The sequence below is a fragment of the Netta rufina genome, assembly GCF_964035555.1.
Source record: "Netta rufina genome assembly, chromosome: 2".
NCBI lineage: Eukaryota > Metazoa > Chordata > Aves > Anseriformes > Anatidae > Netta > Netta rufina.
Genome location: NC_140124.1, coordinates 49,637,982 through 49,782,160, shown reverse-complemented (window position 1 = coordinate 49,782,160; position 144,179 = coordinate 49,637,982).

Below are 144,179 nucleotides of genomic sequence, written 5' to 3'. Positions count from 1 at the left end.
GAAAAAGTGCTCTGGATTCCAATTATCTTGTTTCATGGTGAATATATTTATTTTCTTTCTTCATTCAATCACTCAACAGTCTTAAAAGCCTGTTGTGGCTATGCAGATGATTTCTGCTCTTTCCCTTGAAGTTCTGCAGGAGACAGGAAATCTTACCCTTAACTATTTCTCCCATGTAATGCAAGTAAAGATGCATAAGCATAGGTCTGTAGCCAATACAGTTACTTTGACAGATTCTACTCTAATTTGCAAATCAGATTCTGTCCCACCAACCTCAACATATCCTAACACTGGAGCACAAGTTCAGGTTCTATGGGGAAAGAGCTGTAGCATAATCAGGCTCCTCTTTCATGTGTCCTTCTGGCCAAGAGCTAATATACAACTTCATATTTAAAGAAGGTTCCTTTTTCTAACTGGGTTTCAAAGTGGATCGGAGCTGGTTTTGACACGCAAGAGCCTGCAGTTGTGTTTCTCAGTTACTTATCTGTGATGTGTAACTTACCTCTCAAGCGTGAAAAGCCATTGCTCATGAAAACATTCCTCAGACCAAGGCTGTTAGTTTTCCTCTTGGGTTCTGTCCCATCCATAGCTTCTCTGTGAAGTCATGAGCCAGCTGGCAATAGGAATGAAGTCTTATGACATGGGACACATTTGTGCTACTCCACAGTTCCTCAGAAAATTCAATAATTGAGTGACTTCTCAGCTCAGGAAAGCCTTCATCTCTCCAACTTTCAGGTCTCTGTCTTCCTCACTTGTTCACTCTCCTTCTTGTCCTTCCACCACCTCCATAATTTTCTGTGCCTTATCTCCAGCAGTTGGTCAACATTTTTCAATTTACACCTGAACTGTAAATTCCTACAAGCCCTGGAACTAACACTGCAAGGAGAAAGAATGCTGGATCCATGAGACTGTGGTGGTTTTACTGTGCTGGACAGCTAAACCCCACAACCGCTCTCTCACTCCCCCTCCTTTAGATGAGGAGGGGGAGAAGTAAAGCAAACAACAACTCATGGGTTGAGATAAGGATAATTTAATTGAAGGGAAATAATTATAATAATTAAATAAAGACTACCATGAACTAAACAATTTAACTAAGGGGAAATAAAAAGGGAAAGGGGAAAAGGGGGGGGGAAAGGAAAAAATAAAAAGAAGGGAGGAAAACAAACAAACAAAATAAATGAAGGCTATATGGAAGTGCAGAGGAAAGAAATTACTCTCTACTTCCCACAAATGAGTGATGATTGACCATGTCCTTGAAGCAAGGCCTCAACGCATGCAGCCGGTGTTCGAGAGGAGGACCGACGTTTTCTCAACAAGAGCCCACCCCTCCCCTCTTCTTCCTGTTTCCACCTTTTATTGCTGACTGTGACACCACATGGTATGGAATATCCCTTTGATTGGTTTAGGTCAGCTGCCCTAGTGATGTTTCTGTCCTCACTTTTTGCCCACCCCCTAGGAGGGTTAGAGAAAGGACCAATGCTGTGCCACTGCTGCTCAGCAGTAGACACAACACTGGTGTGATAACACTGCTGTTTCAGCTACAAGTACAGAGTACGGCACTGTATGGGCTGCTGCTGGGAAAGTTAACATTCCATCCAGACCCAGTACATGTGGGTACCATGAAAACAGAATAGTGGTGGACATCAAATTTTTATGTAGTTCTTGAAGAAGAAGTATCTCAAGGAATACATTTAACCTCCAACAAATGCTAGCCTGTTCTTAAAAGATTCTACTTAAGGGGCTCCACAGGGTCCACACATGTTCCTCTTCTCATTCTCCTCATAACTGGAATTATTTTGTTAGTATCTTTCATGCAAATAAAACCAATGCCTCTTTTCAGTTGAACAACTGACCACCATCTGCCTTATAAAAATCTTTTACATGTATGAAAACTTTCTATCTGCTGTACATGTATACCCATCTAGTTCATGCTTGTTTTTGGAAGATGTTAGATAAAATGATGATGTACTCTTCTTTGTAATAGCATCATTTTAGAATTTGTAACATGGAGCTATGATTTAGTATGGGAGTGTGTGGATGGATGAAGGTTGACCATGTAAGAATTGTATGTTTGGAGAATTTCTGTAGGTATTTGTTTCTGAGAACCTATAAATCATTCTTTTAATTAGAATTTTCTATATTACTAGTCAAAAGACTGTTCTATACTTTCTGAATCTACTGAGGAATTGTGTGCCTATATTCTGTCAGAATTGGTCATTTCTTCTGTGGCTGTGTTACTTTATATATAACACTCTACCTTCAGAAATTAAGTCCATTCTTCTACAATTCTAGATTCTAAAGCTGGTAAGATATATAAGTATACTTACTGGTATACTTGCCTTCCTCAGCAGGACTCGAGAAGAAGGAGACAGTCTCTTTAGTAGTGCACAGTGAGAGGACAGGAAGTAATGCATAAGTTAAAACAAGAGAGGTTCAGATTGGGTATGAGAAGAATTTACTTCCCTATGAAGACAGACAAGTAGGAAGTGTAACAGGAGCCTGGGGAAACCGTGTGGTCTCCATCTTTGGAGTACCTTTCCTGTCATATGAGGACAGGCCGGGAGCACTGGAACTGTTTAGCCTGGAAGAAAAGATTGAGGGGAGACCTTATCAATATGTATAAACATCTCAGGGGAGGATGTCGAGAGGATGGAGCCAGTCTCTTTTCAGTTGTGCCCAGAGAGAGGATGAAAAGCAATGGGCACAAACTGAAGCATAGGAGGTTCCAAATGAATATGAGAGGGCACTTCTTTCCTGTGAGGGTGACAGAGCACTGGAACAGATTGCCCAGAGGATTCTCCAGGTTGTGGAGTTTCCTTCTCTGGAGATATTCAAAACCCATCCGGTGCAATGTGCTCTAGGTGATCCTGCTTGGCAGGGGGGGTGGACTAGATGGTCTTCAGAGGTCCCTTCCAACCTTAGCTGTTCTGTGATTCTGTGACCATAGAGGCTTTAAAGACCCATCCGGATAAAGCCCTGAGCCTGATCTTGCAGCTGACCCTGTTTTGGACAGAAGGTTAAATTAGAGACTCTGGAAGTCCCTTCCATCCTGAAGGGGTTTGTGATCTTGTGATCCTGTGACTCAGACATGAAACCAGGACAGAGGAGCAAACAAAGGTTTCTGATGAGTTAAGCGAACCTCCTTTGTCATGCAGTATTAATTCAGTGATCAATACTTTCCAAAATCTCATTTTGCATAAACAGTAGAAATGTCCTATATTCTGTAGAAGATCATCTCAGTAATTTATTATAGAGAAGTATCAGGCTCTATAGCACTAGCTGCTGTGGGAGTTGCAACATGGAATGGTTGCTGTTTGGTGCTAGCATGTATGAAACACAGAGGCTGCATTGGATGTAGCCAGTGGGTGTGAGTACAGCTGCAATCAAAACTACTTTAGTCTTGTCATCATGAACAGAAAAACAACTAAGGCTTGGTTTCTGTAAAGGGAGATATAACTGAGTACCCACCCAAACAGAGAAGCAACAAGAAGCAACTCTACAAGAAAAAAAATGAAAATTAAAATTAGTATTTTACCTTGGTACATCTTGGTACAATAACAGGCATGAAAAATCTTTCTCTACAGATTCATGCCAAGTCATCTTTGTGGATTAATCTTCTTCCAGTCATGACTTCAAACAGAAAATTTGTTCACCCGTAACACAAACACTCCTGGTTCTTTTTGCAAACAAGGTGAAGTATCCTGAAAAGCATGGCTCTGCTCAGTTTAGGAAAAAGTGATTTCAGTGCGAATAGTGATAGCTCTTTCACTCCTACCACTCACTCTTTTCAAGGGAATTAGTCAGAAAAGCAATCTACTTAAGTCTTTTACTAAAAACATATATTTATTATATTCATGTATTTATTTTTTAAATTAAAAATATTTAATTTGGCTCCAGTCCCTAAAATATGTTGCTGCATCTATTTAGGTGTTCTTGGGCTCTAGTGGTCCTGGGCTCCTCAGAAGCAGAACAGATCCTCTGTCTTCCTGCCTGAATTTCTGGTATCTCCAACATTTTATTTTCCTGCTGTTCTGTCGGTGAAAAAGTATAGGCAATGAAGTGCAGCCACTAGGTACACCCTAACAGATGCAAATCTATGTGCTTATTGACTCTGAGATGTGGATCTGGAGGAGCTGAGGGGACCCTTCACTGTGGTCTATCTCTCATCATTATGTTTTGTTGTCTGTGCCACTGATTTTGGGGGGAGCATCAAGGAGCAGATTAGCCTGGACCATTTGCAGGGCAAGTACCACAGATGGATAAACAAGGAAAAGTTTTCACTTGTTGCAGGCTCAGGATCACTCTCTCCATTAACTAACTTACCTCTCAGAAGACTGGTCACCGCTAAACACCTTTCTCATCTGCTTGCCAGCTTCTTCATCAGTCAGCCATTTACCAGGAAAGCAGCTGAATGCTTTCTCACTCCAAAGGAATCAAACAGCCACACTTCCAGTTAGGAAGCATTGTTTTGTAGGGAAGTCTGAGCAGAGATCAGAGCCACACTACTGAAACCTTTATTTCAGATTAATGGTAATTGTTTCTGGACTGTCTTGCTCAAACCAGTTCTATTTCAAAAAAAACAAATTGTATGTATGTACATGTACATGCACGCATACAAAGCTTATTCTGTAATCACTCTGCATAGGATGCAAACATCTCTAGCTCTGTTTTGTGTATGTACAGGTCAGTTGGCAAAATTTTGCCACAGCAATTTAACAATCAAAAGCTGCAATGACTAAGCTTTGTTCTATTTTTAAAAAGTATATTTAAAATGAATGTGGCTTCCTGGGCCAGGTGCTGATGCCCTTAAGGAGTACTTAAGTGGCACTTCACTCCCTCCTGTAAGTCTGTTTCAGTCAGTGACAGTTGCTTAAAGAGTAAGAGTTAACTCACTGTCAGTAAAAGTTAGCAATAAATACAAGTGAAAAGAAAATATCGACCAGTGTTCCCTGCATATACATGGTTGTTTGGATTTTTCTGAAGAAGAAAGGAAAATTATGAGTGCTTTAGTTGCAATCTTCTTTTTATTTATTTATTTATTTATTTTTAATCTTTAGCTTTTATTTTTCCCAGTAATAAACCGTCTACTGTACGCAGGCAAAATGGCCTCAGATTTACTACATTTGAAAGATTGTTTTTCATTCTTATGGTAAAAGCTGGCTTCTGCAACACAGCACTTGAGAATTAGATATTTTCCTGGAGGACAAGCCAAAATTTCTCACTACAATTTAGGCTCATCACTGCTGCTTCTACCTTACTTCCCCCTTTACTTCAGCAAGCCCTCCCTTTCCAGTGTGCAAATCATAAATTGTCAGTGAAGACAAAATGGAATATGTAGGTAGATTGGCCAAATATTTGGGTGAATGTTTTACCTCAATCCATAACACATAGTTTAAGGAGACCTGGAGTGGCCTGAAGACTCACAGTCTGCTTTTGTGACTTAGAAAATTATACCTCAAACATGAGATTCTGATGGCAATTTTCTATGTTATTAGCAATGCTTAGGGAAATTTATTTTCTTACACTTCCACAGTCTGAAATGTAATTCTTTGGTTGTATGTTTTTTTTTTTTTTTTCTTTTTCCTTTGCAGATGTAGTTTTCCTTACAAATCCCATCTACCTTTACAGTTAAGAGGTAACAGTCTGCAGCATATATGCAAGACAGAAGTGTTTGTTTGTTTGTTTGTTTTTCCAAAAGAATGTGATGTGCAGGACCAGACCTGTCAGCTTTCACTTATTTCATATGAGACTTATTCATTTTAAAGCAGCTTATTAAAGCACACTATCTCACTCCCGCAAGAAGAAAATATTGCAGTGTTATTCAGTGAGATTTCTCACTCATTTCACTGTCATTGCATGAGATTTCCTTGTGAGTAGAAGTAACAGAAAGATGCTCTTTGTGAGACCTTGCAGCTTTGTTAGCAGTATGACATCCAGTGTGCAACCAGGGAAAGTTCTGCCTTCAGAAAGAGTGAAAGAGTTCCAGGTCCAAACTGGGAGGAGCATTTTTTTTTTTTTTTCCAGTGGTGGGAAGAATCTCCGTATTCCAGTTTTAGGAATTGTATTTATTGTATTTGTAAGAAAATATCCTCATGTTAGTGAAAGTCTGTATCAGACTGAGGTCAGAGAAAAAATGGGTGAAGGTCTTTTGAGCAAAATATGCCCAGCTTTTTAACACTGCTGCTAAGAATTTGAAAGGAAAGAAAATATTTCACTACAAGCATACAAAATATTTCACTACAATAAATAAAATAGTAATATCTGCATTTAGTCTGCCATGCTAGCATATAATCCACAATATAAAATAAGTCTGATCATAATAAATGTATGGAAAATGTAAGATGGAAAGAGAAAGCAAGCTCATTTTTATACAGCAATGCATTCAGAGTCTGGGAAAATTTAGCAGCTCCTAATATCTTTGGCAAACCACTCTAATGTGCTGGCACCTCAGAAACATGGCCCACATTACCCAAATGACAATATATTCCACCACAGCCATCACCAGTGGCAGCTAGTTTCACCACAGAGACATTTCTCAAAGAAGTTGAACTCAGGTGTGTGTGCAGACACCAACTTCCCAGTAGCCATCACAGGACAATAGGCACTCAAAGCTGTGGAAATGAGTGTGAAAGTCTCAAGCATCTCGGTAAAGGACATGTCCTGATGTGTGGGATCATGGCCATGACACACTGTTGAATGGTGATCTTTCCCTTCTATATCCAGTCTGAACCTGGCAAAGATCCTCACTTGTTGAAAATAAACTGACAGAACATTTTGAGAAAAGTACAAGAGCACAATTTGCTTCAGAAATGACCAGCAGATAAAGACTTGGACCTCACTTTGTCATAGATGACAAGTGGAATTTGCAACAGATTTTGGTTCTGCTCTCTTTCTCCTCCCTCTCACTTCCTATTGCAAAGGAACGCAAGTGAATCCCTGAACTTTACAATGATCCGATAGAGAGGAAAGCATACAGGCTTTCATCTTTTTCCTGCTCTTATCACTTCCATGATGGACTGATTAGAATTTAGCTTTTAGCAAGACCTGTCAGTCAGTAGCGGGATCAAATGATCTGTCTCCATTCACCATGGGGGAGATCTGGGGACCCCAAATGTGTAATAATGTTAAGGAATGTCCTAAAATAAAGGACAGGTCAGACAGAAACTTTATTAACTATGATCATACCAAGAGAACATTTGGACAGCATTTCCCCCTTCTGCTCCCCTGTTCTCTCTGCCAAGTGATGGAAAAGACCCTACTTATTTACTGTCTCAGGAAACAGAAAGAAGTGAGGAGAAGCAATCACTTCAGGGTATCACCCCTGGGAGGGTACTCCTCAAGTAGTTTTCTAACTGCCACAATTCTAAAAAGGAATTGAACAATAAATAATGTGACAATATTGGAGATGGATTGTAGATAGTAGTGCTTGTAGGATTGTCACATCCAATGTTAGCTCAGAAGTAGGGAGTTGGAACAATCAGACTGTTAGTTCTTAGTTGAAATGAATGTTCTTTTAGTTAGGATAAATTTATTAGCCACCTCAAGTCTTATATATTAATAATTTTACCACCACAACCAGTTAAACAGATCTCTGTGCTCGTTACTTCAGCAGGAACTGTGAATATACTGCTTGTTCTTTGACTGATAACTAGGAGCTTTCTTTCAGAGAATACAGTCTGGAAGGACTTAGAGAAAAGAGGAATTGTGTGTATGGTTGGAAATAAGACAGATGCCCTCATAAACACACCCACATACGCATTGTGCTTTCTTCTTCCCAGGAAGGAGGTCTCTCATGCCTTGATGTGGCAACTGAGAAATTAGTCCATCATATTGAAAAATTGCCCAGATCAAAACTTCAGACATTTGTGTTACCAGAAACATGATCAGTCCTAGCCAGTAAATCATAGCATAGTGTTTTGGACAACACAAACTCTTTAGCATGTTAAAATGCTATTGACTACTGGCAGTGGGATAGGATTTGTGAGGCCTTTTATAATCAATCTCTTTGTATATAAGTAGGTGATAAATTATAGTCTGAGGAGTTATAGTTTGTCTGTTGGCTAAGGACAGTTGTTTTTAATAGATTAGTGTAGTAGATCCTACACCTTTTGCAATCTTTGATCTTTGGAGTCTAAACTACAGCTCACACAGGGACAGAAGCATAAGACTTTCTTCTGCAGATCAGATATGATGGATACCTGTATTCATACTGTATGTTCTCTCTCCTTTACCTGATCATATTGCAGACCACTAATTTGAGTGTTTGTTTTTTTTTTTTTTTTTTTTTCCTAAGTTACATGTAACTATTTTTTTTCCACATCCCTTGCTCTCATTTTTTATGTGATTTTTGGTTTTTCAGCTTTTCATTTGTCAAATAAGAACTTTTTAGGTAAATAAACCTTTTTTTTCTTTTTCTTTTTTTTTTTTTTTTTTTTCCCAGCTTGTCTGCTATTCTCTGTGAGGTAACAATAACAAGCAAAAGTTATGAAAACCAGATACTGATAGCTGTAAAACATTTCAGACCAGAAAGCATTCAGTCTTCTGTCTGTCTGTGAAACAGAAGAAAAAGATCTATCTTTTCAGAGGCTCTGACTTTGAGACCCTAGCTTAAGCAAAACCTATACCTCAGCCAGTCCCGCAGCTGCTCAGTCTAGCATCAGCTTTCTCCAGCTTTTCTCCAGGGAGCCTGTGGTGTTAAAAAGAGAGGGCACTTACTCTTTCTCTGTGCAAGACTGACAGACATCGAAGAACATGTCCCATAAATCCCTTAGCAGTATGATATGCTCATATGGCATCTTGACAACATTGGCTGCCAGGTCAAATTAAAACAACCTTCAGCTTGCTCTGCATTGCTGCAGAAGATTCAAGGAGCTCTTCCATCAAACCATTTCAAGAAAGGTGGTCTAAAACCTCTGTTGGAAGGATTACTCCTCTGTGCAGGATTGTGCACCTGAATCCATGTTGGTTACAAACAGTTATTTACTAGTTTGACATTTGCTGGATGAAAGGCAGTACCGTTCAGAGTCATGTCATTTTGGAAAAGGCTCAGGTGGTTTATGGGTTTGGTAATGGAAAGCCTGAGGTGTCTGCGTGCCAGACTGGTACAAAGGACACTGACAAGCTCAGTGGCTGGTCAGCAGCTTTTGTTGGCTATATTGGTGAATATAATTCCTGCCTGCTGTATAAAATGTACTTTGCATTGGAATAATCTTTACCAACAGGTAAATAACTGAAAAGACAGGAAATTAAACTGTTCTCTGTGTAGCTTTTCATCTTTAGCAGTCACTGAAGTATGCAATGACAAACCTCTCTTAGTCAATGAGTAAATCTCACCTCCAAAGCAGGACTATAAATTCCTTCCCCAGTACTATGCAGAATTGTCTCTCACAGTTGAATCAGGCTAACAAAAATGTTTGGAGGTTTGGTGAGACAAATCTCTGAAAAAAGGAGAGAGTAGCGAGAGAGTAGCAAGAGAGCAAGAGCAAAGCTCTATACCGGGGATTGGGATCTGAGAAAGTCAATATCATAGAAGACTGTTCAAGAGGACAGTTCAATTCCAGGTGGGAAAAACAAATATGTAGATGTTTTGTTGTACTAATAGAAGTCTTCTCTTTGGCAGTGTGGCAGAAATTTAAAATGAAGTAGCTCTTTGTTGTAAGAAGGATCTGCATCTTCAGAGACTGGTGGTTAGAAACCTTCTGCTTCTCAGCATGGCTGTATTCATGTTTCCCTTCTACCTGTTTGTTCTGCTGCCAGGACTGCTTGATAAAGTCAATAGCTTTCCTCCAGCTGTGCACATTTATCTTGGGCAGTCTTATTTCTTTTAAGCTTTCATTTAGATAGGCTAAGCAGACCTAAGTCACTTTCTTGTGTGACGGTGCTTTCATTCTCCCGATTGGTAGCATGGATCTCCTCTATTACCAATTATATTGCTTTTAAGTGTGTATTGTCAGAACACAGTGTACAATCGTCCTGTTTGGATGCTATCAGAGACTTCTCATCAGCTCATGAATGCTTTCTTTTGCTCTGCAAGAGATAGTTACTATGTACCTCAATGGGCCATAAGTATCTTTCTTATAACCATATGATGGTGCTAGCACTAAATACTGTATGTGACTAATATGGACATGTCTCTGTCCTCTCTCATTTCTTCAGTCAATTCCATCTCATAACAGATATTTTTTATTAGAAGCCAAGATGCATTATTTTATATGAGTATTTCAACCTTTTTAATCTGCAAGATCATCAAGATCTTTCTGCCTTCTTTCCTTCAGTGTTCCATATTGACAGTGCTTTTTGTCTGTGCCAATGGCTAACTTTCATTCACACTTCTACTTTTTTATCAGTAAATAATAAAATTAAATCAGTCCCTGACTTGTTCCTTGGGGAACCAGTTCTCCTGAAAGGCAGTCACCTGTATCACCTCCCAGTTGTACTACCTGAAGAAACAAAACTCAGTTTGCAAGGCATCCATTGAGCCAGGCAGAAATGAAGAACATGGGCCTGCAGGTTGAGGTGAAGGAAGTTATCAAGACTTGCACTCAGAGCAGTGGAAGAAGGAAACGAGTGCCTTGATGGCGAGCACCTCCTGTCAGATATAAGCATTTTCAGTTCCTCTGAAACCATTGATCCTGAGGGCACTTACCATCTTGCAGAAGGAATTGTACTCCTTACACTGGGTACTGTTGGAACACGAGCAACACTGCTGGAGAACCTCAGAGAAGGAATATCTGTTTTTAAAAAAGTTTCCACAGAGGCAGGTTTTCAGAACAATGTTGCTTTCTACTGTTTGAGACCCAAATATTGCTGCATCTTGCTCTTTCATGAGAACCTGAATGCAATGGGGAACAGGAGTATGTTTGTTTGCCTTTTTCTCTTTATCGGAGAACGGATTTATGTCAAAATAAACAAACAGTGAACAGCTAATAGATTATATATATATATTTTAAAAAAAAGTTTTGAATCTTATGCATTTTAAAGTGTCAGTGATAAAAGTTTCATGTGCATATAGGAACACACTTCCTCTATTGCTTGTGTTTTTATAAGTTTTTTCTTTAAGGAAACCATCATCATTAAAAGTGTATGAGTAATTTTTTGACTTTGCTGAAGAATTTTAATTTGTATTAAAAACAACAACAACAACAAAACAAAAGTAGCTAACATATCCTATATCAAAATGCTGTCTCTCTGATTCTAGTATTATTTAATCCCATGTTTAATCCCTCAAACCCTCCTGGAGTCTACTGTTAACCAAAATTGTCCCATTTACACTCCAGGACAAATTCTTTTGAAATACAACCCTGAACCTCATCCCAGACCACGGGAAAATATCTATCCACATCTGAAGAGGATTAAATGCAAGCTCTCCAAAGCCTTGTCTATCTATCAGCAACCCTGAAAAGCCTATCACTACATTGTCTAGACACTAAGATAACCCTCCTGATGGAAACAGATGGCAAAAACCCTTCCACATCATGGATTTGCATGAAAGTTATAATGACACAAGGTTAAATTAACAGTTTATTGGCAAAGCTTTTCATAGGAAAAAAGACAGTACCATACTTAGATACATGCAACAGAAGAAAGTAAATAGTTTGAGGTTTTTTTTCTTAATGCTAAAGATTGATGAACCCAAGCCCCAACTCTAGCAATAAGAGAGAAAGAGAGAAAGAGAGAAAGAGAGAAAGAGTGAGAAAGAGTGAGAAAGAGAGAAAGAAAGAGAGAGAGAGTGGGAAAGCGAGAGAAAGAGAGAAAGAGAGAAAGAGAGAAAGAGAGAGAGAGAGAAAGAGAGAAGAGAGAGAGAGAGAGAGAGAGAGAGAGAGAGAAAGAAAGAAAGAAAGAAAGAAAGAAAGAAAGAAAGAAAGAAAGAAAGAAAGAAAGAAAGAAAGAAAGAAAGAAAGAAAGAAAGAAAGAAAGAAAGAAAGAAAGAAAGAAAAAGGAAGAAAGAGAAAGAAGCAATGCCAGGGGTTCCAGAGCAGATTTAGATCTTAAGAAAAGAAATTAAGGAAACTGAAAATCGAAAACTTGTTGCATTTCCTTCAAATAAACACATACGGGAATGTATTTATTCCAATGAAAGAACTCTTCCTTAACATTGAATGCAAGAGGAGTCAGAGTTTCGTTTAAGACTTAGTAATAATATTTAAGACCTTAGTAAGCCAGCATGTGAACACAGATGAATGGTTTATAGGCTTAGATCCTAAATACTCTGAAACTCCATACTTACTCATGCAAGATCCCATTGACCCTAACAAACTCTGACTGAGTGCAGATCTTGGGACTTTGTCTTCCAACTCTTCAGCTGAGTACAGCCCTCCAATCAGAACAATCTATATATAAAGGAACAAGACCACAAAAAAGGATTTATTTCACTTTTTCACGTTCTCAAGTTTCTACTCACTCCACTAACTCTGAGTAATAGTTTGGATTAATCCTCAGAAATGTGGGTGTATGGTCACCCAACAGGACACTGCAGTGCCATTGACTGTGGTGATTTAAAAACTTTTCCCTGGAGTCAAAGACAGGTTTCTGGGGCTCTGTAACTTATTAAAACAGAAAAGGAAATACATGTGAAGGAAAGGATATAAAAGCACATGAAGCTGCCATTTACTTTATTGGAAGGAGACATGGTACACATTCTCTCACATTTGAGAGAATAACTATAGACATATTTGAATACTTTTCTGAGGATGTTATTTGGGGTGAGATAAGAAGGAAGTGGAGACTGGCTTTATATATTTGATGAGAGTCTTTGTGCCTTTATGCCAACATTGGTATAGCTAACATGTCACAATGAAATAATTTTTCTAATTTGTTGTAAATGGATACAAAAAATAATCCTGGGATTCATTATATAAAGGAAATAAAATAAATATCCCTGGGGACCTCCTTTTCTAACAGCAAGGTTTACAAAAACTGAGTATCAGGCAGTTTTAGTTCAATGTAACATATTTTCAGGATACTTTGCTAAGCAACTGAAAAAAAAAGAAGTTTTTGCTGTGGATCAGAGTAAAGGAGTCTCCCTGGTTGATAAGGGAACATCAACCCGTTGACAGAACTGTTTCAGAAGTGCATATCTGGAGAGCAATTGTTCTCACCCCTTTTTCCTGTCTAGACTGACCTTCCCTACCCTTCCCCTCAGTCAGGACAGTACATTTATCTTTTTTTCCCTTACAGATGCAAAAACATAGATGGTTGGATCCTCCAAGATTAAAGATGGGGCAAAGCCCTCCCTTACCTTTTACCAAGTAGCCAGGAAATATCTTTGGGATAAAACGTGGTGGTTCAAATTCTACCTCTGGATGGTACTTTGAAATTAATTAGACATTCCACCTGAACTCAGAGCTGCAGTGCACTGAGCACTGTGTGAACATGAATCTTCACTCCAAAAAGTGAACAAGCTAAAAGACCTCATGCAATAAATAAATAAATAAATAAATAAATAAATAAATAAGTGAATTCCTTCTATCTAAACTAATGCCAATCATTTACAAATTTATTTTCTACATTTAAATGATAGAAGACTAAGGTGTTTAACAAACTAAGGAAGCCCATCAAAATAAAGAGTAATTTAAAACCCTCTCTTAAATAATACTATCCCAGACTTCTTTTAGTTTAAGAATTCTATCATCAGGACCTCGATAAGAAAAGGCAAATAGGTAACAAACAGCTTCTTTTGTCTTATTTTCTTTATAATATAGACCATAAAAGAAGAAAAGATGATAAGTATTTTGGGATCTTTAAGATAAAGTTAGGGAATAAAGCAAAGATACGAGATTCTCCATAAAAGAGAATGTATTGGTACAATTGTCCCTGTCTCTTAGTTTCTGGAAAAACTAAGGTGTCTATTATTGGCATAAAAATAATAAAGTGTGTTTAGGCAAAGTGAGACAGTATAAGAAATACAAATTTCATATTTAATCTAATACCATACTCAGAAAAATCCAAACCAGAATAGAGTCACTCTATCAGTTGTGGCCACTTAAAATAGGAGTTGCTTTGTGGTGGGAATCTGCTGTCACAGATTTACCCTTTTTGGTGCAATAGAAATAGCAAACTTTTGACTTTGACTTTTTTTTTTTTTTGACTTCTAACTTTCTTGAGGAAAGTATTTTCTAATTTGATATCAAGAAATAAGGTGTGTGGAGAGAAAACCAACAGTATGAGGAATTCAAGTCTGTGCACACTAATGTGCAACAGCATTACATTTTTCCGCCTCAGGTAAAGGTAAATATATATATATATAATATATATATAATATATATGTAATATATAAAAATACATATATATATATAACAGTTACAAGTCTCTGGGAACAGGAGAAAAAATGGCAAGATAATCAAGGGAACATCCCTTCAAAGTATGTCAATAGAAACGTGGTATTTCAAAAGAGATGTGGAAGGGAGGACAGGAAGCAGACATAAGATCGGTGACAAATCAGAAAATGACAGACTTTTGAAATTAACTGATTTCTCTAGATATTTGCCAGCTATGGATTGGAAATGACAGTAACTTACATCGGGAGACCATCTCTCCATCTGCACAGTTAACATCATTGTGTATAGATGCAGGTATGTGGTAGTAGCTTAATGTCTGGGAGCATCATCGTCTGGGGTTTTGAACGGAGACATTAATGTCTCTGCATAGGCTGAGACAAAGCTGTGTTTTCCTAATGTTTTATTTGAAAGAAACATGGGAAAGAAGGATAGCAGGTGGGTGGTGGAGAAACGGGAGAAATCTTGCAAATGCTCTTCATAATTGTAAAAAAGAAAAAAGAAAAAAAAAAATTCCGATGATTTTTTTTCTAATATCTAAAAAGGGGGATAATCAGCTCAGCTTTGAGGGGATTTGCTATCATTCCCACTCAGACAAATAGCGATAACTCACACTTCACAAGTCTCCCAGTAACTATTCTCTAATGACTTCAGTAAGGTTAATAATTATCCCATAAAATTACCTGGCACTTGAACTGGCAACCAGTTTTACTGCCTGGAGGTGACTGTTAAACAATCTGTGTCTATTGGCAAGCAGCACTGCATGCAAACCCCCTCCCCCGTGATGAGTATGTGAAATCGCATGGCACATTCAACCACCCTGATTCATTACTTATTTTTGTACCTTGCCTGTGTTCATAACCTTAGATACCAGGGGATATATGAAGTGTGTCCTCCAAGGCAATATCCAGTCCAGTTTGGCACTATAAACGTAAATATATCACTGATATCTGTGACTTTGTCAAAGGCAGATGAGGTCAAACAGTATAAACCCAGGCTTTAAATCATAGCCATAAGGAAGATACTTATCACAGCTGCTTTAAGCATCTCTGTGATATGCCCTGGTTCAAAACCTGCTTTTGTGATGTCCCAGATGTGATCATATGCTGTGCATTGTTCAATCTTGATCACTTTGCCTCAGGAGGCAATGGCAGGAACATTTGGTGAGAGTGCAATTCAGGCATGGTATTTGCAAGAGGCAGATATTATATTATCTAGACAATTGTATTATTTAGAGATTTGGACATATTCTGAAAGAGGTGTTAATTATTAATGGTGGTGTGACTGATATTGGTTTGCTTTTATTAGGCAAGAAGGCCATGATCTGATTTTGAAAAAGGAGGCCAGTGCTGCTCAAGGAGGTGGTGAATCCCCTACACACCCTATAGCAAACCCATAAACACAGGCAAACCACACAATCAGTGTATTCTCTCAAGACTGCAATTATTGTGTTAATTTCTGATCTCTATTCTGACACGGAGATTTCTGCTCACCACAGGCTCATTCCACATTTGGATGCTGAAGGCCAGCTCTCTCAGCAACAGGGTATGTGTGGAGCTTACCTTTGCAAAACAGGAATCAAGCTGATAAGCCATCTCAGTTTTGGTGACTGTGACTTCTCTCTGCTTTCAGTTTCCAGATTTTAACTTGTCTATCCAATGGACTTAAAAGAACTGAAAAGAATATTGAACAGAAAAGAGCAGAGTACAGCTCTAAGGAACCTCGTCATTTCCAAGCACCCACTAGTAAAAATCTGCCTGCAGGGAATATTAGTTGATAGCGATACAGACTCTCATAGAGAGTGGCAAGTGGAAACTATGAGCTAATTCTCAGAGTATTTGCTATATTTTATTACTACTGCTGCACATTTGTGAAATGCCTATTTACTATTGCGGTTCGTGAACCTGCAGGCAAATATACATTGACTTACGGTGATAATGTGAACTGACACTTTTGTGCTCACGTAAATCCAAGTCCAGGTCTAGGATTATAGACAAGGGATGAGCTATTCCTTTTGAGATGTTTGCTGACTGTCACTAAAAGGTTCCTCTCAGAACAGTTTGTTATAAATGGGTCTTAACTGCATTTTAAAGTTGAGCTGGATGTCAAAACAGAATGTTTGGAGGATTTTTGAATTCAAGCTTTTTTATTTGGATTTAGACATGACTTTTCATTCCAGACAATAAAAATGACCTATTTCTTGTCTATTGCAAGGATAGAAAAAATCCAATGCTGTTTATCTCTGCAATGTAGCTTGCAAAGGAGACTTCAAAAGCAGAAGAGGCTAAAGTAAACAAAATCATTTGTTCCAGGTAGATTCTCTGCCTAGTGTTGGAATGCAATGGAGCTGGGTGACATACATGTATCTTTGTGGCATCATAATTTTAACATTAATTAGAGTTAAAAAGTTAGTAGCAATTGAACAAGATTAGTCCACAAAATTAGTGTAAAAGGGTCTGAATACATAGGCTTTATACAGGATCTTAAAGTTGTACAAATACAACAAAACATTTCTGCATTCCCTTGTAATTCTTGGCATAGATGAAGACAAGCTTGTGGCACATAATTGGCCAAGCCTGCATCAGCAAAATACTCTGTATTTGGCTTTGAGTGTACAAGCAGTCATGTTTTGAAAAGTTAAGTGTGAAATGAATTCACTTCCTTTTATTCATTTTACCCAGTTTCAGATACCTTTTAGTGCTTTTCCTGAATGTGACATTTTTGGTAGAAACCTTTTTCCTTGTACAAAAGATCCAATTGTTAAGGGAGAGCTTCAATTGTAAATCTGCCTTGTGAATGCATATGGATTTCAGCTGCATTCAGGAGACCACCTTCTGTAGTTTATAGGATGCTGTGGACAGGAAGGCTGGATGCTGTTCCTTGCTTTCTAGGTAGTCTATTGCATGAGCGAAGGAAAGCCTACTCAAACTCTGTGTTCCTCAGTTTACTTAAAACAGCCAAAGAAGGATGTCTCATTTTCATAGAATCATAGAGTCATAGAATATCCTGAGTTGGAAGGGACCCATAAGGATCATTAAGTCCAACTCCTGGCACTGCACAGGTCTGCCCAAAAGTTTAGACCACATGACTAAGAGCACAGTCCAACCACTTCTCAAACTCTGACAGGCTTGGTGCAGTGACTACGTCCCTGGGGAGCCTGTTCCAGTGTGCAACCACGCTCTTGGTGCAGAACCTCTTCCTGATGTCCAGCCTAAACTTTCCCTGCCTCACCTTAACACCATTCCCACAGGTCCTATCACTGGTGTTTACAGAGAATAGGTCACCTACCTCTCCACTCCCCCTCATGAGGAAGTTGTAGACCGTGATGAGGTCCCCCCTCAGCCTCCTCTTCTCCAGGCTGAGCAGGCCTAGTGCCCTCAGCCACTCCTCATATGTCTTTCCCTCTAGGCCCTTCACCATCTTTGTCGCCCGCCTCTGGACACTCTCCAACAGTTTAATGTCCTTCTTATACTGTGGTGCCCAGAACTGCACACCATACTTGAGGTGAGGCCACACCAGCACAGAGTAGAGCAGGACAATCACCTCCCTCAACCGACTAGCAATGCGGTGCTTGATGCATCCCAGGGTACGGTTGGCCTTCCTGGCTGCCAGGGCACACTATTGGCTCATATTCAACTTGCTGTCAACCACATCCCTCTCTCTTCAGGGCTGCTCTCCAGCGTCTCATCACCCAGTCTGTACATATTGCCAGGGTTGCCCCACCCCAGGTGCAGGACCCGGCACTTGCTCTTCTTAAACTTCATGCGGTTGGTGATCGCCCCACACTCCTCCAAGTTTAGTGTCATCAGCAAATTTGCTCAGATCACCTTCTAGTCCCACATCCAAATCATTTATAATGACATTGAAGTGGACTGGCCCTAAAATGGAGCCTTGAGTGACCCCACTAGTGACCATCCACCAGCCAGATGTGGCTCCATTAACCACAACCCTTTGAGCCCTGCCCGTCAGCCAATTGCTCACCCATTCTATGATGTTTTTGTTAAGTTGTATGATGGACATTTTGTCCAGTAGGATCCTGTGGGAAATCATGTCAAAAGCTTTGCAGAAGTCCAAAAAGATCACATTAGCTGGTTTCCCTTGGTCAACTAGATGGGTGATCTTATCATAAAAGGAAATCAAATTTGTTAGGCAGGACCTACCTGGCAGGTCCTCATGAACCCATGTTGACTGGGATCAATGACAGCATTGTCCCCCAGATGCACTTCAATAACTTCAACAATCATGTTCTCCATAATTGTAATAATTACATTGCCACATCATCCTTGAAAAAGGAAAGAAGAGCTATTGTTATGGGGGGCTCCCTTCTGAAAGGGACAGAGGGACCGATATGCCGACCAGACCCAACCCGCAGACAAGTCTGTTGCCTCCCTGGGGCTCGGGTGAGAGACTTTGCCAAGAAACTCAAGCGCCTGGTACGGCCCACTGACTACTACCCGCTACTGGTCTTTCAGGCTGGCAGCGATGAAGTAGCAACGAGAAGTCCGAAGGCGATCAAAAGAGACTTTAGGGATTTGGGGCGACTACTTAGAGGATCAGGGGTGCAGGTTGTGTTTGCCTCTGTCCTTCCGATAGGGGGGATCGAAGCTGAAAGGTGTGCTGTTCACATAAACTCGTGGCTTCGAGACTGGTGTGACCGGCAGAATTTTGGGTTCTTTGATCACGGGAAGGTCTATGCTACACCGGGCCTGATGGCACCGGATGGGATGCGCCTCTCTCGGAGAGGGGTAAGGATCTTTGGTCAAGAGTTGGCAGGGCTGATAGATAGGGCTTTAAACTAGAGTCGAAGGGGGAAGGGGCTAAAACCAGGCACGCCGGTGAAGACCTAAGGGATGGTACGCTAGAATCAGAGGGGCTGTGTGCCAGTGAGGTCCTTCGGTCAGATTCACAAGGTGCTGAGTGTAAGGAGACGCACCTGAAGTGCTTCTACACGAACGCACGCAGTATGAGGAATAAAATGGATGAGCTAGAAGTCCTGGCCCAGTCCCGCAACTACGACATCATCGGCATAAGCGAAACCTGGTGGGATGAGTCGTGTGACTGGGGTGTTGCGATAGATGGTTACAGGCTCTTCAGGAGGGACAGGCAGGGTAGGCGAGGTGGTGGGGTGGCGATGTATGTGAAGCAGGGGCTGGACTGTGTGGAACTTCAGGTCGGCAATGGCAAAGTTGAGAGCCTCTGGGTAAGGATCAAGGGACGAACGAATAAAGGGGATGTCGTTGTGGGAGTCTATTACAGACCGCCTGGCCAGGACGATAGCGCCGATAAATTATTCTTTACAGAACTAAGAGAGGCCTCGAGATTAACTCCCCTTGTCCTTATGGGGGACTTCAACTTGCCAGACGTTAACTGGGAGTGCCACACGGCTGACACGAGCAAGTCCAGGAGGTTCATGAAGCACCTAGATGATAGCTTCTTGGTGCAGGTGCTAACGGAGCCAACTAGGAAAGGAGCCCTCCTAGACCTGTTGCTAGAAAACAGAGAGGGTCTGGTGGGAGATGTGATGATTGGTGGCCGCCTTGGTCATAGAGACCATGAAGTGGTTGAGTTCAAAATTTACGGTGACAGAAGGAAAAGTGCCACCAAAACCTCATCCCTAGATATGGGGAAAGCGGACTTCAGGCTGCTCAGGGAACTAGTCAGCAAGGTCCCCTGGGAAACTGCTCTTGAAGGCCTCGATGTCCACCAGTGCTGGTCATTCTTTAAGTGATGCCTCCTAGAAGCACAAGATCAGGCGATTCCTAAATATCGCAAGTCAGGCAGGCGGGGCAGGAGGCTGGCGTGGCTGACCAGGAACATTCTAATGGAGATTAGTCGGAAACAGAGAGTGTTTCGCTACTGGAAGGAGGGCCAGGTGTCATGGAAAGAATACAGGGATGCTGTTCGTGTTTGTAGGGAGAAAGTTCGTGTGGCCAAAGCACACCTAGAGTTGAAGCTGGCTGTGTCTGTGAGAGAAAATAAAAAGGTTTTTTTTAGATATGTGAATGGAAAAAGGAGAACTAAAGAATACATAGGGCTGCTCCTTGATAGGGAAGGTCTCCTCACAGACAATGGCATAGGCAAAGCAGAGACGCTTAACGCCTTCTTTGCCTCTGTCTTCAATGCCGATGATGGGCTTTGGGACCCAGGGTGCCCTGAGCTGGAGGACCGGGACGGTGGGGATGACAAACTCCCAACCGACCCTGAACGTGTGCGGGATTTGCTACTCCACCTGGATCCCTACAAGTCCATGGGTCCGGATGGGATTCATCCCCGGGTGCTGAAAGAGCTGGCAGACATCATCGCGGAACCTCTCTCAATTATTTTTCAACGATCCTGGGAACTGGGAGAGGTCCCGGTAGACTGGAAGCTGGCAAATGTTGTGCCGATTTTCAAGAAGGGTCAGAAAGAAGACCCTAGCAATTACAGGCCTGTCAGTCTCACGTCAGTGCCTGGTAAAATCATGGAGAAGATGGTTCTCGAACTTATTGAGGCGCACCTGGGGGACAAAGCAGTCATTGGTCCCAGCCAGCATGGGTTTTGAAGGGTAGGTCCTGCCTAACTAACCTGATTTCCTTTTATGATAAGATCACCCATATGGTGGACCAAGGGAAACCAGCTGATGTGATTTTTTTGGACTTCAGCAAGGCTTTTGACACGATTTCCCATAGGATCCTACTGGACAAAATGTCCACCATACAGCTAAATAAAAACATCATACGATGGGTGAGCAATTGGCTAACGGGCAGGGCCCAAAGGGTTATGGTAAATGGGGCTGCGTCAGGCTGGCGGGCGGTCACCAGTGGGGTCCCTCAAGGCTCCATTTTAGGGCCGGTACTTTTCAATATTTTTATAAACGATCTGGATGTAGGAATAGAAGGTATTTTGAGCAAGTTTGCTGATGACACCAAACTTGGAGGAGTTGTGGACTCGAATGAGGCTGTAAAGGCCTTGCAGAGGGATCTGGATAGGTTGGAGAGCTGGGCAATCACCAACCGCATGAAGTTCAATAACAGCAAGTGCCGGGTCCTGCACCTGGGACGGGGAAACCCTGGCTGCACGTACAGACTGGGCGATGAGACGCTGGAGAGCAGCCTAGAAGAGAGGGATCTGGGGGTTGTGGTAGACAGCAAGTTGAATATGAGCCAGCAGTGTGCCCTGGCAGCCAGGAGAGCCAACCGTGTCCTGGGGTGCATCAAGCACGGCATCGCTAGTAGGTCAAGGGAGGTGATTGTCCCACTCTACTCTGCGCTGGTGCGGCCTCACCTCAAGTACTGTGTGCACTTCTGGGCACCACAGTGTAAAAAGGACATGAAACTGTTGGAGAGTGTCCAGAGGAGGGCTACGAAGATGGTGAAAGGCCTGGAGGAGAAGACGTACGAAGAACGGCTGAGGTCACTGGGCCTGTTCAGCCTGGAGAAGAGGAGGCTGAGGGGAGACCTCATCACAGTCTACAACTTCCTTGTAAGGGGGTGTCGAGAGGCAGGAGACCTTTTCTCCATTAACACCAGTGACAGGACCCGATGTGCCCTGGCAGCCAGGAGGGCCAATCGTGTCCTGGGGTGCATCAAGCACGGCATCGCTAGTAGGTCAAGGGAGGTGATTGTCCCGCTCTACTCTGCGCTGGTGCGGCCTCATCTCGAGTACTGTGTGCAGTTCTGGGCACCACAGTATAAAAAGGACATGAAACTGTTGGAAAGTGTCCAGAGGAGGGCTACGAAGATGGTGAAAGGCCTGGAGGGGAAGACGTACGAGGAACGGCTGAGGTCACTGGGCCTGTTCAGCCTGGAGAAGAGGAGGCTGAGGGAAGACCTCATCACAGTCTACAACTTCCTCGTAAGGGGGTGTCGAGAGGCAGGAGACCTTTTCTCCATTAACACTAGTGACAGGACCCGCGGGAACGGGGTTAAGCTGAGGCAGGGGAAATTTAGGCTTGACATCAGGAGGGGGTTCTTCACAGAGACGGTGGTTGCACACTGGAACAGGCTCCCCAGGGAAGTGGTCACTGCACCGAGCCTGTCTGAATTTAAGAAGAGATTGGACTGTGAACTTAGGCACATGGTCTGAACTTTTGGGTAGACCTGTGCGGTGTCAAGAGTTGGACTTGATGATCCTTAAGGGTCCCTTCCAACTCAGGATATTCTATGATTCTATGATTCTATGATCCTTAAGGGTCCCTTCCAACTCAGGATATTCTATGATTCTATGATTCTATGATAATTTTACTAGGCACTGTCATGAGACTGACATGCCTGTAGTTGCTTTCTTACCCTTCTTGAAAACTGGGACAACATTTACCAGCTTCCAGTCTACTGGGACCTCTCCAGATTCCCAAGATCATTGAAAAATAATTGAGAGAAGTCCCGCGATGACATCAACGAGCACCCCGGGATGGATCTCATCCGGACCCATGGACATGTGTGGATCCAGGTGGAGCAGTAAATCCCGCATACGTTCAGGGTCAGTTGAGAGTTTGTTTTGTTTCGGGCTGTGCAATCACCTGGAAAATTCATAGCAAAACCTCCAGCTTGAAAATTGTCCTTGCTGGATTATGCTGTATTGTCATCAGAAACCTCATAACTTTTAAGTCCTAAAATGCCTGGCTAATGGCCTAACTGAAGTGAGCACAGTGCAAACTAAGCTCAGCTAGAAGAGTTATAATATGGCTTTGTACCATCACAGAATGGGTCAAGGCAGAACTTGTAAGCACTGATACTTCTTCCTGAGGGAGCAAAACAACTGGGTTTTGGGCTCCGAGGATGAAAACACACCCAGTGAAGTCAGCAATCTTCTAAAAACCTATTTCTTGTCGCCCCTTACTATCTAATTAACAGGAATATCACACATTTCTGAAAAGACAGTGGGTGAGTTGTCAAATGCAACAGAGAGAAAATAATTTCAGACAGACAGAAAGTCTATGTAAATTATAACACCCACCCTTTTCTATGCTAAACCACAGCTATGATCATTTTAGGTGATTTTTCCACGGAATTGTAAAATGAAATGTGATTCTCTTGTTCATTTTCTGGCAATATGCCCTGAAATATTCCATTAAGTGTTTTCAATTACTTGCTAGTCCCAATAGGATCTCAGTAAGAGATTTTAAAAAGGTATCTTATCCAGTACATTATCTAATGCAGTCTGAATACTATCAATATTGCAATAAATAAAGGTAAATTAAGTTATATATATATTAAAAAAAAAAAAAAAAGTGTAGTTTTGAATGAATAGACTGGGTAGTGTCTGTGGAGATGCATATATGTACTCTTCTCCTTAAGGAAGGGTTTCAGGACTTGGCACTGGTGCAAGATTTTGTTTAATATCTCATGTTCACCGCCTAATATCACAATCTATTTCAGGAATAAAAACAAAATGAAACCTAAACTACATTATTATTTATGAAAGCTTAGATGAGTGCATTTTTGAAACATATGGAGGTACATTATCTGTATTATGACACCAATTATTACTTAAATGCTGCATGGAAAAGGCAGCTGAGAGATGCAAGTAGAAGCACACTTGAATGCTTGACTTTTCCCTGCAGTACCAAAGTAGATGGGGTATACACATTTGTGTGCCTCTGTGTGTGCATATGGTAATGTGTTGGCCATTTGTATTTCAAGTGGAGCTGATCACGCTGCTCATTCTAGATAATTAATTGAACAAATTTGTCCCATTCATTTAAACACTTGAGCATATAAATAATTTTCCTGGTGTGAAGTCTCACATTTCAGCATAGGAAACCTCTGTATTAATGTAACATGTTTGTAAACTCAAGATTTTGGACCTCTTTTTATTTCTTTCTCCAAGCAGCTAACAGTAGCCATGATGTTTAGCTTGACCATGTGTTTGGTTTCACTGATGGCTAGAACTGAGGTGTGGGAGAGCTTGTTTAACATAACATGCTTCTGTTATCTGACTTGAAGGCTTGAACATCAAGCATGAGTAGAAATTCCTATCAGAATGGTTACCTTTAATTTCCTGTAATAATCTTCCATATGAAGAGTGGGAACAAACAAACAAATTCATTTGCAGATGAGACTTAACTACTTGTGAATGTAGTTGCATGATATGGAGGTAGTAGGTGTGTTGAAACTGTAGCTCCTTCCTAGGTCCATTATTTATGGCTGGATAGCCGGGCCCAAAGAGTCAAGTGAATAGAGTCAAGTCCAGTTGGAGGCCAGTCACTAGTGGCGTCCCCCAGGGCTTTAAGATATTAAAGTCCCCCAGGGCTTTAAGATATTAAAGAGGACTGGGGCCAGTCCTCTTTAATATCTTCATCGATGATCTGGACGAGGGCATCGAGTGCACCCTCAGTAAGTTCGCAGATGACACCAAGTTAGGTGTGTGTGTCGATCTGCTTGAGGGTAGGAAAGCTCTGCAGGAGGATCTGGATAGGCTGCACCGATGGGCTGAGGTCAACTGCATGAAGTTCAACAAGGCCAAGTGCCGGGTCCTGCACCTGGGGCACAACAACCCCAAGCAGAGCTACAGGCTGGGAGAGGAATGGTTGGAGAGCTGCCAGGCAGAGAAGGACCTGGGAGTGATGGTGGATAGTCAGCTGAATATGAGCTAGCAGTGTGCTCAGGTGGCCAAGAAGGCCAATGGCATCCTGGCTTGTATCAGAAACAGTGTGAGCAGCAGGGCTAGGGAGGTGATCGTCCCCCTGTACTCAGCTCTGGTGAGGCCGCACCTTGAGTACTGTGTTCAGTTTTGAGCCCCTCGCTACAAGAAGGACATGGAGGTGCTTGAGCGGGTCCAGAAAAGGGCGACGAAGCTGGTCAGGGGCCTGGAGAACAAGTCCTACGAGGAGCGGCTGAGGGAGCTGGGCTTGTTCAGCCTGGAGAAAAGGAGGCTCAGGGGCGACCTTATCGCTCTCTATAGGTACCTCAAGGGAGGCTGTAGCGAGGTGGGGGTTGGTCTGTTCTCCCACGTGCCTGGTGACAGGACGAGGGGGAATGGGCTTAAGTTGCACCAGGGGAGTTTTAGGTTAGATGTTAGGAAGAACTTCTTTACTGAAAGGGTTGTTAGGCATTGGAACAGGCTGCCCAGGGAGGTGGTGGAGTCACCATCCCTGGAAGTCTTTAAAAGACATTTAGACGTAGAGCTTAGGGATATGGTTTAGTGGGGACTGCTAGTGTTAGGTCAGAGGTTGGACTCAATGATCTTGAGGTCTCTTCCAACCTAGAAATTCTGTGATTCTGTGATTCTGTGCTTTATGCTCCTGAGAGGATGTTGGATCAAATCACTCTCCTCCTCCTTTCTCATGGCCTGGCTGTATTCATTTCCTTAAAACCCATAGTAACAACTCTCTGTCTTGGGAGCCCCTTTCCCTTCACAACAAGAAGTTGTGGGAAAAAAAAATAATGTTTTCATATTTGATGACAAGCTGGATGTTGGGAAATGAAGGTAAAGAAAGGGGAACTCCATCACTGTCCAATTTGCTTGGTTCCAAGCTTCTCAGCTTCATGTCGTATTTTAACAAAGATTTATAACATGCTGACTGGCTAAGGCCCTAGGGTTGCTAAAAGCAAAGATGGGGGGAGGGAACAAAAGCTGCTAATAGAAATGTAACGTTACGTTATGGTAATTAGCATGAAATGTGAAGATTTTTATAAATTGCTTATCTGTTTTAATTATTCTTGAAACATCTGTAATATTAATGCACAGATAAAGAACAGTTAATTGGAAAATAAATGAGAGATCTGAGTGTATTTCCCCCCCTGTGTATTTCAAGGGAAGCCCTGATATTAAATCTTGAACTTCCAAATTCCTGTTGTTATATTGCAGAAATGTATAGATTAATCAAACACTTATTATATAAATCAAGTCTTGTCAAATCCCAGTTCTGATGGATTAACTAGTAGAGCCCTAATCTTGAGAAAAGTGTTATTTGCTTCATTTTTTAAACACTTTGTCACCACCATCATAGCAATGCTGTAGGAAAATCTATTTGTAAGTAACAGTTTTCTGTAAATTACATTTCTGGTCTTTATTCTCCCTCTGCATGTTTCACAAATGTGAATTTTCTGTACAGAAAACAGCATGTTTTAAGCATGAACAAGATGACTATAGAATGACAGTAATTTTCCGAGAAGCTTCTTGGGAGCCACTACAAAACAAAACTACATGTATATTCTTATTGTATACATGGGCTATGTATGTACATTCTCACTTCATCATTGAAGAATAAATTAAAAAAAAAAAAAAAAAAGCAATAAAAACAACAACAACAAACAATTAACTGTATGGGCAGCCAGAGAGATAAAATAGAAAATGTAAGAGGAGAATAAAACTTGAACAATATAGCAGATGTAAGCATCTTTAAATCAAAAGTAGAATTTAGAGTTTCTGCTCAGCTGCAGTTTCATGTTTATTAAAAGGATTTATCCTGGAATCATCAAGACTGAAGCCACTAGCCTAGTTCTCCTCCATTTTATCTTATTGATTTCCAGCTTATGAAGATTACAAAATCCAGGCATGCAAACCCCCCTCCAAAGCTTTTTGCAGACTCCTTGAAAAACACATTCTGCAAACAACATGGAGTTCACTCTTCCTCTCTTCTTCTTTCAGCTCCCCCTTCCCTTCCCTTCCCTTCCCTTCCCTTCCCTTCCCTTCCCTTCCCTTCCCTTCCCTTCCCTTCCCTTCCCTTCCCTTCCCTTCCCTTCCCTTCCCTTCCCTTCCCTTCCCTTCCCTTCCCTTCCCTTCCCTTCCCTTCCCTTCCCTTCCCTTCCCTTCCCTTCCCTTCCCTTCCCTTCCCTTCCCTTCCCTTCCCTTCCCTTCCCTTCCCTTCCCTTCCCTTCTTCTTTATAAGTGAAAATTTAACAGGTTCCTTTTTATAAAAGTATTCATGGACAGTTTCTGAACCTCAGGTGTTCCTAGTTTGATGCTGCAGCTCATCCAGTCCAGCTAATGCACCTTATGTTCAAATTTCCACCTATCTCAATACGTACTAAAGAAGCAGCATCTTTTACTCTGGCATAACTGAAAACAGTACTTGTGTGCTGGGCACTCATCCTGGAAGTCCTATGGTGCATAACTCACAATTTTATGGCATTGTTGGAGCAGGTATTTTGTATTTTGTTGGCAAAGCACCAAATTCTGTTATTCTTCTTTTTTTTTTTTTTTTTTTTTTTTTTATGTTTGTTATAGCCACTTATGTAAACCAATACCAGGGGTGGTTTGAATAAGGGGCACTGGCTGTGCATTTAATTTCAGAACAATGAAAGACTTATTACAGGCAATGAAGTAGAAGAATAAAGCCATATTTACAGGAGTTATGTAGTGGTATTCCTATCTCTTGCACACCTATTAAACCTCAGTGGCTGCATTTTCATGTATGTTGTTCGTGTAACAATTTTTTCTTGCAATACATTGTAAATATCATAAGGGAATGATTCCCCGAAATTGATATCTTTTAAAGAGGTTTGCTAGGCCCAAGTTCTTTCATAGGACCTTTACTGACCTTCATTATATGAAATGTAATATCTTTATATTGGAGGCAAGAATAACAAAGCTCCGCATCTTTTAAATTACTTGAAAATTACATGAAGAAATGAATGTATTTCTTTCCAGTATTCACAGATTAAACTTATTGGCAGCATCTGGCAAATTTTTCAAACAGAAACATAGTGGGATTTGGAGTCTGTTCTCAGGAAGAAATGGCACCTCTCTCCCCAGTGTTTGACTATACTGATTATTTACAGTATGTGAAAGAAAATCTTCAGCTAAGGAAGCCCTTTCCTTGCGTTCCATAAGTTGATGGGGGCAGGAGGCAGGTGACAGTCACCCTGACAGGACCACGCATACTCTTTCGACACCTGGAAGCTTACATAAAGTTGTGACAGGTGTACAGATTTCCCTCATCTTCCTGTTCATTCTGGCACATTCTTGAGGTGAGATGCAGTGTGACTGCAGTCCCATTACAGAAAAGAAGACTGACTCATGAATCATTGACTCGTGGAAGACATTTGATAGGACCCCTTTGTGTAGGTAACAAGACATGATGTGACACCTGTTCAAACTGCCCTGCTGTGCTGGGTTTTATGTGGGAACAAACCAGATCTATAAAAAAGGTCTCTCATAATCCCCTGTGCACCTTGCTTTAACCAGTGTACAGAGTTAACACCTGGAGGAACTCTGTCTTGTCCCAGCCCATGAGGTGTCAGGGCTTGGAAAGTGTACCATGATCAAAGCAGTGGGATAGAAGGAGAACCTTTTATTCACGGTATTTTGATATGCTTAATATATTAATAAGCACCATTTTCTGACAGGGGAGTGTGGCTTAATAGGCAGTGCCAGACAGAAGATGCTGTTTGCACAGACCTAATGTGGCAGAAGAGACACATTTGAATATTTTTATTTAATTGTATCCAAAGCATCTGAGAAAGTAAACAAAATTAAGATTGCAATTTAATGGAATAGTGAGAGATGCATTACCCAGCTAGATATTTGAATGAAATTAAATATATACATATATATATATATAAATAAATAAAAACAAATGATTGTGAGATTTGAGCAGTGGTTTATGAAACCATTTTCTTTTATTTTTAATTTTTTCTATTTTTACTATTTGGCTACTCTTGGTTTGCCTGTTTTCCTTTTTGCAGAGTTAGTCTAATTATTTTTTCTTCCCATGGGTAATATACAGTGAATGCACACAGAAGATACAGCACAGACCATGTGCATGTTTGCTTGTTCACAAAAATATACATGAATTCACTCATGTATACATATGCATGACCTCTTTATATTTGTGTTTATGTGCATACACATAGACATGCACTCAGAATATCCAGTATTTTAAGCCACTGGAGATTTGTTTTAAGCACACATATTTCCAGAATGTTTCCTTCAGCTATCAGACACAATAGTAAATAAGCCTTTCAATCCCTGGTCTGTTGCGATAAAACTGCCCTGCCATCACTGACCTGAAATCTCAGCAAGCTGATGAGTAGGTCTTGTTTCTGATGTGCATTTTGATGAGCCATCAATATAAATCCAATCTGGGTTGCAAGTTAGCTGATGCATGGCTGGCCTTCTGTTCCTTATTTAACATAACTATTTTTCTTGTTTCATGTTATTTTAAGGGTCTCTATTCCACCTAAATTCAAAACTAAAATAAACTTCATCTGATATGAGGAATCTGTACACAAGAACAAATGAAAAGAAAGAGCTGCACACATTTCCAGCCATAGTTTAGTACACAGATGGTAACGATAGGAGGTGTTGGTTGCAAGAAATGAGTTGTTCAGGAAGATTTGGTCGGCTGAATTTTGATTTTGTTTCCAGCAGACCTCCTCACATGGTATTGTTTATGCAAATATACCCTCTTTTCAGAAAGCGTCTGGCTTCAGAAAACCCCTGGCAGTAGAGCACAAAAGCTAAGTTGTACAGCAGCTAGCAGACGTGAAAAGACAGGCTGAATGGAGCAATGGATGCAATATGCAGGCAGCCAGACAAACAGAAGAACCATTCTTTTCTGGGTACCAGTGGTGTGTGGAGAAGGCAGCCTACCCCAGAGGGAGAAAGAAAAAAGGCCCTGAAAGGGGGGTAACTGCCCTTCTCCTATTGAGGGAAAAAAAAAAAAAAAAAAAAAAAAAAAAAAAAAAAAAAGTTAAGGCACCAGAGCCAAGCATTACAGACATTACTACAGTTAAAACATAAAACTGCTTTAACCCACTTTCTTTTAGGACATCTTGTGGTGTTGCTAACTTTGCCAAGGAAAAATTAATCAGAAAGCAATTCTAATTTTCTGGTAGGTGGGAAAGATAAAAATGAGAACAGTAGAACAGTTCTTACAGTAACTTTCAGCCTTCGGGAACGAATGAAGATATTTTATTTTTGCTGTTAGCTTCAGTAAATAAGGATCTTGGCAAACATTTTCCTAGAAGCAAACATTTAGATGAGATGAAGTCTCTGTACATAACTTTATATACATACAGTTAAACTTACATGCAGTCACATACAGTGACAGAGTGACAGAGAGAGCAAGCGTGGACTAGTACAAGAATGTTACATTACTCAGTATGCACATAATAGGGAGTACCAATTTAATTTTTTCCATGTATGTATTTTTCACCCAGCAAGTATAATCTAAAAGCTAGGTAGAACCCAACCACTTCCTAGTGAAGAACATATATTAGCAATCTTTTAGTACTTCAGCTTTACCACATTATTTGATAAAACAACTGATGTCAGTGTCCAATATCTTTGTATGAAATAATACTTCACAATAAAATAAAATAAAAAATAATAATAATAAAATCTGTTAGTGTTAGTTTTCTAATAGATTCACTTTTTTGCATATCTTTCCCCAAGTGCTCTATGTAAGTATAGCAGGTGTGTTTAGTACACAGAACACATACAACCTCGGAAACTTCAAAAATCACGTTGTATGCATAACTGCAAATTCAACTGCAGATGCATTTAATCTGTTTTGTTTGGTTCTTTCAAAGGGTTTCATGTGTTGTGAAGAAGCCATCAGCTCTGTTAAGTGAATTTTTTGTCAGACCATTCCTATGTTGAATGTATGAATAATGCATTTTTAATTTCACTATTTCTGGATGCTCATCTTTTAAATGAAAGTATAAGCCCAGAATGGTTGTTTTAAAGGGCAGTCAGACAGCATGAACAGTGCAGAGAAAGCATCTTAAATTGTAGTTGTGCAAAATCTGTTCATTAATTCAACCTGATATCTTATTCTTTTTATGCCAGAAAATCTGAAAACTAAGTACAAGAGAGGGTGGCATCATCTGCATTTCAGTGGTCTGCCTTCAATATAAAAGCTATCTTCTTATCTTTCCTTTTTGTCCCACTACAGGAACAGTAGCAGAGACAAGGCTTTTTTTTGGAGGGTTTGGTGTTGGAGTGAGGGGTTATTTGCCATCTGCCATCAGCTTGCATTTTGCATATCAATAAAAAATAATAATAAACTAATTTTGGGCTTATATGATACAGTTAATGTGGAAGGCCCATTGTTAGCGGAGAAATAGTATATTCTTATCAGTAGCTTTAAACAGCTATTCATCATTTCTAAAGGGCAATTATTTGGAATCTATTAAACTGGAATTCATAATACCCTTGCATACTGAATTTTAAACAGAAATCTGTATTTAGATGAAGGAATACATTAGTATAAGTCATTAGAGCACTGAAAATCCATGACTTGTTCATTTTTCACTATTTTTTTTCCACACAGAATGTGAAGTACTAAGGATCTGAACATTTAAAGGAAGCTTCCCAAAGTCTACTCTTTTTGGGAAGAGTTTTGGATAACAGTATATTCAACTTTGTAGTCCCTTTCAGTTAATGTAAATTTATCGTGAGAAAATAAACTCTCCAGGAAAATTGTTTCAGTAAGAAAAACATAAGATATTTAGCTAGGTAAAACAGAGAGACAGAGAGGTAGGTAGATGCATCTGTATTTAGCTGTTGGGCAGTCTAGATACAGAGAACTTGGTTCTAAAATGTTTGTTTAGGATGGTGAGAAAACTCATCAAAGAACAGAGGACAAGTATTTTGTGTCACTTGTCTTCTAATGGTTATTGAATTTCAATGTACTGGTTATCCAAAGGTGTTTTTACAAAGCTGGTTATTAATGAGTAAAAATAATTGATTCAAAAACATGATAGAAAATTATAAGAGGACTGGAGAATAGAAACTGTTTATTAACTCAGTGACTGCTAATGAATCTTTTACCAGAAGGCTCACAAAAAAAAAAAAAAAAAAAAAAAAAAAAAAAGTAAATCAAGTAAAAATCCAAGACCCAGTAACGATAGATAAATATCATAATTACATATTGCACATATTTTCACAGTAAATGTGGTTTAAGACATAAAAGAGCACACAGAGCATATGAATATCTTGCATCTGCTTTGGAATGGTGTAAACACCAATCACTCCAGCAAATGCACTCTTAAACAACACTTCTTACAGAAAGCTGTTCAACACACACACAAGCACATGAACATGCACACACACACACACACACACATCTTTGTACCAAGAAATTTCCCAGCAACAGAATTAATCTACCAAATTTGATTTATAGTAAACAACTAATCAATAAAATGAGAATACGAGCTCCATGTCTGCTGCTCTTACTGATCCTACAACTCATTAATATATAGCCACAATAAAATGACTGTATGGAAGTAAAGGTCATGCTTCAGCCTGATGCTTTCTTACTTCTCCAAGGACAATGTTATTCTGTTTCTGTAGAAACTGAAAGAAATTCCACACAAATTGGGAGGTATTAAATAAGCTCTCTGGGCTGCCTGTTGCAGTATTGTGGATGGGTGGAGTGGACAGAGACTGCATGCTTCATATCCTGGGTGGGCTTCATCCTTACTGGACCTCCCACAAGGAGAGCAGGGCTACCCCATGGGACCAAGTGACTGCCAGCCCCTCTGAGTGTTTTAGTGTAGGGAGTGGAATTTTCAGACACTGAGAAAACAAACAAACAAACAAAGTTTCTAGAGAAAAACCAGGTAGTTGATTTCTGACAAACTTTCTGTCTTTTTTTTTTTTTTTTTTTTTTTTTGTTATTATTTAATTGCCTTATTAATACAGTTCTTCATTATGGCTTTAGAAAGGGCAAGACTTATTTGTCGCTTTTTGGTTTTGGGTTGGGTAGAGGATTACAGACACTCTTAAGCAAGATTGTGCTTTTGTTGTGAAGAACTTTCCTGAACTACTTTTCAACACTGTGGTCTGTGTCTGGTCTTCGTTGTAGGAAGCAGAAGGGCATGGCTGAATTTCTAGATATTGAACTATGTTAGCAGTCTTGTAAGAGAGATAAAATAGATCTCAGATAAACCAGATTTCCCTCGGTCAGGCTCCCTACAACTGGGCTTGTTCTATATTTGGCCACCTATTACCCTGTTTATGATGTTGTTACTGATGCATGATACATGATTACATGATGCATTAATCTAAACTGAAACCTATGTACACCTGAAACTTGCATCGATTTTTTGTATAAATGCATCTGTCTGTCTTCAACACCTCCAAAAAAAAAGTATTTTATGAGAGGCAAGATCCGGTAACTACAGTTTGGCAACATTAAACTTGCCAGTTTTATCATAACAATGAGAACATATACATTAATAATAATGGCAAATTCAAAATAATCTAGCTATAGTTAAAATGCAGTGAAATAAATTTAGGTTTAAATTCATAATATAGTATGTGTCACTTAAGAGAAAACAGCCACTTTGGGCCTGTGATCCCTTTCTTCTTGTGCTATTCCCCATCAGGACAGACACAGTTCAAGAAATGTCAGATGACTGGGAAAGTAAGTACATATTTATTTATTTATTTATTTATTTAATTTGGATGTCTGTGTTTACCTTAAGCCTGACATAAAATACCTAGCTGGAAAAAAAAATAGTTTTTAACATGGCAATTTTGGTTTTCTCTTAACTTGCTGAAGAGAACTCTGTCATCTTTAAATAATGTCAAACTAAGCCAAAACACATTGTTTGACATAGCAGCACTTGCAGCAGCTTAAAAAATTGAGCAAAGCAAGCTAAGCAAGCAGGAAGGGAAGAAGAATTGGAGGGAAGTCTTTGGTCTATATAACTTACTTGGAAGTCAAGCAACAAAAAATAATTGTGGGTGAAAATCTACTGAATAAGGTGCAAGCTTCTGCCCTGGTCCAGCGAAGTAGTTGAGTTCATGTTCAACCTGAGAGCACAAGAATGACTTTTGTTTTAAATGGAACTATTTATGTGGCTTAAAGTTAGGCATGTGCATAAAAATCATGTGCTGAATTGGGTCTATAGTGCTCATCCCTTCACAAAATCAATCCTGGCAAGAGTGGCTTAAGATCAAGTCAATATCATTAGTAGCTCTCTTCCCCAATTAGGAAACTTAGATAGAAAAACGGCAGATTTAAAAAGAATTTATGTTCATATTTCATACGCATGCTTGAAACACATCTAGAGAGCCATGTTCCCCATTACTTGTCATGTTGTTAGGTTTATTATATTAATGACTTCTTCTCTGCCTTGTGCAGTATTCAGCACATCAGAGAGAATATCACTACAGAACCATCTACCCTGTCAGCAGTACAAGTTGCAGAATGAATTACTACTGAATATAAATGTAGGTATCAGGAGAGGATGTGCTTAGCAAGTGAAAGCACAGAACCAAAGTGACATGCCATGGCTTTGTGGATATGTGGATACAAGCAATCACAACTGAACAGATGCAGGTAAACTGGTTAACAGATAGAGGTCCTGCACTTCATGATTTTCCCACAGATTGAGGATCTAAATATACCTGATCTAACACAATGAATAATTTAATTGTCAAGTGAACTTGAACATCAGAACAAATTCAAAAAATCTTCCTTGTAGCAAAAAGAAGCCTCAAAAGACAAATAGCATTTTCACATTTAGTTAAGTGCTGAAGAATGAAAGGAATGACTTTTTAGTATTGGAAGATAATTAAAAATATATATATATACTTTCATCCTTCCCATGCATTTTTATTCTAGCTCCAGCAAAATATATCTATCCATATATACATATATGTATTTTTTTCCCTACAGGAATAAGCCTTCCAAGTTATGTGACAGAGGCCATTGTGTATCAATGGAAGCATCAGGAGGAGCTACACTGTGTGGAAAAGATACCCACTCCCTTCCCTTCCCTGATTTTGGAGCCTTGTTTCTAGAGAGTCCATTGGAAGGATTCACATGGTGGCAGAGATGTAAAATTCTACCTACATTCAAGGATACGGTGTTTTACTAAGCAGCCACCATTACCTCCCAAGAAGTTAGAATAAGGAGCCTGACAGGCTGAATTCTTATTGTGCCATGTTTTAAACCCTTATAAGGAGAAGAAACCATGGCATAGTTAATACATGGGATAGCTGAAGACATTACTGAATTATTAAACTGGAATATTAACTGCAGTTAAAATATTTTTGGTCCCTAGGTTTTTATTATTGTATAGTCATGATCAGCTGTTTTGGATAAACTATTGAGAAAGGAACATAAATCTTCCCAAAGTTTACAATGAGGAATATAATTCAGAATATAGCTTTTCTCTGTCATGGAAGTGAATCAATTAATACTGTATTATGCTATTGCTGGAGTGCATAGTGACATTCAATGTTTGCCAGTAAAGATATTTTGCAGAATAGTGAAGGTTATCTGTGTAATTTCTTTTAAACCTTTGGATTCCCTGTGGCAGTCCTTTGGGAGGATTGCAAGAAACATTGCACTGTACATTTTCTCTTTGCTGAAAATTCAAACATATTCATCATGGGGAAAAATAGAGAGAGAAAAAAGAGAAAGAATAACAAAATTTTGCTACTAAGAATGGCACCTACACTCAGGCAGATATGCTTTCCTGTAGATAGTGGAAGGAACACATACATCATCTAACATCTATCACTATTGGCTTAGGTAGTGAAACTATGCTCATGTTCTTTTTGTAAAAGGAGACGAACTAGTCGTCATCCATAACTGAAACCAGTGGGAATATTTGAAAGTGTCTTCAAAAGAGATGGCCGATATCAACAGGCACCTAACAAAAATAAAACAGTCAATAAATAACAACAATAATGTGCAGTGGAAATCACCTTCTTTCCTTGATGACTGGTGGCTTTATGTTAGTTCCTTTAAGTTAAAGTTGACTGAGGAGCGGCTGAGGGAGCTGGGCTTGTTCAGCCTGGAGAAAAGGAGGCTCAGGGGCAACCTTATCGCTCTCTATAGGTACCTTAAAGGAGGCTGTAGTGAGGTGGGGGTTGGTCTGTTCTCCCATGTGTCTGGTGACAGGACGAGGGGGAATGGGCTAAAGTTGCGCCAGGGGAGTTTTAGGTTAGATGTTAGGAAGATCTTCTTTACCGAAAGGGTTGTTAGACACTGGAACAGGCTGCCCAGGGAAGTGGTGGAGTCACCATCCCTGGAAGTCTTTAAAAGACATTTAGACGTAGAGCTTAGGGATACGGTTTAGTGGGGATTGTTAGCGTTAGGTAGAGGTTGGACTCGATGATCTTGAGGTCTCTTCCAACCTAGAAATTCTGTGATTCGGTGATTCTGTGATTCTGTGACTACTCTGCTGTGTTTTTCAGCTGCCAAATGTTTGCATGTTGCACTGTGCTAAACCTTGCATGCAAATGGTCTTACTAAACTGATCATCTGTCCAGTAGGTTTGATGTGTTTGACATGCGCCATACTTAATGAGAATGAACATCTTGTTTCCACCACACAAGCCTTGGTAGCACAAGAAAAAGGTAGAGCTGTTGGGACTAACTTTTGCCCAGGAAATCACAGATGGAGATTTGGTTGTCCTTCCTGAAACAAATGGAATGTTTCCAGAAACAGAATTCAGAGCAATTCTGAGGCCACGTCTTTCAGATTCAGTATTGTAGTACCACTGTTAAAGAACTTCCTTGTTTCAGGCCAGGCTGGATGGTTTGTGTAGTCACTGAAGTGAGAACATAGCAACACTGTCCTTCAAGAAACTGAAGCAAGGGTTTTGGTTGGGTCAATATTTTTCTAAATGCATGCAGGAAGATGTAATGTATACCTCAAACCTGTATTTAGCATAACAGAACATGTTAGTGTAAATAGCTAAACACCATCTTGGTCTGTTTTATTAACATGGACAGTAATTAAATTTAAGAGATTCCATCATTTTATGTGTTTTATCCAAAACAAGTGAATAGAGATTGCAAGTAATAATTACAGTAATTAGAAAAAAAGGGGTCAGGACAGACTATTCTTTATACTATGTATGATAAGAAAATGGAGACAGCATTCAAGGAATGACTTGTTATTGAGTAGGAGACACTTGAAATTTTCAAGAGATGTTTGAAAAAAGGAAAAATGAAGAAAGGCAGATAAAATCATATATTATTAACTACTGTACGGATATGAATTTCAATGTGGAGCATGCATGCTACAGATAGTCATGGTTTATTGTTACAGAGAATTAATAACATAGTCACAATGGATAAAATCACATACCTGGTTACCCAAGTAATAGAAAAACCATTAGCGTTGTAAAACCATTAGGGTTTCACAATAGCATAGCAGCTTTAAAAATAAAATAATAATAACCAACCACCCAAACAAACAAACTCACAACCATTAAGTTAAATTCTTGAGTGGTGAGCAGTGCAATTTTGGCCTACTGCAGCAGATGAAAGAACATTCAGTGCATTGCTTATTTGTAGTAGATACATGCTTTGCATACACATCTTTCTCAATTTTAATCTTGCTGATTGAATTTATGATAGATACTAAAAAGATAACTCACCAGTTTTTGTGCACTTAATATTTTCAAGTAAACCGTTTGTAAGCTGTACCAGAAATATAGCAATCTTGGATTCTTTACCTATATGGGATAAAAGCAAGATTTTTCCCTTTCTTTTAGAACAAAAAATTGAGGGGAAATGAGCATTTTCTGCTTTTTTTTTTTTTTTTTTTTTTTTTTTGTGAAATTAAACTTTAATTTAATTAAAAACTGAGAAACCCACTCTAACTTTGAAGACAGCCATGCTTGGAGTAAGAGGGTGGACTAGAGTTCACCATCACCATCAACATCAGAGTTCCCATTCAGATTCATTTTTCCATTATTCACCGGACAGCTAACACAATACAATATTAAGAAACAATAATAAATTTACTAACTTCAGTATATTAATCTATAATATAAAAATTAAAATTCTAAATTTTAATTTAGAATTTTTAAAATACAATGCCTCTCTTTGCAATATTTAGAAATTATATAAGTAATCATTTATTTGAATTTGAGAAGTAATATCATTTCACATATTTCTAAAGATGAACTCACTGTTCTCATTGACAAAATGCTTTATATCAAACCATCTAAACCTCATCCTTCAGTTTTCTGCTTTTTCTTTAGCAGACCTCTGTAGGGTTTTTTGTCTGTTTGTTTGTTTTACAGTTTCAGTTGCTTTATTTCCTGAACTTTATGTCTCTAATTCATACCAATTTTTAATCATTGAATTTGAAAAAAAAATGTATAATTTGATTTAATATTACACAGGCTACTTTTCAATATACATTATTTTTTACTACTACAAGCAAATAAATTGTGTACCTTTTCTTGTGAAACACATAAATTATACATTTCCTATTGTTTTGTTTCTTTGTGGAAAACTTTGAAAAAAATGAAAAAAGTGAAAAAAAAAAAATTAATCCCTATATGAATATCTTGACTTTACTGCATTAAAAAGCACTATTGGCTTAGCTAATGGAATCTGCAGCACTGAATTAAGTGTATTCCCCATAGAAATCACTTGCTTTCATTGTGCTAAAGAAAATACAAACTCATCAAGCCCTTTACAGCCAAGGGTGCTTGCAATCTCCAAGGACACTTTTTTATTAATAATTTTCAAACCATGACAGATTGCAACTTCCCTTTGCTGTTCTTTAGTAAATTATACTTTTTTGCTGTTGTTGTTTCAGAATTTATTTATTTATTTTTTCTCCTGTGCACAGCATGTGAGAACCCATGGATATACCCACAAATTAAATATATGTATTATAGCTGACTTCTTACACAAAAATTGATGAAAACATCAATATGTATATCCCTTTCCATCAATTTACTTGTTAATGTATTTTAAGATTAGTATTTTTTTTATTATTTTTTTTTCCTGCAAGTTTATCAGTCTGTCTATAGCCCCCGCTGGATACTAAGCAACACTCGTGTATTTTTCCAATACGTGATATAACCTTCACAATATTGATGATGATGACTACTGCTACTCCTACTGTTATTATTAATACTCTTATTTATTATTATGTCCAGCAAGACTGTATTTTATTTTTTTTTCTTGGTAGCAAACGTTTTGTTCTGTAGCCTTTTAATTCGAATATTCACAGAGAACAAATAATAACCATCCTAATGAGGCAAGTAGACCTAACACAAATAAAAACATGTAAACAGCTGAAGTCTTTCTTTTGCCTTTTGGTGAATCTGTAACTGATATCAAGCATGGAGTGCTTCTGTTTAATTGTATGGCTGAGAAGACAACTGAACATATACATGGCCTTTGAGGGAGCGCAAGCGACCAGGAGCGCGGCGAACAGGACGGGCAAACAGGGCGTGGCGCGTCGAAGGGTGTGGCACGGCAGTTCACACGGGCAGGGCGAGCGGGGGGCCCATCGTTGCTCTGTTGCAGCTGCCTCTCCCTTCGGTGCTTGTAACCTGCTTGCCTAGAACCTGACCATGGTATCAACCAGGCAGAAAAACGTGGCCTCCACATCTCGTGCGGCATCTCCAGCCATGGTCATCAGTGTGGCTACTCAGATGGAGGGCTCGGGGAAACACGCAGCCGTCCAGGTCCTGAGCTGCAGAGTGTGCCCCAGCCTTCTGTCGGTCTCCGACAGCAGTGGTGGGTATGCCTGTGGTAGGTGTGCCCGGGTTGAAGAACTGCTCAGCCAGATAGTGGAGCTCCGGGAGGAGGTGAACAGGCTCAGGAGCATCAGGGAATCAGAGAGGGAAATTGACTGGTGGAGGTGCACTCTACCCTCTCTGAGGCAGGCTCACGAGCCTGCCACAGCACAGGCGTCTCCTGTTATGCGGAAGACGGAGGTTCCCTCCTCCTGCCAGGCAGCGGGAGGAGACCTAGATCAAGGGCGGGAATGGAGGCAGGTGCCTATTCGGGGTGGTAGGCGAGCCCTCTCTCTGCCCACCTCACCTTCTCATCTACCCTTAAATAATCGATATGAAGGACTAGAACAAGACAATCTGAATGACAAAGTAGATAAAAACCCGTCCCAGTTGGAGGGGGTTTCCTAAGACAAGGCGACCTACATATCGCATTGCCACATCATCCTTCAAAAAAGAAAGAAGGGCTATTGTTATGGGGGGCTCCCTTCTGAAAGGGACAGAGGGACCGATATGCCGACCAGACCCAACCCGCAGACAAGTCTGTTGCTTCCCTGGGGCTCGGGTGAGAGACTTTGCCAAGAAAGTCAAGCGCCTGGTACGGCCCACTGACTACTACCCGCTACTGGTCTTTCAGGCTGGCAGCGATGAAGTAGCAACGAGAAGTCCGAAGGCGATCAAAAGAGACTTTAGGGATTTGGGGCGACTACTTAGAGGATCAGGGGCGCAGGTTGTGTTTGCCTCTGTCCTTCCGATAGGGGGGATCGAAGCTGAAAGGCGTGCTGTTCACATAAACTCGTGGCTTCGAGACTGGTGTGACCGGCAGAATTTTGGGTTCTTTGATCACGGGAAGGTCTATGCTACACCGGGCCTGATGGCACCGGATGGGATGCGCCTCTCTCGGAGAGGGGTAAGGATCTTTGGTCAGGAGTTGGCAGGGCTGATAGATAGGGCTTTAAACTAGAGTCGAAGGGGGAAGGGGCTAAAACCAGGCACGCCGGTGAAGACCTAAGGGATGGTATGCTAGAATCAGAGGGGCTGTGTGCCAGTGAGGTCCTTCGGTCAGATCCACAAGGTGCTGAGTGTAAGGAGACGCACCTGAAGTGCTTCTACACGAACGCACGCAGTATGAGGAATAAAATGGATGAGCTAGAAGTCCTGGCCCAGTCCCGCAACTACGACATCATCGGCATAAGCGAAACCTGGTGGGATGAGTCGTGTGACTGGGGTGTTGCGATAGATGGCTACAGGCTCTTCAGGAGGGACAGGCAGGGTAGGCGAGGTGGTGGGGTGGCGATGTATGTGAAGCAGGGGCTGGACTGTGTGGAACTTCAGGTCGGCAATGGCAAAGTTGAGAGCCTCTGGGTAAGGATCAAGGGACGAACGAATAAAGGGGATGTCGTTGTGGGAGTCTATTACAGACCGCCTGGCCAGGACAATAGCGCCGATAAATTATTCTTTACAGAACTAAGAGAGGCCTCGAGATTAACTCCCCTTGTCCTTATGGGGGACTTCAACTTGCCAGACGTTAACTGGGAGTGCCACACGGCTGACACGAGCAAGTCCAGGAGGTTCATGAAGCACCTAGATGATAACTTCTTGGTGCAGGTGCTAACGGAGCCAACTAGGAAAGGAGCCCTCCTAGACCTGTTGCTAGAAAACAGAGAGGGTCTGGTGGGAGATGTGATGATTGGTGGCCGCCTTGGTCATAGAGACCATGAAGTGGTTGAGTTCAAAATTTACGGTGACAGAAGGAAAAGTGCCACCAAAACCTCATCCCTAGATATGGGGAAAGCGGACTTCAGGCTGCTCAGGGAACTAGTCAGCAAGGTCCCCTGGGAAACTGCTCTTGAAGGCCTCGATGTCCACCAGTGCTGGTCATTCTTTAAGTGATGCCTCCTAGAAGCACAAGATCAGGCGATTCCTAAATATCGCAAGTCAGGCAGGCGGGGCAGGAGGCCGGTGTGGCTGACCAGGAACATTCTAATGGAGATTAGTCGGAAACAGAGAGTGTTTCGCTACTGGAAGGAGGGCCAGGTGTCATGGAAAGAATACAGGGATGCTGTTCGTGTTTGTAGGGAGAAAGTTCGTGTGGCCAAAGCACACCTAGAGTTGAAGCTGGCTGTGTCTGTGAGAGAAAATAAAAAGTTTTTTTTTAGATATGTGAATGGAAAAAGGAGAACTAAAGAATACATAGGGCCGCTCCTTGATAGGGAAGGTCTCCTCACAGACAATGGCATAGGCAAAGCAGAGACGCTTAACGCCTTCTTTGCCTCTGTCTTCAATGCCGATGATGGGCTTTGGGACCCAGGGTGCCCTGAGCTGGAGGACCGGGACGGTGGGGATGACAAACTCCCAACCGACCCTGAACGTGTGCGGGATTTGCTACTCCACCTGGATCCCTACAAGTCCATGGGTCCGGATGGGATTCATCCCCAGGTGCTGAAAGAGCTGGCAGACGTCATTGCGGAACCTCTCTCAATTATTTTTCAACGATCCTGGGAATTTGGAGAGGTCCCGGTAGACTGGAAGCTGGCAAATGTTGTGCCGATTTTCAAGAAGGGTCAGAAAGAAGACCCTAGCAATTACAGGCCTGTCAGTCTCACGTCAGTGCCTGGTAAAATCATGGAGAAGATGGTTCTCGAACTTATTGAGGCGCACCTGGGGGACAAAGCAGTCATTGGTCCCAGCCAGCATGGGTTTTGAAGGGTAGGTCCTGCCTAACTAACCTGATTTCCTTTTATGATAAGATCACCCGTATGGTGGACCAAGGGAAACCAGCTGATGTGATTTTTTTGGACTTCAGCAAGGCTTTTGACACGATTTCCCATAGGATCCTACTGGACAAAATGTCCACCATACAGCTAAATAAAAACATCATACGATGGGTGAGCAATTGGCTAACGGGCAGGGCCCAAAGGGTTATGGTAAATGGGGCTGCGTCAGGCTGGCGGGCGGTCACCAGTGGGGTCCCTCAAGGCTCCATTTTAGGGCCGGTACTTTTCAATATTTTTATAAACGATCTGGATGTAGGAATAGAAGGTATTTTGAGCAAGTTTGCTGATGACACCAAACTTGGAGGAGTTGTGGACTCGAATGAGGCTGTAAAGGCCTTGCAGAGGGATCTGGATAGGTTGGAGAGCTGGGCAATCACCAACCGCATGAAGTTCAATAACAGCAAGTGCCGGGTCCTGCACCTGGGACGGGGAAACCCTGGCTGCACGTACAGACTGGGCGATGAGACGCTGGAGAGCAGCCTAGAAGAGAGGGATCTGGGGGTTGTGGTAGACAGCAAGTTGAATATGAGCCAGCAGTGTGCCCTGGCAGCCAGGAGAGCCAACCGTGTCCTGGGGTGCATCAAGCACGGCATCGCTAGTAGGTCAAGGGAGGTGATTGTCCCGCTCTACTCTGCGCTGGTGCGGCCTCACCTCGAGTACTGTGTGCACTTCTGGGCACCACAGTATAAAAAGGACATGAAACTGTTGGAGAGTGTCCAGAGGAGGGCTACGAAGATGGTGAAAAGCCTGGAGGGGAAGACGTACGAAGAACGGCTGAGGTCACTGGGCCTGTTCAGCCTGGAGAAGAGGAGGCTGAGGGGAGACCTCATCACAGTCTACAACTTCCTCGTAAGGGGGTGTCGAGAGGCAGGAGACCTTTTCTCCATTAACACCAGTGACAGGACCTGCGGGAACGGGGTTAAGCTGAGGCAGGGGAAATTTAGGCTTGACATCAGGAGGGGGTTCTTCACAGAGACGGTGGTTGCACACTGGAACAGGCTCCCCAGGGAAGTGGTCACTGCACCGAGCCTGTCTGAATTAGAAGAGATTGGACTGTACACTTAGTCACATGGTCTGAACTTTTGGGTAGACCTGTGCGGTGTCAAGAGTTGGACTTGATGATCCTTGAGGGTCCCTCCCAACTCAGGATATTCTATGATTCTATGATATGATGGTGTCTAATGTGAAGGCAAGGCCACAGCAGAAAGAAATCTCCCATTGCAGGAGTAATTTGAAAGTAATAGATGCTGTTTCAGGATACTCATATTATCTATGATGAATTCCATTAATGTTAGGGTTAATTAATTCACTTTGTGGCATGCCTGTAAATATTTTAATGACTACCTGTGTGAAGTGTCCAATTTAGACATTAGTTTCTGTTGATGAAACCTAATCCACATGCTCAAACTAGACAGCAGCCAGCAGAGGAGGCTGGATATTGTGGGAGAGAAAAGCTATTACAATAGCTGATTCCCAACGTACGGGAAAAACATGTGTCTATAATTTGATAGGGAGTGGAGGTCTAATGGTTAGCAGCTGTGCTCAGCAATGCCTGTTACATTTTTGAGCCTAAAGATTCTTCTGATTTTAAGGCCCTCTCAAGTGCTGAACCTTATATAGAGACCCAAGTTTGGAGTGATTACTCTGTGTTGACAGTACAGAACATTAGGGTATCTCTAGGATATCTGACAGCATCTACATGGCAAGAAATACTAGCTGGCCTTGGGATATCACTTACTCCTTAAACCTTCAGTGCCCATCCTAACAAGGGCTGTCTAGAAGTCACAGTATTCCTCTAGTGTCTGCAATGTGCTGACATTAGGACCCATAACCTATTGAATTCATATTGCTCACACTCTTCTAAAACAAGATGTCACCAGCAAGGTAGGGAAAGAAAGTTAAAAGAACGGGAGGAATCCTGATGGGCAAAGAGGACTAAGTTATATTCTAGACCATGCTACTTTAATACCAGAAACTGAGCCAGAAATCTCATGTAAAGATGCTGTCAACTTCTGTTTCACCATGTTATGGTAGTCATGGTTTTGCATAATGAGCAAGAAGTCAAAGAATGGCAACTAGAGAACAGCTACTTTTAAGGTGTGTTATTGTGGCATGCAAGGAAGGAGGGAAGGAAGGAAGGAAGGAAGGAAGGAAGGAAGGAAGGAAGGAAGGAAGGAAGGGAGGGAGGAAGGAAGGGAGGGAGGGAGGGAGGGAGGGAGGGAGGGAGGGAGGGAGGGAGGGAGGGAGGGAGGGAGGGAGGGAGGGAGGGAGGGAGGGAGGAATGTTGATTCCCCAAGACTTGTTAAAGTCTGGCTGTCAGATTCAACTGCAGGGAACACATCTTGCATTCTCTTAAAATTCCTAACTGATGGATTTATTTATTTATTTATTTATTTTAAATGACAGCAAAGTGACTGAGTATATTTGAGACAGGGAAGCAGAAGCTAATGTGGCTCTGTCGTTTTGCTGGTTGACGTGAGAACTGAGACCCCAGAGACTTTTCTTGTGTCTGCTTCAGTGAACAATAAGATTTAGAAAAAAAATAAAGGTATCATAGATGGAATCATAAATTAGACTAGGGGAAAAACTAAAAGGGAAAACAGATAAGAAATGGAGATAGAGGGAAAGGAGCAGAGATGGCAAATAATAATGCAATATCAAGTTGTTAGAATACAAAACAAAACACAAACTTATCATGTAAAGCACATGCATAAAGGTCCTGAATTAAATTTTCCAGACCTATGTACTTTTTGCTTTTTCTAAATATTGATCACTCAAATTTAAAACCCCAATGCTTCTTTTTTAACCTTTCATTCAAATCTTTGTAGGAAGTTTACTATATATACTCAGTGTTTGCCAGCAAGTCTTAGCCAGATCCTGAATTGAATACTTCTGCAGAACTGAATGGTTGCCTGGTTTGGGTAGACTCTAGTTAAAGATTTTGATCTTTATAACTTATGTTAAGGTAATTATATAAGGAGGTGGAACAGGATAATTATAAAGATAATTATATCTTTATATCTTTTTATCTTTTTTATTATATTTTTACATGTTTTTACTTTTTTTTTTTTTTTTTTTTTTTTTTTTCCAGCTCTGGGAAGCTGAAACACAGACTAAGCCCTCACTGACTTGGTCTATCTTTTGGCTAAGAAGAATGAAGATTTTCAGTTGAACACAATGACATATGAATGCAAATTTTTTCCTTTCAGCTTGTCATGGAAAGAAGAAACATATTCCCTTGCACAAATGATAACATATCAGTTCATACAATAGTAATAGCAGTAATAGAACCAAACTTTTATCATTAAAAAAAATAGTTTCTTTCTCTGAAAATATCTCTCTTCTCTTTTGCATTTTGCTTTCAGCACCTGTCTATTATCCTGCCACAACGCTCAATTTCATTGACATTATCTCCTAAATTGAATCATAAATGTGGGAGAGATCTGTAACATAATAGACAAATTGAGTATAACTTTGAGTGATTTGAAGTGGAATTTTGGTTCCTGTCTTTGCTGACTGTTTTGTTCATTAAAAAGGAAATGTAGCTCATGTATATATGTAGATCACTCTTCTGTGAGAGGTAAGGAGCACCAGATGTTTCCATGGCCACCTGAATACTTTCTGTTTAGGATATCTCAGTCCCACACTCTTGTGAACCTGACTGTTGAGCAGGTTTAATCTGTCCCCGCTATGAACTCAGATCAGTTTATATCAGATTTGCTGTTTTGGTGGTAAAAAATATCTACAGCACAATTTCACAGTATACTGGAAAGATTATCTTTGGTTTATCCCTTGTTCATACTTCGTCTAATGACTTAGCAAGAGTGCACTCTGGAAATTTTGTAACTCAGACATCACCAAGAAAAATGACAGTTTTCTGGTTTTTGATACTTGGATACTTAAAGAAAGGAACACTATAACCCATAAACTTGTGAATATATGTTACAGAATGATTTACAGTTCTTCATGGTGTTCCTAAATGTTATGCAAATCTCTGTATGATATTAGAACCATCTCCAAAACAAAGTTTTTCTTTATTACTTGCCATATATAATCCAATAAGCAAAAAGATATTCTTGGAGTCATACAACATTAATCCTCCATTAGGTTCCTTGATATATTGTCATTTGATTAGAAGATTTTGGTGAGTGAATTGTAGCTACTGAATTTTGGCAGCTCTAAGACTCGTGTCATCAGTTTTGAGTATGGCTGGTATTTTTCCCCTCGTCACTTTTTCTAGCTAAAGACTACATACCTCAGTATACAATGCTGTTGAGTTGATTTGAGTTTCTTCAGAACACATCACAAATTCAAAACTTGCCTTGCTCATTCTGCTTTTTAGCTTTTGCTTATTGAGTGTTAAATGAATGCATAAGAATTAAGTGACAGTAGAGGAAACTGGGAGGAATTGAGTTCCAATTAAGGCACAAGAGGTGTTCTGCTCAACACAGACGATCTATATAACCTGTAGCCAAAGGATATTATGAATGTTAAATATTTAAAAGGAAGGTGAAAATGGACAAGTTCATGCAGCAGAACTCTACTGAGGTTTATCAAATACAAAGAAACTCCAGTTGGCTAAGGACATCTCAACTGAAAAAGTTTGGTAGATGAGAGAGCAATCAAGGTGAACATCATATATGCTTGCTCTCTTCTTATATTTTGTATAAAACTGTTCATGGGCACTGTTGGAAAGAGGGCAATGAACTACCTGACCCGTTGGTTTACCCGGTGTGGCTATTGATATTTCCCTAGGTATCCCTAGATAATGATCAATTGTCACTTTTAATAAAAAAAAAAATCATTAATTAGCATAATAACTAAAGACAAGGTTCTCCCTTACAAACTCTTCATCTGGATAACATTATGCATTAAAAAGATAATTACAAAGCTCTGTCTTATCTATAGCTATGTCCCTTATTGCTAACATTATTACTCACTTTTTCTTTATTTGCCTCTATACCTGCAAATGGCATGAAATTCCTAGCTGTACTTTTTATCTTCAAGCTGATATATAAAGGAAAATATGTGTGCACAGCTTTTACCTGCTTCTAAGAAACATGGAAGAAGCAAGGAAGCCAAAACTTACTTGAACATAAAGAACAAGTGTATGACAAGATGACCAGAGGGAAACAATACCACAAAAAAACGTTAGCTTTGAGTTAGATTAGGAAACTGTTGTGAAGAAATACTGCCTAATTTGTATGTACAGTTGTTTTGCCAAAGAAGGCTGCTTTGGATAAGGAGTCAGTCCAGCTGGAGAAACAAATCTGCATAAAAATGGCTGTGATATGGCTTGTCCTCATTGCCAGCTTTCTTTTGCAACTGTTGTCCTACTGTTCACACCAGCATACATCAGTGTTGGAGTTGAAGCTTTGATGACTCCTTAGCTGTAAGCATCCATCCTTTGACAAGTGGGTTTTAGAAAGCACATATTTTAAATTTTACGTAAGTGTACATTAACTCTCTGGCTAGTCTGACCTATCTGTGCTTGATGAAGGCATCATTTCAATTCCTATTTATTTTTTCAGAGAGAAAATGGCATGTTTCTGAATTCATATCCCCTTAATGTAGTAAGGGGAAGAGAAGGGGGAAGAGAGAGTACAATGGGATGCCCATGGCCTGTTACATGTTACAATGTACAGGTTTTCATAAAGACAAGTAACAAAATTTAAATATGCTCCAGGGCATCTCTTAACCTCCATTTTAAATGCAACTTTCCTTCTCCTTTGCCTTGGGAACTACTGAGGGAAATCCAGGAGGTGGAAGGCATGTGAAAATCAAGCACGTATTTTATTCCCGCCCTGCCCCCCCCCCGGCTGTGAAAGAAGACAGAAGCTTCATGCAGTTTTTATTGTTCCTCTGTGCTCAATTACAGCTCCTGTTTTCTCACACTCCAGGGACTGCCTTATAGTCATCTGTGATAAAGAGCCTTTAGAGGAAGTATCACCCCCTCCAGCCAAGCACTGTAAAGGAATACCCACCTCCAAAAGCTGATAGGCTGATCCTGCTTGCTCTGATGAATGGGTTTGTTGTCATGGTTAAGAAGATGAGATGGGTAAAGGACAAACACTAGAAAAATAGTTTGTCTTTTTGCGCCATACTCAGATGAGAGCCCTCTCTGGGGTCAACGCCATTACATTTCAGCTATTTTTCAAAATACCCCCTTGCCTTTCTTTAAAATGGAACATATCAAGTTTGGAATCAGATTGGCATGTGGGGAAATGCTGTTACAGTTTTTATTGCATATAACAATATATCTGTTTTATATTATCTTCAAGTCCAGTGTAGACCCAGAGCTCTGCTGGCCCCTAACCCTTATATCCACAGGGGAGAAGGAAGAAACTTGTTTTGAGTTGAGGAGGTGGAGCTACAGCTTTATACCACTGTACGACCATTTAGCAAAGAGAACAGTCCAAATGTGCTTCATGAACTCTGAAAAACAGCTGTTGACACTGTAATATCAAAGCACTATGTCACAATTAAAAGGAGCTTTGCTCTTACTTAGCTGGTCTGCGCAAAATCTGGCTTAATGCTGACGTGTTTTGAAACTGAGCAAGGTCTCATATATGGAGATGGAATTCTTTCTGCTCAAAGCTCATAGTAGGCTTGTGGCTTCTGTTGTTACATTTGTAGACATATTGGCTCCAGGCCTGTTCACAAGGGTGGTAAAATACCCAAGGGTTTCAGCAGGATCAGACCAACTGTAAGAGCTAGAGAGCTAAAAGCAAAGCAACCCACCCTCTCTCTCCCACAGAAAGAGCTTAAGCTATACCATGCAAATTGTCAATAAAAAAGACAAAACAATTATTTGTTTTACACATAAACATTTCATCACATCCTTTCTGAACACCAATCATTGTGACAGTCCATGACAATATAAATAATGACATGACTGAGGTGTTCTAATACACCAGTTTGCACTGCTGTAGTTGTCAAATAAATAAATAAATAAATAAACCCCACAAAAACCTTTAACCCCACAAAAAATACCCACAAAATCTTTAACCAAAACAAAACTCTGTTATGCTACCAATGCTTTCTAAAAATGGCCATTCAACAAGCTAGGCTCCATACCATGACTTCAAATTAAATCATACGTTCATTTATAAAATGAAAAGCTTCTGGGATGAACAAACACTGAAAATGAGGATCATGACTTCCAAGATGATTTTCCCTGAAGAAAACCTTGGGGTAATCAGTATACCCATCATACAACTCACTGGACACCTATGATACTGTACTGTGAATTTTGGCTTCCTCATAAAGGTCCTCTGTTTTGCAAAGAAGGGCTTAGTATGTGGACTGACAGCTTGATTTTTTACATTTTGACATTTGTTAAAAACAAGCTATGACATAATCAGTCACAGAAACGTTGTCGGCATTGTGGTGAAAATCTCTAGCATTCTCAGCCTGCAGCTCATGCATTTCAGCAGAGTCCAGACTTACCCTGCCTGTGAGATGAGATGGTGGCAAGAGGTGCTTCATGGTAAAGGAAACAAACAAAACTTCTTTCAGCTTACAGACAAAACTTTAATTATTTTTGGCTCTTTAATAAATAGAAATAATAAAACCTACACAGAATTACAAGGAGGGTAAATCAATACACAGAAATTTAAACAGTACATTACTTCAAGATCCACCAAAGTTAGAGGAGGAGTATTTCTCCTTCTGTCACCTTGGTTTTAGTGGGATTCAAGGCAGGGACAGATCCATGAAGACACCAGGGTGCTCTTTCCCTCTTTCACTGGTGAAATTACTAAATAAATATTTGGGTAGTCCTGCTTCAGTGGGGTCACTGGGTATACATGGTGGTAAGTCAAGCTACTGTTCTGGTTGGTGTTGGCATGGAGGCCAGCACAATGTTTGGCCAGTCTCAGGGAAAAGATTCTCTAAGACAAGGTGAACCAACAGCAGGCCCAAAGCCACAAACCAGGGACAGTTTCCTCCTGCTGCATCGCCAGCTTCGTTTAAATTTGCAGTTAAGCCTGCCTGGTGTTGTCATTGCCTGTGCCTGAACAGTTCAGAGAAGGTCAAAGTGGACCTTCTGGGTGTTGATGAGTTTTTTTTCAATCATATTTTATCTTCATGAGTTAATCTGATCATGCAGGTAAAAGGCGAGATGTCACTGGAAGACTGTCATGCAATGGTGGAAGTATGCAGTATATGGATGTCCTGAAGAAGTGGATCCCTTTATGTTACCTTTTTCCTAGACCATCCTCTAGCCCTCTACCTAGCCGTCTTGCCCATCATATCTCTATCTTGGACCTGTTTCCTATTCACCCTATGCCTCCAGCCCCAGCAACTTGCAAAACAGGGCAAGCTCTGAGAATTAAAAATTCAGCTGCCAGAGAACAAGGTAGAAAAACATTGAGGAGATTGAGGAGCATGGAGCAGACCTGGGAGGGACTTCACAGGCTGGCTGGAAGCATGGCACTGAAGCAGTGGTGTCACAGATGACAAGATAGCACTGCTATTTAAGTTTGCTCTTACTTGATATTGCCTGCAGTTAGACTCATGACACTGCAGTGGTTTGAAGATAATGTACACCTGTGATGAAGGATAGACAGAAAGCACTCGACAGCATGAGGGAAAAGAAAAACGTGCTCACTTTCTGATCCACCTTGCAGTTTACAAGTGCTATTCTAGGCAGTTTGAGGCCAAATTTAGCAATGACAATAAATTCCCTTTTCATGATTGCCCCTCCCCTCTTCTATCATGCTGTGATGTCCTTACAGAATATTATCCATATTGCCTTCACAAAAATAAATTGCATATATCATTGCTATATGCTACAGAAATGGAAGGGTGGTGCAAACTATCCTAACCTTAATACTTTTCACTTCTAACAAGGTGCTCACTGAGATGGCAAATGCTGTAGGATGTGTTTGTAGCTCACTCTCTGTGTTTCATATGATAATGGCTGGCAGAGTGTTTGACTTTTTCTTGCTTAGCTGATTCTTTCTACCATGCCAGAATTTCCCTAGCCTCAGGGCTGCTCTGGTTTCTGACTGGCTTCTCATGACCTTGAAGGCCCATTTGTGTTGTGTTTTCTTGGAGACAGCACATCCATACACTTCAGTCTGAGTGCTTGGGTGGCTGAAGAATTAAGATGAGAGCCCTGTAACGTACATAGATTCATCAGCCTTCATTAAAAAAATGGGTAAGCATGCTTCTGTACCATGAGGATAAACTTGTGAGCATTTGTGAAAAGCAGACACTCTTCTGCTATATCCCTCAGACTAGGAAGCTGAGCAGAGAACAGCAGAGGCACAGCAAGCACTTGAATGCAATCCTCCACAAGTTGTTTACTTGCTGATTGGTGCTACAGAGTGGTGGTAGGAAACAGATTTGTTTTTTTCAAAACCAGAACGTGCTGCTGTGGCAAGCCTGCCTGACCCCTCCACGAGGTGAAGTTTCCTCACCCCGCATCACGTGGCTGCACAGGTTCACCAGGGACTGCAGCTGACTCACCGTCTGGGAATTTAGAGTAGGCATGGGCTTTGTAAAAAGCCGTCCTAAAAAACTCGCTGTGCAAGATAAACAGGGAAAACATGCTACTTGGCACACGTAGAGTTCAGATGTTGACCATTGTGTTCCCTGGCAGTTAATCATCACAGGCCAGCCGTGCCTTTGCAGTGGGAGGTGTGCTCCACTGCTCGCTCAATGCTAAGGAAGCAGGTGCAGCAACAGCTCATTGTTATAAGTGTTTTGCAAATTGGGAAACTTGATTTATTTTTATTTTATTTTTATTTTACCTCAGGTTAGCAGGGGCCATGCTGGACAACGGGTGCAGGTGGCATGGTCAGAGGTAGGGCGGTGGGGCATGGGTGAGCATACGTGACCACCTCACCTAGTCACCTGATGTTTTTCCTTGCACCACCCCCCCCCACAGTACTGCCCTGGAGGCTGACCTTCCCCTTGGAGGGAAAGGCCCTCTTCTGCCTAGCGTGGTCACCTGGGTCTGCCAGCTTGGGGCCACCACCATGGTGGTTAGCCCTTCCTCTAATTACAGGCTCAACAGCTGGGAAATGTCCTAAAAACTACCTTTAGGAGGTATTGAGACAGGATGTCTCACAGACAGACTTTTTGTTTCATTTCTCCTTCTCCCCTTCTATTCCTCAGTCCTTTCATGTATTGAAGTTTCTCTAGCCCACTAGCTAATTACAGTCAGTTTATTAGGCCCAAGCTTCTGTTGGTTTTTCCCTTGAAGCACTGGTTGAGGGAAGGGGCTCGTCATCAGATTTTTACCCCTTTTGGTCTTGGTTTGCAGAAGCTGAAGGTGACAATAATCTGATAACTGCTCTTTGGCCTACCTGAAACAGACATGTTATTTTTCATTGTAATTTCTAAGGGATAGATGGGTGTGTTATGGGTGTGTTATGTTAGTTCCATTGCTACTTTTGCTAATCGAGCTGGCAGAAGGTTAGGGAAGTAATTGGATATGGAACTTATCACACAGGGATAAAATGGGAGGACTGATATGTTGATTACCTGCTCTGATCCTGTTCTGCGGTTGTAGGAAAGGCTTTGTTTCTCAGAGCTGCTCTTCTTGTGCTTTTATACAATGACAACATTTCAAGAAAGGGAAAAGAAGACAATAGAAGATAGCTTTTCAGCATTTTATGGATTTTGTTTTCTTTTATCAAGATTATTAGCTATTTTGTCCTTGCTTCCTTGCCAAGATAGTAAAGTCTGTGTGTATATATACACACACATACATATTTGTATTAGAGGAATTTCTGGAAAATTTAGTATGTGTAACTAGAGCAAAAAGTCTATATTAACTTCAAAAGCTTTGGGGATTGGGATTGTAGTAACTTTATATTCAGAGGGTAATTTCTTCAGCATCTCTCCTCACAGTAGGTCAAGAAAAGTCCTTTATATAAGGCTTTAATGTCTGTGGCTAATGTCACTGCCTTAGTAAATTAAAGAATAAATGTCAGAAAGTGGTAGTAAGATTAATGTAAAACTATGAGCTGAATATCATGGAATATCAGGAATGGTTGGTAATATAATACTACATCCTCAAAAAAAAAAAAAAAAGGTCATGGATGGATGGTCCCGTGGGATTTTTCTGTTGTCTTTCATGGAAGAAGATGTAGAACATTTTCTGCTGAATTACTTGCTGTACTGGCAGTACTGTACCAGCTACCTCTACTACCAGCTCTTTTCTGAGTATCCATCTAACTGCAGTTTCTTCAGAGACTTTTAGGTGGTACTCAGAATGAATAACGATGACTTCTACATACCTACTTTTCTTTCAGACCTTATATTGTTGAGTTAGTTCAGACAGCCTTATAAAGGACCTGAAAATTAAGGTAAAAGCTTGTCCCATGAAACACTAAACCTTGTTAGGAGTAACAGCCTTAGAGGTTGCAAAGTTTATGTTAAAAACTAAGTTTCAGCACTAAAGAGTAAGCAAGGTGGAGGAATGAAGTTTCTTAGTTCCGTTAAAATAAAGTGGTTTTTTTGTTTGTTTGTTTGTTTGTTTTAAGAGGTTTCAGGGATATAATTTCTGTAGATACAACAAATGCTAGATGCTATAGAAAAAGCAAATGCTCTCTAGGTTCACCTGTCCATTTTGAACATGGAGCCATCTAGAAATCTGGAATTAGGTTAAGATCCTCACTGTAAGAGGGACAGCAAAACCAGTGAGCACAGAAGTGTGGAATATGGCAACACCTTTTATGGGTAAAGGAGAAGCAGTAAATTTTCTGTTAGATCCAAATTCTCAGAGCTACAAAGTGCCAGCATCTTCAGCCCACTTAGCAACACTGTGGATGCTCAGGATGTGGCCCTTTGCAATCAATTCCACTTGTATTTTTTTGTGCAGACTGAAGATCATTCGCTTTGTTTTCCAGTATTAGATTTTCCTTTTTCCATCCTATGTAGATTGAGGTGTCTAAGTTTAAACAAACTCAAAAGTCTCAGATGGGGCTTATTCACTGAAATAAACTACACTAACTTTTTGTTTTCAATGCATGGCCATTTAAGCAATTGGAATTTTACTGCAAAGTGATCCACATTAAATTGAGAAGATGTTAGCTGGTTAAGATCACTAAACAGGCTTTTTAAAGTAAAACTTGTTTAAAAGCAGAGAAGGCTGAAGAGTCTAATCCTTCAGGTTTGTCTGTAGGTGTAAATCAAAGCTTGACACTGGTAAGACAGAAATTGTGTTTATAAATGCTTATTAAACTTAAACAAGATTTTACCTGCTTCCCTGTTGTTTATTCATTTGGGGTTCTGCAGTGTGGACTGAGGGAAGCCTGTTTTTGTAATAGAGTTCTGAAGTTCTTTCATTCTTCTTTGATAAAAATTACACAGCCTTCTGAAGGATATTTTAATCTAATATTTTGATAAAAAAATAACATCTGAAGAAGCTGAGCTTGTCACAGAGAAAGAAGTATGGTGTAAATATAGATCTCATAAAGACATGGCAGATTTGGTAGATGTATATCTGTGAAAACTGGCAGAGAAAACATGTATCCAAGTATGAAAATGAGGAGTTCTTTCTCCCTAAGTTTCAGAGAGGTTCAGATGCAAGTTTTTAGTCTCAGTTCTTCTCTATTTAAAATTTAATAACAAAAAGCTTATCTGTTATGTCCTATACTCTGAAAGAAGAAATAAAGTCTTAAAGAAATAAAGAAAAAATACAGATATTTTCAACTCTGTATATGCAGCATTCTGCTACTTACACTGTGAAAATAAGGAAACACAGCTATAACAAAATAATAATAAAAATAAACGGATCAAGACACAATACAACCTGAAGCTATCCATGAACATTTAGGGGACAGAATGGATCTTTAGATGCCCTTAGTTTTTCTTTATCTGGGTCAGTGCCCTGAGTAGAAATATGTGTCTCCACTTTGATTAGAAAGGTCTATCAGCTGGTCAGGCAATTAAATGGAGAAGTTGTTATTGAGATGATTGGTTAATGGGTCACCTTCAGTAGATCCTACAGCAGTAGCTATTGCAGCCTGTTCCAGGAGTGTGTCTCACTCTGAGTGTGAGGGGACCCCTGACTGCCTAAGCTCTTTCTACCCTTTTCCTAGGAGAGAAAATCTGTTCAAAACTATATATGAGACAGTTAGTTTAACCTTGTGCACTTGAGAGATACTCAGTTAAAATATCTAATTTCACAGCAGACCAATCTCATTCTTGGTAAATTTACCAGGATAGTCCTTGATATTCTGACTTTGCTATTCAAAATGTAAAAATCTTCTCAAATAACATCCTTAAAGCTAGCTCTTCTATAACTTACTCTAGAAAATTTCCATCATTAAAAATATGTACATACATGAAAACACACAAAAAATATCCCATTTTAATGTTATGAATGAGTATCCTTTAAATATGGTGGCTGCAACTTGCATATGAAGTTTTTTTTTAAAAGCAGTCTACCCTTTAGATTATGTTGCTCCTGCTTGTACTGCTCACTATAAAGACTGTCATTTTCAAACTACCTCCAACTGTCATATTAGTGCTGTTGTTTTGTAGATTTTTTTTTCTATTGTGTGTGGGAGTACATTAACCAAAGGCTCAAAAGAGCTATTAGTAGGAATATTTCATAGCAGCCTTCCAAAACCTAGAGCTGACAACAGGAAAAAAAAAATAATATAAAAATAAATAATAATAATAATAATAATAATAATAATAATAATAATAATAATAATAATAATAATAATAAAACAATACACACTGACAAACCATCTATGGATTCATTTATAAACCTCAGCAAGGAAAACAAATTTGTAAACTCAAATCAACTCCTGAGACAAAGACAGGATGTAAATTCCTGCTTGGCACATGTTTCTGATGAGCTCAATCAGATTGCTGCTAACGGAATTTCCTTCAGAAAAGATATGGGGAAGTGTGCAATTACCTAGGACACTTCAGTTTAAAGAGGTACTGACCACAAGTGTTACTGTCTACATTATGAAATATTTGCCTAGGTGAAATTCAACGTAAGGCAAAAGCTAAATTCTTTGTCAGTACTTGTTCTTCAGCAGTTTGCTAACAACCAGGTTCTCAAGAAATATAGAGTAGTCCTTTAACTTTGAAAGCATATTCAGAGATGTATATTTCTAACATCCTCCCATAAGCACTCCAAGTTATTTGAACTGGACTATTTCCAGGCAATTCACCTCAAATACTCCTTGAAGACTTGAAAATCTGTCCCCCTGTGAACTTTGCTGAGAAATGAAAATGGTTCAGTTCAGAAGCGTAAAAATGTTTTATCTTCATGCTTCTGACATTTTTTCTGCTTTTTCAAATTTGGTTACAGCCATTTACCAAATTCAGGCCAAAGTATTCACTATTTTGATAACTCATTGATTTCATATGCCCTTTCCCCCTCCAAAAAGAGCATCTGCCAAAACAAACAAACAAAACTAAATGCCTAGTAATGAGTCTCTTCCAACCTAGAAAATTCTGTGATTCTGTGATTCTGTGAATAATAGTAATTCTAGTAATGAATAATATATTTGCAGTGGATCATGTTCTGTCTTATTATTTCTCAAAATGGATGTGAGTCCTGAAGTAGACACTGAAGAATAGCAAAGGAGAAAGCACCCATCTGTGCTGCAGAAAGTATAATGTTACATCCATTCTGTCTGTATTACTGTCTCCTAAATATATAAGGTTTGGGCTGAGAACTAATCCAGAGCTGTCTTCTGGTAGTCTTGGTCTTGGTTAGCAAGTGATTCTGTTACTCCCACATTTTTAATTGTCTTGATTACAAAGCCTTTTTACCATTACAGAGATGTTTTTTTGGTTGTATGATAAAACATGATAGAGATATCCTACTAGAGGATTGCTTGTGGAGCTCCAAGTCTCATTTATTTTCATCATGCTTTTTGCTACTCCATCTCCACAGTGCTTTGCATGGAACACTTAGCCTTTCAAAAAGTGTAATACAGCTACAACTGTAGCAATGGAAAGTGCTAAGAGCAGAGACATAAATTAAATGTTAATCACACAAAAATGATTACAATTTGATAATATACAAAATGAATCCATCTCCCTTGAAATTAAATCAAAATTATTTAAAATCTCAATATGCAATCACAATCAAAACAACTTATAAAATGATATTTTAATTTAAATTGCTTAAATGGAATGCTTTAGTGTATTCAACTGGCAGATATGCATAGTCCCAGTACTTGTATAATAAGCTACTTCAGTTAGATAGCAATTAACTTTTTAAATTTAGTAAGTGTTACAAATTGCCAATTGCTTTCTAAGAAGTGTCTAGAGAGGAGATCAGGTGATCTCCTGATTTTGCTGAGAAAATTTTGGCTGAGAAAAAGAAAAATGTAATAGTTTTAACTAATCCTGAAAGGTTTTCTGTATTCAAAATGTGATAAAGGTAATGGCTATAAATATTAGTGATGGACAATTGCTCCCTATAATTTTTTATAATAGTATATAAATTAAATGTTGATTTGTGGCTAAATTTAGGTTTTAGGCTGAATCTGTTTTCTGCAAGGTGCTATATGAATAGAAAGTCTAGTCCTTTTAATTCATAGCCCAAAAGGGAAACAAAAGCAAGGATATAAAACTAAAATGAAAAACAAAACAAACAAAAAACCCATAGCAACAACAACAACAACCACTTAGAGAGCAGTTTAGGGAGCAGTTAGCAGCTGAACAGAGAATTTGAGAAGTAGTTTGAGAGCATTAAGATAGTGCAATCAACTTTCAGGTGCATTTATATTTCTAAATCCCTTTGTATCCTTTGCAGATTTTGTCTTTGATACTCTTTTGAACTAGAATGCATTGCAAATGGGAGAACAGAGAGAGACTTATGATGGAAGATCTGACAGGCCTGATGTGCAGGGCTTTTAGAAATAACAAAGAGTTTCCTGCAAACTTGAGTGGGCTCTTTCCTGTCAAAAACAAACAAACAAACAAACAAAAAACTCTTCTGTTTCTGTACTCATAGTGCCTGAGAATGCATTATATGATGTGGATTTAAAACTATGTTATCCCCACTTTGAAGAATTGTCAACTTGAGTCCTGGCTGATAGCTGATAGCATGTGAAAAGGGATAATCCATCATTAAAAACCAACGCCAAGGTAACAGTTAGATGCTTATGAGGGAAACAGAGAGTGTGACTGTGTAGGCTTTGTTTCTTTGCAGGTAATTACTTTCTTACATGCTGTGACTTGTGGGCCCCCAGCAGCACTGAGATGTGAAGGCAGTTGTCTCAAGTGGGTAGGCTTCCGTCTTCAGTACCTGCTCGGTTGCTTGAAGTACTGAGTTGTTATCTCCCCACCTTGTCATTAGCATTCCTGCACACACTGAAGCTGGCCTCCTGGAGAAAGTCTTATTTATCTAAATGCTCATTAATCTGATAAGCAATGGAATAGGTATTCTCACTGCATAAGAGGCAGGCATGTTCTCAGGTGTAACACTGCTGAGCTGGCAAGTTGAAAGATTTTTACATATATTACCCTTTCATATATAAGGACTGGGAAAGAGCAGTTAGTTGGGGAGTTGCAATAAGCAGGCCAATAGTAGAAAAGAGCTAGTATACAGAGTAAGGGGAGCAGGTAGATGCTGGAGACAGGCAAATGAACAGTGAGAAAAAGTAACCAGAAGGAAAGCGGGCTGGCACACAGTCAGCAGTGCTGACAGACAGTCCCGCAAGGAATCCCAGTAACGTAAAGTAGAATATCAGGCATGTTGCTCCCTTCTTTCTCTGTATATCTTGAATATTTATGCAAGCTCCTGAATAGAGTGCAAACAAAATACTAGATGGTTAGCATATTTTTGGAACAAACATTTATTTTAGAAGCAGGGGACAGAGGTCATGGCTGTCCATAGAAGTCAAATAAAAGCAATGGGAAAACTTTTTTTTTTTTTCATATATCTATAATTATTTATAAATAAAGGATTATAAACAATGGAACAATGGGTCACAAGTCAGGTAAAGACAGGCTAAACTCAGTTTCTTTTTTCAACTTCATCAAACTTTCAAATGGAAAACATTAACATGATGGAATAATGAGGAAGAAGAGATGTAAAAAAGCAAAAAGAAACAATTATTTGCGTGTATGCCATTTCAATTATTTTTATTTATTTATTTGAAAGAGAAATGTGTTTCTGTTTCACTGGAAGCACAGTTGGGTGATTTGTCCTATGAAAACATAATTTAAATATTTTCAGGAAGACAGGAAGTGTGTATGCCTAAAAGATGAAAATGGTTTTAATGTCTAGTGTAAGTAACTTTCTGAAAACAGTATCTGTTCTTTCTGATTTTAATACCATTTGAACATACGTATAATTTCAATTACATATAAATGCCGCAAAATAATGATCCATCTGAGTACATCATCCAAAGGGAGGCATAAAGGAAGAAATTATTTCCATTCAAAAAACTGTAAAGGTGGAGTTCTCTGCAGTGTTGTTTCCTGAAAATTAGGAATAGCTAACTTCACAGTGACCTGAGCAAAGTGTGTGTTCAAATATCCTTTTGGTGCCCAATTTTATGGTCCAGTTGGGCTACATCCTTTAGAGAAGACAATGGAAAAACAGATCATGCACATTAATTTTTGTTCATTCCAGAAAAAAATACTTTCTGTTTGGATCCTGATGCGACAAGTTTTTTAATGAAACAGTTTTACATTATACCTGCTTTCTAGGTGTCACACTGCTTAAGTACAGTGTGTCTGAATTCTTGCTAAGTACTATTCAAAGTGGCTTCAGAAATCAAAATAGAGATGTCTTTTGTGCACTTCAAAGGCTCAGAAATGGATTTCCTTTAGAAAGGATTTGGCTGCTGTCTCTTTTGGAGATGCCCATTCTAATTCATACCTTCAATTCCCCCACAAAAGATAGCATTTTCAGGATGGTTTTTACTGTGGGCTTCTTTAAGAATTTCTTTATCTTTTTTTTTTTTTTTTTTTTTTTTCCCTGTTTCTGTTTGTTTGTTTGTTTGTTTTGAAGTATTCTTATAAAAACTGATAGAAGAAAAACTATCCAGATAAGACAAATCTTCCTATAATGGCAGATTTACCCTCATTTTCAAATTTTCATTGTGTGCTGCATTATATTGTGCCATCAGTGATCTCACTGACAGTCGCATGACTTCATAGCATGATAACTGTAATTCAATTTCTTGGTGAAAGCATTCCTTGACATCACTTGTCTTCATAGTAAGACAAGATGGAAAGCATTTCCCATTTAGCAGATGTTGTGATACTACTCTTTATCTTTACCTAAAGAAAATCTGCTGCTGGTTCTGAACAGATGGAGATTTCACATTGTTTAGTGATCACTACTCCCCTAAGTGAGTCCTCAATACCCTTTTAGCTGGTAATGGGAAGACCCCAATAATAAGTGGGGAACTGCAGTAGTTTTATAAACACACTGTATAAACAAGAGGGAGATGATAGGAAATGTATCTCTACTGAGGCCCTGCCTAGTGAAAGGAAACTCTCTTGTTAACACACACTCTTGCTCTCATTTTTTCAGGGTATGGAGATTCAATCAGATGATCTGTTCAGTTAAAGGTCAGAATGGAATTCTTTCCCATCCTCTCTTGTTTTTCCAAGCCGAAGATTTTATTGGCTATAGTACACTAAAAAGAGAATAAAAAAATAATAATCTTGACTAGACTAGGGGTTATCCCTCTTATTTTTAAATTTCTTACTTTTAAATAACCTTTCCAGCATTTTAAAATTTACCTGTTTAGTTGGTTGTTTTTAAAAAACAGTCAAATTAATTCAGATATTTTAATTGTAACTGAATTTACACTGTTTATTGGACAAGTGCTGCCAGGACTGACTTAACTGGATAAGTTTGTGCTGACGCACTTAGAATTGCATTGAAACCAATATATAGTATAAATATATATATATATAGTATATATCTGCAGAACAGAGTTGAGTGAATCAGTTTGCTTGCTTTGAACAAATGCGCACATTTTTAATCCTTTGAAGGCTTTTATTTCAAGGCCTCACTTAATTTCAATTTACAGCAAATCTATCCTATTTCAGTAAATTTATCATAATTCCACGGCAGCCTGCACAAAATGTGTGGGGTCAATAGAACCAGATGATTTAGTTTGCCTAGGTGCCAGAGGTGAAAGAGCATGAACAAAAAGTTATTCCTGATAAATGAAGCCTGCTGGTGCTCCTTCCATTTTTCTGTGAAAGTCTGAGTCAGAACTGTGTGTGCAGAATGGTAGAGTCGGAACTGCTCTGTAAGTCATAGAATCATAGAATATCCAACTTGGAAAGGACCCACAGGGATCGAGTCCAACTCCTGAGACCCCAAAGGACCATAATAAATAAATAAATAAATAAATAAAGTAAAATAAAAAATCAGATCACGTGTCTGTCCAAATGCTTGATGAACTCTGACAGGCTTGGTGCTATGACCACTTCCCTGGGGAGCCTGTTCCAGTACACAACCACTCTCTTGGTGAAGAACCTTTTCCTCATATCCAGCCTGAACCTCCCCTGTCACATCTTCAAGCCCTTCCCTCAGGTCCTATCACTGGTCACCAGAGAGAAGAGATCAGTGCCTGCCCCTCCGTTCCCCCTCATAAGGAAGTTGTACTGCGCAATGAGACCTCTCCTCAGCCTCCTCTTCCCCAGGCTGAACAATCCAAGTGACTTTAGCTGCTCTTCATACATCTTCCCCTCTAGATCCTTCACTATTTTTGTTGCCCTCCTTTGGATGCTCTCTAACAGCTTTATATCTTTCTTCTACTGCGGCACCCAAACTGCACACAGTAGTCAAGATGAGGAAGCACCAGCAACAAAGTAGAGTGGGACAATCACTTACCTTGACTGGTTAGCGCTGCTGTGCTTGATGCTCCTCAGGATACGATCGGCTGTCAAAGCATACTGCTGACTCATGTTCAGCTTGTTGTTGATAAAAACCCCCAGATCCCTTTCCACGGGGCTGCTCTCCAGCATCTCTTCCCCTTTTTGTACATATAGCCAGGGTTGCCCGTTCCCAGGTGCAGAATCTGGCAATTGCTCTTGTTAAACTTCATGTATATTGTTGGTGATTGCCCAGTTCTCTAATTTTTCCAGTTCTCTCTGTAAGGCCTCACCACCCTCAACAGAGTCAATATCTCCACCCAATTTGGTATCGTCTGTGAACTTACTCAAAAAGCCTTCAAGTCCTTCATCCACATTCTTTATGAAAACACTGAAGAGGACTAGTCCTAAAGGCACGGCGCGCCTTTAGTTCCACCAGGCACGGCGCGCTCTCCAAGAAGTCGGTACACACGCAGACCGACTACCCGTTAAAAAATGCCGCAGTTCAGGTCACCGGATGCAAGGAGTGTCTGAGCCTGTTGCCACCATCGGCGGGAGGCAGAGAAACTGCGTGCGTGAGGTGCGAGCAGGTGGATGATCTGGTCCGCATGGTGGCGGAGCTCAAGGAGGAGGTGGAGAGGTTGAGGGCCATCAGGGAGTGTGAGCGGGAGATAGACTTCTGGAGTAACTCCCTGCAGGGCCTCAAGGGGAGGTGCCGAGGTGAGACTTCTCAAATGGGGGCGGACCCCCTGCCCTGTCCCTGTCGGGCAGAGGGAGGGGATCTGGGAGCTGAGGAGGAATGGAAACAAGTCCCTGCTCGACATCGCAGGCGATGCCCTCCCCTTCCGGCCCCACCTTCCCAGGTGCCCTTACACAACAGGTTTGAGGCCCTAGAGATTGAGAGGCCGGTGTGTGAGGAAGAGGTAGCAAATGTTCCCAGGAGGATGCCTGGGGCGAGGAGGTCAACTCCGCGCCTCAGGACTGCCTCCACCAAGAAAGACAGGAGGGTTATTGTTGTTGGTGATTCGACTCTTAGGGGAACAGAGGGCCCTATTTGTCGGCCTGACCCTACCCGTAGGGAAGTCTGCTGTCTCCCTGGGGCCAGGGTCAGGGACGTTGCCAGGAAGCTTCCTAACCTGGTACGCCCCTCTGACTATTACCCCCTTTTGATAGTCCAGGCGGGCAGTGATAACATCGAAGAGAGAAGCCTCAAGGCTATCAAAAGGGACTTTAGGGGACTGGGTCGGTTAGTGGATGGAGCGGGGGTGCAGGTGGTGTTTTCGTCCATCCCTATGGTGGCAGGGAGGGGTTCAGAGAGGACACAGAAAGCTCACCTGTTAAACACGTGGCTCCAGGACTGGTGCCAACGCAGAAATCTTGGGTTTTTTGATCATGGGGCACTTTACTCAGCACCTGGCCTGATGGCCGCAGACGGGTCCCTATCTTTTAGGGGAAAAAGGATCCTGGGCCAGGAACTGGCAGGGCTCATTGAGAGGGCTTTAAACTAGGTAGGAAGGGGGATGGGGCTGAGGCTAGGATTGTTGGGGCTGTGCCAGGGGGAACAATGGCAAGGCTGGAGGATAAGGCTATGGCCCAGCTGAAGTGCATCTACACCAATGCACGCAGCATGGGTAACAAACAGGAGGAGCTGGAAGCCATCGTGCGGCAGGCAGGCTACGACTTGGTTGCCATCACGGAGACGTGGTGGGACCAGTCTCATGACTGGAGTGCTGCAATGCCTGGCTATAAGCTCTATAGAAGGGACAGGCAGCATAGAAGGGGTGGTGGTGTGGCTCTCTATATTAGAGAGTCTTTTGAGGTTGTAGAACTCGAGGTTGGGAATGACAAGGTCGAGTCCCTTTGGGTTAGGATCGGCAGGGACAACAAGGCTAGTGTCCTGGTCGGGGTCTGCTATAGACCGCCGAACCAGGATGAGGAGACGGATGAGGAATTCCACAGGCAGCTGACAGAGGTTGCTAAATCATCAGCTCTTGTACTCGTGGGGGACTTCAACTTCCCTGACATATCCTGGAAGCACAACACAGCCCTGAGAAAGCAGTCTAGGAGGTTTCTGGAGAGCGTGGAAGATAGCTTCCTGACGCAGCTGGTTAGTGAACCTACCAGGGGTGGTGCCCCGCTAGACCTTCTCTTCACAAACAGAGAAGGACTGGTGGAGGACGTGATCGTCGGGAGCTGTCTTGGGCAGAGTGACCACGCAATGGTGGAGTTCACTATTCTTGGCGAGGCCAGGAAGGGGACCAGTAAAACCGCTGTATTGGACTTTCGAAGGGCTGACTTTGAGCTGCTCAGGACACTGGTTGGTGGAGTCCCTTGGGAGGTGGTTCTGAAGGGCAGAGGGGTCCAGGAAGGCTGGGCGCTCTTCAAGAGGGAAGTCTTAATGGCGCAGGAACGGTCTGTCCCCACGTGCCCAAAGACGAGCTGGCGGGGAAGAAGACCGGCCTGGCTCAACAGAGAATTGTGGCTTGATCTTAGGAGGAAAAAGAGGGTTTATAAGCTTTGGAAAAGTGGGCAGGCCACTAAGGAGGACTTTAAAGAAGTAGCGAGGCTGTGCAGGGACAAAATTAGGAAGGCCAAAGCTCATCTGGAGCTCAATCTGGCTACTGCCGTTAAAGATAACAAAAAACGTTTCTATAAATACATCAACACAAAAAGGAGGACTAAGGAGAATCTCCATCCTTTACTGGATGCGGGGGGAAACTTAGTTACAAGAGATGAGGAAAAGGCGGAGGTGCTCAATGCCTTCTTTGCCTCAGTCTTTAGCGGCAATACCGGATGTTCTCTGGATACTCAGTACCCTGAGCTGGTGGAAGGCGATGGGGAGCAGGATGTGGCCCTCATTATCCATGAAGAACTGGTTGGTGACCTGCTACGGCACTTAGATGTGCACAAGTCGATGGGGCCGGATGGGATCCACCCAAGGGTACTGAGGGAACTGGCACAAGAGCTGGCCAAGCCGCTTTCCATCATTTATCAACAGTCCTGGCTATCAGGGGAGGTTCCAATCGACTGGCGGCTAGCAAACGTGACGCCCATCTACAAGAAGGGCCGGAGGGCAGACCCGGGAAACTACAGGCCTGTCAGTTTGACCTCAGTGCCAGGAAAGCTCATGGAGCAGATCCTCCTGAGAGTCATCATGCAGCAATTGCAGGGGAAGCAGGCGATCAGGCCCAGTCAGCATGGCTTTATGAAAGGCAGGTCATGCCTGACGAACCTGATCTCCTTCTATGACAGAGTGACGCGCTGGGTAGATGAGGGAAAGGCTGTGGATGTGGTCTACCTTGACTTCAGCAAGGCTTTTGACACCGTCTCCCACAGCATTCTCCTCAAGAAACTGTCTGCTCTTGGCTTGGACTGGCGCACGCTTCGCTGGGTTAGAAACTGGCTGGATAGCCGGGCCCAAAGAGTCGTGGTGAATGGAGCCAAGTCCAGTTGGAGGCCAGTCACTAGTGGCGTCCCCCAGGGCTCGGTGCTGGGGCCGGTCCTCTTTAATATCTTCATTGATGATCTGGACGAGGGCATTGAGTGCACCCTCAGTAAGTTCGCAGATGACACCAAGTTAGGTGCGTGTGTCGATCTGCTCGAGGGTAGGAAAGCCCTGCAGGAGGATCTGGATAGGCTGCACCGATGGGCTGAGGTCAACTGCATGAAGTTCAACAAGGCCAAGTGCCGGGTCCTGCACCTGGGGCGCAATAACCCCAAGCAGAGCTACAGACTGGGAGAGGAATGGTTGGAGAGCTGCCAGGCAGAGAAGGACCTGGGAGTGATGGTGGATAGTCAGCTGAATATGAGCCAGCAGTGTGCTCAGGTGGCCAAGAAGGCCAACGGCATCCTGGCTTGTATCAGGAACAGTGTGACCAGCAGGGCGAGGGAGGTGATCGTCCCCCTGTACTCAGCTCTGGTGAGGCCGCACCTCGAGTACTGTGTTCAGTTTTGGGCCCCTCGCTACAAGAAGGACATCGAGGTGCTTGAGCGGGTGCAGAGAAGGGCGACGAAGCTGGTGAGGGGCCTGGAGAACAAGTCCTACGAGGAGCGGCTGAGGGAGCTGGGCTTGTTCAGCCTGGAGAAGAGGAGGCTCAGGGGTGACCTTATCGCTCTCTATAGGTACCTCAAGGGAGGCTGTAGCGAGGTGGGGGTTGGCCTGTTCTCCCACGTGCCTGGTGACAGGACGAGGGGGAATGGGCTTAAGTTGAGCCAGGGGAGTTTTAGGTTAGATGTTAGGAAGAATTTCTTCACTGAAAGGGTTGTTAGACATTGGAACAGGCTGCCCAGGGAAGTGGTGGAGTCACCATCCCTGGAAGTCTTCAAAAGACGTTTAGATGTAGAGCTTAGGGATATGGTTTAGTGGAGGACTGTTAGCGTTAGGTTGGAGGTTGGACTCGATGACCTTGAGGTCTCTTCCAACCTAGAAAATTCTGTGATTCTGTGATTCTGTAAAATGGAGCCCTGGGGAACCCCACTAGTGACAGGTCACCAGCCCAATGTAACCCCATTTACAAGAACCCTCTGGCCTGACCCAGAGGTCAGAGGTTGGACTCGATGATCTTGAGGTCTCTTCCAACCTAGAAATTCTGTGATTCTGTGACCCATCAGCCAGTTGTTCACCGATCTTATTATGCTTTTATCTAACTGTATTCTGGTCATTTTTTTCCCAGAAGGATACTGTGAGAGACAGTATCAAAAGCTTTATTGAAATCCAGAAAGGTTACATCAGGAGCAGCAGCAGATAAGGAGAAATTAATTAATTTAATATCATCATCTTATTAATCCATTACCTGGTGGCAGCTGCATTGAGGTTGATCACAATTTGCAAAGACTCACATATGGTTGCCTGAAGTCTTATTAGTAATATCTGTGCAATATATGAATGAATCCAATCTGAAGTAGTATATAATAATCATAATGGGATTTGCTGGCAGGTATTAGCTCTCTCCCTCTGATAAGCCAAAGAAATATATATTTTTTTCATTATTCTTTCCAGCTGTAAACCACTATGAAATACAATGTGTGGTAGAAAAGTAATACTTTTTTCTTGTTCTAACAATTGAAACATATAATACATTTGGACAATCCCTTGGTATTTATGGGTTACACTTAACTGCAAGCAGTAGAACTAGTGTGGGGAGGTAAGCTGTTTTTGTTGTTGTTGTTTGTATTGTTAACTACAAGAAGTTTTATAGATAGACAAAATTTGTCTATAGGCATCAGTTATTTTACATACACTTCTCAACAAAACTCTTTCAGATGAATCCTAAAGCATTTGCTTAATGCATGGGACTGCACACTTAAGTCATAAGAACAAAGAATACATATTACTCAGCCTGAGGAAGGGTGCAAGATTCGGACCTTTGATTTTGACCAAATCATTACATATAGAATGTTTCCAAAGATGACAGATGATGAGAGCAGACTCGATGGTGGAACCATCATGCTTTGTTGGTACTCCGAGCTGGTGGTCACAGTACATGTTTGACCTTGAAGCCGTGCTAAATTTAGAGCATGGCTAATAAGCCTCATCCAGGATGTGCTCATTTTGGCACAGTGATGCTGATGTTAATCAACCTGTGACTTCAGCTGCCTGTGAATCTTAAGCCCCTTGCAAGGTAGCTCCCATGACAGTGCTACATACATTTCAGGCTGGATAACGGGAAGAGGTTCTTCACTGAGAAGGCTGTCACACACTAGAACAGGCTCCACAGGGACGTAGTCACAGCACCAAGCCTGTCAGAGTTTAAAAAGCACTTGGACTATGCTCTTAGTTATATGGTCTGAATTTTTGGGTAGACCTGTGTGGTGGCAGGAATTGGACTCAATGATCCTTACGGGTCCCTTCCAACTCAGAATATTCTATGATTCTATTATTCCATACATCATTTCACCAGCAAAGGGGCTGTGCTAACACAAAGCCTCTTGGCAAATTCCGATCTCTAGGCATTAGGCATGCTCAGGACCTCTACAGGGCCTCTTTGTCACACTACCCTCACACTACCCTGGTATCCAGTTTTGGTAGAGGAGAGCAACACCTGGAGGCCAATGTCACCTTTTGCCTTCCTAGTGGCAGATGTGTAGTTCATTTCTAGGGGTGCCTAGCTCTACAGGCCTCTGCTAGAGCCAGGAAGTATGCCTATTCCTGTTAATTGCATGCTTGTTTTTTTTGATTCAGAAGTGCCTGGCTCTCTCCGCCCTTTCTACAGGTGTTCCAGGTGCAGAGCACAGATTTTAAGATGTCATATGAAGAATCACTTGGCAAAAACTCTGAGGAGCTGAGTCAGAGCGATCTTCTTCATTCATCATGAAGATGGCAATACTAGCACAAATTTCCTAGAGAGTTGGTGGAGTTTGCCTCCCTGGAGGTACTCAGAAGCTGTCCTGTGCAACCTGCTCTAGGTGACCCTGCCTGGGCAGGGGGGTTGGACGGGATGACCTCCTGAGGTCCTTTCCAATCTGATATTTTGTGTTTCTCTGAATCATGTGTTTCCACAGACCCATAATTATGTATGTCTTACAAAGAAAGGTAGAAAGATAGGTGATAAATAAAAGGGGCTGTATAATGAAAACACACCTTTTGTATAAATACTTTGAAAACACTCTAACTTCAGTTCAATTCATGAAAATGAGAGCGTTTGGGGTACAAAGTGGGTGCAAATAAGGAGTTTTGTTGTTATTGTTCTTTTGATTAGGCTTGAGGTTTTTTTTTGTCTTTTCTTCTTTTTTTTTTTTTTATTTTCTTTTTTCTTCCCTCCTCAACCCCACCTCCACCTCCCCGCTCCATACCTGAACAGTCAAAAATGTTGTTCTAATTGAAACTGTGAGTCACAAAGATTTCCTACCACTACAAACACAGTTAAGAACAGGTCAGACTGACCCAGTGCAATTCAGTGTTGTGAGGGGTTTTAAAAGAAAAATGTACAATTACCAGATGCCTGGAGCTTATTTTGCATTGCTAAGTCATTTTGTCTGTGTCTGTTGCTTACTACCTGCTGCGTGAGAATAACAGTATTGTTTCATGAGTACTTACATGCAAAGTGCCTTTAAAACCCTTTTTTCTCTTCCTCTCAGTGACAAATCTGATATAAACATTTACCTTTTTACAAATTATAGAAGTAAGGAACCAACCCCCCTGCCTCTATTCCCACCATGTAACAGAGGGTACAGAGCTCCAGCAAAGGTTAGGAAAATAGTCATATAATAACCCAAGGAATCTTGCAACTTCTGTTTTTCTTTGATTACCTACCAGCAGTTGGCACCCGCCTTATGTGGCTGGCAAGGGGGGTTGGTACCCCCAATGGGGGCAGCAAGCAGGGAAATAAAAGCTTGTAGTGTGTTGCCAATAACTGCTCAAGACACTGTAGTTCAGCACCAGTAAAACTGTTCCTTGAAAGTGACTTCCACCCAGGTCTGCTTTACTCTCATCCTTTCCTAGGACTGTGTGTTAACTGGCAGAATACAGAAACCAGGAACAAGGGGAAAAAGCAGAATATGTTTTTCCTTCCATCTCATTGTGTGGAAGAATGGCTCAGGTTGCACATAAGGAAAAGCCCAAGGAGGGCAGGGAAAAGTGCATGTTGGACAGCCAAGGAATGTTAAACTGCCAAGGGACAGACTCTTCTGCAAAACATTCCTCTTTCAAACTTCCTAGTTAATAATTAACTGTTCCCTTCTGGCTGCAGCACTCTCTTTTTACCTACGTTGGTCTGTCTTTCCTCAGGAGCAGTCATATTAATAGATGATGGAACTAGGAATGTAATATTCAGTAATTTTATGGAATATATAATTTCACCTCCTGGCCATAGGCTGAGGTAGGACAGCTTCCAGAGGCAAATGACACGCAAAATGTCATTGATGGATTTTGTGATGAAGAGAACAAGTGAGAATAAGCAGTCTCAGAGTAGAACCTTGTTGTGGCCCCCTTATGAAATGTGCACCAGACATGGCTTCCTGGTAGGAACTCTTTTAATCCCCACAACGGACGTTTTAAAACCCGCTGTCTTAGTACCTAACTCCAGTTAGAAGGCATGAGCGTCTGACTTTCATTTGAAAATATTCCTTGAGACAACTGAGGGGGGAATAAATTAAAACAAATTATTAACTTACAGGGGTGCCTCACTGAAGTTATTTTTTTAATACTACAACATTCACGTCAATTAGTGTATCTTCTTTTCAGATTCACATAGTCCCATTAGGTAATGTGTTGTCAACAAAAAGAATATAATTTCAGCACTAAGGGCTTTTGCTGTGATTATCCAAATCCTATTAATAATGCCTAAGGAACAAGTTCATTATTGGGTTTTACTGTTGTAATATATGTGAAGGCTTGGGGCATACATTTGAAATTCCTTGATCTGTATTACCTTTTATATTACTCAAGGTACAGCTAGATGAAGCAGGTAAGGCTTGATAGCAGTTTAACAATCAAGGGTCTAAATATCTACAACATCTCTCCATTTAATTTGTCAATGTAGTATTGAATAACCGAGCATTAAGAGATTATCCTTCCAATAATACTCTTAGATACTGTCCAAACAGTCACAAATTAAAATTTCAAGGAGATGAAGTATGGTTATAACCATACAGTCTACAACTATAATTTAAAAGCATAGCACCAGCCTAAACTGCATAATTAAGGAAGAAATTATCTGCTCAGAGGATGGTGAGGTGCTGGAACAAGGTGCCCAGAGAAATTGTGGATGACAGGTTGGATGGGGCTCTGAGGTATCCCTGCCCACAGCAGAGAGGTTGGAATTAGACATTTTTAAGGTCGCTTCCAACCCAGACAAATCTACGATTCTACGAGTCTATTTCTTCTAACAAAATGAGGCTCAGAAATAACGAATATCTACCTTATCTTTTTGTTTGTTTGTTTGTTTGTTTGTTTGTTTTCCTTCCAGTTCAGCCCATTCCTGTTTATCCCTGACTCTGATATCCTCTGTTGCACTAATGATCTCAGACAGTCACTCTCTAAGGATACCTCTGAGGAGCTGCAACAATCTCCTTCTTGTTAATTACTTTTCTCTTATTTTTTCTCTACTTTTGTTTCATTGCCATTCATAGAAAAGCTAAAGCAGAGAGGGTAAAAGGTCAAGAAAAAGGAAGCACTGCTGGGAGAGAAGATGTTACAATAGCCTGAGTGTATGGAAAAAGAAATAGAGGCAGTAGCTCATAACAGGGTCTCTGTTTCTGTGAAGTGTATATAGAGAGCTGCAGTTCAGTACTGCTATAAGCACCTGGACTAATGCATACAGTGTGTCTGTGTATATGTATGTATGTACATTTTATATATATGTTTTCTAGCATCATTTACATTCTGACTTTTTCATTGTTTGATAGCAAAGCACCTGATGGAGGCTAGAGGAAGAATGAAGAATTTATATTGCTTCGCATTCTGAGTCCTTGACTTGCAGCTGTTTCTGTGGGAGCTCTGTGGGAATAATGGAAGGTATTGTAGATGCAGTCGAAGAGATTATTTTAGTTTGGTTTCCTTTAGCTGCTGTGTATGCACTGCAGAAATACTGGGTACTTAATTTGTCATAGAAAAGCTTTTTTTTTTTTTCCCCTAGAATGAGAAGTATCACCTCTAGCTCAGTGAATAGTATGCAGGTGTACAGTGGGCACTAGTACATATGTTATAATTAACACCCAGATAATTATTTGAAATTGCTGTTACATAGCTCAGGATTGTCAATGATATAGCTGTTCAGACACAAAGCTGGAGGTCCTCAATGTTGTTCCACATCCTAGCAGCAATTCCAGGTATCAATGATCCCATTTTCAGCATGGTGTGTATAAAAATCAAAGTGCTGTGTGTCCTTTATTGTGTTGTAAAAAAGAATCCATATATAAGCAAGTCATGTGCTTGAGGTAAAAATGACATTTTAAAATTTGACATTCATAAAAATGTTTCCATCAATTAGGCTCAGGAGCCATGCCTGACATTTCTAAAAATTATTGTTAAATTCACATTAAGATCAATGCCTGAGTCTGCACCAACCCCAGTGAAGCCAGGATTTCATTCCTTGACTTAAGCTTCTTTGGCTATCTGCATCTCAAACTCAGTTCGCTGAGTTACCCTGTAGTCACAGAACATTTTCAAGTGTTGAATATGAAGGTTGCCCTGCCAATACAACAATCCAGAGGTAAATATGTATTTCTACCACCTCCAGAAAAATAGCGAAAGCCTCTGAAACATTTGAGTGTCAGTGTGGAAGTGTCCTGTGTTGTCACACTAACGCTTATCCTTGTTTTGAGAATAACAGCAGGTAGGTGAAATAACTAAATACAGGGATGTGGAAATGAACATACATATCCCTTGCACAACCTTTGAAAGACAGAAAGCATTTGTTGTGGATGAAGGTTATGTTGTTTCATCTAACCCTTAACCTGTCTGTATCAGCACATCACATTTTTTCACTTTTAGTTTAACCTAGTTCTTTAGATCTTTTCACAAATTTTCTAATTAAAAGGACATTGCCAAGGAGCCCACAGTGTCAAGTATAAGCATAATTAGAGTATTTTGATTCCTGTATTACAGTTACCAGACAGAACCCAGTAGAGTTGGATGCTGTTGACTGGATATGCTAACCAGCTTTGAAACATCCTCACTCCAGTCCTGAATAGAAAATTTGCCTTAGATGTACTGCACAATTTTCAGCTTCAGACTGTCAACTGTAGACCAGAAATCAGTTAGTTCTCATTTGCCCCTCTTGTAATATTTTCAGTGGATATTTTTGGCACATAAGACGCATGTGTATGCGTCATATATATACATGTTTATGACTGTAATATAGGGTACTTTCTCCTTGGAAACAATATTACAATACATTTTTCCCATTGAATTGAATCAATGCTGTTGTTTTAGAGGTTTCCATGTCATTCTGGCTAATTCTCAGCTTAAAGGGGGCAGGGAAATACGCAGACGGAATACCAGCGGAGCTTTCAGTCTTAGTATTTTAACAACTTCTGTTTTCCTCCTTTTTCTTTACCATATCCTTGGCTTTTCTCTCTGCTTCCTCTATCAGACTCTCCCAGCTATGCCCAAAAATATGACTGATCATCTTGGCAGTTCAGTACAGTCTCAAGGTAAATTCCTGATATGATTCCACTAAGGTTTGCTTTACAGACACCATTGTTTCTCTTTTTTCTTTCCTTATTTGGCTGAGAAAACGATTGGTATCATACATGTACCTACTTCTGAATTTTATCTCATCATATGAGCTATCACCAACAAATGCCTGACAGCCTTGCAACACAGTGTCAGATTTTCTTGTAGTTCAAGGCCATGGAGAACATGTTGCATCCCTCTGAACACAGACAAAGAACTCTCTCTCTTAATTCCAGTCTAAGGTCTTTGGAAACAACACAAACTTGCACTTTTGTACATACATGAAAAGGTATACATTACAAAAGATGGTTTTTTGTTGTTGTTTTTTTTTTTCATTTTTTTTTTCTCCCAATGAGCAATTATTAAAGACATTCACTTGTAAACAAGGTTTCTGTCTTTGTACCATTCTTGAACATCTGTTCCAACTTCATCAAGTAGCCTGGTGATATACTCAATAGAAATGTCTATAAACATATAATAATAATAATAATAATAATAATAATAATAATAGTAATAGTAACAATAATAATAATAATAATAATAATAATAATAATAATTCTGCCTACATTTTTGAGGCAGAAAAAGAATATTTTAAATGAAGTAGCTTAAGTCAAATGACAGAACCTTATTGAAGAGAAGAAACAGATGTATTTTAAACCACACAAATATAGTCCTGATCTATAGATATGTCCTTGTATAAAATCTTCACTTGAAGTCTAGAGTCTCTAGGGAAATTTTTACTAGAAAGTAAAAAGTAAAAGTAAGTGCAGTTAGTCAATCTTCAGAGAATGAGTATTTTATACTAGAGAAAATAAAATTTTGGTTCTTTCATGTCATTATTATGTTGTATGGTATTTTGGTATTGTACACAGTATTTTCATATCAGTGATGGTGTGATTCTGCAAAGCACAACTGCAGTGAGGGCAGAGTAACCCAGCCAATATGTAAAATAGGAATTCTGTCTGAAGAAGCTTGTTTGTGAAGTGTTGATGAAAGAGGTTTTGCAGTGGTACTGAGGTATTTTGACATGAAAGTTTGTGATCAGGAGGTTCCTCCTAGTCCTTTATTCTTGTGTCATTCATATTATTTAAGACTGGGACAAAGAGGGGTAAAAACAATGAAGAACTGTATCCATTAATGTATTTCTTCCATTCCATTTCCATAATACGCATATCCCTTGCTGCTCAGCACATATTTTCAAGAAAACAGCACAAGATAGGAGTGGGAATTATTTTTTCTCAGTACAGGTTACTATGCTTGTGCTTAAACTGACTTAAGCATATTGATGAATCATGACTCTTCCATGATGGAGCCAATGACATAATGACATAATGACAAACTCTATTGTTTAAATTGGTAGCAAGAGAGAAGAAAAGGGAGAAAAAACTGTTTTCTGCCCGTTCCATGTAACTAAATTATTTTCCTTTGCTGCCATGTCTTTAATACCTTTTGAAGGTGTTTGCAAAGTGTCTCCAACATGCATCACTGAGAAGCAATACAGTCCTCTTTAGTAAAGCAAATACAACCTACATAAGAGGGGACTGAAGCTAAAAACACCCCGTCTGATGGAGAGAAAGATAGGTAATGGACACAATAGATATGATAATTACACTCATAAACAGTGCAATATCATATATAATTTCTATGTGATGTAGCAGTAAGTATTCCCCTAACAATACACAGCACTCCTCTAACAAATGTAACATTTCTTGCCCATTTTCATGTATTTTTTTTCTTCTGTCTTACATTTTAGATAGTTTGTACTTCCTTTTCATCCAATAAATATATTTGCAATTATAGTAATCTATATTCTTATATTATTGATATATATATATGCATGTTATTATAATATATATGCATGTTATTATAATATATATGCATGTTATTATATAAATATATATCATTTATATAGTCTTGCTGACTTTCAGACATAACTTAAAGTACACGTAACAAAGACCCAGCAGCTTAGGATCAATGATGTAAGGATCTGTTGAGACCAAAAGCCACTTTTCTTTAGCAAAGCAAGTGCTATTCAACTATAAGTATTTCCCAGAGTTCTTTTGATGTCCTTCTAGACAATATAAGAAGATTCCATATGAGGCAGTGTACAATTTTGATTCTACATAATAAGGAAAGATGTACTGAAATAGAAGAGGAATAGATGCAGAAAAGAGCTGAAAGAATTGTAGAAACTGATAGAAAGCCTAACCTGTTTGGATGTTTTGGACTAGCATAATGAGAGCTGAGGAAGAACCTGTGGCAGTGGCACAAAAATAAGTAAGTACACACTGTCTATAAATGAATTCAGAGTTGAAACGGGAAAAAAATATATATACATATAAAAGGGAAAAAATACATATAAAAAAAAAATGAACCTACAGACCAGAATATTACCCCAAATACAGGCAAAACTTGTAAATTGTATTGCTTTAAATTTGATCAGTTTATGCATGAGATCATATGATACAATTGCCTTGCTTTTCACAGAATGTATCAATCTTATTAATAGTGTGGCACAATAAGAGGATTCATTTCAGAATGTGACCACAGTAAACAGAGGATCCATTTTCCTTAGTGGTCAGCTGCATTAATGCAATGACAAATTGAACTGTTACTTTACCATCTTTAAAAAGTGACTGCATTCCATGGCCACATCTTTTATTTTTTCATGTCCTCTTAACTGAAATGGAGACAGTGTTATCCTCGTGGATCTCTATTCTGTAACGAAAAACAGAGTATTAAAGAATCAGTTTTTCAGTTAAATGGGACTATACAATATCATTTCCCATGTTTGAAATACAGTAGTTCTGTAAATTTGTCACAATTCATTAACTTTGCAATAGCGAAAAGAAAGTATAAATTCAATGCTCCCTGTAATGTTCTTTTAATACTCACAATTATAAGTACTAGAGATATATTATATGACAGATTATGACTCTTGAATATAGGCCTCCAAATTGACAAAACAGAAAAAAACTTGCAAAGTAAGCACTACTTAGTTCTGCTCTTTCTCTTTTTCAAAGAAGTTCCCTCAGTCCAGCTATCAGCCTTACCAGAACTGGAAGTCAAGTGCATATATATAGATATGCACAAATGTTTGTGTTGAAACAAGCACAGAGAGATATTCACATTATTAACTATTCAAACACTGCATACATATGTATGAATTTGACAAGATCTATTTATTGATTGGGGGGATGGAGGGGGGAGGGGCAGAATATAAAGGCTTACACAAATAACAACATAGTGTCAGGAAAGCTGATTTTGCAAACGCTTCTCATGGTCACTACTCATTTATTCCTGAGAAAAGCAGTGCACATGCCAGTACTGCAGAACAGTCAAGAACATTGCCACCTGGTTCCCACGCTAATCCCATATTTATCTGAAGTCTTGTTCCATCTGCCTTAACTGATAATGTTATCCTGCTTTGTAAAAGCTATTGTCTCCAAAGAGAGTTTGGCTACCTATCCCTTTGTGGAAGGAGAAAGCACGAGTTGTCATTGCAAGTCAGTCAATTTAAGGACTTGCATACAGTTGTCTTGTTAGCCTCCTAATCTGCTAGATTCTCCAGAGTAGTGTGTCTTTTTTTGCTAAAACATTCCAGTGCAATTGATGTTAGTCTATATTAAAACAAAACTAAATAATTAACCTTTTTTTCAGTAAACATATTTGCACTTTAAACAGATTTTGTATAGGTGCTTGCAGACACAAAACTGTGGTTGCAAACCAAATCGCAGGTGTGGGATGCACATTATTGCCTGTTTTACAAATGGAGAAAAGAAAACCCAGGGGGGCTATATTTGTGCCAGCTGTCAAATACCAACTCATTCATGAGCTCAGTCAACTTTAGGTCTTTTTTACAATCAAGTCTGTGATCTGTTGAAGCACATTATTTCTTTTATTCTGCTTCTCTTAAAACAACAACAAAATTGCATAACTGTATTTTCAGTTTAAAATAAATGGACCTCCTCCTCCTCCTCCTCCTCCTCCTCCTCCTCCTCCTCCTCCTTCTTCTTCTTCTTCTTCTTCTTCTTCTTCTTCTTCTTCTTCTTCTTCTTCTTCTTCTTCTTCTTCTTCTTCTTCTTCTTCCTTCTTCTTTTTAATCTACTTCTTTAACATTGGTTAATTACACTCTTCTGACATAACCTGTGTTTTGAAAGCCCATTACCAGTAACTACTCTGTTTGTGCCACACTGAGGAAGAGAACAGAATTTCTTTCAGATTGTAAGATCACATGAGCCAACTCTTAGACACGTTTCAGCTGTGTGAATTATGAAGTTAAAGAAATGCCCATGTACAACATGGCACCAGCACAGTCCTGACAGATATAGACTGCTATTTTATTTTTGGAAAATCAGCCTGGGGCTATTGTATCTGGCTTGCTGACAGACATCATGTATTGCTATTCACACAGAGAAATGTTTGCTATAAAATCAAGTAACTCAAGGGTTTGGAATTATACTTAAATTTTTAATAAGTTGTCAAAAGCCCACTTTACAGCATCCATTTAAAATTGGACTGAGCTGCTTCACTGTCACTTAATATGCACTTACCCACAGTAAAAACCAGGAAGAGGAAGGGGGCAAGGCTGCAAACCTCCTCTATGAAAAGCATTTCTGCTCTCTATTTCATTCCATACCATTTTGACTGCACCTGTGTATCTGTTCCAAATGGTCAGACTGGGTCACCAAATGAATATTCCCATCCATGTCTTCCCTCCAGCATTCGGTTCCCTTCAGTGTGATCTATCTAGTGGTTTCCATACTGAAACCTCAATACTATGGCTGCATTTTCTTCCTTCTCTTCTTTTTCATTTCTCCATGGATCTTTCCTGGCCTCCAAATGACATTTGCTTTGAACAGCAATTTCATCCCCCACTTCAGCAGGGCTTGCAGCATAACTCTCAAGCCCGAACACAGTGTTTTATGGCCCTGGAAGGTTTCTTACTCCACAGACAAGGGGATTGTGGCTTACACCTCTTCAGCAAAAGGGAAATCAGTATGGTGTGCTTTTTATATATCTGTTCTCTGTAAATAGCTAAAGAACAGGTATGCCAAGATGGATTTGTTATGATTCCATCATTGCTGTAGGACTACTATATTCATTATCCTTGTATGCTTCATATACTTCTATCATGCTTTTGTAAAGGGGTCTGTCCTAAGCAGGTAATGTGTAGCACTTGGCCATACAGGGAGGTGCAGAACAAATTTCATCAAAGAGTTCTGTCTCCGTAAAACAAACTATACTTGTTTTTACAGGCTTCAGTCCTGCAAACAGTCTGAAGTACCCATACTTGTGGCCTTTGTCAAGAAAACACACTAGCTGTCTTCTACTTGCTGATGCTGGGGGAAGGGAGGGAAACAACCAGGACCACCTGAAGAAATAAAAGAAGTTGAGTGATTTGGTATGTTTCCATTAAAATTCTTGTGGGAACTGAGCTATTTCCCAAGCCATTCTTATAAAAACAGGTGAAAAGGTAGACGGTAGATGGTAAGCCAGATAATCAATGGCTCTAACCAACGTCTGATGTCATTTGAAAACTGAAAAGTGGAGGTTATGGATTGCAAGGGATTTCTGGCCATAGCTAGGTCACGGCCACAACAAGCTCCTTGGTTATGCCATTGTGGTTTCCCACAAAGGATACAAAGCCACAGGAGCTGTTTTACTATTAACAGCACCTTGTTAAAAACCCCAGTAAAAATAGTGATAAGTTCTTCAAAGAGGAAGGCAATGGAGAGGTAGGTAATGAAAAATTGCACACAGCTCTTGATGCTTCTGTCTCCTGTGCAAATACACCTGTAAGAACCACAACCTGAAAAGTTTGCCACATTTTGTGTTGGCTTTTCTTCCTTCCTTCCTTCCTTCCTTCCTTCCTTCCTTCCTTCCTTCCTTCCTTCCTTCCTTCCTTCCTTCCTTCCTTCCTAATGGCTGCTATCAAAATTGACTTCCCCACATAGACTAACAAGCAGTTCTAGCTTAACATGCTCAATCCAGTGATTACTATTTAATGTGGAACCCAAATAACCACAATGCTGAGTATTGAATTTGGAACTCAGAATTTGGAACTGAAAACTGTACCTGTCCTGCACATATTTCTCTCTAAGGAGCCTTGTTGCAAGATTAGTTATATGGTTATGTACAATTACATATTATGAATAGAAGGATTGATTAGTTTCATTAGTGCCCATATGAAGTCAATTCAACAGTTCTATGATTTTATTATTGTTATGATATATTATTGCCACAGCAGAAATTGTAGAATCAATAGCAAAAGCATCCAAAGCTATCATTAACTCTTTTTTTCTAAGTATATAACAATGCCACATGTAATTATTTTCTTCTGTTGTATCTGTAAATTTTTTATCTCCATCACCCATTGTCTTTATTATGAGTCTTTTCTGTGGGAAGATGTTTCCTCTGGGAAAACAGACTGTGCAACTGATGATAGCATTCACCAGTCCTAAACTTCCACTTTAATGCTGCCACATTAAGTTTAAACAGAACAGAACAGAACAGAACAGAATAGAATAGAATAGAATAGAATAGAATAGAATAGAATAGAATAGAATAGAATAGAATAGAATAGTTCTGTCGGAAGAGACCTACAATGATCATCAGGTCCAGCTGCCTGACCATTTCAAGGCTAAGCAAAAGTTAAAGCATATTTTAAAGAGCATTATCCAAATGCCTTTTGAACACTGACAAATAAGGGACACCAATCATCTCTCTAGAAGGCTTATTCTAGTGTTTGACAACCCACGTGATAAAGACATTTTTCCAAATATTTAGTCTGAACCGTCCCTGGTATAGTTTTGTGCCATTTCCTCATGTATTATCTCTGATAACCAGAAAGAAGGGATCAGCACATCCTTCTCAATTTCCTTTCCTCAGGAAATTGTAGAAAGCAATTACTTAATTAACTAAAAAGCTTTCTCTAGGTCTAGTATTGAGATGAGGCTACATTTGCCAGATGACCTGGTGCCAAAGTTGGACAGTGCTACCTTTGCCCTCTCCATCTCTTTGGATGTTTTTAGGGGTGTCCCCTACCCTGCACATTTTAAAGAAAAGATTTCTAATGGTCAGGGTTTATCATATCATAAAACTTAGCCTGAAGCATGAATAGACCAGGCCAGACATAGAAAGCAACCCAGCAGTGTTGTTCTTTGTTTTGAATTAGCAACATGTCCTGCCAGAAGATCTAAATCTTGCTGTTTGTATATTACATATGTGTCCATCTGTCTGTCTATCACCTATCTGTGATATTATCAAAATGAGCTTTTTTTAAAAAAGTGTATGATACAGAATTATTTGTAAATAGGAATATGTCAAACATTAAAGTGCAATGTGACTGTGCAAGAGAAGGGGAAATATTAAAATAAAGTTTTTTAACTCTCTAACATTTAAGGCCTTTGACTCATAAATTTAGCATATATATATATTTTTAAATTTAGTCTTCTAATAAGGGAAATAACGGTTTCTCCTCTATATGGCATTTTTCCCCTTTAGATGAGGCACCTCTGAAATAGTGATTGAATTTTCTAACTTGAATTTATTTGTATTCTGAGAGGCAGGGGTAACTATGTATCTCTCTGAAGAGAACAGCAGTGGAAAGAACTTTCATTTGTGGAGGACTTGGAGGAAAGTGAAACTGTACAAGCCCAATGAGCAAGGAGGCATCTGGAAGCGTAAAAAGCAATTACAGGCTGCAAAAGAGGACAATGGCTGGCAGCCTGGGGCAAAAGCATGTATGTATGTGAGTCACACTGTGACTCTTCGAGGGAGATGCAAAAGTACCTTTTCCTCTGAGTTGTTTCCACATTGAATATTTTTTATTCATTAGGATTCTGTAATTATTAAAATGTAACCTGGATTTTTTTTCTTAATAGGGAAAATACATTTTTCTTAACTACATTTTTCAATTTATTTATTTTTTTAAACCAGGTAGAGAAAAAAAAAATCAGCCACATGCAGAGATCAAGACTGAAAAAAAAAGCCTCCTGAAAGGTGAATGTATCAGAAAGTGATGAGCTGGAGAAGAAAGGTATTTGAGAGGGAACATATGGGTATCAGGACGGGTTGCTGAAACTTACAGGACAGAAGAGATGAAAGTTTGTGCCTAGGATCCTAAAGGCAATCCAACCCATTTGAAAAGTCATTACCAGATTTTTGTGATAGGTTTTTAAATTTTGACTCATTAAAACATCAGAAAACATAAAGAGGATCAGATCTAGGAGATTTGTAAACTGCTTGAGTATTTGCTAATATGCAGTCAAGCTGTGTCTCATGACAGTGACTTCTGACTTTTCTTTGAGGCACTCAGCTATCTTGGTTTATGTCAGATTGCAGTCGCAGACAAAGCAAAACACAGCAGAAGAGGAAAAGGTGGGTTGAAGAATGTTATGCCAAGTACTAACAGCTGACAGTAAAACATTCTGGTTTTAGCATGTGGTTGTGAAGAAGAAAGAACAAAGATGTTGAGACAAATTGCTGCCCATCCTTTTGAAATTTGAAATAAGGAACTGAAATGCTCTCAGACAAACAATCAGACTGAGATTCCCACCTGACAGCCATAAAGCTAGTGATGTGCTAACAGGAGATCCTCAGAGCTCCTCATTATACTTGGCCAACAAACATGAGTGAAAACTTGGAGTGAATTCTGTCTCTGATGTTGATCAGTTCTGCCATCAGGTATAATCTCAGAAGCTCATTAAAAACACATTATAGGACCCCACCCCCTTTTTGACATTGTGAATTTCTCAAATCTTTGTTGTGAATGACAGGAGGTACTCTGACTTTCTCTTGCTATACACACCACTTCCCTCATAGAAAGTAAGCATAATAAGCACCACTGACACACGGAGTAAGCTGCAGTTCCTCAGGTATATTAAAAATTACTCACCTTCCCCTAGTTCTCAAGGACAGGAGTACCCTGGAAGAACAGGACTGGAGATATTACCAGGACAGCCAGGGACTTTTTCTGTTATTGTGCAGAGAAGCAGCTTGTACTCTGGGCAAGAGTGAAGACCTTTGGCTATGCAGGTGAATGTCTCTGAGAGACAAGGCTAAGCGTGATGCTTTTGAAAGGGATCTCTGGAACAAAAAAAGGTGTTAAGGTGAATAAACCTCTTTTTGACCTTTTTCAGCCTGATATTTTGCTTGGAACCACTAGATTTTAGTTGAGTAGATCTGACTATTACCTGCATGCTGGACTTTCAGATTTATTTTACCTTTGGTCAGAAGAAACTGATAGTTGTGTTAGCAAACAATATCTGATGTGTTGTCTCTATCTTGCAGCCTAGGTCTCCCCAAGCACAGACTGATTGGCAGCATCATGCTGACTGGGCCTGTTCCATCATTGCAGCATGAACCTATGTCTGAAAGGAAGTACTTGTTCCATTTTCCCTGTATTTGTGGTCCACTGTGGAGCCTCTGCAGACAAAAAAAAAAAAAAAAAAAAAGAGAGAGAGAGAAAAAAGATGTACAGGCTCCTTACATCTTGCAGAGCTTTCCTACAGTGAGCATCATGGAAAAGCATCAAGCATCAGTCAGCTGTACTACATGACTGTCGTGGTTTAACCCGGCCGGCAGCTAAACACCACGCAGCCGTTCGCTCACCCTCCCCCCTCCCTCTCTGGGACGGGGGAGAGAAATGGAAAGTGAAGCCCGTGAGTTGAGATAAAGACAGTTTAATAAGACAGGAAAATAATAATAACAATAATAATAATAATGATATAATGGTGATAATAGGAAAGTAATAATAATATGTAAAAACAAGTGATGCACAATGCAATTGCTCACCACCCGCTGACCGATGCCCAGCCTAACCCCGAGCAGTCCGGCCCCCTCCCCCCGGCTAGCCACCCCTATATATTGTTTAGCATGACGTCAGATGGTATGGAATACCCCTTTGGCTAGTTTGGGTCACCTGTCCTGGGTCTGTCCCCTCCCAGCTCTTACTGCACCCCCAGCCTGCCTGTTGGCAGGACAGAGCAAAAGGCTGAGATGTCCTTGGCTTGGTATAAGCACTGCTCTGCAACAATTAAAACATCGGGGTGTTATCAGCACTCTTCTCATCCTAAGCCAAAACACAGCATTCCACCAGCTACTAGGAAGAAAATTAATTCTGTTCTAACTGAAACCAGGACAATGACCTACATGTACATGCTTACACCAGAGATTTCTGGTAAGTCAGACACACGAGGTTCATAATTGTGAAGGCATTCATGCATTGCCTAAGAAAAAATAAATCAAGCCTGCAAACTGATCCCTTCTATCTCACCAAATGGATTAGCTTATTGATCAGAAATCCTCTTGCTTTGGTTATTGAATTGTATTACATCTGTTATGTTGCTTTCCACCATTATTTACTGCAAAACATTAGGACTCAGTGTGATACAATATGCATGTGAGCCAAAATATTAATCAATGGGACTACATCAGACATGCAAAAAAGTCATTGATCATACAAACTAAGTGTCTGAGAGCACAAGTGTGCTTTGAATTATAGCTTAATCCAAGGAATGAATCTGTACCTGACCTAATTAGGAGTAATGTCTTCATAGAGGAGTGGACTGGGGATAACACAAACTACTGAGCCATAATACCCACTGCTAACATCATGTGCGCCTTCTTATCAAATATTGAAACTTATTTCCTACATTATTATCCTGGATTATTGCAGATACAGGGAAAATGGAACAAGCATTTCCTTTCAGACATAGGTTCATGTTGCAGTTGTGGATGCTGTTTTACCTCTAGTTGGCTGACACTGCATGTAGGTTCTGTTTCAATTTTTAACCACCCCTATGCGTGCACTGCCTCTGAAAGCATGCAATGCAATGAAGAAACAGAAGGCCTATGTTTAGTTGGAGGAAATGTTATGGAACTTGTCCTGGAGATGTGACAATCTACTGTTTGAATCTCAAGTCATTCCCACAGATAGCAGATAGTTGCATCACCTGATTAATTTTATTTTGGACTGGTAAGGACCACCTACTCTTAATGCACTCAGATTTACTTGAAACAAAATGGAATTGCAGTAAAGTTGTTAGTTTAAGTTATTCAGCCCAGGAGGTTGTTATTATCATCCATAATTATCAGTACTCTGTTGCACTACATATATTATACTGTAGAGGACTGAGTCAGTAGGGGTTGGGCTCCACCATGTAAAGACTGGCTAGAAGCTGTGAAGCTCTTATGTGTTGTTAACCACCGGCTGCTTGGACTAGAATTAGAGTAAAGCAGCTCTCTTGTAATTTATTAAGGAATACCCAGTCACCGTATGCTTCACAGATTTATGTGAATGGTAGTTCAGCTAGCAGATTATATATGAGGGTGAAAGTGGAGCCAGAAGAGAAGGATTGGATAACAGAAAAACATGCTAGGATATTAGTGTTAGGTCAGAGTTTGGACTCAATGATCTTGAGGTCTCTTCCAACCTAAACAATTCTGTGATTCTGTGATTCTGTGATTTCAGTACAGCATGAAAGAAATAATTCACTGCTCCAGTATAATAAACTCAAAATTCAAAAGGGTGGAGTTATATATTACACAACTGTATTCAAGCCATATCTAAACTTTCTGGTATCCCCTTTTACTTTTGCTCTCATCAATCATCACCTTTAAACTACTTTTCATGTCTCCCCTTTATCCCTCACCACTCCCCACTTCCTCCAGACATCACTCAAAGCTGGAAGAGCAGAGCACAACAAAGGAAGAAACTCAGCAGGCATCTGGATAAACTGGTCTCTTAAAGTGCTCCTTGTTTTTTGATTTTCTTTCTCATTCTGTAACCCTAAAATGTCATTTTCTTGTGGAGTAACAGCAAGAACACATTTATGCTATGCCACAGGACGATCCTAACTGTTGGAAAGTTCCAGAGCACAGGCCTGCTTCAACTGTCAATGTCCATCTTGTTCCAGATCCAAAAGCTTACCTCACCCCTTTTATATTGTTTCTCTCAAACATTTGCTGAAAACTCTGTGTTCTCAAATATCAACTGTGTAGTTAGTTATACCTTACAAATCCATCAGACCTCAGAAAGTTTTCATGCCAGAAACCCACAGGGAGATTGCTTAGCAGACTGCACAAACTCACTGCTTTCTTGGTGAGGACCATACTGTAGTTAATCTTTAGGCATACCAGAGCAGCATTCAGGATGCACAGCACGTTCACCTTTGCTATTGATCCATTCAGAATTCACTGTGTAGATCACAAGACTTCATGACAAGAAAATCTTCATTCCATCACGCATGTGTTGAAAGGATAGCAGCAAGGTCCTTACCACATTGTGAGAAATATGTTGGCATTCTTGGGACATGTTAAATGGGAGTAATGCACAGTGTAGGTCATCAAGAGTGTACCCTAGAGCTCACCATAAATCTTGTGTGCTCCGGAAATATCCATGTTATTCCAAATTGCCCTAAAGATACCTGAGATGGTACACCAACAATTGGTATGGGGATGGATTTCCTTTCTTTTTGTAACAAAATGTTACTTTGGTTTTGATGGGTTTCAAATGTTTTGACTCTTTTTGCTTCTTGTATTCAGAATGGAAAAAAAAAAAATCAAATACTTTGGTCTTTGAAAGCTTCCATCATTTTGAACTCAGATATATGATTTTCTTTTTCTTTCTTTTTTTTTTTTTTAATTTATTTATTTATTTATTTATTTATTTCTCTCATGTGCTTTTTTCTGCCCAGGTTTTTCCTAAATTTTCCCTTGATTTTTTTTGTGTATCAATATTAAATGGATCTGAATGCCATTTTTTCCCCTTTTATTTTTATTTTTTTATTTTATTTTAAGGAAGAAAAAGAAATACATTAAACTTTGAGGAATCAGTTGCAAAGCATTACGTTAGCTTCCCAGATTTATAACCCATCAAATAGCTGAGTGATAGCTGTGTCATGTATGGTTTTAACATTCTGTGAAGGAACTTGATATTAATTTTGGAAGTAAAATACAATACCTGGAAGATTTCTTGCCTAAGGATATTTTAGCATTCAAAGTTAATGAACCATGCTGTGGCTTAGTGGAATAAACCTATCCTGTGTGTTTTTTATGGATTTTATCTAGAAGAGTAAGTTGGGCAATATGTGTATAGCAAATACTTTGCTGATTGTAACCTGAGGTCATAATTGAAAATATATCTTTGAGTAATTAGTATTTATAGTCAAATTAATACAACAGGCAATTAAGCTGTAGTGGGTTTACATGGCAAGGCATTGTTAGTAGGGGGCCATAGGGGAGGTTTCTGTGAGAAGGATCTAGAAGCTGCCCCATATTTGGTAAGGGCCCCACTGCTGACTAGAGGCGAGCCAATAAGCGATGTTGTTTTGCGCCTCTGTGAGAGCATATTTAAGACAGGGAAAAAAAACGCTGCGCCACACAGGAGCTGGGAGAGTGAAGGGAGTGAGGAACAGCCTTGCAGGCGCCAAGGTCAGTGAAGAAAGAAGGGGAAGAGGTTCTCCAGGTGCCGGAGCAGAAGTCCCCTGCGGCCTGTGGTGAGGACCATGGTGAAGCAGGATGTCCCCCTGCAGCCCACGGAGTACCACAGTGGAGCAGGGTTCCACGCTGCAGCCCGTGGAGGAGACCACGGTGGAGCAGGTGGCCCTGCACCGACGGAGGCTGCCGCCTGTGGAAGACCCCTGCCGGAGCAGATTCTGGGCCGGACCTGTAGCCCGTGGAGAGGAGCCCATGCAGGAGCAGGTGACCTGGCAGGAGCTGCTGCCCGTGGGGGAGCCAGGTTGGAGCAGTTTTCTCCTGAGGGATGGACCCCGTGGTATGGACCCATATCTGGAGCAGTTCTGGAAGAGCTGCTGCCTGTGGGAAGCCCATGCTGGATCAGTTCATTAAGGACTACATCCCGTGGGTGGGACCCCACAGCACAGGGGATGAGAGTGACTGAGAAGGAGCGGCAGAGAAGAAGTGCTGTAGACTGACCATAACCCCCATTCCCCCGTTCCCCTGCGCCACTGGGGGGGAGGAGGTGGAAGAGGGTGGATGGGGGGAGAAGGTGCTTTTGGTTTCTTTCCTTTGTTTCTCACTTCTCTAGCTTGCTAGTAATGAGCAATAAATCTTACTATCTTCTTATGCTGAGTCTGTTTTGCCCGTTACAATAATTACTGCATGATCTTCTTGTCCTTATCTCAACCTTTGAGCCCTTTTCATCATATTTTCTCCCCATTCCTCTTTGAGGAGGGGGAGTGAGAGAGCAGCTGTGGTGGAGCTCGGCTGCCCACTCGAGCGGAACCACGACATAAGCCCAATTAAGAGGCTGTCTATTGGAGGAGTAATTGTGCTTTCACTTTATTCAGGGTGAAGTGTAAAGGGAAGTCTAGTTAACAGAGAAGACTGCAGTCATCACTATAGTTCATTGATCTCTCTGAAGAAGGGCATTTTTATCTATAGGATGGAAATGCTCATAGGATCTAAGTGGCTATTCTCATCCTGGACCTAGTCAGATTCAATCACTTAAGCAAATACATATTTTTTTTTTTTGACTCATTTAAGAAAAAGTATAGCAATTTCAGGGCTCATAGAACCTTCCATGTGTCCTTAGTTAATTTTTTTACTCAGTCATTGCCTGATGATTAAATCAATCCTGCTTTATCTAGACATTCTTTTAAACAAAATTAATCCAATCCAATGAAAATGAAGTTGATTCCCACTACTAAGTGTCATTCCTCTTCCCTGTCTTTCCTGTGTCGAGCTTTTCATCCACCGGAACCCTCAAGTCCCCAGTACACCCCAAGAGCAGACCCAAGCAGGGCTGCTCTCAATGATTTCTTTTCCCACTCTGTACTCATGTCTGGGATTGCCCCATCCCAGGTGCAGCACTGTGCACTTGGACTTGTTGTGTAAATTAAAGAAATAAGGAAGAAAGGTTGTTGTCCTTGTAACACAGAAGAAAAATGAATAAACATTTTAAGCTCCTGCTACATTTCTTAGCATGTGCAAGTTTTGTATGTAATTTTCTCAAGCCATAGGCTGGCAGCTTAGCTAGAGTTTGCAGTCCATGTGGCATCTCTTACCACACTGCAGAATGGTCAGGATGCTTTTGACATTGCTCTTTCCAAAAGAAGTAGCTGCATGTGGTTCTGCATTTTGTTGACAGCATCTGGGCAGGACATTGCTTCCCTTTAGCAGGTTCCTTGCTTTCAGTGAAAGCATCCCCATTTGTGCTGCCTTTTGAACACCCTTTCCAGATTAAGAGCACAGTGAAGACTTCTGCCACCAAATAGCTGTAATTTTGTCAGGTTAGCTGAGTCTGTCTGCAGATTACAGCTCTTTCAAAAGGCAAAAAGACAAGGTCCTTCCATGAAAGGCTGTGCAGTTCACTCTCTCTGGGAAAATGCACACAGGACCTACAAATAGTGCCCCCAAAAGTCATAGAAGAAACTCCAGTTATAATGAACATATTCTTACTGATTCCTCTCATGGCAATTACTTCAGAATCAGGACTTTTTACTGACAAGTATTAGTGAAAAAAAAAAAAAAAAAAAAAAAAAAACATAAACGAATGGCATTCCCCAATGCTGTTTCACTAAAAAGCTAAGCTGCTGTTATATTTTCTCAGGATTACCTTTACTTCTAAATTATCCATGTCCAGATTAAATGTGGGTCCTTATTTCTTAGAGGTAGTATAAAATGTCTCTGTCTGGAAACCGTGCTTCTATTCTTTCAGGCTAGTCTCATGGTATGAAGTCAATAAACCAAAGAGCAATATCCACCCAAGTGCAGATGTTCAAACAGTCAGAAACATAATCGACTGACATTTGGAATTATACATTAGAAGCAAAGTTTTTACTTTATTAGGTGTTAGAGAGCCAGATATGCAAATGTGAGGTAACACAGAAGCAGTGTCAAGAAAACTATTTTGCCCCCAGGATCTGGCACCCAAACACACCAAAAACTACTTTTTTTTTTTTTTTTAAACAACTAAAAGACAATTTAAAACAAGCTAGTGGATCAGTGGTTCAACACACAGTGCAGGTGTAGACTTAAACATTCTCCAGACAAGTTAATTGATTAAGGGAAGTCATTACTTATATCTCTTGAGTTTACTAATGGGAGACCTGAGGAGTTTAAAAGCATATCAGGTTTCTAAAAGACTGACTCTGGACTGCATTTCAAAGTACATCAAATGCTGCTGTACCTTGACTGGATATTTGATACATACCATGCAGCAAATAGCTAGAGCTGCATTACGGCAGCGATGGGAGGTGGAGGAAGTGCCTTCTGGACATTGCTACATAGGGGGTCTGGCTGGGCTTTTCCTCTACACTACTTAAGATAATCATGCAAAGCACCCAGACAAGAGCCATCTGTGTTTAGGGTCACATAATTCCTCTTCCTTTGCTTAACCACAGCCTCTCCAGTCCCTAAGCCCCATCCTGGGTGGGCTGGATCTGTCCCCAAAGGGGGAGGCACAGACTGCACCTGCTGAACTCAAACTGCAACTACTGCCCCAGCATGAATTTGAAAGGGTGACGGTACTTCTGCAATCCTCCAGCAGACTTAGGGTGGGTGTTTTGTTTGTTTCTTTCTTTTGACAAGGAGTGGTGCTGGTGGGAGAGTGTGTGGAAGAGAAAGCTTTGAATTTAAACTAGACATGGCAATATTTGAGATGTAAATACATTAGAAAAACACATAGGTTGGTCTTTCAGGAAATGTAAAAGATGATGCCATGGGTATTTGCTATCTCTAATCTTTATTATAAGCATCAACACTAGATTAAAGACAACTGCTGTGTCCTGGTCAGCACACATTGGCCAGGCATATTTTGGTCAATACCAAAATTTTAAAGTTCTGAGTGTAAATACTATCCATATTTTATGAACATACTGTATTTTCTGGTAATCTCTAACTATCTTAGCTGTGTTCTTATGCAATCACTTTGTAATCCATACATTTTTTCTTTTAGAAATAGTTACTGTACATCTTCATCTTATATGAAGTATAGAAAAGTATATGAAATATAATTGTTATGCAGCTTACAAGTTGTATTTGTGGCTTATTATATTGAGAATTAAATGTATAAAGTTTCGTACATCAAGGTGAGATTATATCTCACACTACATTTAAGGACAAACTAAATATCTCTGATGTTATGTGCCAAAATATAATATTTATGTTCAGCAGGGATTGTGATCTTGTTATGTTTTCAATGGGAATTCATCTCTTTTGTTTAGTTGTTTGTATGAAGGAATGAGGGATCAAGAAAACCCAGTCTCTGCACTGTCTGCTGGGGCGGTGTGCTCATCTGAAGCTGCCCTTCTGTGACACTGCAGTGTACCTTGTAGGTAGGGTTCCTGTAGAAATAGGTTCCACTGCATATTCCAGGAATTTCAGGTTTCTAACTCTGAAGGTCCTTGGGAATTTTTTGTTGTGAGAGTTGTACTGGGAGTTGCTCATCTATATCATTCAATACTACATTTATATTTCAACTTGTATATTATAGTCATCACTTTCTTACGGTCAAGAGAAGTTTCTTTGCAAACTTACCCTGTATGATCTCTGCCACCCTTTGTGCTTTTCAGAAACCTTTCTAGTTTTGCTTTGTTTTGTTTTGAATTGAAGTGACAAGCACTGCACCATTATTTTGCACAAGGCTGCATCACTGACTTACATTATGGCATAATTCCTTTTTCAGAAGAGAATACTGGAAATTTACAATAATGTTACCCACCAGCTTGACAGAGAGCTATAAATGGGACTGACGCATCTCCCAGTGTGTATATCTAATTAATTAATTAACAAGGAAACTATAAAGAGAATTAAAGAATATGATGAACCAGACCTTGGTTTTCCGTAGGAGAAATGGAATTTAACGCTGCCTTGTATGTAATTCCTTACTCAACTCTTATCCATAAGTGCCAGAGAATTACTAACCCCTTGTCCCACCCGCAACATACAAATGCTAGAACAATGTGATCCACAAAAGTATATACGATATTCTTTTAAGTGTCCAGCATTGGAATATAAGACATGGGATTGCTTTGATGGCACCGTATATCAGTAGAAAATAGATGATTTCCAAAACACTATGCTAAGCCTGTGGCAGAGCGGGTAGTTAGTTAACTAAAGCATTAAAATGAGATTAAAATAAGTTAAAAAAAGTCCATCTTGTGATTGGAGTAAACATGAAATTATATATGATAGTTGGGTTTTTCAAAATGTCACTCAGCTGTGTATGAATGTAGCAAACCAATTAGATAAAATTAAATTTCAAGCCTGATTGACTTTTAAATATTCAATTTGAGCTCTGCATTTTGTGTTTATTGCATTGCTCAGGAAACATCTAGAAATGGCTGTTGAATCAAGGAATTAAATGAAAGTTACACTGTCAATAGTCTAGCTGGGGTTTCTTAGAGAGCATTATGGCAGTTCAGTTTTATTCAGCACCATTAAGTGCTGAATATCCACAGAAAACAGAACTGTAAGTCTGGAAAAGGACAGACTGGCTGCTGCAGTGCTTTGTCATTTATATCTGGATAGCACTGGCAGATAACGAGAAGTTTGATACTATGGAAATCATAACTATGAAATATATAACAATAGTAACTCATGAAGACGGAATATATATCATGAAATATTGGAGGATAATTCAAATCTGCAAGGCAATCTGCTTTTCATTTCAAGTGTTGAGCCTATGTAAGCCATAACTTATCCAGGTATTACTCACGTGGGAAATAACTACAGATTTAGTACAGCCCTTGGAAAAAAAAAGAAGAATCCACAAAGGAAGAACACCAAGGATGTAATGCTCTTTTTCTTTCCACCTCCACTGTCTGTGAAGAAGAAAAGGACTTCTTGTAGAAAAACATGCTCACTACTTGTAGAGTGAGTGAAAATCCTATTGCAGCTGTCAAGGGAAATGTCTGCTGGAGAGAAAAATCCTGACAGCAAGGACAAAGCTACCTCTTTTTACCACTTTAAGAAAGAACAATTGGCATGTGATTGACCCCAGATCCCCCCTCCCCAAACAATCTTAATGCTCTTTGACCACCCTAGTATAAAACAGAGAATGGTGTTCCACGAAGTGCTTCATTATGGCCAGCATCAACTTGGTCTTCTTTCCCCTGAATCAGAGGAGTTATTACTGCCTTTTATGATATATTTAATGCTCTGGGAAATAGGCTTTGGACCAGAGAGAGAAGAGAGAATCTGTCTCAGTGCTGGAAGGTTGAGTCAATATGTCATATGAATATTATTTTTTCATGCTTTTATGACAACCCTGCTCTCTGTCAAAAGGTCAGAGTTTCCCATTATCTTGTTCCTGTGTTATCAAAGCCATGGTAAGAAAATGTCTCACTGAAAAGCTACTGGTACCTTTTTTTTTTTTTTTTTTTTTTTTTTTTTCTTCCTACTAATAAAACAGAGCAGCTACAGGCAACAAAAAGTGAAAAAACAGTAGAGCCATTTCATTCTTTTAATTTCCATTTTTCTGCTGTAGTAACCTTTATACCAGCATCTTTTCTATTCTCCCAAGGCAATCTTTTCTTATTAAAAGCAAAATATACAAATGGTGAATGAAACTATTGCAATGTTACTTCCACAAAATATTTTTTTTTATCACTTCCTTTGGTCACCAAGTCCACAAATATTAGCAACTAGAAGATGCTGTAGAAAGGGAGCTGTGCCTACTCAGAAGGAGCAGCAATCTGTCATTCAACAGATAGTTTTATTTTCTTTGATCCTACTGGTAAAATCTAAGCAGTTTCATTAACAGAACCAAGTACAAAAGAAGTGCCTGTGTTTCAGTATTACATCATAGAGAACCAGCCCTCTCAAAAACACCACCCAGGGTAGTTCCTGCTAGAAAACAAGATGAAAAGGATCACTTTGACACAGTAGCCAAACCCAGCCAAGCCTTTGGAACATTCCCAGAGCTCAGAATTAAATGTGTCTTTGAAACAACCCATTCTAGAAAATGATATACAAATGAGTATAGCGTGCATCCAGCTTTGCTTTGGCAAGTGTCCTGGGCCATGATTTCCTGTGTTGAGGATCCCACCCTCAGACAGGAATAGCCAGATATTCAAATATAGGGTGAGGAGCAGCTGACTGTGTAGCTGTTCTGAACAAGGCATCTGGGTTTGTCATGTCTCTAACCAGATTGTGCTGAGATGTTGTGAAAAAAGAAAAAACAATCATAAGGCAAGCAGTGAAGTCTTGCCTACAGAACACATGAAACAGTCCTTCTTACTCTCAGCTCTGCAGCACCCTCGGCTGAGAGCTGTGCTTCTTCAGGAAAGGTGTGGGTCAACTGAGCAGAACGCAAATTAAGTGGTAGTCTAGAAAACATGATGTGTGAAAAAAAAAAAAGTTGAGTGAGTTGGAATTATTCAGTGTAAAAATTGGAGGAATAGCATGAAAACAGCCTCTAAACAGGTAAAAGGCTGCTACAAAGAGTGGGAAAGGCAGGAGTACAAGAAGCAAGATTAAATTACAGCAAGAAAAACTCAGGAAAGAAGTTAAAATATTACCTATCTGTAGAGCCACTGGGCTATTTTGCCCTCAGGGGCAATTGCAAAGTTGCCAGCACTGGAGAACTTTAAGGACATATCAGACAAACACTGATCAAGAATAAAACAGATTTTTCAGCCCTTCCTTAGGACTGTGATGTACTAGATGGCCTAGGATGCTACAAAATTCTCTAGCAAGTATTACTGATGTAGTCACTGGTCACTTGCAACCCATACACATAGTGCACCATCCAAATTACTTCTGTTGAAAGCATGCATGGCTTGTATGGAAGAGGTTTGTGCCAGGTGACCATGCTACGGGCAAGGAATGCCTGAAGCAATGATGCCTTCACCTCTGGTACCTGCTACTGGCATTTGGAAGTTGTTTCAGGGGCTACTACCATGCATGTTGAGTGGATCCTCCACTGTTTCAGTAAGAGTCAGTGTTGTAGAAGATGACCTCCCCCTGTCTCTGTACTATCTTCTGAAAGGATTTGAAGCTCTACTGTGCCTTCTAGATGGATGGCAAGGCAGTTGTGCTGGTGTTCAGCAACCTCTCAGTTAACCAGTGTGCAAGGGAGTACAATAGGGAATTGTAATGGGGGAAAACAGGGCTTTTCATGATGGATACATCCCAAGGTGTGCCAGGTCATCCAAGTCATATGCCATCCAGCATCAGGGCTTCTTCTTCCCCTGAGATACCTATACAGCAGGCAATACATGAAGTCAGAAAAATTTCATGCCACTGTCAGCTAATACACAGGAGGATGTAATGCTACAGAGTAGCAGAAGGAAGGTGGTGCACGCTTGACTGACACAGGCAGCCTGACATTTGACAACTGAATTTTACACAGGATTTTGCTCTTAAAGATAGGAAGTGCTTTACAAACATTCATTAAACTTCATGATACTTCTAACATCACCTTCTTTTTACAATTGCAGAAGATAAAGCTCTACGGTTCAGCTTCAGTCCTGGCACTAACAAAGGGTGACATGGTATTGGCTGCACAGTGAGAGTAACTGGTTGGCATTTTTCACTACTCTGCCTTCAGAATGATGTCCTAAGCAGGTCTGGATGGCTCCACTGTGATACAAGTCCTGCTGTTCAAGAGCTGTCACCATTCCCACCTGGCTGGCTGGCATGCAGATGCTTGAGGTACAGCAAGCAGTGCTTTTGCTACTTTATCGGCTGTAGAGCCTTCCCCTGTGCTGCACTTGCTCAGAGTTATTATGGAAATAGGCAGGATGGAAACCCTGGCAGAAAGGGACAACTTCCAGAGCCCCATCTCCAGACAGCCACAATCTGCATTTATGTACTCCCGCTGCCATCCATTACTCTTGCATGTTCTCACAAGCCTACAGAATTGAAATAAAAAAAATACTTTGTGTCTACCAAATTAACCAAAGTCTCTTCCTTAGGTATAATTAAACACAGATGTCTCATAAGCTAGGACAAGCCTCAGACCTGTATAAGTAACTGTTGTACAATGGCAGCAAAGAGAAGCAAGTCCAGAATTAGCAACTTTTCTGTGGTCCCAATTTGGCCATTTGCCACTGACACATTATTTTTTCCTCTTCTTGTTGTTGGCTTTTGTTTGTTTGTTTGTCTTCCTGAAGACCAGCTGAAATGATTACAGGAATATTTTCCTTTCATTTGTGAGGTGCCATTGGATTCCCAAGGCAGCCAAGAACTTTGTTTTATTTTTAAGTCTTTCAAGGCTCATGTCTCCTCTTGGTGAACACTGCACCTTGGATAATCTCCCCTTTAAACTCTGAAATGTGCCGGCTGGAGTAGCTGAGTCCAGTGCGAGCATAGGTCTGACTGTGGCTGCAGTTGTCCCTTACCCCCGGCTGAGATGGTTGCACCAGCAAACTTCTGCCCAATGGCTAAAGAAAGCAAAACCCTGGGCTCCTTTCCTTGCAGAAAGCCTCCAGTAGTGACACTTTCATAGTATGATATACTTGCCAGGCAGTAAGTGCTTTATCAGAGGTCAAGATGCAGAAGCAGCCTTTGAGAAATGATTCTGCTTCCTTTGAGTCGCTGGCGGCTGGAAGACCAGTGTTGTGGGGGCCCTGCCAAACACCCTCCCCAGCTGTTAGTGTCTGTAAATGCAGGGCTTTTCTTGGCAGGGAGCAACAGAGCAGCATACAGGAGCCAGCAGTTCAGAAGTTCTCGTTTCCCTTTCCTCCTTCTGCCTGAGTGATGTGGTGGAGTGCACCCCTACCCCCACCCACCAATTTTTAAACTGGATGTACAATGTGTGCTGCACCTAGGATGAAATCCAATGTGGAAAGAAACTGGGCTCGTGGAAGCTGACGAGTCGCAGTTGTATGCCTGCAGCAGAAGTCTGTTTTCCCCATGAGGCAGTGGGATGAGTGTCAGCAATGAAGAACTGGTGAAAATCAGCAGTGCTTCACATGAGTGATGCTTTGGGATCAGGGAAAAAGCAGCTGTGAATGATTAAAAGCCGTGAAAACTTTCAGCAGTTAAAAATCCTACATTTTTAGGGAAAAGCTTTCCACTACAGAAGGAGAGCCTAAGTTTTTTTAAGGTATTTGTGTGCTATCAGCTCAGCCAGTGGCCTGTAGTTGGTTTCAACAGGCCCTCTCAAACATTGTACCCTTCCTTGCTTGTTTGTAAGTACCAATGGATATGGAGGACTTAACACAGACTCAGGAAGGAGTTTGAGTTCCTTAGTGATTTCCACAAAAACTGGGAAATTCATCAGAGAAGATGTTAGGAGAGAAAGCATACATCTTTCTAGTTACCTGTAGACAGGTAACTAAAAATCCCATCCTCATTATACATAGTAACATATTGGCCTCATTTTGCAGGGGAAAACTGCCCATTGCCTGTGGGCAGAATGAGAGGATTTGCCTTGTCTTTGTGTACATTACTTACTTGAAAATACAAGTTACACAACAACTCTACATGCCACCAGTTAGAGTTGCTTACATGAAACTGCAGTGTGAGCAAGTCCTGAGAGGTAAAAAACACTGAGCTTGCAGGAAAATACAACTTAACATTATCACAAGTGATATGTTGGGGTAATCCCTAAGCCTATTGCTCAGAACTGTCATGCATAAATTTAACAAAAAAATTCAATCCAATAGCCAACATTTATTTTTAGAAGTGATTATTTAAATTTAATTGTGGTTCAGTTTTTCAAACTTGAGTCTTACACTATTGTAAACAGGTTTTATTGAGTCAGACTTAGCCTGCAAGTTGATTTTTTTGAGGATGTTTCTGCAGAATCTAAAAACAATCAAAGTATTTCTCTGCAGTTTATTTTTTCCATCAGAAGTGTGCATTTATTTTTAAATACAAACAGTTCCATATAGGGTTATCCTCCCAGCCTACTGGCAAAAGAGAACTGGAAAAATAACAAGACGTAGAGAACCAGTAGAAAGACTGAAAGTGTTCTTCCCAAGCTATGAGAAATATAGATAATAAGTAAACAGTGTAAGTGCTTGAAAATAAATCACTATTTAAATGTTATAAATAAATAAATAAATAAATAAATAAATAAATAAAGGACAACTTCTTTCCCATTTCGGAATGAAGGCTCTTTTAAGAAGCACTTTGATCTGAAGAGGAGTGCACTTGCATGGATCAGATATTAGCTGATTTGGGCATAGGAGATAGCAGCCCCAAAGCAAGCTTCACTGATGCCATCAGCACAATTTTGTCTGTTTCAAGAACCCAAGACTTCATCTCCGGATTCTCATCTCAGCATGGCTGGTCACTGGGTATAATCTTATGCCTTTGGGCATAGTCTTCCACTTCTTTTGGGCTCTGTCTCCTTTCTTCCATCCTTCCACCCAGGCCAAAGATTGCCAAGTACAATGGGTTTGCTCATAGCCTACTATGATGAAAGAAATTTGGGGTGACACTGAGAACAGCTATCATGCTCCTGCCATTATAAAATGCCAGATAAATAATGCAATATTTCATTTTAATCACAGTTCATCTCATATCTAAAGAAATTCTAGAAGGGAAGGAACTTTTAAAATGAAGAATGTGCTGTGAGGAAGTCCGATTTAATTTTGTAATATGAATACTAACCAGAACAACTCTAAATCACCAATGTCTATACAGTTATTATGGAAGAAAAAAAAAAAAGAAAAAAAAAAAAAGAATAATAAAAAAGAATAATAATAATAAAAAAGAGGAATCATTTAATTTTGTAAGGCACGCATGAAAGCAGAATTTGCACAGCAGCTTGTAGCACCCAGTGTAGGATTTCTGCATTTCTTGCAGTATTCCTCAGTCCTTTAATGTAAGGTATGAATTGTTGTAACCTTACAGTATAAACCTGCCTCTCTGTTTTTTGTTCTGCATGCTAATGGTGTCATATTAATGTCATTGGTATTTCACCTTGACAGTTGTTTCACAATAACAGTAAACCCACAAGATAGTGACTACATAGATATTTCCAGGAAATATATTTTACACCCTGGAGATATGCTTTTACTCCTGAATGATTGTGAATCCTTTTTTAAAACAAGCAAACAAACTATGGAACTATGGAGAAACTGTAGCCTTTGTCACTTTTTTTTTTTTTTTTTTTTTTGTTAATGGAAGTAAAACCTCAGCAGTTTGAACTTCTGTCTTGAGCTCTATTTCAATAAAGGAAAAAATGCTCAGTAACTTTTCGTAGACCCAGTGTGTCTAAAATATTAAATACATATGACAGCCTCTTTTCTTTTCAAACTACACAAAGCCTTGCTCTCTCTTTAGACATCTCAAAGCAGATGTTTGCTTATGAGCTCCATTTGGTGTTGCCTGTAGGACTGGCTTCCCTCCTGCTTCTTGTTTTCCCTGTTTTCCTCCCTCTCTCCCTCCCCTTCCTGACTTCCAGCCTCTGTGCTTATTAGCAAGCAATATGTAATCAGTCCAATGCTGATTTTCTTTCCAGTTTCACTCCCTCTCCTCTTTCTCTTTCCCTTTCACTTTTTCTCTGTGAAGTGTTTGCAATATTTACTTTGTTGTCAATTGGAGCATCTGCAGAAGCCTTGGAATAACAGTGACACACATTCTGGCTCAGCAGGAAATATAGAGGGTTACACAGCTGATGGAAGAATTAAAAATTGCTTTGGATACAAGCCAATGACACACTGAAAGGAAATGTAGGTGTCCAGAAATCTAACCCAGAAACAGGTGGGTTACAGGAGATGGGCCTCCTTTCTGGTTTTAAGCCTAATAAGCGTAGGGGTGCTGCTAATGCCTGTGTGGCTGGGAAGCTGCTAGTATTATTTTGTGTTGCGCTAAATAAAGTTCAGCATCTCCCTGCTCAGACTTTATGAGGCAAGGTTGCTCCCAAGACAGCAGGCTCAGTGAGGCGTGATGGTAGGACAAGAGGACCCACTGTGGCAAAAGACTCTCAGACTGGGAAGTATTCTGTTAGAGAAAAGGGAGAGGTTGGGAGAGGGCAGAGAGGGGAGAGTGGGGCGGAGAAGCGAAAAGGGACAAAGCTGGCTGGTGAGTATTCACAGCATCCTATACCCATCAATGGGGTATTGTCCCCGGGCAGAGGTTATGCTGATGGTGGGGGCCAGGGGCTGCTTCTCTTAGAGGTGGCCAGCTGGTAGGTAGCCTGGGGGGCCTACAGTGGCCCCAGAGGCTAGAGAAACGTGTCTTCCCCAAAATCAACGTGGTGCTGGCTGTGTTTATTCAGAAACCAGCGACCAGCTGTCAGGAGCCTGTGAATGAGGAGAGATTTTTTAATGATGGTGCTTTCAACCATAATGATCAGTTTGTGTTGTTTTCCATTTTCAAAGCTGTTTTTTGTAAGGAAAAAGGCTGAAACCTTTCTTTAATGAAACATGAAGCTCAAGACTCTTCTTTGCATGTGGGCCTCTCTCCACCCCAAACTGGAGAAGCCATTATCATAGTACATAAAGGCTCTGCTCATACTCCACAGAACCTTTCACGTGTTCATTTATGCCTTTATGAACTTATTTTTTTTTTCAGTCTAGCTTCAGCAAATGATCTGGCGGGAGGATTTCTGGTTTGGAGTTTAGGAGAGAGTGAAGGAGAAAGGGAGATTGTTTCTGATCAAGGGAAGTGATAAAGCTTTTATGTAGCTCTAAGCACATGAATAAGCCTGAAGTCACTGGTGATACAATATAAATGCCATGGCCTTCTTCTCTCTTCCCAGCTCAGTCATTCCAAGGTGCAAGTACCACACTTCCCCCCTCCCCCCCCACCCTTAAAATAGGGTGAGCAGGAATTGCTTCCTTTTCACAGCATTATACACCTTAAAATAAACTACTACTAATAATAATATTAATAAAAAATAAATAAATAAGCTGGGTAACATTACTATCCATAGCTCATCAGTAAGTTCAAGGACTTCAGAGATGGGTCAGAAAGGGAAAAAAGTAAACTGAATATAAACAAACCATTAAAAACATATTTGAAGTAAATAAAGAGAATTTTGAAGCAGGTATCCTGACTGCAAGCATCAATTCCAGAATTTATAGTAGGTTTGATAACATGGGACTTCAGCAGGACACCACTGAAACTGAGGAAAGGACACCCATTGACTTCAACTATTAGACAACACCAGTAGAGCCTGTTCCACCAAGATAACCAGTCATTGGTATATAATAGATAAATGCCTGATATGAGATGCACAAAATCAGAAGCATTTCCAAAACAGGGGCAGGCCAAGGCAAATAGGTCCATGCCCTTATTGGTAGTAGATCCTCAAGTTAGATCTAAGAGCTTAACAGTTGGTCCTCCAGCACCTCAGTACCTTGCTCCTGGTAGGTGTTAAGCACTTCAGCAGTACATTTAGTAAAAGGAACTGGGATGACTCAAAATAAGACCTGAAAGAGCTGAGCAAAAAGAAACCTAAAAAAGATACCGAAAAGGGCAGGAAGAACACTGAACAGGATGAGAGTGTGACTTCCAGTTGGAAAGACTGGTTAGAAGGGTCAGCTCCTGTTGTGTGAAACAGGAGAGGTCAGGCAGACAGCACAGAGCCATAGTCACTGTGCATCTGATAGCTGGTTTCATCTGATGGCCCCCAGTCAGAAAGAAAAACAAAACAAAAACAAATTCACTTGTGTAGTGGACATCCTTTCTCATTTACAAGAACTGCTATCACTTTTCATCATGGACAGATTATGTTGATCTGCTGGTCTCACTTCTGTAAATGAAGACTAATTAAACACTTATTGAGGCAGAATGGTTTTGATAGGGATGTTCACATGGTTAAAATTTGCTATCCGTTATTAGGTTGCTGAATCACAGTTGCATACAAAATGAACTGAGACAAAAGTTGCATCTGGCTGTCATCCCACTTCCCTGTCTATGGCCCTGGTACAAATTCAGCACAGCTTAAGATTGCTTGATTTTATGACTACATTAAGATTGACTGAATTTAACAAAACCTTATATGCGCACATAGTATCAACAGTATTTTTTGTTCCAGTTGCACTTTCTTTTCTTCTACATTAAGTCTCTAATCACATTTCCCTTACCATACTGGTACATCATAGAAAACTGTCATGTTATACGAGAGAATTGAGGTTACCGGTTTTACACTACAAAAACTTTTCCACGGTTACAGCTTTATTGGCTTAAGTGACTGTTTTTCTTATTTCCTTTTTTGGTTTTGCTGTTTTTTGCTTTTGTTTGTTTGGTTTTCTTTAAGAAATAAAATAAAAAGGAATGTAGAAATGTGAAAGATGAGATGAACTTTTCTCTGGATGATCAAAGAATAAGAAATGTCACACCAAGAGACAGCAAAAAGAAAATCAGCTGTTGGACTCAGACAAAAAGAAGGAGCATCTGATCAATTAGATGGGAAGGTAGAACCCAAGATTCATGGCCACTTATTATTTTTTTCATATAAAATATTTGTATACAGGATAATTCTTTAAGAACTTGGAGCAGAAGTGGCTCTTGGAAAGACATTTTTTTCCTGACAACAGTGCCCCTAGATGAGAGACTGCAACACATGGAAATAAATTAATCTGTGCCACACTGCTGCTGCTCAGCAAGCTATGATGATGTGACAGGGAAAGTGAGGGAGAGGATGAGGGGGTGCACGGGAGAATGGAGCAACCAGGGCCTGGCTGGGGAGCTCAGCCCTCTTCCCACCTCAGCATTAACAGCTGGAAACTAAATATCCCAAATACAGACTGACTGCCTTAGCCTGCTTTTCTCTTGTGTAGAAAACACATAGGGCATGGTTTGTCCTACAAAATTAGAGATTCAAAAGACCATTTAAGTCATTCAGTTTGACTCCCTGAGGCCAGTTCCAGGACTGCTCTCTCTTCTAGATACTCTGTTGTGGGCTTTCATTTTATTCAGTGTAATTTTAAAAGTCCCAAGTGACAGTGCTTTCATTATTTCCCTAGGGAGACTACTCCACAGTCAAATATATTTCACTGTCAAGTTTTTTTCTTGTAATTCCTCTTAAAATTTTATTCCTAACTGCATTTCATTTACTCAGACTTATATGTATTATGCTATGTTAAATGACTATTAGTTACACTAAAAATTAATCTCTATTTCCCATATGTTAGTAGAATGTTACAATATCCTGTCTTTGTCATTATTTAGACAGAGTTTTATGGTAACTTTTTTTAAGCTCATGGCCCTTCCTGAATTACATTGATCCCCTGTGGGCACCTTTCCTGTACACAGTATATCTGTTGCAGTGATGCAATATTCCAGATGATAGTTCTTACACAACCTTGATGCATACAGTATTTCCCTTGATTCTGCAACAGACTGTTGGGAGTGATTTTGTTTATCACATGTCAGCTTGAATGTGAAATGGACTTGTAATTTCAGCGTTCATGCTCACCAGCGAGTCTCTGCCATTAGCACCATGTCCCAGCCCTTCTACTGCTGTTTGGAATTATATTTCCTACTGTTCAACAGATGACATATTTCATAATTCAGTCTAATTTTCTATTTTCAGGTTTCTAAAGGATCATAATGTATACTATTTTTTCTGTCTTTAATTCTCCTTCAGATTTGTAAATTGCAATAGTACCAAACATTTTTCATGGATAGAGGCTTTCTCTACATCCAGCAGTGTTGTGCAGGATATTAACAATTCACTGCTTAATTATTTGTCATTGTTTTTTACCTATTGTCTTTTATAATTTCTGATATAGATTGCATTTTCTGCTTAAGAATACTCAGTTATGTTTTAGAAAAATATTTCAGGAAATGCATTATATAGCATTAAAACAAATTCATATCTATTCAAAGAAAGCAATAAAGCTTCTCTAGTAAAACTGATTTTTCTGTTTTCCTCCCCTCCACTCTGCTTCCCTTCCCTTCCCTTCCCTTCCCTTCCCTTCCCTTCCCTTCCCTTCCCTTCCCTTCCCTTCCCTTCCCTTCCCTTCCCTTCCCTTCCCTTCCCTTCCCTTCCCTTCCCTTCCCTTCCCTTCCCTTCCCCTTTTATTTATTTATTTATTTATTTTAACAGATGCGAAGTATTTGGAAATATCTTTGATTTTTAAAAATGTATATGTTATGTTTAGCTTTCCATTAAAGATTTTTTCACCCTCTCTCATCCTATACTTTTCCAAAAGTAGTTGTCCTTTACGTAGTAGCATTATTAGGTAATTTTCTTAATTTGCTAAGGTATATTGTCATCAGAATTTGAAGATTTGTTGAGAATTGTGTCTTCATAGACTTTTCCTATCTTACTTCATAGAAAATGTTTGTTGTTGCTGTTGTTTGTTGTTGTTGTTTTGTTTTTTTTTCTTGTACTAGTCTAACAAAGTTCACCCCTGCATTCATGCACAGGGCCAGTGCTGATATTGTAAGCATTACAAGAAAAAAGCACGTGATTAACACCAGATTATCCTGATTTTTTGAAAAAAAAAAAAAAAAAAAAAAAAAAAAAAAGGCATTGATATGTTAAAGTCCGAATTGGAAAAAAAAAAAAAGTCACAAAAGTAAATGAATTCTAACAAAACTGTGCTTTGGCAAATGTCTTTCTGGATGGTGGGTTCGTCATCTCATATCCTCATATCTGGCAATAGACTGTGTAAATATGAATGGCTTTACCTTTTATAAATGCCACCCAAATTATCAACATCGATTTGAATGTGACATAATCTTGCAAATCCTGTTAAGTTTTTATGCTCTTGGCGACCAGCCGTGCTTTGATTATTAGACATAGTAACTCTTCTTTTAAGCAAGGAACCTCAGATAATTGCCTTTACTCCTATGTCCAGGTTGCAAAACTAGATATAAAATAGATAATTTAACTTTAGTCTGTGCTAATGATCTGATGTCTCTTCCCAAAGTTAGCTATTTAAGCACAACACTTTAGTTACAGCTATATAATCATCAATATCTTTAATGACACATTGGGGGTGGTGCTGTCAAACAGTATAAGTATGTTCCTGATCTTTCAGAAGATAGAGGTGTATGGGATTTCTTAATGTATACAGAATGTACACATACAAAATTCAGATGTCTCTTGTTGTAAGCAGCAGCTGAGAGAACAAGCTGAGGATCCGTATTTTAATTCAGTCACTTAAATTTCACTTTAGGTGGCTAAGTTCTTTTATGGCTGTGGCTCTGGTTGACTAATTACACAAGACAGAGGAAGGAAGTATTACCCTCATTTTACAAATGAGGAATTCAAGTACAGAGAGATTAAATGTTTTGCCTAAGGAAATGTATGAAACTTGAGGCAGAGTCAGGAAGGCCCACTGGAGCTGTGCTTCAGATCAAGATCTCCTTAGTCTCTGATCCCCGTGTCTTAACAAAAAAGCCCTTCTTCTTCACTTCTCTTAGCTATGTCAGCTCACAAATGCTGCTGAACTGGATGTTTTTGAGACCGTAACTGCTTACTTCCTACTTTCTTTATGCGCTTTCCGGTGAAGTGATTAATCCTTCTCTTTTACATAGGTTTTTGTACCATGACAATCCTCCCCCGTTTGCCAGTGCCATCCAGAAAAGCCCCTAGCAACACAGCTCACATTTGTCACTGGCCATTTGTATCTTCACTTTCCCTCCAGACAAGGACTGTTGTTCTTGTATGATTTTTGCAAATGCATGTTTTGCCAGGTATTTGCGTTAGAGGAGACAGGCAAAGGTGAAAGCACATCCTGCACTGCCTGCTGTGGCCATGAGGTTAGCGAAGGCCTGCGGTTTCCCAGGGGGTTTGTTCCAGGCAGGGCTGACTCAAGCCTTCACAGAGTACACGTAACATCTAATTTTGATATGCTGGGGAAGTGGTGTCAGAGCCAGGCTGCTCCTGCTACGGGAAGGGAAGGCAAGAGAAGCAGAGATGGGAAGCTGACCAAGGCAGGCCACAGAGGGCTGGCATGGCTTGCCCTGCCGCTGCCAGGCAAGGGCGAGGAAAGAACTACCACTGCTGGTTTTGGCCTCACCCCTCTGGCAGTAACTCCAGTTTCCCATGGGTCTGGCACAGGGGGGAATAAGCAGTGTGGCCACAGTCGCTTTGCTGCCGATAGAAACCTGCCGCCCTAGGCAAAGGCCAGGTTTGCTCTCCTCCCAGCCACACTGGCTCCAGCCTCTGCCTGGCCTCACAGTATCCCTGTATCACAGTATCACAGTGGCAAGCTTCCTTGCCACTGGAGACAACTCCTTGGAGAAAGAAGAGAAGTCATCGCCCACTGCCTTCAGCACCAAGATGCCAGCAGACTACTGAGGGCCTGTGCTAGGGACCATCCGGCCAGGCCCTTGGGTAGGATTTAAAATCCCCAAAGCAGCCAGGGCAAAGAGCTGAGGTGAAGGCCTGATATGCTTGAGGTCACCTGTGCTGCTAAGGAGACACACTGTAGCTTTTGCTGCTGGTTGTTGTTTCCAAGGTGAATCACATTGCTGCTGCCCAGCCAAGAAACAAGGAAGACATAAATGACTGAGGGTAGGTCACCACCTGCCAGATGGCAGGCTCTCCCAGTCAAGCTGAGATGAAAGAATATATTACTGACAGGAATGGGTGTCTGCAGAGCAGTGGAAAAGCTGACAAGTACACTGGTCACTTCCCGTGTGTCAGGAGCAGAGGTACTGCCATCACTGAGGCAGGACACGGGGTGTTTGGCACCGCACTGTGCACAGGATGGGCCTGATGGGGAGGTGCACCCTAGGGCTCCTGACAAACACTCCTTGGAAGACTTGATGGCAGGATGTCTGCAGGTGCATGAACCTCAGCAGCAGCCATAGCCTTGTAGGATTTACAGGCTCACCAGGAAATCCAGGATCCAATGGCCCCAGGTGGCTCCTTTGTTTTTAGGTGACAAAGTCCAGAAAACATATTTAGGTAGGGCTGAGAATCCAGACTCTGCAGCAACCCACCAGGTGTGGTTCCTTACAAGCCTACTGACCATTCAAGCAAAGTTTGGTCAAACTTGTTTCTTTTCATGGAACATCTCAGGTTTAGTTAAAGAGTGCTTTCTAATTAAATATATCTTTATTTTTAAATCGTCCATCCATCTCTGCCTTGACAGGACCCCTTCTATGAAGCCAGCTTAAGCAGCCCTGAAGCTGGCTTTTCCTATCTTCTTTGTAAACTCAGAGCTACAAGACTGGGTGCCAGCTGGACAGAAATGAGGTCTACAAGGTAGATTTCCTCATCACTGAACTAACAGATGGCCAGAGAGAGGAGGGCCCTCTGTTCACATATCACATTGGCAGCTGCAGTCAGGAGTGGCACCAGCTGTTGAGCATTTTCTTTCACAGACTGAGGAAGGGCAGAGGCCACTTCTCAGGGTTCAGGTTGCAGCACTTTGAGGGTGTCTGTTACTTCCACATCTCTTGATGAGATGAACTAAAGTACTGGATTCAGGGAATATAGGTGGGCTGTTTATTGGTAGCTCCCCTTGTCAGTGAGGAGAAGGTTTACAACATTTGGAAAGACCCCTGAATATGCATGATCTCCTTTGGCAAAGTAGAACTGTCCTTTTGGTTTTTCTAGCATTAAGCTTGATTACAAGCCATGGTCATCCAAGTCTGATAAAGTATTTTCTCAGGGTGTACTGCAAACTGGGGAAGTATTCAAAATTTCATTAGAGGCTGACGAGGAGTCTCTCTAGGATGTCTAGGCTTATTCTGTCACATCCAAGATAATACTTTCCTTCCTGCCCTCCTGGTTCTCTTTGTGAAATGTGAATTCTGACAGCCCTTCAAGGTAAGCATGGCAGATGTGCGCAATGCCAAGATACATGGGAGACAAAGGTGACCCTAAATTTTCCTTACTGTTTTACTTCTATACAGGAGCTGATGTTTTCCAAATGCCTGTAAGCAAGTCAAAAATGGTAACATCCATAGGTCTAATTTATTCCACAATTCAAATAGGTCAAATAAATCTAGGCAGACTGCTTTTGTCTGAACTGAAGCAGAGGTCTGCAGTATTAATGCTGCGATATCAAACTTTCTTTCTGCTTGCTAGGAAAATGGAATGCCAGCATTTCTGCCACAGATAAATCTGTGCAGGTGTTCTTCCTAATATGAATTCCATCAAAGCTTTGTACAGAAAATGTGCTGTCTCGATGGCATGACTTTGAAAAAAGAAATGTTTTCAGAGGCAGTGCTTTTTTAATTAAAAGAAGTCCACACGACAAACTTGTCCATTGTTCCTCCCCAAGTCGAACACAAGCTGGTGCTTGAAGGATTCAGTAGGTGATGATGAGCCTGAACTTGATCCCACTCTAACCAGCACTAAGCCTGATGCTGACATAAGCTGTATGTCAGAAATGCTTCTGCAGACAGTCATTGTGAAGTAATGGGCTCCTTAGAAGGACTCTGTGACTCTGGGGAGACACTATGGCAAGGGCACTTTTATATGGAAAATCCATTATTCTTAGAGAAAGAAAATAGATTATTTTTTTTTTCAAATAAACCCAAAGACATAGTTATTTTTTCATTTCTTCTTTCATTATCATAATTTGAAAAATATAACTAAATTCTAACCTGGAGAGTCCTGGAAGATCCTAAAGATTCAGAAACAGGAAGATCTGTTAGCGTTGCAGAAATCTATACTATAGGCACTAGCTTCTCCTCTCCTCTTTATTCCTGTCACCTCTGCCATTGGAATCAGATACTCTCCAAATTGAAAACAGGTATCTGATCCAGAAGAGTGCATTTCCCATTAAATGCAATGAATCCTGATGCAGCCTGATTGGATACAAATGAACTGCAGAAAAAGAAAGAAAATGGCCAGTTTGCAATGTAGGTGCAGTCTCAATTTATCTAACTGAAGATCCAGGGGAAAAAAGGCCAATTAACTGCTATTACTGCAAACACTCAACAAACTTAAATATCTTCCTGTCTCTGCATCATTAGATGTTATGAATCTTACACAATCAGTTATTTACTGGAACTACTATTGATTTAATAAGGACTGATAACTGTTTAGAACTGATTTTTTTTTTTTTCCTTTTAAAGAACATTTCTGCCCTGTATTGTGGGCTTGACCCACTTACCACCAACAGTGGTAAAAGTCATCTTCAGCTGTGCTGAAAGCAGGAGATATGCTTGTGCCCAAGAGAGGTATATGTGAGTTGAATCAGTCCCCATGAGTGGGAAAGCAGGCCATGGAAAATCTATTGCTTTAATTGCCTTCTAAAAGATTGACATGGTCTAATTTGCTTATGGTTAAACACCATCATTTATGAAGAACAGGATGATTACCTTGCACATTCAGCACCAGTTACAAATACACACACCCACACACATGTCCCCAGTATTCTTTTTCTTAATTCCATTTGAAACAACAGCAACAATCTCCATCTCTCAGAATATCCCTGTGCTTTAATATATGTATTATTGCTACATATATATATATATGCATATATATATATATATATATATATGTATAAGTTAAACCAATTCTTGGGCAAATATCTATTTCTTCCCACATATACATTCCATATTTCAATATGGAGCTATTCCATATTTCAATATGCAGCACTAAACCTCTGGCCATCACAGCAATTTACTGTTTCTTAGTAGTTGGAATATTTCACCTCCCTGTTAAATATCCCCTTGCCCTTTGTTAAGTTTGCTGCCTATTATATATAGACATTGCATGTCTAGCTTTGGAGCTTATGTTGCTGCACCCCTGCTGCTTTAGCTCCTTATCTCCATAGGATTTTCTGTAGCACACACAGACAGTGGATGAATTTGCACATATTTGCAGTGTGAAGCCTTGACTTTTACTGCTTGCATGTAAATGAGAAAAAAAAAAAAAAGAAAAAAAAGTCATTTCCTTTCCATGATCACATGATCAGCAATTCATCATCACTAAAGTACTGAGAGGAAAATAGTTATCAACTTCCCATTTTAGGTTATAACTTCAAAGCAAACCTTTGATTTGAATGCCAGACTCTGAATGCTGGGAAAAAGGGAGGGAATGGGAAGGGGCATTAGGGGAAGGAAGCAGAAGGGACTGGACCATCACCTTGTGGTGGTGACAGCACTCACTATCACAAAGAGAAAAACAGCTTGTTATGGTACCAGAGCAGCCACTGGTTTGTCGCTTGCCTTGTTTATGCTTATTCAGGAATTAAGCGTGTCATCGCAGAAGCCCATATGCAAGGCCATTCTCAGAGTCAAAACTTACTCCAATTCTTGTGGAAACAATCTGTCTCTAGGAAATGGAATACCCACCTAATAATTAAATGAAAATGTCTACATTTTCACAGACTATTGGAAGACTGAATGTTGTTCTCTCTTGCTTGCTTTTTTCACTTGCAGCACTTAAATTCAGCATCCATTCATGGAGGTACATGTTTCTGACAAATTTCAATTAAAACCATAGATAGTCTGTGTCATAAACAGCCCATTTTATTGCTACATGTTTTTACATCAAGGTAGAGAATTTAATTCCCTGCAGAGCTTGTTCAAAGGCTTTAAGTGCCTGCCTGAGCCCAGATCCATCTTTTAGGAACCTGTTTTTCTGCTCATAATAGAGCAGTCCCTCTTGAGCTCCTTCTTCCCTTCCCCCTGGCCCCTTCTTTTTTTCCTTTCTCACTCTTTCTTTTAAAATTTTATTATGCCATAGCTAGCACAGTCAAAGGATATTTGCAGAACCGATACCCTGGTACCGTAGCACTGCATTGATTATGGTTGGAAATAATAGCAGGAAGCAACTCATAATTCCTACCCCTTGTCCCTTATGCAGTGTAAGCACTTTTTTTTTTTTTTTTTTTTTTTTTTTTTTTTTTTGGCTGAATGAAAAGAGGATGTTCTATATACAAGCTATTTCCAGGCCTTGAAAATGTTCTATATAGGCACCTTTGAGGACTTTCTTTGGCCTATTTTTGTGTCACTCTCCTACAACTATCATATATCAAAAACCATGTTATTCCTTCATTCAGCTCCATTGTACTACAGAAAATGCTGCTTAATCCATTTCCTCTGAAGGGGGGAAGTGGGCTGTTGATTTTTCAGATGTGCATACTATTCTCACGCATTAGGGTATTCAGTGAAAATTCCTGTTGAAATACCATTAATATACATGCACTGGAAACACCTCTGCAGAATTCTCCTAGGCTTTTAAGGAGAGCAGGGAGAGCTCGACTCCAACGAGCATTTTGTCATGAGTTTCCGTCAGAGCGCGGCTCAGTGCCAAGTTACATCTTGCCTCATTGTTTATTTCACAGTAAACAGATATGCCTAGCGAGACACTGGTGAGATTTAAACCTTAAAACGCAGGCCGCCCCAAACCTCAGGCTGCCTGTTAGGCCCCTTGCTCATTCCCACATGGTGCCATCTCTGGCCGAGCAGCGCTTCGTGCTTTCCTCTCTCTGCAGAATGTTGGTTTTGGCAGCGGGGCGGTCGGGGTAATCCAGGGGCCAGGCTGCGGTTCCTGCCCGGCTGTATGGCCGGCAGCGCCGTGTTTGCAGCCCACTGCTGCTGCGCTCCGCTGAGGGGGAGCTGGCTCCATAGGCCCCTGGCTCCCTTCCACCTGCCGCCGCTGCTGGGATACAGAGAAAAGCAAGAGCTCCCCCTGCACGCTGCCATGCCGCCCGTCCCCGCCTCTGCGGCACCTCCCGACACTCGTTTTTTAATTTTTGAACGGGGAGTACTGCATATGTAAGGGCGATGACAAGCCTGAACTGGCGTCAATAGGGCTGAGAAGTATGTATCTGCCATCCGCAAACAGGAGGAAAAGAAGGAAGAATTACTGTTTTGCTAGGGCCATTTAGAATTAGTGGGGTCATTAAAAGCTTTTATTCAAATAAATAAATTCATAAAATTGCCTTGAACTCAATAGTGCAGGATGTCTAATCAATAGTAATTCATTTTCAGAATTGCCGTCTGTTACACAAGCCAGGAATTGCAAGAGGTAAATCATGACAAACACTGCATGCACAGACAGGATCCATTATATCACAGCAGGGGTCAAGCTGGAATCACTTCATCTGTTTTTAAGGTTTGAAAGCCCAGGATGCAGCGGATTTTCAAACAGGCCCATCTGTGTGACATTTCTGGCCGCAGATCTCTAGTTTCCCCACCAACGGTGGTAACTAAATCTCTGTGATGTACTCCATGCCATGGGATGGATTATTTGTATTAGCAGTAATCTTCTGGTGACTCTGCAGGTGTCTGTAGCTGGCAGAACGAATTGCAAGGCTGTGCTTAAGCAACATTGTTACTGAACATGATTGAAATTTGAAAATGATTTTGAATTGATAGCTGAACTTTGGGGACTGTAGCCTCTTCCCTGTGCTATAATCACTGCCTAATTTCATATACAAAAGGGGTAAGGCTGGAGTGGGGCCACTGTTTCTACAGTTTCTCACTGAGCTTTCTAACAAAAACAGAAGTGAAAAATGAAAACCCAAAGGCTCTTCATTGCAGGCTTGCTATTGCCTGCTACTCACCTAAATGGAATTTTCTGACAGTAAATTCCAAGTCATTTAAAGTTCTGGTTTTAATTCTGTCCACAGATGATTGTGAGAAATTCACTTTTATAGTCTGGAGACATTCCACCTGGAAAAAATTAGCTGTGGAAAATGATATTTCCATCTGTTAAAAAAGAGGAGGGAGTGGAGGGGGCAGGGCAGGGCAGGGTGGGGAATAAATGATGGTCTATGTAGATTAGGGCAAATGTCTCAAAAAACAGGAACTGAAGTTAGCCTTGTGTATTCATACTCAGACACAAATAAATATACGGTACTTTGGGAAATTGTGCTAAGCCTCTGCTGGCTCTGTCTTCCTTTTTTTTTTTTTTTAAAAGTTGTGTATTTATTTTTAACCTGACCTCATCTTTTAAGGCCATAGTCAGCTGCCCAAATGTGGATGAGACAGAAGCTTATGCTCATCCTTTTGTGTGACAATTTCAACCTATGTACCTATGTCCCAGGTAGCAGGGTCTATCTTTCTCCTTGTCTGTGAAGAAGTGAAGGGACAGACCAAGCTAAGGTCTGTGGATCTATTCACAGAGAAAGGTTAAATAGTCTGGTTAGCCATGATGTTGAACTAGTGTCTGGTTACATTTCCTTTAACAGCAGCTTCCACAGGAAAATTACAAAACCACAAATTTCTGCTTAGCATTTTAATTGTCTACATGAAAACACATTGTTGGGATCTACAGTGAGTTTTGTAATCAGCATATGTAGCTTTGCACTGAAAGACCAAAATAACAGCAAGTCTAGTTCAAGCATAACCATTTAACACAAAATTATGTTCTGCTAATTCCAGTCAAGGGACATGGCTCTGCTTTCAAGCCTTTGTGAACAGAACACAAATAATTTTTAAAAGTTATTTGGCTGCAGTGTCCCCTCTTTTTTATTTTATTTTATTTTATTTTATTTTATTTTATTTTATTTTATTTTATTTTATTTTATTGTTAAATAAGACACAAGGTACAGTCAATACTGCATATTACCTCCCTCTAAGTGTGGGATTACCGGCAGCTGACAGTCTTTTGCCTTCCTTTCATCCCCATGCACAGTAGCAGATTACACAAGTGCTTGTGTCTCCTCATAATATATTTCTGTCCCCTTAAGTCAGGACTGTATTTGCTGTGGCCTCTTTCTCCTTTTTGGACCAATGTTTCAATTATTCTTTATCCTCCCTGTATCACAGAATCACAGAATGGAAGTTGGAAGGGACCTCTGAAGATCGTCTAGTCCAACCCCCCTGATGAGCAGGATCACCTAGAGCACACTGTGCAGGATGGCATCCAGGTGTGTTTTGAATATCTCCAGAGAAGGAGACTCCACAACATCTCTGGGCAACCTGTTCCAGTGTCCTGTCACTCTCACAGTAAAGTGCCCCCTCATATTCAGATGGAACCTCCCGTGCTTCAGTTTGTGCCCGTTGCCTCTTGTCCTGTCACTGGGCACAACTGAAAAGAGACTGGCTCCATCTTTTCAACACCCTCCCCTCAGCTGTTTATACACTTTGATGACGTCTTCCCTCAGACTTCTCTTTTCCAGTCTAAATAGGCCCAGTTCTTTCAGCCTGTTTTCATACAATAGGTGCTCCAGTCTTCTCATCAACTTCGTAGCCCTCCTCTGGACTCCCACCAGTAGCTCCATATCTCTCTTGTACTGGGGAGCCCAGACCTGGACACAGTACTCCAGTTGTGCCCTCACCAGGGCGGAGTAGAGGGGGAGGATCACCTCCCTTGACCTGCTGGCAACACTTTTATGAATACACCCCAGGATACTGTTGGCCTTCTTGGCCATGAGGGCACATTGCTGACTCTTGGTCAGCCTGCTGTCCACCAGAACTCCCAGGTCTCTTTCTGCAGAGCTGCTCTGCAGCAGGTCAGCCCCCAGATGGTACTGGTGCTTGGGGTTATCCCTCCCTGTGTGCAGGACCCAGCACTTGCCCTTGTTGAACTTCAACAGGTTCCTCTTGGCCCAACTCTCCAGTCTGCTGAGGTCCCTCTGAATGGCAGCACAGCCCTCTGGGGTATCAGCTACTCCCAGCTTTGTGTCATCAGCAGACTTGCTGAGGGTGCACTCTGTTCCATAGAAGAACTTTGCACAAGTTCTTTTGCACAAGTTTTCTTGTGTTTTATGTCACCTTCTATTTATTGGCTCATGTTTTTCAGCTCTAAAGTGCCAATTAATGAAGCTAGACAAAAATACTTGGATCTACCTAAGCTTATCTCTAAGTTTACCCATTTAAAAAGATTCATGGAGGATGGTGAGGCAGCACAGATGAAATATGCCCTTACTGAAGTGTGCACAGAGCATGATATTGCCTGTAGTGTAACTTTGGCGGACGTGGATTCATACTGTAGTCTTTTCTCCAGAAAAACTACTAAATTTACTAACTTTCCTGAGAGAATTAAACTTCATGCCTCTAAAAGCATACCACAAACAATTTTGCTTTGCACTTATGTGAAAGAAGTGTAACTGCACTCCATAAACACTCATCAAATCAGACTCACAACAAGTAGGTATACAGATATTAATTTCCCTGCCTGTGCCTGCCTATTCAGGAAAGCTTCTCTCATTCAGGAAGGATGCTGAAAGCTCCTCTCAGATTTAAACACATCTTTGACTCTTACAGATGTGGAAATTAACGCACAAGAGGAAATCCTGACCCACAGAAGCTCTTTTAATGCAGCACTTCTAGTTAAAAAGACAATTAATGCAGCTTAATTTATGAGCCTGGGTTTGTAATAACCTTGTGCTATTGAGACGAGAATTTGTCCTATCCAGCCATCTTCTGGACTTGCATGAAGCACACATTCAGGAATTCAGTGGTTTTGTTGCTATTTGCTCTTAGCTGTACCCATTTCATATGATCTAACAGCTCAACATTTTTGCCTGATATCAAATTTCAGAAAGAACTTGCAACTCTTCCCAACCAACTGAGAAATTAAACTCCAGTGTAGGATTTTCCAACTGCTGGATAGGACTTTCCCATGGGACATACTTTAGCAAGGCCTGTACTGAAGCATGTATCAGTCTGCAAAATGGGAGTTCCTCCTCTCAAGTGTTAGGGCTGCTCTAGTGTCTTGCCAAATCAGGGTGTTATTCCTCACTTTGGAGTTGTAAGGGGACAGAAAAGAAATGGGCTTAACAAGAATAGGATCAGAGATATATACAGCAATCAGGGGAATATGTGTGCCATCAAGGAGGAAGGAAGGAATAAAGAAGCAGAAAAGGGGAAGAAAAGGGAGAAAGGGAACCAGAGAGACAGGCATGGATACTGCAAATACTGAAGCTCAGCTGGTTTGCAATTGGGACATAAGGACATAACAAGAACAGTATCTCTTTGGCCCAAGTTACTGAAGAAAGACCATGGAATCACAGAATCATAGAATCATACTGATTTCAAAGGGACCCACAAGGACCACTGAGTCCAAATCCTGGCTCCACACAGGACCACACAAAAATCACACCATATTTCTGAGAGTGTTGTTTTGTCTCTCACTTCTCCTACAGTACCATTGTCCTGAGCCTTGTAGCAAACACCAAACCGGCTATAACACAGATAAAATGCATGAAATAGTAGTTTCACTTGTCTAACCCTGCACTGTAACCAAAGAACTAGGAGAGGATTGATTCACTTAATACTGCACTGATGAGATCACTGTATCGGACAGGATAAATACATGTAAACCAAACAAATCTAAATCATTGTCATTATTTCTACTATAGCCAGACTAATGCTCTGGGCATAAATACCTCTACACATTAACAAAATATGAATAGCCATGTGAACTTAATGGTCCAAAACTACTTGGACTTACAAAGATTTCATTTGCTAAAGTGCCATAAATACAAAGCTAGCTATGTTTTGAGTAGGAATGAGCAATAGCCCATGAACGCCATGGTGTCTCAAGATATTTGGTGACTTACAAAGCTGATTGCTAGCAGAAGATAAAATATTTCTTTCTTATGTAAAGATAGGAAATGAATCAATTTGGAAGCTAGCAGGTCTCAGAATATCCAGTTCCGTAATCTGAGGTGGAAGGAGATCTATACATGCTAAGTAAACTTCAACCTGGAAAGCTTTCAGAGAACCACTGTCTGTTACTTTGGAAACAGCAGGGCATTTTAGATGATAATAATAGCTGGGCATTCATTGTAATAGAACTATTGCCACATTGCTATAACATCCAGCAGTAATATAGCCACATGTTTTACTGGATCCTGAAATTATTGTCAAATTTTTCAGCACACTTGTAATTGGGTCATGATGATGAAAACACTTCTTTATATGAGGGTTCATTATGGCTGGCATAAAATCAAATATTTAGTTATCTGTCTTCCATTATATACTGAAACATATGATATTTATGATGTAATGAAATATTCAGGCTCAATGCTGAGATACTTATATCTCAGCCTCAGAATTCAGTCAGCTCCTGAAAATGTACTTTGCATACACAAAATGTATATTTCATATAAAAAGATGTGCACTGAAATATTAATAACATTTCCCTGAACTTTCTACATTGTATTCTGCAGGATATGACATATTTAAATACAATCTTTACATCTTGAGCTTTACCAGCTCTCACCAAAATGTGCTGTTTCATTCAGCTTACTCATGCCATCCATGGTCTGTCATTCTGATTTCAGCCCATCCCAGGTATTCTGCACCTTCACCAGTTGCCCAAACATATGTGTTGATCTCTAACAAAAAGCTCTGAAATATAGTTCATCCTGCTTCTGTCTCTGAAAACTACTTTTCCCACCACACATGCACATATCTTGCCAGAAGTGCTTTTACTTCTAACAATAATGTTTGCTGTCTTCTGACAGGCAATGAAGATTTTTTTTTTTTCTTTTCCATCCAGTTAACAAAACACACACACACACAAAACAAACAAACAAAAAAACCCAACATGTTGTATTAGTCAACAATGAAAGCATATCAAACCACGATAAAATGTTCAAATAGCTCTTCGCCCTCTTAGCCACCTCATTATATATAAATGACAATAATCTTATTTCTAATTTATGCAAAAAAGTCATTATTTTATTGAATAAAAAGAGAAGTAGCTCTTTTGTATGTGAAAACACCATTATATAAAGTCTTTGTTTGTTGAGAAAAGAGATAAATCTTACATATCTAAAAATCATTATACAATTAGGTGATTTAATATGGGAGAAATAAATAAAAATGAGGCAGGAACCATACAGTTCTATTATATGGTATCTGAACATACACATTTCATTTGATTTTTTTTTTCTTTGTTATGAACTAGGTCTCCATGAGTTTATGCCATGATAGGTTTTCAATAAGTGCTTATTTTTCAAGGAAGTTCTTTTTTTTTTTTTTTTTTTTTTTTTTTGTTATTAAATAATTATTTTACTCTTTCCAAAACAATTCAGGACGCTGTTTCAACATCAGTAAAATGTATTCCCCTCAGTTACTTCTCATTATGTTAGTTGAGTCATGGACAATTACAGTTTTGTCCTGGCGTTTTCTATTTGCCCACAAAATGTTTGATCAAGATGTCCAGAAGTGGTTATTGACCCTAGTTACTCATCAGGAGGCAATTTAGTAGGATCTAATTTGGATACAGTCTAACCAACAGTCCTTTTTGTAACTTAGTTTAGTTGTCTAATTATCTCAGTTATTTTTAAAACTGCTGACTTTCCAGTATTTTTATTTCTTTAGTTTCATCTGCTTGGCTCTGTTTATAGAATGAACGAAAAGGCCTTGTCTTTTCTTGAGCACCCTGAAATCATTTAAATTTATTTCAGTTGTGAAGAAAATGTCTTGGTAAGTTCTTTGTGCAACAGCAACAAATAATTACCTCCAATTTGTTCTTATTTATGGCATTTTTAATTCTTAAAGTATTACCAATACTCTGAGATGAAAAACAGCAAGACTCTGAAAGGTTGTCAGCCTGCAATATCTTTCACTGGAAGAGAAAAAGAAGGTAGAGGTAGAATGACAATTGGCCATTAAATGCTACCACTCCACTACATACAAGCTTAGTTAAACAATAAAGCAAGCCAGCTATGTTGCATATTTATTTGCCTCTGTGTTACTTGTATATTGAATGATTTGACAGACATTTCATAACTTGGTACACAGTAGCTTGCAGAATACAATACACCAAATATGTGGCACCTATATAAGTAATCCAGTATGTTCTGCTACTTTTAATGTGAAGTGTATGTTTTCATTAGGTAATGTACTTTTTTTTTTTTTTTTTCAATGTACAGTGTATTGGTTTTGCCTTATGATTTTTCCACTCTTAGCAGTTTCCAGATTTTATTATATCATACATATGCTTCAGTACACAGTGTAAAGAGCTTACTAAATATTGAGATCCTTATGGAAACCAGATGTATTTTATGATGACCTCATATGGTTGTGTGTAGGATCTTGAACTATGGGCCTTCAATGGTTGCTAAGACATGGTGTCAGGCATGATACTAATTATATGCCCTGAAGTTATGCCTTACTAAAATGGAATGAGTCTTGGTCAGCTGAATGCTTTTTATCAATTCCTCAAGACTCCTAACATTTTTATGCATCTACTGCCTTGAAAAGATCAAGTGTGCTGATGACATCCATCAAACTCAGACTAGGTTATCTGCTAAAGAAATCTCTCTCAAATGGAGCCTGGCCAAGGCTGTAAAACCCAAGCTGCTACACTTTTTATCTTATTCTATCTAATAGACTGACATACAATTAACAGACTCTACCCATTGGGACTTTTAGGACTCATTGTGTATCTTCTTAGCTGTGCTATTTACAGGGCCTGCAACATGTCAGCATATTTGCACCTCACCATTTTATACAGGACTAGCCTAATACCATGGCACCCATACAGGCAGATCTAATGATGTGCCCATGGCATTGCTGGACTGGAGCAGGGGCTAATCTCTGAAGTTTTTACAACTCACCATTGCAATATTTTCCTTCCTAAAACATGTTATTCACTGCATGGAAGAAAAGGAATGTGTCTACTGGAGGGAAAATTACTTTTCATTGATTCTTCCCCCAGCAAGTAACTAGCATGGGGGATGTATCATCTTTTAAAAGCATGTTTGTATCATCTTTTAAAAGCAAATGATACCAATCCCTGTTCTCCTAAATTCTGCTGTTACATTAATTAACTATGATAAATAAAACATTAAAGTGCAGATGTGTAACTCCCTGAGCAAATGTGCAAAAAAGAGAGTTAGGTAACTGTCAGTCTGTGATAACAGAAGTGCTCTAAGGTGCTCAGAGACTAATGACTCTATTTATGAGACCAAGTGCAATATTTCTGACTCCATCCACAATCCTCAAGCAAAGAAATTCTGAAAGCTAGTGCAGTATGCATTAAACCACTACTCTTTGTTACTTTATTCTTTTCATTACTTTATTAAAAATGCACTTCTGGTTGAATTTAACAACATATATATGTCACAAGGGTCTCAGTTACCAAAGATGAGCAGTCACTAGAATAGCTGAAAGACATAGTTTCATTCTCTCGTTCAAATACAAAAGCATATTTGCCCATTTCATGCGGCTTTAGGTCAGTGTATATGCATTCACTTCAAGCTCCCATTGTGCCAACAAGATAAGAGCTCTGACCGTGGAGTGTTTTGGAAGAGAGGAACAGGAAAGACTAAGACAGGTTGCACTACCTTCTCTCCTGGCTCACTTTGGAATATTTTCTCTGTTTTGCCCCATTAGTGAGATTCATCTCTTTCTCTTCTCAGTCTAAAGTTAATGTCCTTCCTGCTGGCATGAAAAAGTTGGCGTCCCTGCAGCTGTGGCATTTTATCAGCCTTACATCACTTGCCCATATCTTTTGTGGGGAAAATTCTCTGCCTTTATTGAAGGACAGGTTCTCCACTTGTATGTGGTTAGTGCTAAGGGATAAAATCTAGTCAGTTGTGCTCAAGCCTATGATGGGTTATCTATTCTTAGTTTAGTGGCATAGAGATACTACCAAAATTAAAGGCCCAATTCAAATTTTCTACAATAATTCACAGAATTAACATTGATTCTATTTTTTTATTATTTTTATTTTTTTTAGAAGGTGCAAGGAATGGGGCTTGCCTCCCAATGGACTGAATTAGAGAAAACAGTCTTGTCTGGATAATTTGTGATTTATGTGTATGTCCCTACAAAACAGATATCACTATTGCTGTTACCCTTACGTTGCACATTTTTACTGTATTCTACTGTATTGTAAATGGTCTAAGAATTGAAAGGACACTTTCTTTCTTTCTTTCTTTCTTTCTTTCTTTCTTTCTTTCTTTCTTTCTTTCTTTCTTTCTTTCTTTCTTTCTTTCTCTCTCTCTCTCTCTCTCTCTCTCTCTCTCTCTCTTTCTTTCTCTCTTTCTCTCTTTCTCTCTTTCTCTTTCTCTCTTTCTCTCTTTCTCTCTTTCTTTCTCAAGATGAGTTATGTTTTAATATTAATATCTTTAGCAGAGGACAAAGTGGTAAGCTGCAGACCTAAGTTACCCTCTGGGGAATTGACTACTTGCCTTTTTGCTTTGGTAAAAATGTGTGCACTTTTCTAACTGAAGGTTACATTAACATTACACAGAGAAAGTCAATTAATTTAACAAATTATCAATTTGTGGACTTTCTTGAACATGCAGTAACATGCACACAAAGCAGCTCTTTGTGATCCCACAGCTGTCCTGTCCTCAGTGCACAGCTTCATTAATCATGTGCTCTGCATGTTATTGTCTAAATTGCAGTGCCATTTGAGACAGGGAAAACATTGGAAAAGAAATGTTGCTTACCCTTTGCACACCAGTATAGATTACAAATAAGCACAGGGTTTAAAAAGACTATCAAGTCAGTGCTGTGAAGGTTTCATTTTGTTCTTAAAACTGCTGTGGTTTACCCAAAGAAAAATTCTTTTATATTGGTTTAAGTATTTCTAGATTAAAATTGAGTATACCTCATACTACATATCCAGTTCATGAAAGAAAAACTGAAATCTGATGTTGTTACATTCCAAGAACACAAAGGCAAAGGACTAGTCCTATGGTTGGGTTATGCTTCCAGAAATCTAAAAAATGCTACTAAAGTTTTACTCTGTAGCAATGATGCCACACAACATGATCTATACTCCTCGTGCCATATTGACATGGGTATTGGACCCATCCGTAAATGGGGAATGAAATTTAGCCAGTTCAGATGTACTAGTTCACATGCATCTTTACCATATCTGTATTCGAATGGCCACTGTTGGCTTCTAGCTGGGGTCTCTATTTTCTCATGTTACATAAACATAAAAACAGCTATCCATATAAAAAAATACTTTGTGAACTATACTTTGAGAGAGTTTTAGTAATTTGATATGAAGTGTGAGGAATCTGTTGGGATAATCCAAGGATATCAGTTGCTTGAAGCAAGGACCTTCATTGCAGCACCAAGCAAGATGTCAGCACTTAAATAAAGGAGAAATGATGGCTTAAAATGCTTCCCTTCCAGCTACATCCCTAGTACTCATCAGTCACTTGACCTGAATACTTTGAAATGGACTGCTCTCTAATATATCCTGTCATAAATTCTTCATAGGGTCTATTTTAATTCACATATTCTGTGATTCACGTATTCCATGCTTTTTTTGCCTAGTTACCTGTAACCATAAGGCTGGGCACAAATAAGATAAACATAGGAAGGACCATGCTATGACCCGTAAGAGGGTGAAAAGCAGGTTACAGTTTGAATAACAAGTAAAATACAGAGACCTGAAGGGCAAAGTTCAGTAAAACGCGCGTATCTTCAACTTGGTGATGTTTATTTAAACACAACAAGCCAGCGCAGCCACAGCCACAGCACCCGACCATGAGTTACACGGGGACCTCGGGCCCTGGCCACACCTGCCAGCTCTTGGGGCTGCGCCCCTGCCCTCTGCCTAGAAACAGCCCTTGGGAGGGCGGGGAGGGTCAGCCACGGATGCCAACCGGTGTGCAGCTGGTGTGGGAGGGCATGGGGCTGTGCTCCAAGGGCTGGCAGTCTGCGAGGTCACCCGCATACCGTGGGGTCCGCTAGGCAGAGAGCTCATTCCAAAATGACTGTGGCAACCCAGACTCAGGGTCTGCCCAGAGGCACCACTGCCGGGGGAGGGTGGCGGGGACACCGCCTGTTCTCAGGGGGGTGGTCTGCTCACCGTGGTGGCTGAGCTCAAGGAGGTGGAGAGACTGAGAAGCATCATGGCTTGTGAGCAGAAGATTGCCTGGTGGAGTAAAGCCCTGGTGTGCCAGGGTACCAGGATGATGCACCCTAGAGGGTGGTGGAGTCCTAGGCCTATCGCTGTCGGGCAGAGGGAGGTGACCAAAAGGATGAGGAGGGTTAGAAGTGAGTCCCACTTTGACATCAAAGGCAACCCCCTCCTCCCCTACCTTGCTTCCCCAGGTGTCCCCCCATAATAGGTTTGAGGCCATGGATCTTGAAGGAGAGGAAGGTGAGGGTGTAGTGGAAGGCCCGCCTATGTAGAAAGAAGCAGTCAACACCAAGCCTTAAGACTGCTTCTAAAAAAAAAAAAAAAAAAAAAAAAAGGAGGAAAGAAGGGAAGGGAAGGGAAGGGAAGGGAAGGGAAGGGAAGGGAAGGGAAGGGAAGGGAAGGGAAGGGAAGGGAAGGGAAGGGAAGGGAAGGGAAGGGAAGGGAAGGGAAGGGAAGGGAAGGGAAGGGAAGGGAAGGGAAGGGAAGGGAAGGGAAGGGAAGGGAAGGGAAGGGAAGGGAAGGGAAGGAAAAGAAAAATAAAAGAAAAGAAGAAAAGAAAAGAAAAGAAAAGAAAAGAAAAGAAAAGAAAAGAAAAGAAAAGAAAAGAAAAGAAAAGAAAAGAAAAGAAAAGAAAAGAAAAGAAAAGAAAAGAAAAGAAAAGAAAAGAAAAGAAAAGAAAAGAAAGGAAAAAAAAGAAAAAAAAGAAAAAAGAGGAAGGAAGGAAAAAGAAAAGAGGAAGAGAAAAGAAAATAGAAAAGAAAAAGACAATGAAGAGAAGAAAAGAGAAAAAGATAGGAAAAAAGATCTACAACAGAGATTAAAAAAAAATGATGAAATTGTGATATTAGCAAACAAAAGTGCTAAAACTAAGAAAAGGGCCTATAAGAATTGGTTAAAGAGAGAAGTTACAGATATGGATGGAAAGAACTCTTCATGCAATGCAACCATAATAATGGTCTTACAGATATCCTCAGGGAAATAATGTTACAGCTAGGATCCTTGATCTGGGAAGGTCTACTTGTTATTTCAATCAAGATGCACAATGAAGTCAAAAAGCAAAAAAGAGGTTGCTTGAGAGAGAGGGATTTAATGAGTTCAATGGATAAGGAATTGGCAGGAAGGCTGCACCCAGATAGCTGTGGTCAACAGCAATATGTCCAGATGGAGGCCAGTGATAAGTGATGTCCCTCGGGGGTCTGTGTTGGGACCAGTACTATTCAATATTACTCTAAATGCTGTAGACAATGGGATCAAGTGTACCCTCAGCAAGTTTGCAGATGACACCAACCTGATTAGTACAGCTGATAACAACAGAAAGAAGGGATGTCATCCAAAGGGACCTGGACAAGCTACATAAGTGGGCCCACATGAACCACATGAGGTTCAGTAAGCCCAAGTGCAAGTTTCTGCACCTGGGTTAGGGCAATTCCAGACACAAGAACAGACTGGGAGAAGAACTCACTGGGAGCAACCCTGCAGAGAAGGACTTGGGGGTTCTGGTGGATGAAAAGCTCAACACGAGCCAGCAGTGCATGCTTGCAGCCCAGAAGGCAAACTGCATCCTAGGCTGCATGAACAGAGAAGTGGCCAACAGGGTGAGGGAGGTGGTTGTTCCACTCTGCTCTGCCCTTGTGAGGCCCCACTTGTAGTACTGCATTCAGGTGTGATTCCCCCAGCACAAGAAAAAAGTGGAGCTGTTAGAGTGGGTCCAGAAGATGGCCACAAAGATGCTCAGAGGGCTGGAGCAACTCTCTGTTGAAGAAAGGCTGAGAGAGCTGGGGATGTTCAGCCTAAAGAAGTCTCTGTGGAGACCTCATTGCAGAATTTTTATTTTTTCACAGAATTATAGATGTACAGAAACAGTTGTTCATACAAAACTTTTTATATGATCTTGTATGGAATTTCAGAAGTCTCCATAAAGGAGGCAAAACAGATATTTAACTATAAGAGAAAGTAAGTTTGCTTACAGATATTTTTTCTGAATACATTGCTTCCTTTTTCTCTGTTTTCTTTCAGCACAATGATAGTTTCATGTCACTTACTTGAGAAATGCTACAAAATAAATAGTGAATATGAAATGTGTATTTTTTTTGCAGAATGTAGTGTCTCCACAGATTACTTGCCAAAACACCTAAATAAAAAATGCACTTGTAAGGGAATGCCATGTTTTTCCCTTTTATTTTAAAACAGTAGAAAGTAAGAATGGCTTTTCACAGAATTTCTAGGTTGGAAGAGACCTCAAGATCATTGAGTCCAACCTCTGACCTAATGCTAGCAGTCCCCACTAAACCGTATCCCTAAGCTCTACATCTAAACGTCTTTTAAAGACTTCCAGGGATGGTGACTCCACCACTTCCCTGGGCAGCCTGTTCCAATGCCTCACAACCCTTTCAGTGAAGAAGTTCTTCCTAACATCTAACCTAAAACTCCCCTGGCTCAACTTAAGCCCATTCCCCCTCGTCCTGTCACCAGGCACATGGGAGAACAGGCCAACCCCCACCTCGCTACAGCCTCCCTTGAGGTACCTATAGAGAGCGATAAGGTCGCCCCTGAGACTCCTCTTCTCCAGGCTGAACAAGCCCAGCTCCCTCAGCCGCTCCTCGTAGGACTTGTTCTCCAGGCCCCTCACCAGCTTCGTCGCCCTTCTCTGGACCCGCTCAAGCACCTCCATGTCCTTCTTGTAGCGAGGGGCCCAAAACTGAACACAGTACTCAAGGTGCGGCCTCACCAGAGCTGAGTACAGGGGGACGATCACCTCCCTAGCACTGCTGGTCACACTGTTCCTGATACAAGCCAGGATGCCATTGGCCTTCTTGGCCACCTGAGCACACTGCTGGCTCATATTCAGCCGACTATCCACCATCACTCCCAGGTCCTTCTCTGCCTGGCAGCTCTCCAACCATTCCTCTCCCAGCCTGTAGCTCTGCTTGGGGTTATTGCACCCCAGGTGCAGGACCCGGCACTTGGCCTTGTTGAACTTCATGCAGTTGACCTCAGCCCATCGGTGCAGCCTATCCAGATCCTCCTGCAGAGCTTTCCTACCCTCAAGCAGATCGACACATTTTCACACAGAGAACTTCACAAAAATGTTTTAATTCCTTAGCTCACAAACCAAATGAAATTCTCTAAAAACTGTATTAAAGTTTCTTTAACTTTTTAAAATTATTTTGACAACTTCTATTTGTATCCCTAAGTTACTTTTCAGCTGTCACGTTAGCCACTTGGAAGACATTTCCACATATTTCAGGCCTCATATATATGCAGACAAGACACAACAAACCAACCAGGAACATTAAACACCTTTTCAACACAGCACCATGGCCACCTTGAATGTATGCATCTTTTCATATGGATGGAAAGGAGTATAGGCTAAACTGTTAAAAAGGTACAACTTAAGGGAAAGAAAAAAAAAAAAAAAAGGAAAAAAAAAAAAAAGCCTACATCAAAACCTTTAGTGCTTTAAGTAAATGGGTACCCATTAAGTATAATGTTTCTGAACTAAATCTTACAGGGAAGAAAATGTTAGGCAATGCTTTGCAATTTGCCAGATGTTTCCAGATTGTTTTTCTTTTCCATCACAGTCAAGTTAATCATTTTCAATAGGCCACCCTGCAATGAAAAGTAAAAGTAACTTCCTTAGACAGCTGCTTTGAGTAAAGTGTTTGCTTTCAAGGAATATTGTACAGAAAGGGGATACTAGAGAGTAATAATGGAAGAAATCAGGGAGAGAGAATGTGTTTACTCCCCTTACCTCCCCCTTAGTGTTTTCGCATCCCCCCCCTACCCCTTCTCCAAAAACAAAAGATAAAATCCTTTGTTAAAATGGGGGTGGGAGGGTGGAGGTGGGGAGTGGAAAGGGTGCTGAACCAAAATCTATCAATGAAATCAATGATATCAGAAAGCCAATTTAAGCTACTGTGAAATAGTGTCACCTTATTTCCCTTTACAGCAGTTAATAATTCTCTGAGTAGGGATACTGTCTAAAACAGTCTGTAACATGGAAATAATGACTCAAAACGATAGAAGGTGTTCAGAAACAGGATACAAAAAGAATGGAGAAGGAAGCATAGTGAGAGCGGCTTAGCTCAGATTACAAGAATAGATCCAGGTCAGCTTGCTAACTGACTTCTTTTAAATTTTTAACTAATTATATTCATTATCCTCCAACTGCTTGAAAAAATATTCCATGGCCACAGATTACACATGGAGAGATTTGAGAGATGTCAGCTGGCAAACACATTTCTTTTTGGGAAAACCCCCACATACATCAAAATAAAAAATGCAGACATAATTCTAGTGTTGAAAGCCTCCTCAGTTTTTAGTGCATAATTATTGTTTTTAAAGAATAAGATTTTAAAAGACCCCTTGCCAAAAATATGATTTTATGGTAAAATAATCGGTTTTAAATTAGGCTTATGGAGTCCTCAGTATAACTAAGAATTTTGATGTTCACTATCATCTATATTTCTAATGTCTCAGACATCTGCTATGTCTTTGGAAAGCTGTCAGTATTAAAAGGTTTTTATTACTTTATCTACTGAATACACTTTTAAGATCATAGATGTTATGTTGTATTCTGACTTGCAAATGTTGGAGAATGTTTGGTACATATATAGTGATTGCCATACATTCACAAACATGCATACATATATCTGGAGAGACATACAAGACATACATAAATATACATAAACATATATACTCATTGGGGGGTAGCTGTTAACTGTTGGATATATTTGATTCAATGACATCTCTGAATTTAATTATAGTCTTTTCTATAGACAGATTTGAATATGACTCCATGACCCCAAGTAAAAAGAAGAAATATTTTTGTTAATGCAGAGAATGTACTATAGTACAAAATGCATCGAGATATACCATGCAACTATGAAGTACTGAATAAGTAAGAAATGAAGCACAGAGCATCTAGAGGTTTCAGTGTCTACTGCTGGATGATAATTTTGTTTATTTTTATATTAAACGCATATGTTTTTATGTATCTATGAGACATAGATATGCACATTGTTCTTGAAATCAAGATGCATACATAGTTCCAAATACCTTTTGAATTATAGGAAGGCTGGATATGTGAGCTTCATGGCTTAAGCACAGCTCTAATAAGAAAGATAAGTATGAGTGATTAGTATCTTTGTTTTCCTACAGTCTACTTGGCTGGGCTTTTTTGCTTTTGCTTATAGCTCTTGTGCTTGCCTGTTTAAGCTCTTGCTCCCCCCATACCTGTTGTGTTAATGAAGACATTGCAAAACTGAGGAACAAGCTCAGGCCTCCAAACCCTTGTGTTCCGTTCAGTGTAATGCCACACTCACTTTGGCAAAAGCAAGCAGCAACAAAACCCATTTTACTCACGGCCAGGTAAAGCATTGCAAGATGACCATGGGCTCAGCAATGCACATCCCTTATGTTAATGCCCACCAAAACATGATCTACAGCAACATGTGGGCCTATATTGAGGCAATCAACTCCAGCAAATTGAATCAGCCTTGGGGCAGGGGCTGGCCAACTTTTGCCACAGCTAGCAAGGTGGCTGCCTTACCTCCAGATAAGCCTGGAGGCAGCAACCAAAAGATGCAGCAGAGTACTTTAGGAGAACATCAGGGACAAGTCTTAGAAGATGTAATCAGGTTTCAGCCCTTGACACTTGCTTTGGGTTTGCTGGTTTGCTCCATTTGAATTGCCCCAGTTTGTAGTTTTTAATTCAAATAAAATGTGACCTCTTTGTGTGTATGTGTAGGAACCTTTTGGGGAACTGCTGACAGATGGACTGAGTACATCCCCCTGTGTCTGCCACAGCTGAATGGGTTTTCAATCTTTCTACACTTGGAAACACTGGAAGATGTTTCCAATAGGAATGACTACATCCCCATTCATTACTTTTTGCAGGTCTCTTAGAAGGGGTGCATGAACAAGCATTTGAAAACAACTGTGCTTTATACTTTTTCTCACACAGACACCATGATTTACTTATGACCTGTCAGAGACTCTGAGCTGCCTGCCTCAGTAAATCAGCGGCAGTCACCTTAGCCCAACACCAGAGGGTTCAGGTTGAGGTGCATGCAGGTTGGGATGATTCATGGAAATTTTGACAGCCCCCTTAAGGATCTCTTTATGACTTGACAAATGCACAGATGTGCTAGTTTATTTATTTATTTATTTATTTTTAGATGAATGCTACTTTGATTCTTGCTGCTGAGAGATTATGCTTTGATATAAATGTCCAGTCTGTAAAAAATGTGCATTTTTCAGGATATATTAACAAATGTAGCTCTTGCTCAAGACCACTGTTGTATTTTTTTTCCCCTCTTTAATCTTAAAAGTAACATATGGACTAAAGCCTAACATTCCTTAAGCGATGTGGGAACAGACCAGACATTTATAAATCTAGTACATAAGCACATTTTCTTATGTTTGGTTTAATCTGATTGCAATTATATTGTTTTGGGAGAAGAATAGTAGGAATGATTCCTTACCACCTGGGAGGAAGGGCTAAGATCTGAGAGGCTCTGAAAATGCAAAGTAGAAGCCTTCTCATTTGGCAAAGCTCTGCTAGTGCATTTTACTCCAAACAAGCACCCCTGATTAGCACTTGCTCCCTCATCCCCACCCAATTTTTTCATGCCTGTGCATGCATACAGCATGTTCCTAGTGTATCCCTCAGGCCAGGAGCTGCTGAAAAGGAACATGCGAGAATCAGGACACATCTATGGGTTGTGTAGGGGGAGACTGTGGCACAGGCATCGGTAAAAACCCTAATACATTGTTTTCAGTCACATTGTCTAATTTTAACCCAAACTCCTCTGGAGAGTAGCAGGATGGGCCACTCTGTCCTGCACCTTATCTCTCCCTTTGCATTCTAGTTTCCCTGGAAGGATGTGCAGGTTAAGGTCTGTCCCAGACAACATCTTGGTTTGGCACATCTTGGAGAGGCTGGAGAGTAGCCCCATAGAAAGGGATCTGTGTGTTCTGGTCAACAGCAAGCTGAATATCAGCCTGCAGTGTGCCCTGGCAGCCAAAATGGCCGACCATATCCTGGGCTGCACCAGGCATAGTATTTCTAGCTGGTAGAGGGAAGGGATTGTCCTGCTCTACACAGCAGGGATGTGGCCTCACCTCAAATACTGCTTACAGGCTTGGGTGCCACAGTACAGGAAGGGCATGAAACTCTTGGAGGGTGTCCAAAGGAGAGCTACAAAGATGGTGAATGGTCTAAAGGGGAAGACATATGAGGAACAGCTGAGATCACTTGATTTGTTCAGGCTGGAGAAGAGGAGGCTGAAGGGAGGCCTCATGGCAGCTTGCAGCTTCCTCACGAGGGGGAGAAGAGGAGCAGGTGCTGAGATCTGATCTCTGGGGACATGATAGGACCTGATGGAACTGCATGGAGCTGGGACAGGGGAGGGTCAGGCTAGGTGTTAGGAAAAGGTTCTTCACTAAGAGGGTGGTCAGGCACTGGGACAGGCTGCCCAGGGCAGTGGTCACAGCACCGAGCCTGATGGAGTTCAAGAAACATTTGGATGACACCCTCAGACACATGGTCTGATTTTTTGGGGCGGTCCTTTGTGGAGCCAGGATTTGGACTTGGTGATCCTTGTGGGTCCCTTACAACTTAGAATATTCTTAGAATATGATTCTGTGATGCTAATCCACACCCATAGGTCAATATAGACACAGACTCTGTTTCTTTTCAGGAAGAGCAAATCTAGTGAGTGAAGAAAAGGAAGGAAAAAGAAGAGCTAAGGATATCGATTTGCTAAAGATTGGAATTACTTAGAGCCTGTGCCAGGATAATAGAACTGCAGGACACGTCCATACCTAAGGAGCAGCTATTCACAGGCCTCCTTGAGAGGTATAGATTTAATGGCAGCTGTATCTCATTCTAAAACTGGCTTATGCTACGAGATACAGTATGTACAGTAAAAATAGCACTCTCCACACAGCAGGTTTCTATTATAGGATTAACCAATTTTGCCCAAATTGTAAAAACCTGCTAACTAGCAAAGGCAAATCTCCTCAAAGCAACAAGGCAATGAAAGAAAGTCACAAATGAAAGACTAATGACTTAAAAGGAAAATCCAAACCTGAATATACATCAGAAGATACTGCTTAAAAAGCTATGGCAGAAAACTGTGTAAATTATTCACCTAAACCTGATTAACAAAACTCGTATAGCTTGTTCCCATATGTCCTATTCTTCTGCATCTCTTAATGCTTATAAGATTATAAAATAGCAGGGGGAAAGGCTGCATGTAAAGTGTGTTTATTTATGAATTCCCTTTTTAATGATTCTCCAGCTAAAGCAGAAGAGGCATGGATGATTCTGACTGAAGTGGAAAGGTTATATTAACAACATTATACAGTTCCCTGCCAGTCCCTGTAGTGACTGGAGTTTTATACAGCCCATTTAGAGTAGATAACCCTGAAATAAATTAGTTTTGTTCACTTCCAGAGTGGACCAGGTCATTCACTTAATTAAACTTCAGTAAGTATAAAAAACCTGAGCATTACTTTCAGTTCAAATGTCAAATGTCTTATTTTAGCATATGGTACCAGGCAGATCGCCAGCTTTATATGGAAGGAGAAATTCAGCAATATGTTACAGTGAAACACTCTCCTGTCTCCAAAGTCAAAACTTACTTTCCCCTAAGTATTCTTTCTTCCCCTTTCTTATTTCTAGGATCTTGACATAAAGTCATCAGCATTCACACTGTAAGATTAGATTTAATGTGTTTATAAAGCCTCCCATTAACCTTTCAGAAAATCTGACATTTCCTGGTTCACAAGACAACTAAGTCTTATTCTATCAGTATAGACAGTCTCTTCTCAAATCACTTGCATGTGTCAATAATGACTCTTTTCTTCCCCCAGAGCCAGAGGAGAGTGGGGCCTTGCTTCCTTGACCAAGAGGGTTGCCTTCTTGACTGCTTGTGCACAGCAGAAAAGCAGAAATGGAGTGATGATGTTAGGCAGCTTCACAGTCAAAAAACTTTTGAAGATAGCTTCTAATTCAGCCATAGGTGGAGTGAGTAGTAGATAATTCTTTATTAAGGTAATGACAGAAAGTTAGTCTTCCACGATGTGTATGAACCTAAGAAAAAGCTGCTACTATTCTTGAGTTTCCATTCCTGCTGAGCCAGCACCTGTTTGCACTTTTCCTTCATTCTGGGCAAGCAAAGAATCTCACTTAGCATGTAATAAAATGTTGCTTTGTTTCCCCTGTAAGACAAACACATTGGCATCATTGGGTGTGTGCCTGGTTCGTGGCCTAAGGATTCTAAGGATTAAGCCTTTTGTATGTACACAATAATCTAGATGACTCTTTTCCTTATTCTCCCCCCCCCTTTTTTTTTTTTTTTTTTTTTTTTTTTTTTTTCCCAGGTCAAAACAGCAAGTCCCTTAAGTCTACTTTCAAGTTCATATCTGGGACAGTGTCATATGCTTATGTGCTTACAGATCTATTTGATTTCCATAAGATGTTAGGGCCATTTTGTACTCTTAAAACATTAATTTATTTTGTAAAATTAGAAATCACTCACTTTTAAATATTTGAACAATTTGTTCTGTCCTGAAACTATGAAAATAAACCACTTGCAACAAACAAGATGTTATTAAAGATCTTGTCTAAGTCCATGTGCATCCACATAGAGCAATACATGACTTGGCAATGGAGTCTCCCTTGTATTGAGGACTCTTGAAGACAGAAAAAAAAAAAAAAAAAAAAAAGCTTGGTCTTTTTTTGTGATTGATTTTATCTTTCCTTCCCACAACCCAAGATGGCTCTCAGAAACATAAATGTTTATGATTTTTCCCACACTCATAAAGGACAAGACATACCATTGTGAATTCAAATACCACAAAGGCTGATGCAAAGTAATATCTTTTATACTTGCTTGGAGGTCACACACTGCTTTTTATGCAACTCATATGTTGACAATTGGAAAGAAGAATTGCTTCATTCTGTCCCCTGTGTCAACTCTAACTAAGAGTTGAAAGGAAGTACTATATGTGCTGGCTTATATATATCTATATATCAATATAGATATCTGTAACATATATATGCACTGATGTATAACTATATCAGTATTTATACCTAGAGTGAGATCAAAGTAACATTTAAAGATACTTAGACATATGTTGATATCAATATAGATGTGTAGATATGTTGATATCTATATAGTCTTATCTTGAAATTGGTATCAGTATCAGTCAGTATTGATAGACATCAATATTTATTGTCAGATATTTATTGAAAAGATGCAGATTTATTTATATAGATATTGATAAGCATTGATCTTATTGATCTGCATATCAATATCAACTGGCATCAACACCTACTGACTTGATATCTAGTATTACCTATGAATATTGGTATCTATTGATAGGTATTGATGTTACTGACAAGAGCTGGTGTCAACATCTGTTAAAAACTTTTGACAATGAGGAAGGGATGTCATCCAAAGGGACCTGGACAAGCTTGAGAAGTGGGCCCACATGAATCACAATGTTCAACAAGTCAAAGTGCAAGGTGCTGCACCTGGGTTGGGGCAATTCCAGACATGAGTACAGACTGGGAGAAGAACTCACTGAGAGTAGCAGAGAAGGACTTGGGGGTCCTGGTGGATGAAAAGCTCAACATGAGCCAGCAGTGCACACTTGCAGCCCAGAAGGCCAACTTCATCCTGGGCTGCATCGGCAGAGGAGAAGGCAGGAGACTGAGGGAGGTGATTGTCCGTCTCTGCTCTGCCCTTGTGAGGCTCCACTTGGAGTGCTATATCCAGGTCTGGAGCTCCCAGCACAAGAAAAAAGTGGAGTTGTTAGAGTGGGTCCAGATGAGGGCCACAGAGATGGTCAGAGGGCTAGAGCACCTCTCCTATAAAGAAAGGCTGAGAGAACTGGGGCTGTTCAGCCTGCAGAAGAGAAGGCTCTGGAGACACCTCACTGCAGATTTTCAATACTTACAGAGGACTCATAAAAAAAAGATGGAGAAAAACTTTTTGCTTTGGCAGATAATGATAGGAGAAGCGGGAATGGTTTTAAACGAAAAGAGGGAAGGTTTAGATTAGGTTAGGAGGGAATTCTTCACTCAGAGAGTGGTGAGGCACTGGCACACGTTGCCCAGAGAGGTTGTGGATACCCCATCCCTGGGCATGTTCAAGACCAGGTTGGATGATGCCCTGAGCAACCTGATCTAGTAGGTGGCATCCTTGCACATGGCAGGGGTATTGGAACTGGATGATGTTTAAGGTCCATTCCAGCCCAAAATGTTCTATGATTCTGTGATAATTTATGTTTAACAGACCTTTTGACAGGTATGTATATTGATTGATATGAATAGGCCTTACAATACTTACTGGTTTCAATACATTTTGGTAATGAAGGCATCAATACTTGTTAATCCTGATACCAATTAATATTAATAGGAATTTATTCTAGCTTATAATCAATACTGCCATGACCATAATCAATGTCATTTGATTTCTATAGGCATTAATACCAATCCATTTCAAAAATTATCATTATGCATCAAAGCCTTTCAATATCAATGAATATCAAAATCAATATGCAGGGATACCTTGTCATTACCAATAGGCATCAACGGGCTTTTTATCTATCATTATTGACAGGCATTGCTATCAATCAGTATGGATACTTATTGACAACTATTGATAAGGACATTGACATATATTTATATCAAGACCTATTGTTATCAGTGTGCAAACAAACATATTGATATCAGTATGAATTCTGATACCAATACTTTGAATACCAATATGCATTAATAGGCATATACATCTTTCACTAACCTATTTTCATCAATACCTATCAGCATGAACTGATATTTATCAATATCAAAAGGGAGCAATACTTATTAATATTGATAGTTATCTATATCTATAAGCATCAGTAGGTGTCTAATACCTATCAGTTTTGATATCATTTTTGATAAAAATAAAGATCAATGTCTGATATTGATACTTTTTTATGTTGATAGCCATCAATAGTTAACACTTCCTATAGATTTTCACATCAGTTGGTAACGGTATCAATAGGTATTGTTACCTATCCTTATCAATAGGTATTTTTATGTATCTATACGTATGGGTTTCAATACTGTGTTCTATATCTATTGGCATCACCTGTCAATATCAATATCTTATCAATTTTTATATCTATCAATACCACAAGACATGCATATCTGCTAAAATTCGCTACAAGAAGGACATGGAGGTGCTTGAGCGGGTCCAGAGAAGGGTGACGAAGCTGGTGAGAGGCCTGGAGAACAAGTCCTACGAGGAGTGGCTGAGGGAGCTGGGCTTGTTCAGCCTGGAGAAAAGGAGGCTCAGGGGCGACCTTATTGCTCTCTACAGATACCTTAAAGGAGGCTGTAGCGAGGTGGGGGTTGGTCTATTCTCCCACGTGCCTGGTGACAGGATGAGGGGAAATGGGCTTAAGTTGCACCAGGGGAGTTTTAGGTTGGATGTTAGGAAGAACTTCTTTACCGAAAGGGTTGTTAGACATTGGAACAGGCTGCCCAGGGAAGTGGTGGAGTCACCATCCCTGGAAGTCTTTAAAAGACGTTTAGATGTAGAGCTTAGGGATATGGTTTAGTGGGGACTGCTAGCATTAGGTCAGAGGTTGGACTCAATGATCTTGAGGTATCTTCCAACCTAGAAATTCTGTGATTCTGTGATTCTGTGATTCTGTAAAAGATGTTCTTTAATGGCAGTGGAGTTGTTCATAGCATTGTAAAACATCCCATTTTCAGTGTTAAAGCAGATGTAGTGACGGTGGTTCCTAACGCCTCAAGGCTTAGTAATAGACATCATCATGTAGGTCATGCAATGCAACTCCTTAGAAAACTGCAGAGAACTTAAGTCCTGATGCTTAGAAATCGAATGGAGAATTTTTGCCTGGGGACCATGAGAGAAGTGGAAATAGCATTTTTTAGATGCTGCCACATAACATGGGAAAGTATCAAGAGATCTCTGAGAAGCAGACCTAGTAACATTGCAAACATGGGCGCATTTCTATTCAGTTGACCATTTTGAGCCATTAACTTAAACCACAAGGGCATGGTAATGCTAATGGTTCACACAACATTTGAAGAACACATGGGTTATGACATGTTGAATGCTCCCCACCTTCACACCCCTTCACTATTTCAAAAGAAAAAAACTAAAAACACAGAAATAAGTAATTTACAACAAGATGCTGAGATGTTATCTCTTATTGTAACAGAATCACACACACACACGCAAAAGGTAAATTTTTTTAGCTGGTATTCTTAATATAAAGAAAAAAGTACTGAATGTAGTGAAACATCACGTTAAGTGTTCCTTCTGAGTACTTCTGTCTGAAATTAAAGGTTGTTTTGCTCTAGGATCAAACAACACCTCTCATCAATGCCACGATGATAAGTAATGATACAACAAGGAGGCCAGGGAACAGTCTCACTTGTCAACAAAGACAACTTTTGTGGAATATGTTGATAATGTGATAGTGTGTTGAAATAAAATGACTTGATGGTCTGGTTCATATAGTGAAGAATAAATTATTGATACAGACTACATTTCGAAGACATCTTAATGTAAAGATTTATGTACCAAATGCCTCTATGGAAGTAACTCATGCATGAGTAGCATATATTTTCATTATTGATTCACTAAAAGGATAATATTGCTACTGCAAATGCAGGAAAAATGTCTCAGTGGGTTAAATTCCATTTTATGTTGCTCCAAAGAAAGCAGAAAAAATACACTGGGGATTTTCTTAGCCCACTAATCCAGCCCATCAGATGTACTCTAGTCAAGCTGGTGGTTTAACTTTTCCGTAAATATAGGAGGCTAATATGTTGTGAGCTGCTCTCAAGAAGAGAATAATAAGCATAAAAGAACATAGTCCAAACAACTTAAACCTTAACAACTATTGCTGTGAAAATTGTCTAGATGTGAATATACCCTGCTATTAACTGTTACATATTATGTCAGAGTTCCCCTTCACAAAAGTACCAGACAGAATGTAATATATGTTTTCTGAGAACACCTCCACATTTTTCAACCCATACAGAATCTGAACAATGTTTATATAATTTCAGAAGAAGACTTCCCCAACACATTGGAAGGACTTTAAGGTAAATTGAGGTTGAGATTTCTGAAAAAATCTCAAAGAAATTACAGTGCTCCGGCAGGAACAGAGCAAGGCCAACACTTAAGCATATACAAAAATCCCACCCTGGAGTACACATATCTTAGCGAAAAAGGAATCTCAGCTGCATGGTTGATTGCATTTCAGAGCATGAAAATTTCCAGCCTTTGAGATCTTTGGGATCTGAAATTTTAATGTTGGCCCACTCTGATTTAAATAGAGTACAATAATCCAAGCTAGAATAAGACATACAGAGCATTCAGCTTGCAAAGTGAACAGACATGAAGGAAACAAGTGCTATCATATTTAAACTATATTTAGGTTGCTAATTGCCAAGTCATCTCTAAATATGTGATTTAGAAGTCTCTGCTATATAATCACATTTGAAATTATGTTCAGTATGAAGTAATTATTAACTACTCATTAACAAATAAAACAAATTGTTATTTTGAACAAGTGCTTAGCTATCTAATTTAATCTATCTATATTTCTAGTCTGTTCTTATCATTCTAATAATATATTAGAACACATTGAAAGGGTTAAATAAACATTTAAAGAATTTATCTTTCAATGTACATACGCAAATAGATTTTCTTTGGAGTGTCTACCTCACAGGGTTCTGTTACAGTAGCCAAGAAAAGTGGATCTATATTCAGAAGTTTTGTATTTGCTATACAGAAGTACAATATATCTAAGATGTCCTAAAACTGTAATCCAGGTGCCAAGAGAGTTCTGACTGTTAAGTTATTGTGATGTTCTCCAAGAATTTCCATACAGAAAGACTAGAAACTACAGGGAAACTACAGAGAAACTAGCTGTTTCTCTGCAAATTTTAGCATAAATGGGCTGCTTAGTTTACAAGCCCGTTCTTATTGCTGTTTAAGTGTGCAGTTTTGCTATAATAACTAATATTATCATCATTCACCTTCTCTCTGATTACATCTAGTAGACTCAGTAGCTTCTGTGTTTAGACTTTCAGTGCAACCATAGCCTGTTCTGATATCAAAATGAATCCAGGGTTTGCATCAGCACCCCATGACTAGGCTACTGCAGGAGGTAACCTGTGAGGAGGGTTCATGGGTTCCCTACCAGATCCCCTGTGTTGACAAGCAAGGGGCAGGACCTCAAGCATTCACAGTACACTAACCTCTCAGTCTAGATTAAACCTTCCTCTTTGGAGGTAGAAGGCAATAGGATATAATTTTTCCCTCATATTCTCCTGAAGCAAGGGCCACAGGGAATGATTCCTTAATAGCAATATCTGCTAAGAAACTCTGCCAATATCACTAAAAGTGCAGAGGCAGAATTGTCTAGGTGATCCATATTTTAAGTGAACACAGATTAGTAAATAAATTTACTTTTTCTAGATAAGTGATTTCAGACCACAGCATGAAGTTTGGCAGACGAATGCTTTCAGGAATTTAAGCTACTTAAAAAAAATAATAAATAAAAAAAAATGTTTCTCCAATCTTTGATTTTCACAGGATTTTTGGTAATTTTGTTATTAGAGAAATAAATAAATATATATATAATAAAAAATAATGTTTTTTATTACCTTGGGTAACTGGCAAGTGCTTTACCCTTTACAAAGAAGAAACGAATGAAGGTGAGAGGATGCTATAGGGCAAAAAGATGTTATTGAAGGAAGTAGACAGTATGCTGGCCTATCAAGGGGGATCTCAGCAGACCCTCTAGTCATTCTGCTATGCTGTGGCAGGCTCAGGGGGACATTTGCCCTTTCTATTTCTATTCTATTTCTGCACAGAAATCTCCTTCGGTTATATTATATATAAACAGATTAAACAGATATGCACATTTCATACATTCCCTTCTCTAAAAAAAAAAAAATAATAAAAAAATCCTTGCCAACAACCAATACACAGTGGAATAGCAAATTAAACTATAAAGACTCTTAGGTCTAGACTAATTCTTTCTAATTTTAGGCATATAAATGAGGCATGCAGCCTAGGCACAATTTCACCCTAGGTAGCCTGTGTTGTCAAGACAGAGACACAGGACACTTTCAGAGGGCACTGAAGTATTAAGTGGTTTGAATTCATCCTCAGAAAGTGCCTATCTGGGTCAAATAGGGCAGTAGAAGGCAAGTAGACTGACTATATTCTGAACTTGGTACCTTAACTAAGTGCCAGGAGTTAGGTGTGTTTTGTCTTAGCAGGGAGATTAAAAAGGGACTAGTGAATGCAAAGTAAAAGGAAACAAATCAATTTTTACTTTCTAGACACTAAAGGTCAGTTCAAAGCCACAGAGAGCAATAAATAAAATTCAAAATTTAAAAGGCTGAAAAAATCATCGATAGCATTCATTTAAGCTAAAACATTTAAAATAAGGGTGTCTGAGGAATTCAGTTCTTGTTTCCTTGCTTCCCTGCTTTGTGTGACATCCTTAAGAGGACACATGGTTATTAAAAAAATATTTTTTTTTTTCTGTATTGGTTGGATAATTGAAGCTACTAGTAATAGAATCAGAATTTTATCTTAAAAATAAATAAATAAATAAGAAAGCAAATGTTTGTGTTTTATGAGAATCACCTTTATCATGATGGAAAGCTCACTGAAAGTGATGGCAATTGTTCAAGTTAAGCCCTAATATTCTATGTATTTTCATAGCTTTTTATTTAATTATGTTCCTTTTTTATGTCTGTTATTAAAGCAAATAAGTAGTACTTTTCAAACACAACTAGAATAGTGGCAAGGGACAGGGGTTCTCTGTAGCATTCATTTTTAATAAGTCTTTTCTCTCTTAAGCTTTGACCTTACATTTATAAGATAAAAATACATTTGAGACAAGGAGTCTCCCTGAGTTATTAATAACTTACTTAATTATTCTTCTTTCCTTAGTGCTAATATTTTAGAAGGCATTTAGAGGAATTATGTGAGCATACTGTGCAGCACTCAGAGCATGCATACCTCTGTTGTATCTGTCTATTTCCCTTGATTCACCGACTCATTCTAAATGCAATTTCCAAATGCTAACAATGTCATTCATTTTGCACTATAGAAGATGTAAAGATTGTGCATTATCCTCTGGAGCTGGCGGTGACAGAACTTAGTCAGGGTCACGTTTCCAAAGCAAAACTTCAACGTGGCAGATCTCCATTACCTCTCCATCTCCCCTGGTCCAATGGTGCACACTCCTATTTGGGAAGTTTTTGGAGGCACACAGCACATGCAATGTGCACATTACTGGAGCAGCAGCATGTCTGCCCAAAGCAGCTGCCAAACAGGAGCCCTTTGCCTGTGAGTGCAGCCCTGACCTCAAATGTTAGCTCTTTCTCCAGAGGACTTCTGGTCTGGGGTTGAACAAGGAAGCAAAGGTGCCGGTTCTGGTCTCCAAAGCAGACAGCAGTTCTGGGATCCAGGGGGAGGTTGTCTCAGTGGAGCCTGCATTTAAAGGCATATTCATGTGCTGCCTAGGATTTTAAAAGTTGAATGGGGCCAAACTCCTTCCACCACAGACATAGGTGCAAGTCATATTCCTACAGAGGGTGGCAGTGAAATAAAAGCTCTTCTGGCTACTACTGTGGCAAGCAGATAAAGTTGCTGTTTGATATTTGCAATTAGCATAAGAAATTAATGGGGAGTTCAGAAAAACAAAACCAGTGTTTGATGGTTAGTCTTTTATTTGAAAAGCCACATGCATAGAAACTCATGCTGGAATTGCTTGCAATAATGCCAGCAGCAATAACTGTCCCTTTAAAAGGTTCCCTAATACTTATTCCAACTATTAAACTCCTTTAGCTACAGCCCAGTATAGTTCCATTACACTCAGGCTCCTAAATCCATTGAAGTATGTCAGAGAAATACAGATGTGATTCAAAATATCATGAACGTAACCTGTGGGGTGCTCAGGAAAAGCATGTTAGATATTGAAATCTGTTTCTGAAAATGCACAAAGTCTTTCGTTGTATCTAGAGAAACAGATATATAGTTATTGCAGAAGATCACTCAGATCAGCAAGGAAAGATATCACTAAGATAAAGATGAGCATAACACTCCTGAAATCAATTCATTCAATCCAATAGAAAGAGTAACTAAATTGTTTCAGGTTAAAGTTGACCTGAAAATTCTTCTACTTTTTTTTACAAACCTCAGGTTTTCCTGACTGTTGTTCAGGATAGGTATCAGTGAGTCACTTAATGAAGCTTAGATGAAAATTATTGAAAGAATATACAGCAATTAGCAAAAATTGGAAATTCTGATTCATTCTGTGTTTGATAAAAAGTCACAATTTAAGAAAAACAACCAAAAAAGAACTAACAAACACAAACAAAAAATAAACAAACAAAAAACAAACAAACAAACAAAACAAAACAAAACAAAACAAAAAACACAAAACCAAAACATTTCCACTAAATTACTTGGAGACATTAAGCACCGCATAGCAGAGATTATTCACATGACACAGATTATTCACTGATGCCGGAGAGTGCCAGTCTCCCTAGTAAGAAATAGCCTCAGTATGGATACATCTAAGCAAAGGGGAACCTGAGGCACACCAAGATGACATGACATAACATAAGAAAACAAACAAAAAACAAACCACCACCACCACCAAAAACAAAAGGTTGGAAAACAGAAGCTTTCCAAGTTCCAGTCTGGTGCCCTAAATCACAAGATTACCTGTTCTCAGTGCTGTGGCTATACTCAGGGGCTGAATCCTGACACTTGTATTTGGACAGAGATCCCCCAGTAGAATCAGCATTTGATACAGTCCCCCAGCCCACGGGGTGGGGAGGCAAGGCTCACAGACAAAAACAGCATCAAATATACAGCTGATGAAGAGTCTACGCTTCTGTGACTCACAAGTTGAATTGTCCATTCTCTTCTTTGAGCTGACATTTCTGCCTATGACAGCACAGGACATGTTAGATATATGTTAGGAATACCCATATATTACTGGACTATAACACTGGTTCTCTGCTAGCCACAGAGGAGGAAGGCTTTGAAATAAGGACAACCCCTTCCCTCTTAAAGAGTATCAGCTGAAATATTCACTGAGCTGTATGTGTCCGGCTTCATTCAAACTCTTCTTCCCCTCTACCTGCTGGACAAGTACACAATGGAAAACAGATAATTGTGTTCTGAATTGCTTATCAGTATCCCACTCAGGGAGGATGAAGGCACTAGAAACTACGTACATTGTTTTGTCACTATAGTATGTTTCTTCCTAACTATGCTTTCTTGTTCAGGTATCTGCCTTCCATTGTAGGGAGAGGACTGTACTTTGAGTTATCAGAAACTTAGTTTCTGTTCCAGACAAGTTCAGCCCTTGTTTGTTGGTCTTTCTCTCTTACTGAAGTCTTGATCCTACTAGGGACAGATATTAAACTAGCAAATCTTCCTTCAGGACCTTGGGCTGAGCATGAGTGATGGTCCTGCAAGAAAAGAATAGCAGTAACATCTTATGCATCCTCTTCACATAAAAAAAAAAAAAATGGTTTTCATGGAATAAACAGCTTGCTGGAAAAGAATGTAATGAAAACACGTGGTATTTACAAATTTTGTATGTTAAAAACATCACCTGTAAAAAAAATTAAAAAAATATAGGCAATATTTCCCCCCCCCAATTGTTAGGTTTGTCACTTTTGTTGGACTAAATTTAAATACCCTCTACTTTTCCTGGTGTTTCAGCCCTATGTAAATAATGTGTTTTCTGAATGACACTAAAAGCCGTTACCATTTTTATTGATTCTCTCTTCTTGATGGAGAGCAGCAATTTCAACTTTTCTTCTGCTGGTTTTCTGTCTACTGTACTAAAATTGAAGTGTGCGTGCAGTTGGTAGCCTCTCTCCTCTGAGGCTGCTTCGCCTTTCAGTTGTTAAGTTGCCTGTTGTTTTTTAAAATTGTATATTTAAACATTTACATTGCAGTGGTTTTCTGGAGACCTTGGTCCTGAGAAACAGAAAAGCCAGACTGGCAAGGCTGCCCAAAGGAAGCTAACATGGTCTCTTCTTCCAAGGACCTGAGTAACATCTAGTTTCACTAAAAGGAACCTTGTATATTCCCAAGCTGCTCAACCTCTGGCAGGATCAAGCTCATATACAATGTTGTCTCTGCTGTACAAGTTCAAGGCTGGCAATCTCTTACTTCATTGAAACTTGAGCCCAAGAGATGCAAGAAGCTAACAGTGGAGAGGCTTCTAATTTATATCCCACTCCCAACACACCGCAGAAAAATCAGGCCAACAGTGCAGAGGAGTTTGACACTTGAAAATGAAACCTGGGCACAGAGATTTATTTTTCTATGGTCATTTTATGAGACCAAAAGAGTCTGCAATAGGTGTAGGCCAAGAAGTGAGGCTGTGTCTGCTCAAGTTTTGATTGCAGAGAGTATGGTCTTGGATAAAAACCACAGAAGGACTTCAGGATCTGGCTCTATGTGGGGTGTTTAGGGGAGACTGGTTGTCAGCAATTGGGTCAAGCCAACAACTTCTGTCTACTAAAAATAAAGGCATTATTCTCAAACCCACAGCAGTGCCTGCTCCTGATGACTGCTGCAGTCACTGATTGAAAACAGAATTAGGCAAAGCCTTTTTTCGTCCCTGCTTCTAATTTAACTTCCCAGCCTTGTTATTTCTGGCTGTAAACATTTTTGTTTTTTTGTTCTGAGAGACAGATCAAAGTTTTCAGCTGATTGTGCCCAAGTAAGTTTCTAGCCAGGAGCCTGTACTGCCTCTTGAACTTGCAAATAATTGGTCCAGCCAGGGATTTTTTCATAATTGAGGAATACTGGAGAAAGTGCTCTGTAGGCATTTCAGGGGTAATCATGGGCTAACCTGTCCCAGGATATTTAATCTGTTAAATTGTATTTAATATTTATATCATGATAGTATTGAGGGGCCCCAGCAAGAACCCCAGTGAGACAGAAACTGTAGAAATGAAGATGTTTACATGGCCTATTTCCCAAAAGCAAACAATCTATAAACAGCCTATAAATACACATTTAAATAAAAAACACTGAACTTGGTAAAACAATTGCTGTAATCGATAATCTTCTTTGATTGTATTAAGCTTACTTTATTCCTTTGTCTCACCAGCAGTACACAGTTTGTGTCCAAACAGCTAGCACAGAAATGGATATTTCTGTGCAAAACTCACAGGAAATCTTGCAAGATCACTTTTTGCTATACTTTTGGATAGCTGCAGTTACTCACTGTTAAAATGATTAGTACTTTAAATGAATGAGATCACCTACTGAATAAAAGCATAGCCAAGCCACACTTATAACATGATCTCATGCAGGCTTGGCTTCAAGAATGCCCCCCTGAGAGTTTTCTACAATTGTTCATCCAATTGTTGTGTGTAACCTCTGTTCAGAAAGGAAATGTGGCTGACAAAATCAACTGAAAAAGAGCCCACCGGTGCCAAGAAAAATATTAAAATGTGTTTGTGCCTGGGTATTTTAATATACATTCTTTTCTCATCACCAAAAATGAATCTGCTCATTTTAAACAAATATACATAACACTAATTTTCATATACAAGGGCCATTCATTTATTTCAGAGGGGGCTCATGAGAATGGGCTTTAAATAAGCTGCTCATGAGTGTCTCCATGCCCTAGGTCCAAATATAGCACATTTTCTCTCCTTATGGCACCCATATAGTGTAGCGCTGTTTGTACAGCTTCACCACCAACAGAGTTTTTGTCTTATCTACAAGGCAAGAAACCACTATCAATCCTATTTTACCATTAGACATGGAGGCACTGGGAGAAGAAAACATCCAACTCTTGAAGAGTATTTTGGTTCTAAAGAAGGCAGATAATTCCTTGTCAGGTTTTCAGAATTCTTAAAACCCATGTGAAAAGTCCCACATCTGCATGGATGTCAAAAATCCAGCAAGCTTTAAGGGACTTGCTGACTCTCACAGAGGTAGCTTGCAGCAGAGATTTGAAACCAGTCACCAGATCCACAGACTAGTCACGAGCTCATCTTTCTTGCCATTTCTCTGCTGTGGAGGTCACGAGGAACTCAGACATTACACAACATTGACTTTCTGTCTCTTTGAAGAAGAACTTTGATCCTTGCAGTTGGACATTTTCTACCCCAGACAGCTCGTTGCATTAGGCTGTCCCACTGCCAGCTCTGTGCAGAGGCTAAAGAGAAACTTCTCTGAGCAAGACAGTAAAACATGA